General features: G+C 40.1%; 1 long non-coding RNA gene across 1 annotated transcript; it reads left to right on the top strand.

Annotated features, from left to right (window-relative positions):
* Positions 1 to 44,933: 44,933 nt before the first annotated feature.
* Positions 44,934 to 113,627, top strand: LOC121820161 (uncharacterized). The gene is made up of 3 exons (XR_006060594.2): positions 44,934 to 45,131; positions 47,235 to 47,306; positions 107,989 to 113,627. It is a non-coding gene; the product is annotated as an uncharacterized LOC121820161 (long non-coding RNA).
* The last annotated feature ends 30,552 nt before the right edge of the window (positions 113,628 to 144,179 follow it).

Raw genomic sequence — 144,179 nt, 5'->3', positions numbered from 1 at the left:
AGAGAAGTCAGTATCTTCCATGAGGCTGGTCCTGATGCCCCTCTTTCTCATCATGTGTGTGTGTGTTTACACTGCCTCTGTATCAGTCCCTCATCTGCCTTAGCCACTTCTGCCTGTGACTGTATCAGCATTGCAATGAGTCCTGTATGCATAGCAGAAGAGAGGAGTTGGAAGCCTGCTATAGGTTAGGCTTTCAGGTAGGCCTCCACCATCAGGGGCTCAGAGTCTGTGGGTTCTCTGTTGCCTCAATTGTCAAGGTTCAGTCAGTGCCACATCCTAAAGCCCTGTAGTTCTGATGAGTTTTTTCTTCCCTTCATCTTCCCAGTCCTCCATTCATACCTCTCCTATACTGATCACTGTGATGATCAAGAGGGTCTCCAATATGCAATGGACATTTCTGTTATTAATAAAACTAAAACCATTGTCGTGGGCAGCTGAACTTTAAAATTCAACTGGTTCTTTCTAACAGTGTTCTAAGAGATTATAAAGGAAATTTTGTTACAGTCATAGGGAACAATCATGGTCTATCATACTTTAAAATGTTTACATCTCTGTAGCTCTATTCTATGAAACAGAGCTGTGGGTTTCTGGATTTGCATTTATTTGTGTTTGAGATTTATAACTAGGAGTTTATTCTGTTTTGTTAGGCAATACTGCCTTAGCCCAGGTGACACTAATGGTAAAGAAGCTGCCTGCCAATGCAGAAGGAGACAGTAAGAGACACAGGTTCGATCCCTGGGCTGGGAAGACCCCTGAGGAGGGCGTGGCAACCCACTCCAAAATTCTTGCCTGGAGAATGCCATGGGCAGAGGAGCCTGGCAGGCTATAGTTCATAGGGTTGCAAAGAGTTGGACACGACCGAAGCCACTTAGCATAGGCACGCACTGCCTTAGCCTAGCAATCGTGGATAAGTCCACCTATAAACAGAGGAAAATTTCCACATTTAAAAATTTTCTATGAAAGCATATCAACCCTATCCTCCAGATTTAAATTGACCATGGGGATTCCTTGGTGGCCCAGAGGGTAAAGAATCTGCCTGCAATGCGAGAGACCCAGGTTTGATCCCTGAGTTGGGAAGATCCCCTGGAGAAGGGAATGGTTACCCACTTCATCATTCTCACCTGGAGAAGTCTATGGGCAGAGGTGCCTGGCGGGCTACAGTCCACGGGATGGCAAAGAGTCGGACACATCTGAGTGACTAACACACTGTTAATAAAACCTGAGGCAACATCTGCATTCTATGTTCTTTTCAGGTGCAACACTAGAAATTCTGCTACTTAATCCTTGTGAAGAATTTATTTACAAATTATAGTAGTAACACTTATGGGAGATTTCCTGAAGGACATGCAATCCCACCATTATACATATGTTTTTTTTTCCTTGGATCAAGACAGACCTTGAGCACTACATGTTTGCACCTCACTGTTTACTCCTTTGTAAGATTTCTAATACTGAGTTGCACTTCAAATTGTGCCATCAGCTACTTACTTGGCTTCTCCTGTCAGTGACAAAAGTCAGCGATTCTCTCGGGATAGCTACAGTAATGGCACAAACCTACCCCTTGACCCCTTGCAGGAAGAGCAGAACACAGTAGAGTCAGGGAAACCCGCTGTCATTCAGAAAACACCACAGTTCCCGGGATGGGCTCTCCAGCCCCAGTTCAGCAGCAGGAGCTTATTGATGACACCATTTCTGTCCACACGAAATCACCACCCCATCCCTTGCTCTGTGTGTCCCTTTCACTTTTTGCCTATTTATTGTCTCAGCTGCCTCTTGGCCTTTGCAACCTAACTTTTCTCTCTGTGCCCTTTGGTTCCTGCTCACACTTCCAAATAATTGCCTCCCTCTGTGTGTCTCTTAACATCAAACACTCCAAAAGAAAACATCCAATTGTTTCCTCTCAACTTCAGTCACCCTTTCTGAGCAAACCTTTTTTGTCAGATGGCCTTGTAAGGCCACTGGCCAGTCTGTAAACATTAGTTCCTCTTGAGTCAAGTGCCCCTCCCTTCCCCAGGCCAATTAGCTGTGGCGATGATGTTTGTAATTGGGAAGTTTGTGAGAGTGTGTGTGTGTGTGTTAGAAGGGAGGCTACATAGTACAGAGAACAGTTATTTGTGGTCAAGCCAACTATGGCTACTTTCCTTTTTTTAGAGAAGCTCTGCGGTCATTGGAAGCACTCTGAATCTCAATCTGTCCTGTTTGGAGCTGAGGAATAGTACCCAAAATACCTATAAGAGCCACGACATTGCATTTATTTTAGCATGGTATTGAGAACACACCGCAACATGACACTGTACACACTTTTTCACAGATCTGGTAGGGAAATTTCTCTCACATCTCAATACAAGTAAGTTTGTCTTATCATTCATTTTTGCTGTCTCTGCCCTTATGAACACCATGAATTTTGTAAACAATATTCTTTGGACTGGCTGCTAAAAAATTCAAGGTTAAATTTGTGGATCACTTCTGGCAACAACACAGGATTTTGGGGTCTGTTTCTAGAGGACACTCTATTCTTTGATCTCATTTTCTTTTCCTGTCATATTATTTCACCTATACATTCTCTTTTATCTTTTCTCATATATAACTAAGCCATCTCAAATCTTAATTTCAGAGGAGATGAGATATAAAAATGCTGTGATTATCTATTAACATAATTATCCATTTCGCTAAACTATGAATTTTTCAAGAAAAGCAAAAATATTGTTATCTATGTACAAATAGAATTACGTCCAGTTCTGGTCTGCAATAGACATTAAAAGTTTGTTGAATGATTAAAGATGATACTAATAAACCTATTTGCAGAGCAGCAATGGAGACACAAAGAACAGACTTTGGACACGGCTGGGGTGGGCAGGGGGTAGAAGGAGAGGGTGGGATGTATGGAGAGAATAACATGGAAACATCATCATATGTAAAACACATAGCCAATGGGAATTTGCTGTATGACTCAGGGAACTCAAACTAGGGCTTAGCCTAGAGGGGTGGGATGGGGGTTTGGTAACAACCCAGAGAGGTGGGATGGGGAGGGTGGTGGGAGGGATGTCCAATTGGGAGGGAACATAGATAAACCTACAACGAATTCATGTTGATGCTTGGTAGAAACCAACACAATACTGTAAAGCATTTATCCTTCAATCAAAAATAAGTTTTTTTAAAGTTTGTCAAATGAATGAATGATTTAATGATTTTTGCCAAACTACTGCTACTGCTGCTGCTGCTAAGTCATTTCAGTCGTGTCCGACTCTGTGCGACCCCATAGGGAGCCCACCAGGCTTCCCCATCCCTGGGATTCTCCAGGCAAGGACATTGGAGTGGGTTGCCATTTCCTTCTCCAATGCATGAAAGTGAAAAGTGAAAGGGAAGTCGCTTAGTCGTGTCCGACTGTTCTCGACCCCATGGACTGCAGCCCACCAGGCTCCTCCGTCCATGGGATTTTCCAGGCAAGAGTACTGGAGTGGGGTCCCATCGCCTTCTCCATGCCAAACTACTGGATAGTGATAAATTTCACACTGCAGATATTTATTGAGTAAAATGTGCATCTGAAAATAAGTTTTTAAGAAAACTGGCGTATTTCTGATACAATCTTGGTAACAATATCATCAGATCTCAAATTCTGATTCATCAGAGCTACAATATCTCTTTTCTTTTCATCAAACAACACTACTATAGACACTAATTGCATGAAAGCAAGATTGATATAAGTTCATAAGTTTATAAGAAAAAAAACATGAATTACGGGGGAGACCAAAGCCAATAGTTTAAAAGCAAATTGCAAATTCTTCTAGTAATCATTTTGGCATTACTATTCATCATTGTGACCTGACTCCAAATGAAGTCCTATTTTCATATTAGTGTCCTTTGAAATATGTAATTCCATAAGCATTCCATTGTGATGAAAGTTCTTGTGTCCATCGGAACAGAGCAAACACTGTATCACAAGTTACTCATGGCAAGTTTTTGGCAACTACTTAAAGGCGACAAATAAAAGGAACAATATAATTCAATCAAGAACTGGGTAACACACAGGAGAGAAAAACAGGGCTGGACAGAAAATTAGTAAAGTCAGCATTATTCCTGAATGCAGCAGTTTACAATGCTTTAGAACTAACCAGAAGGAATGCATTGTGCTAACTTGATAAAACAGCTAATTGATATGTGTGGTTACTTAAGTCAAAGCAAAAATTTAGCTGTAAGAGGCATTAGGAAATCTGTCATGAGGGTGTCACGTCATGGTCATGTTTCTGGAAGGAAAAACAGCCAGTTGGGAATTCTTATCATTGGTCCCAGAAGCCCAGGAATGCCAGTGTAGGGCGGCTCCTCTGTGAGGCCTCAGCACTTTCACCACGTCATTGGGATAACTCGGCCCCATGTTCGAAGGCTGTCTGGAGAGCTAAGCAAGACATTCCCATCGCACTCCCCTAGCGGCCCAACTCTACATCCTTTCTTAGACTCAGAGATAAAAAGCCCTTGACCTTTTTACCTAAAACTGAAGTGCATGATCACAGGAACTGATAGTCTGCGTACAGCTCAGGTCCCTCCTGGAAGCAAATCCTCTTGGTTTCAGATTCTTTTTCACAACCTTTTAAAAGGGAAGCATCATTGAGGGTGCAATTTGGACTCATAAAACTCTGAATTAATTATATACTGACTCTGCGCTACTAAAACAAAGCCCTTTGACGAGCGGCCATCAGATACCTTTCAGCGGAGGGAGTCTCGGCTGTTATTCTTACAGCGCCCATGAAAGAGCGCTGATCCTCTCTCGCAGTGGCTTTTGTTTCGAGCCCTTCTTTTTCAATGGTTGTCATGGAACCAACTTATTAACATATGAAAAGCCATACACAACTCTTTTCCCTTTACCCCCGCCTCCCCCACCACCAAAGCCTGTTGCTAAAGCCTTAGTTCTTAATATTCGTGTAAAGGAGGGTGGGGTGTGAGAACAGAAATAAAATTGTGGGTGAAAAAACAAAGATGTTTTCAACTTGCCTTCTCTGGGGCAAAAAATGGTTGATTTTCTTAGTTTGAATATTCTCAATTTCTGTCTTTTTACGGAGTCTTTCCCAGATTATGGTTACTACCATCTCCTACCCCGTTAACAGTCAATTTATTCACCAGAATTGCTTTTAATTACCGCATGAGTCAGAGGATAGACACGCAAGCTTCACAAGTACTATGTCAACAGCTTTTGTTTACTTTAGGGTTAATTTTGATGAGCAATTCTCATTTGTCTTTAAAATAATTTTTTAATTTCTTTAAAATTTTCACCTTAGTCCAAAAGTGACATAAGATTTTTTTTTTTTAAGTGATCTTATTATCTGGACCGCAGCTCATGAAAAAAAGGATAAGTTCCTGTTTGGTTTGGGGAGTTGTTCTAGCGCATATCACTAAGCTACTTCTTGTCTCCCCCTGTGTATGTAGTCAAAGTGATACGTTGTTTTTCCATGTAAAAATAAACCTTGCCAACTCCCCCCAAATGCACTTATGTAACTGACTTGGCAAAGCTCTGAGAAAGACAGAAGACTTTTTAAACAAAAACAACAAAAATTTCTGAAGCACATTATACTCTGTATACTACAGAGTAGTACAGACTATACAGACTAAGTACTACCCAAGTACTACCTGCAAAATATTCTTGCATAACATAGATTTACCACTTATCTGGCTTCCAAGCAATATCTCAACCTAGTCCCTATCTCAATAACTTTCATCGAACATAATGATGATGATGATGAGACTTAAACAACTAGAACCATCTGCCAAGTGGTAAAAGCTTTATATGATTGACTTATTTAATGCTCATAAAAATCATCTGAGCAAAAGTTGATCGCTTCTACAATCCGGGGGCCTAGATAGATGCTCAACTGAAAAAGTTCTTTTAGGGAAAGACATTTGGTAAAATATGCTTTGTCTAAAACTGACCAAGTTGGTTTGGGCAACTTCCTTAGATATTCCACAGGTAATGTTTGATTGTCAGTGGCAAACAACCAATTCAGATGAATAAGTAAGAAAGTAAAAAGGGAGGATATTTATTGACTCCTGTAACTAGGAAATCCAAGCAAGGCACTGACTTTGAGCATGATTAAATCTTGGGGTCAATAAATGTCCACTATTTGTCTGACCTTTTCTCTCCATCCTCCCTCTTTCCCTTCATCTCTCGGCCCCACTTCCCTTGAAAGAGCTGCCTTATGCTCTGTTACAGCCAAGACTCCCTCTAAGCAGCTCAAGAAAATAGCTGAAGGAACTTCACATCCACTCTCTGTTCAGAAACCCCAATGGAAAGTGGTGACTCCTTTCTCCTTTGGTTCCCATGTGGCAAAACCAGGGAAACAGTCTGTCTGGTTCATGTTCCAAATTTTAACTACAACGTTCTAGCTAGGGGAATATTTGGCCAGTATTGTTACTGACTACTCCTAAGGCTAGAGGTAAAATATCTGTTATGCAATAAGAGAGATAAGAAAGCTTCTTGAGAATAGATAAAATCAATAGTTACCTATATTCTACACAGGCCTTTACCCCTCTGTGTTTGAAATGAAATATAACTCAAGTAAGGTTTTCTAATAATAAGCTTCCTTGTGTGTGTTAGTTGTTCCAATTCTTTGTGACCCCTATGGACTATATAGCCCACCAGGCTCCTCTGTCCATGGGATTCTCCAGGCAAGAATACTGGATTGGGTTGCCATTTTCTCCTCTAAAGGATCTTCCCAACCCAGGGATTGAACCCGGGGCTCCTTACCATGGCAGATGGATTCCTTACCAGCTGAGCCACCAGGGAAGTGTCATATGAATTAATGAACATAGTAGAGGTCTGTTTATTACCAGAAGAGTGAATAACATCAACATTTCCTTCAATGGAAATTTATGTTAGCAGTGTGAAGTCCTGAACAAGTTGGAATGGACCAGTGGTAAGCAGACATGGTGAAGGCCCAATTTTATTGAGATGAAGCACTTAAAAAATCATTCAAGAGATACTTACTTAGTTCCTACCATGTAACCCACACTATGTTTCACGCACAGGGGAAGGAAAAATGAGAAACATCCAGGCTATCAGAAGATAGAAGTAACATATAATTACCTAACATACAGCCTGGAGGGTAAACTGAAGGTAAACTGAAACCAGGACAATCTATAGGAAAGTGATAAGGCAATGAGCTAGCCTGTGTCTAAATAAAGGAAGGCTTGAGTTCAGAATGCTGCGCTCCTGCTGCCCTTTGACATCTCTGGATCCTGGGATCCCTGATCAACCCCCAGTAGCAGAGGTGAGAAGCAGGACTTGGCTTAAGTGGGATTAGGATAAGGAATCTGTAAAATACCCTGCTTATCTCCTGCCTGCTTGTTACCATTCCACGGGACTTAGGATAGATGCCAGGACTTCTTTGTAGCTTCATGTTCTCATAGTTTTCACCTATTAAGTATCTGAGAGAAGATGGTGGGTAAGAGAGTTCATTTCCCACTTTATGGCATCTCATCACCCTCTCAGTCCCCTCACAAGCAGGCGTAAATGGAAATCACAGATGTGAAAACATAAAGCATATCTTCATTGTGAGCCTGTAAACCATTCTGTCACTCATTAAAAGGCCTGTGCAGACATGAAGAGTCGCCATTCTTTGGATAAATTTGGAGAGTCGTCAAGGCCCTAAGGAAATTTTGAAGACCCTAAGAAAATTTTGAAATTTTGATTCACTTCAATCACTTGTCCATTGTTTGTGGGGCTTTTTTTTGGCGGGGGGGGATGATTTTTTTTGTTGTTGTTGTTTTATATGATTTTCTGTATTATTTAATTTTGTCTATGAGTAGAATTTTTTTTTTTCTTTCTGGCCATAATCACTGTCCCACCAGGGAATTTTCTATTGTTACTTTGTTTGCTTTTCCTTCCCTCTATATATGGAAATAAATGGGCAACTTGTCTGTTGATAATTAGACATCACTACAATTACTTTAAAAACCACAACATTGATTTTGAAAATTTTACTGAAAATACCTCATTCAATGAATCTAAATGTGTTTCTATACCCAGTGGATTATGTTTCAGTGAAGATAATTATTAGAAATTCATATTTCTTTTAATAAATTAAAAAGCTTCATTAAACACCTTTAACTTCCCATTTCCCCATACAAACACCCTCCTTTCCAATCAAGTATTCCTTCTTCAAAAATCAGTTTTGAGTACACCTCTATACTCAATATGGAAGTTTCCCATATTAAATCCATTCTATCTTGATCAATCCATCACTTTAACTTCTATAGAAATTTACAAAAATTAGTAGATAGCCAATCAATCCACAAATAATTACTGGGCATCTATAACATGCTTAGTAATGTGGAGAAATAGAAAAAAGCTATAAGACATGATCCTTTCCTCCAAGAAGCTTATAGTCTTATTGAAGAGAGATTTATACATGGAAATATTTGTAAACAATACAATATTTGATTTATTTTCTCATCTTAAATAAATGTTCATTTTATTTATCATAAAGGGAACTCTCCAAATGGTACAAAATTCCATTTCCCAGAACCTGAATCTGCCTTGCTGAGGATAGAGACTTGAAATGAATTACTTTGTCACAAAGATAGGCCTTGACCTAAGCTTTGAATAGAAGCCTCCCCTGCTGAGTAGAGAGAGAAATTGTATTTCAAGTGGGGAAGTTTTGTCTCTGGGATGCTTTAAATGCAAACTTTCCCAGAAACAGAAGTAGACTAGATGGCCATGAAAGATCCTGCTCTGTTTGGAGAATTTAAGTAAATAAGATGTAAGTATCAGATACTTAAACTTACACAAGTCACGTTGGAGCTACAACCTTAAAACTGTGGATTCTGTACTTGTAAGACTTGAGTGTGACCTGTTGTTAAGGGTAAGCACAGCTCTGAGCATATGCTGGAATTCATACATAAATTCAGAATTAAAAAGCAGACTACTCGGGTCAGAAATAAATGTCATTTAAATAGAGGCTCTAAGCTCTTGTTTCCCTCCTTGTGTTTGTCTAGATTTAAACTAGGTAATCCATTTTGTAGGTAGTGTTTTATATGAAGCCAGTAATATATCTTCCTTCAAGTGTCCTGGCTTAGGCCAGCATTATAGACTAAAGAAATGTTTGCGGAACTACGAAAGATGTCTGCTCCAATTGATAGAACTCAAGACTTGGAGTCAGAAGACCTGAATCTGGGTCACAGATCTCCACCTTTCTGATAAATGTGCACAGTAACATCCATTCTAAGGGGTTTCTGGAAGGAGTAATTAGAGGAATCTGTCAGACCAACCAGTATTCTACAGTTGGAGTCTGTCTAGATGGATTGCTGCAGTGTCTATTAAGTGTTAAATATTTTGAATTTCATCTGGCATGGTGAAAACAGTGAAGAGCTTTGCCTACCTCTAGCAGAATCTATGTAGACCAGTCTTACTCATTGCTCCAAGCAGAGAACTGACTGTAGGCTACAGCACAGGGGCCCTGTTATTCTGGAAATGAACATCTCCTGAGCCATGATGGTTTTGAGTTTTTAGGAGTAAGGTAAACACAAAGGTGAATGTTCTTGGGGTTTGGAAGCAATATCATTAGGCTGGACTGCATGGTTCTCAATTTTGGCTGCTCATAAAGTCACCTAGGAGCTTTTTAAAAATACTTGCGCCTATAGCAAAGGAAACCATTGACAAAACAAAAAGACAACCAACCTATTAAATAGGAGAAAATATTTGTAAATGATATGACTGACGGGTTAATATCCAACACATAAAAACAGGTAAAACAACATTTAAAAAAAAAAAAAAAACAATTAAAAAGTGGGCAGAAGAACAAAACAGATATTTTTCCAAAGAAGACATGCAGATGGCCAACAGGCACATGAAAAGATGCTCAACATCACTGTTCATTAGGGAAATGTAAATCACAACTACAATGAGATATCACACCTGTCAGAGTGACTGCCATCTAAAAGAACACAAATAACAAATGTTAGGTAGGATGCAGAGAAAAAGGAACACTTGAACACTGTAGATGGGAACATAAATTGGTACAGCCACTAGGCAAAACAGTGTGGAGATTTCTTAAAAAGCTAAAAATAGAATTACCATATGACCCAGCAATTCCACTCTTGGGTACATAGCTGAAAAAAACAAAAACGCTAATTTGAAAAGAGACATGCACCCCAACATTCATAGTAGTATATTACTCACAAGAGCCAAGACATGGAAGCAATCTAAGTATCCATCAGTAGATGTATTGATATCTATCAATACATATATATATAAATCTATTCAATTGTGTGTATATATATATGTACAATTATATGTGTGTATATATATATATACACACAATTGAATAGTAGTTAGCCATAAAAAAGAATGACATCTTTTCATTCGCAGCAATACGGATGGACTTGGGGAGCACTATGCTAAGCAAAATAAGTCAGAGGAAAACAAATACTGTATGATATCACATTTGTAGAATCTAAAAAACATAAAAAACTAGTGAATATGAAACAGCAGCAGAGCCAGATATAGAGACTCAACTAGTAGTTATCAGCGGGGAGAGGGGAGAAAGGAGGAACAATATAAAAGTAGGGGATTAAGGGATTAAGAAGTACAATCACAACAAACTGTGGAAAATTCTTAAAGAGATGGGAATACCAGACCACCTGACCTGCCTCCTGAGACTTCTGTATGCAGTGTCAAGAAGCAATAGTTAGAACTGGACATGGAACAACAGACTGGTTCCAAACAGGAAAAGGAGAATGTCAAGCCTGTATATTGTCACCCTTCTTATCTAACTTATAGGCAGAGTACCTCATACGAAATGCCAGGCTGGATGAAGCGCAAGCTGGAATCAAGATTGCCAGGAGAATTATCAATAACCCCAGATATGCAGATGACACCACCCTTATGGCAGAAAGCAAAGAATGAAAGAGTCTCTTGATGAAAGTCATAGAGGAGAGTGAAAAAGTTGGCCTAAAGCTCAACATTCAGAAAACTAAGATCATGGCATCCGGTCCCATCACTTCATGGCAAATAGATGGGGAAACAGTGGAAACAGTGACAGACTTTATTTTGGGGGGCTCCAAAATCACTGCAGCCATAAAATTAAAAGATGCTTACTCCTTGGAAGAAAAACTATGAGCAATCTAGATAGCATATTAAAAAAACAGAGACATTACTTTGCCGACTAAGGTCCATGTAGTCAAAGCTATGGTTTTTCCAGTAGTCATGTATGGGTGTGAGAGTTGGACTATAAAGAAAGCTGAGTGCTGAAGAATTGATGCTTTTGAACTGTGGTGTTGGAGAAGACTCTTGAGAGTCCCTTGGACTGCGAGGAGATCCAACCAGTGATTCCTAAAGGAAATCAGTCCTGAATATTCATTGGAAGGACTGATGCTAAAGCTGAATCTCCAATACTTTGGCAACCTGAAAGGAAGAACTGACTCAGTGGGAAAGACACTGATGCTGGGAAACATTGAAGGCAAGAGGAGAAGGGGATGACAGAGGATGGGATGGCTGCTATGGTATCACCAACTCTATGGTTGGTATCACCATAGAGTGATATCACCAACTCTATGGACATGAGTCTGAGTAAGCTCCAGGAGTTGGTGATGAACAGGGAAGCCTGGGATGCTGCAGTCTATGGGGTTGCAAAGAGTCGGACATGACTGAGTGACTGAACTGAACTGACTGAGGAAGTACAAACTACTCTGTACGAAATGTTACAAGAAATACAGCCAATATTTTTATAACTATAAATGGAGTATAACTATACTTCAATCTTTAGAAAAAGACTAAAAAATAAATACATGTGCCTGGACTCCACCCTAAACCAAATTAAATCAGAATCTTTACGTGTGGGGTCATAGAAATCTTCCCTGAGTGATATCACTATGCCTCCATCATGGAGAACCATCACAGCTATACATTCATTCCAGACCAGTTTATGAAGCTAGGAGCACATTATTTTGATGAATCTCCATCTGCTATCCTGTAGTGGTCATGGTAGCAAGAATTTACTTTCTAAGGGAAACATCCTCCTATAAAGGACCTATGTTATACGCACGATCCATAAATCCAAGCGAGAGGGCCAACTTGTCTGTACCCTGTATCTTACAATTGTGTCCAACCTCATCTTTTAACAGCAGCTCTCTTAATGGGATGAAGAGTCCATGGGGCCAAAAAGATATTCCCCCCAACCCTGATACACTCCCACAACCATACTTTAGTTTCCCAGTACCCTGGAATTCCCTTTCCAACCAGCCAGAGTCAATTTCCAGGAACTGTATGAGGCCTCTTTCCTGGGTCTGTGCACCTGAATGCAACTGGGCACATCTCTAGGCCACGGAATGGCCCTGGGGAGACTGAAGGTGGGAGTGTAGGTGGGACTTGGACACTTGAGGTAGAGGGTCCAGCAGGCGTTTGAGAGGCCACACACATTGCAATCTGGAGCCAGAATGTGAAGAGAAGGGCTTAGACCTGGGACCAAGGACAGTGTGTTGAGCACTAAGAGGCCAGCTCTCCCTGACCACTGTGATCCAGAATGAAACTCCAAGGAGTCAGAGAAATTCAAATTTGAACCCAGCCACTAGATTATCAATAAAAACATGTTTATCACAGAAGGAGAATAGAGCATATTTTACATTTTATCAAAAGAGTTTTCAAGCTTGAACCCTAACTTTTAAGTATTTCAGCATATGGCTTGTGCACCTCCAACTGGATGATTACACTGGGTCCACATGTGTTAGAGGCGAGCCCAGAGGATATTTCTTTGCCCTGCTTCCCTATGGCATGTTTTCTTATTTGAAATCAGCAGCCATGGAAGCTTTCCAAGACTGTTCAAATGCAATGAGAATGTGGTCCATCAAAAATGCTGTCTGGTTTTATTGCACACAAGAGGTTGTTAGCTCTGGCACCCTAACCAGATTCGTCTCTGTTCTCGTTGTCCCTTCAGGCTCTGCAGCCAAATCCTAATGGGGTAATGAGTCTGCGCCTCTGAGATTTGAGAGAGAGGCCGAGGGAAGTATAATCAAGCAAATCACCAAGTGTTGAGCTAAAAGACAGAAGGCCTCTGCTTCTCGGACTTCGTTTCCAATTCACTTCATTTGGGTTTGTTTTTTTGTTTTGGTTTGGTTGTTGGCAGTAGAAAAAAAAAAAGAAAGAAAGAAATGGTCTCTGCTTTTCCTTTTAGAAAACCTGGAGCATAACTACCCTGGTTCACAGGTACTCTGTAAGGAAGATCACAAAGAACAGGGACTGTTTATAGCTTACATATGAAAATGCATAAGAAATCATCCTTCCCCCTCCCCCCATTTGTTAATCTGGCAGGATTTCCTAGGGCTTTAGAAAGGAAATGTGGCTGTGTTTTAAGAGAAGCTACAATAGGAAAGTTGGGGGAATTGGGCAGAGAAGGCCAAGGGCAGAATTCAATTCACACTTTATAAATCTGGCACCAGTGTGTGTGAACTGCTTCATGAACTGGCCTGGGTTGGGCAAGGAAGAAAACTGAAGAAAACCAAGAGTTATTCTCAAGCAGTCAGTGCTGCCAGTGAATTAACCATGATCCAGCAGGGGTAGGAAACTCTGGAATCCAGGAAAATTCTACAGAGACCACTGACAGAGTCTCTACAGTTGCCAAAGTAGCTCATGGATATTGCACACCAAAGCGGTGGTTTGGCCCTCGGAGGAAATAGAAGTCCCTAAGCCGGGGCCTCTGTGGAACATGGCCCAGGCCTCAGGATAGCGGGGCTCCTCTGGGGCTAAGGTGGCCCTGTGATGCTGCTGGTATTTTGGTGAGAGCAGGCAGGCAGGCAGGCAGGCACGGAGGAAGGAGGCAGTGTGGGAAGTAGCCCTCACAGATGCCAGCATAAAAGAGCTTGTTTACTTGGTGATTAGCAGAGTGAAATACAAGGCTCAGGTTTCATCTGCTGAGGGAAGAATGGTTATTTTCCCCTCTGTGTGGCCTTGGTCAGGCACTGGGAACGTGCTGTGCTAATCAGCTTCCTCTCAAGAAGGTGGGATTCCAGATTCAGGTGGGGTTATCTCCCTGGTGCCATGATGTGTGAGGACTGGGGGCTTGTCTGGGCTTCTGAGTTTATGTAATGAGTAAGGGGCTGAGTCACAGAGGAGTTACCTGTCAACCAGGCTCCCCTCAGGGTCTGTGTTTACTGTATCTGTGTCACTGCAGGAAGGTCACCAACACTGCCTCGCAATGCCACTGGGGTGGAATGGACTACCGTAGAGCTTCTTGGGATGCAGGGAAGGAATTATCAGTCCTCTCTTTTTGCCACACGTGGGCCTACCCACATCCATAGCACCCCAATTGCACGTACAGTGGAAAGGTTACTCTCTATGCCTCGAAGTCTGGAATCACTGGACTACTGAATTATTCTACCATTTCTCCCAGAGAAATCTGAACCAGGAAGCAGTTCATATAGTGGAAAGGATACAAACTGTGAACATAAAGAGCCCTTGGTTTGACTGCTTGTTCTTCTACTGTCTAACTGTGTGACCTTGGATAAATTATTTACGCCTCCCACATCTCAATTTCCTAACATGTAAAATAGAGATAATAATAGCTACATCATAGAACAATTAGGCTGATTAAATTAAATAACTCCTTATAGGCACTCAGTATGAGGAAGCTGTTATTAACAGGAAATGTGCTTTTCAGAGGAGCTGGTCCCCACCACCCTCCCTCCCCTTCATAAGGCTTGGACCTCAGCAGGAGCACCATGGCAATTCCGCTCAGAGCTACAGTGCTGATTTCTGCTCTCCAAACGGTAACTCTAGATGCTCCCACTGCAAATATTACTGTTTGGACAGAACTTTCAGAGAAAATGATTTCAGAAAACAGTCTAAGGGGCTCCTTCCCTTCTCCTCCATGCTATCCCACCCCACCTTCACATGTGACAAACATGTTAGAAAGCTGAGTTGGGGAAATAAAGTCTGGGGAAAGGATAAGGGATGTGATTCCTCTGGGAAGTAGTGATAGGTAAAGGCAGTTGAGGGCCATGACCTTGAAAAGACATTAGAGGCTGTCTAGGGAGATCCTACATGGCATGGCTCATAGTTTCTTTGAGTTAGACAAGGCTATGGGTCCATGTGATCAGTTTGGTTAGTTTTCTGTGATTGTGGTTTTCATTTTGTCTGCTCTCTGATGGATAAGGACAAGAGGCTTATGGAAGCTTCCTGACGGGAGAGACTGACTCGGGGGGAAACTGGGTCTTGTTCTGATGGGCGGGGCCATGCTCAGTAAATCTTTAAAACAATTTTCTGTTGATGGGCGGGGCTATGTGCTCTCCCTGTTGTTTGACCGGAGACCAAACTATGTTGGAGGTAATGAAGATAATGGTGACCTCCTTCAATAGGTCCCCTGCACGCACCGCTGCACTCAGTGCCCCCGACCCTGCAGCAGGCCACCCCAGATCCACGCCTCCACCGGAGACTCCTCAACACTCACAGGCAAGTCTGGGTCAGTCTCTTGTGGGGTCACTGCTCCTTTCTCCTGGGTCCTAGTGCATACATGGTTCTGTTTGTACCTTCCAAGAGTCTGTTTCCTCAGTCCTATGTACGTTCTGGTGGCTCTATGGTGGGGTTAATGGCAACCGCCTCCAAGAGGGCTTATGCTATAACGAGAGGGCTTATGCTACTGCACCCTGAGCCCCCACCCCTGCGGCAGGCCACTGCTGACATGTCCCTCTGCAGGAAACACTCAAACACAGTTCTGGCTTAGTCTCTGCGGGGTCTCTGGGTCCTGGTGCACACAAGGTTCCTCTGAGCATCTCCGGTGGGTATGGGGTTTGATTCTAAACATGATTTCACCCCTCCTACCATCTTGCTGGGGACTCTCCTTTGCCTTCAGATGTGGACTGTCTTTTTTTGGTGGGATCTAGCATTCTCCTGTCAACAGTTGTGCAGCAGTGAGTTGTAATTTTGGAGTTCTTGCGGGAGAGAAAAGAAGCACGTGTCCTTATACTCCACCATCTTGAATGGTGAATATGAACCATATTCATATGGTTCCAAATCAGGAAAGGAGTATGTCGAGGCTATATATTGTCACCCTGCTTATTTAACTTATAGGCAGAGTACATCATACGAAATGCCAGGCTGGATGAAGCACAAGCTGGAATCAAGATTGCTGGGAGAAATATCAATAACCTCAGATATGCAGATGACACTACCCTTAAGGCAGAAAGCAAAGAACAAAAGAGCCTCTTGATGAAAGTGAAAGAGGAGAGTGAAAAAGTTAGCTTAAAGCTCAACATTCAGAAAACTAAGATCATGGCATCCAGTCCCATCACTTCACGGCAAATAGACAGGGAAACAGTGGAAAAAGTGATAGACTTTATTTTCTGGGCTCCAAATCACTGCAGATGGGGACTGCAGCCATAAAATTGAAAGACACTTACTCCTTGGAAGGTAAGTTATGACCAAACTAGACAGCATATTAAAAAGCAGAGACATTACTTTGTCAACAAAGGTCCATCTAGTCAAGGCTATGGTTTTCCAGTAGTCATGTATACGGATGTGAGAGTTGGACTATAAAGAAAGCTGAGTGCAGAAGAATTGATGCTTTTGAACTGTGCTATTGGAGAAGACTCTTGAGAGTCCCTTGGACTGTGAGGAGATCCAACCAGTGATTCCTAAAGGAAATCAGTCCTGAATATTCATTGGAAGGACTGATGCTGAAGCTGAAACTCCAATACTTTGGCCACCTGATGCAAAGAACTGACTGACTGGAAGAGACCCTGATGCTGGGAGAGACTGAAGGCAGGAGGAGAAGGGGACGACAGAGGATGAGGTGGCTGGATGGCATCACCAACTCAATGGACATGAGTTGTAAGCTCCAGGTGATGGACAGGGAAGCCTGGCATGCTGCAGTCCATGGCGCTGCAAAGAGTTGGACACGACTGAGTGACTGAACTGAACTGAACTGAGGGAGATCCTTCATTTTATTACCAAATTGGTTGATCTGGATCCATGCTGGAGACCTAGCCTGGGCTGAGGTGTGCACTGATCCCATTCTCATTGCCTTTGAGAGGAAAAATATAAAGGAAATATTCCTTACTAGGGTAAAACTCTTGTAGTTGAGTATCTTGGAGAAATTGCATGGTGGTTTTCAACTGAAGATCACAGAGAGCTGAATTCTGACATTAAAAATTGTTCAGCACGGTGCTCTTTATGGGAATGCTTTATTATCTAAATATTAAATACTTCACCACGCCATCAACAAATTGAAGCTTTGAAAAAGTGCAGAAGAAAGACTTTACTGGTGGTCCAGAGGCTGACTCCAGTCACATCTCCTCCCACTCTCTGCCTCCATCTGCTTCTTATAGGCACACTGACTGCAGAGCGTTGAAAACATGAGACTCCTGTCCCATGGCCCTTGCATCTGCTGTTTATTCTGTCTAGAGCCACTGTTCCCAGATATCTACCTAGCATGTTCCCTCACATCATTCAGGTTTCAGCTAAATGTCCCTTGGCTAAAGAGGCTTTCCCTGATAGCTCTATGTAAAACAGCCACTCAACAATTCCATAAATATCTCCATATACCCTGGACTTTGCAACATTCTCCTAAAAAAAAATAATAATAATATATATATAGACATATATATGTAAATATATATGTATATATTGTATGTCTTCACTATTGAAGATAAAGTTTATGAGATCAGGGTCCTTGTTTTTATTCACTAGTATATCCCCTCCACCTTTTATGGAGTATTGAACGTCTCTATGTGACAGACCCTTGAGACATGTACCAAAATGAAAGTATACTTAAAAGATGTGGGACCAGTCTTTCCCAGAATGAGGAGGGTAGGATGTCAAGAGATTATGAACTTTGTGAGCCTTTCTATCCCTTTTGTTTTCCGATAAAGCAAAGATAACAGCATAAACAAGTTTCTTCCAAAGTCCTTTCCAGTTTTTTTGAATATGCAATCGTCTTGTTGTGACTGCTTTCACAATTCTTAACGGTCTTATCTTTACAGACTAGTTTCTCTCATTCATAAAACTTTTTTAACAGATTGAATTTTCTCTTAAACAAAAGGTTAATTTTATGGTTGTAAAAAGGCATGACATGTTTTGGGAATTAATTGTTTTTGACTCTTGCATATAACTTGAAGTCATGGGTTTCAGCAAGACTAATTACAGACAAACTCAAACAATTTTAAGGGCTCAAATGTGGCTAGGCTCAGGAAAAATTCTAGGAGATATTTATCTGACGGGGCTTCCCTGGTGGCTCAGGTGGTAAAGAATCCTCCTGCCAATGCAGGAGATGTAAGAGACATGGGTTTGATCTTTGGGTCAGGAAGATACCCTGGAGTAGGAAATGGCAACATGCTCCAGTATTCTTGCCTAAGAAATCCCTTGGATAGAGGAGCCTGGAGAGCTACAGTCCGTGGGGTCACAAAAGAGTCTAACATGACTGAGTAACTGAACAATAACAATTTATTTGATACCTGTCTGTGTGTTTGGGTCGAATGCCCACTATGAATGAAAGCTCCATGCGGAGGGCAGCACACTAATCTTATTCATTCATGCAGTAGCCGCCCAGTACCTCTACCTCGCAGAGGGCTAGGGAGTAGTGAACTATTGGTGAACAGTTGATTCTGTGTCAGCCTCAGTGTATTCAGTGCTCTGCCTTCCTCCCAACGTTCTTGGATGTTTTGTTTTAGGCATGTTTTTGTCTTGGCCTCATATTCCTATAGAAAGATACTGTCTTTCTTGACAAAAGTTGAAATGCTACCTTCCCAAGGAGCCCTTTGATTGTGAGCACCCCTGGATCATCATACTTCTCAGTATTTCTACTTCTTTTCCCACCAAAGGAAACACCTGCAGACTTTGAAACAGACAATGAAGCTAACTACTTTGTTTATCCATACAAAGCATTTGGGCTTAGTTGGAGACTTTGGCCATTATTTAGGACAGTTCCTATGTTGTCAAACATGTTTAGCCATCCCCAAAGGGAGCCTTATTACACTGCTTCCTATACAGCAAAGAGAGAGAGAGGAGGGGTGCTAAGTTATGTATGGGAAATAGGAGAAAGGCCTTTCTCTTACCTCTGGGGATTGTCGATGGTTGATATGGAAGATTACACTGGAACAAAGATTGCATTGCTGGTTTGTGTAGTTTCTGCTCTACTTGTACTACATTATTATAGACTAGTTCTATTGTCTTGGTGGACAATAGAGGGTTTTATTTCAACATTATGTACAGAATGCCTGTATGCCCTCTTTCTTCCCTCCCCCAGATGCAGGAAGATATTTAGTATCAGATTTCTGAAGGAGCCATGTCAAAATGAGGAGGTATAAACATTTCCTTTTTTTCTTCTTCCCCCATGTCAGCTTTCAAAGTCCAGTAATTCTGTCATTTGGGATAAAAGTCATAGCACAGTAGAATACAACCTTAATGGGCAACTCTGTACAAATAAAAATGAACAATAAAATAAAACCTTAAAAGGACGAGTTCTATTTCAAACAGTGAAGGATAGATCTTTAAGTAGTTTAAGGAAAAGATAGTTTAAGCATAAATACTCAGAAAATTCCACTTTTGGGTAAAATCTCTCCTTTTCCTTCTCTCTCCCTGTTCCTACTTCATCATATACATATGCAAAATGAGAAGTTTTATATACCCAGATAGATACACAAACACACAATGTATAACCAGTGTATTTCCATAGTAATTGGTTCATTTAAATCATTGCTTCCTAGTGTAATTTATTGGGATGTATATTCAGCAATGCTTTCAAAATTTGCATTCAACTACAGCTTATGTTCTATCTGATTTCATGATTGTTTCCTCCCATTGATGAGTCAAGGATAATCCCTACATAGCCTAGTCCCATGTAGGCAGCTAGTCGACTGGAACCTATTCAATGCAATGTCAAGTATTATCAAACCTTTTTTTGTTTTTCTTTTTTGTAAATTTGACTAAGAAGATAAAAACTATTCCAGAGGATTGAAGACAACAATCCAATGTCATTGTCCTAAACATCCTAAATTATGCATGCCAGCTTTAGCAATTAAGGACGGTTCCTCGTTAGAAGACAAATCCCAGTCCTCTATATATACTTAACCTTAATTATCCCCCATTAGACATTTCATCAAAAATTTGACCTGCTCAAATTATTTCACTGTTAACTAACTGCCACTTAAAGCCATCCTAATCTGTCTCTTGCTAAAGAAAATTGGTTTAGTGGGAATATTGCCTTCGTGCCTCCCTGTATACTTAAAATTTCTGTGCTGTAGTTTCTCTATCTTCAAACAGAAATGCTTCATCAGTCGCAGACGGATGGGGGAAAGTTGAACAGGGAATGTGCATAATGTGCCCATGCTCTTGCAGATTGTGGGGAGTGGAAGGTTGCGAAAGGAAGCATATTGGACTTAAGATGATAATCATTACCTATCATCTGATTAATGTTTTTAAATCACTGACTGAATTTGTTTCATAAGTAAATCATGGGCAAAATAAGTTGGATATTTTTTGAAGTCTTAGCAGAAACATAACTGATTTTATTGCTTCACTAATCAACACAAACTCAATTCCCCAGGGAAATAAAATAACAGTCCTACATTCTGTATCTTCTTCTTTTATTCATATTGCTACTACCTCCTTTCCAACTCTTATCACATCATACCTTGAATGTTGCAATAATTTCCCAACTGACCTTCTTCCCTCCTGTGGTTCATCCTGCCCTTAATCATTCTCTTAAAGCACACAGAAGTCACCAAGCTCCTACTGAAAATCTCACTCTCTTTACTGCCTAGAATTTAGACCAAACCACTTAGCCTTAATATCTGGCTCCCAACTATTCTTCCAGTTTCCAGCTCTATTACTCAAGGTTGAGCTCTAAATGCAACTTTTTGAAGACTCTTTTCTGATCACAGAATGCCCTTCTAGTGCCCATATTGTTACTTATGCTGTGGCTTAGTAAAACACTTAGCCCAGACTACCAAAACCAAGTCTACACACTTTAGCTTCAAATGTTATTTCTGCCACAGCCAGAATACCTTCTATATCACATTTCTGGAGTATACAGTCTTCGTCATGTATTCATATGGTCTGTCATCACTGCCAAGAATACTACCTGTGTAAGTATTAACCCTCCCACCAGACTGCAACCCAGAGGAGGGCAGGTCATATCTCGCATGGCACAATATCTGGAAAAATGTCATGTTGAAAGAGAATGATGTTACTGATTGGATGCTCGCTGAGTGACTGAATTAATAATATCAATAAAAATAGAGCTTTAAGGAAAACAACAAGAAGGACCATGATTTTTTTTTAAAGAATGGAAAATCATTCTGTCAATAAGATAACTAACACAGACTGTGAACAAATCATGCTATAAGGCATTTCTTATAAAAATTCCAAGGGGAAGATGATACCAGGACCAAATCCTCTTATGTATCCTACTTGCATTAGGAATAAAATAATCTCAACCTAATACCATAATTCTTGCCAGTCAGGGCAAGTGAATCTTTACCATTAATGGATGCTCCAGGATTTCAGAAACGGACTGGTCATTTGCATCATTAAATGATGCTCGTAGTTAAAGCATAAATGAACCCATGGTCAATTCACGAGGATGATTCAGTCTACAAGACAGTGCATGTCTAGATGATGCATTCCATTAACACTGTGCAGAAATTCTGAGCTGGATGTCTGAAAGCATTTGCAAAGATAATGTTTTCACTAGTTCTTAAATACCTTGGGGCAAGGGAAACCATAAAAGCTAATAAATAAGTGACTGGAAGGTGGAAGGGAAATAATATCACAGACATTAGAAGGATTTTGAATGATCTAATGAAATACTCTACCCTATATTTTTCTAAAATTGTTCTATGGGAAACGATTCACCAGAATGTATTTATATCATGAGACTTTTCCCCTCATACAATAAAAACTAATTACCATACAATCAGATTGCTAGCTGTATGCCAATTTAATTAAGGAAGTAACTATGGCATGCATACATTGTTCTTTTATATCAAAAACCCTGGCATTACATTACACTGATCTCAAATATTACCTGTTTTCCAAGTATGAAATGATAAACACATTCTGGATCTATATATTTGCTTTCTCATAAATGCCGTTTTCAGAAACATATAACATGGAACAACAGACTGGTTCCAAATAGGAAAAGGAGTATGTCAAGGCTGTATATTGTCACCCTGCTTATTTAACTTCTATGCAGAGTACATCATGAGAAATGGTGGGCTGGAGGAAGCACAAGCTGGAATCAAGATTGCTGGGAGAAATATCAATAACCTCAGATATGCATATGACACCACCCTTATGGCAGAAAGCAAAGAAGAACGAAAGAGCCTCTTGATGAAAGTGGAAGAGGAGAGTGAAAAGTTGGCTTAAAGCTCAACATTCAGAAAACTAAGATCATGGCATCCGGTCCCATCACTTCATGGCAAATAAATGGGGAAACAGTGGAAACAGTGTCAGACTTTATTTTGGGGGGGGCTCCAAAATCACTGCAGATGGTGATTGCAGCCATGAAATTAAAAGACACTTACTCCTTGGAAGAAAAGTTATGACCAACCTAGACAGCATATTAAACAGCACACATTACTTTGTCAACAAAGGTCCATCTAGTCAAGGCTATGGTTTTTCCAGCGGTCATGTATGGATGTGAGAGTTGGACTGTGAAGAAAGCTGAGTGCTGAAGAATTGATGCTTTTGAACTGTGGTGTTGGAGAAGACTCTTGAGGGCCCCTTGGACTGCAAGGAGATCCAACCAGTCCATCCTAAAGGAGATCAGTCCTGGGTGTTCATTGGAAGGACTGATGTTGAAGCTGAAACTCCAGTCCTTTGGCCACCTCATGTGAAGAGCTGACTCATCTGAAAAGACCCTGATGCTGGGAAATATTGAGGGCAGGAGGAGAAGGGGACAAAGGCGGATGAGATGGTTGGATGGCATCACGAACACAATGGACATGGGTTTGAGTGGACTCCGGGAGTAGGTGATGAACAAGGAGGCCTGGAGTGCTGCAGTTCATGGGGCCACAAAGAGTCGGACACAACTGAGAGACTGAACTGAACTGATAACATGGCTTCATAGCCCAAGAAATGAAAATATTTTATAGGAGAAGGCTGTTTTCTACCTAAATGTTTCAGATCATTTACACTGGGGAATCCTGCTGATCATCTATCTATTGGCTTCACTGACTTTGATGACTGAGATGTAAAAGTAAATGAGAAGCTGTCTGAGCAGTTTGATTTTAAGGATTAATGCCAAAATTCCACCAAGGAAGCTTTCTCTCTGTCTTTCAAGTCCTTCCTCCTTTTACAATTTTAACTAACCCTCCCTTCCAAAAAGCAAACTTTTAAAGCTCTTATCAATTATTTGCAGATGGGTGCTAGTGGAGAATCTGAGAACGTAAGGCCTTGGAAAAGGAACAGGAGAGATGAGCAAGAACCCTGAAGGTGGGGAAGGTTAATGGATGCATGTAATTGAGGAGAGAAGGGTACAGAGAGGATTATCTTATAGAGAGCAAGACACTAATCTGAACCTCTGACTTCTCACTCCTGGATACAAGATCATGACCAAATGTATCATGTGAAAGTGGGTGGAACTTTTACTAAGAGGTGGTGACCTTAGGCTGTAAAGATAACACTCTTCCCGATAAAATCATAGTTGCAGACAAGAAGTCTTCCCTGTGGCTTAATGGTAAAGAATCCATCTGCAATGCAGGAAATGCAGGTTTGATCCCAGGGTCAGAAAAATCTTCTGGAGAAGGAAATGGCAACCCACTCCAGTATTCTTTGTCTGGCAAATCCCCAAGACAGAGGAGCCTGGTGGGCTACAGTTCATGGGGTCACAAAGAGTCAGACATGACTTAGCAACTAAACAACAACAAAAGACAGCAAACTAAACTGTAGAAATACACTGAAGGAAGCACTGAAAATTATTGGGAAGACCATGTAATTTATCATTCAAATGAGGATACAAAAAGGCTACCATTTCTAATTATATCAGGATGACAGGCAAGCTATAACATATGATTATCCTACTTACAACTCCATTTTTGCCCATGAGTGACTATTAATATCTTTCTGGTATTTTGGATAAGTAATTTTCATCTTTAATTGTCCTTGAAAGTTGAATGATTGATTCCACAGCCACTATTGTCCTCAAACAGCATTTGCTTTCTAACTTCTGATCTAGTTTGCAACAATGTATTAGATGCTCAGTTAACTTAACAAACCCTTGGATGACAGGGGACCTTGGGATAAAGTGTGGCATGATTGTAAACGGTTAGATGCTTTTCCAACAAGAAGTCAATTCTTTCACACAGGATGGAGACTGCTCCTGGATGACTCTGAGATAGTAGGGATCTGGAAAGTAGACTGAAATCTTACAAGGGAAAAGGAAACCTTTTTAAGCATTGAAGGAAAATTCTGAGTAAGAGAGAATAAGGAAAAGTTCTTAACATCTTTGTTATGAAGGGAGTGAATGGCTCATTTATTTTACAAAGATACTCTATAGTTTTATTCCATGTCTCAACAAATGGTATTGGATTGATTCTCCAAGGCCAAGCTATGGCTACCCTTCCCCTTCCCCTTCTTGAAAGTCAAGACTGTGTATGACTATCATCCTCAAGTTAAAACCCACATGGCTCATGGATAGGATCAGTCACTGGGAATAGACTCTGCATCATATGAAACAATTCTTTGGCCTGTTTTGATTTTGTTTTCTCCACATAGGGAACAATCAAGATCACTGAGAAAGTTCTGAGGTTTAATCTCCCAAGCTAATTTTAACAACCAAAAAAGCAGTGCTGAGAATGGTGCATGGATTTCAATATAAAGACCTGAAAATGCTTTCCATTTTGTGCTATGGTTTTTGTCAAAAAAAAAAAAAAAAGCAGAGGTTGCATTTCAGTGCAATCACATGCACAAACCAGGCCATGATTTTCCTAAATTGCACTTACTAAATGGAATTTACCAAAGCACAGACCCATTTTTTCCCCGCTGTGGGGCATACTATTTTAGTTCTCCAACGAAACTCAATTCTGTGCAGTTCAAGATTGAGCTAAAGCTATAATAAATCCACATTTAAATACTTTCATGTATTTATCAGGAGATTTTAAATTATTAGTTTCTATATACTCTATTTTAATAGACCAGGATATATATGGCCATGGAAGTTAATCCCTTAGCTTTTTCACCTACTTATTCTCTGTTTATCAATTCACTTTGGTTGGAGACTTACCTATTACAATGCTATTGACTGAGTAAAACATAAAATGGATAGATTTGTCCACAGTTTAGAACATGGAAAAGACTAACAACAACTTTCTCACATTTCTCCATCTCTCCCATCACCATCAAAGAATGTCATCTTTGGTTGGGTTTTTTAAATGTGTTTTTCAGAAACTCTGAGTAAACTTAATTTTGAAATCTTTAAAATGCCAGCAGCAAGTGTTACCCTGTGCACTGGCCTTTAGCAGAGCAGCCTGAGTTGTCATGGTGAAATGGGTCAGCGCTGTTTGCCAGGCAACCCCATGAAACTGCGCGCAGGTTGCTGGCCTAGTGGCGGCCACGCAGGCCAAAGCAGTCCCTGATCTATAGCTGAATCTAGGTCACCAGGATTCTTTGATGTTGCAGCTGTGGATGTGGGACCTCCATCTCCAGCAGGGTTCACAGAGCTCTCCTGCATGCCGGGCCTACCCTGCGGCTGTAATCATTGTCATTCTGCTGGGTCCCCTCCTTCTGCTGGCCATGTGTTATACTCCACACTTAATTGAAAGTTCTTAGCCATGGGAGCCAGAAAACATTCTCTGCATGTGTGCGTGTGCGTGTGTGTGTGTGAGAGAGAGAGACACAGAGACAGAGATCTTCCTCTGGAGCCTGCATGCTGAAATTGCCCCCATTTAAATGCATACTTCTGCAGACTGAGCTAAATATTAATATCACATTTCTCTCATAATGTAAACACCAGCAGCAAGATTTGGCACCTCATAAAAAGAGGAAGAACTTGGGCTTTTCTCCATACACAGCATGTGCTTTTTTTTTCCCTGAGTACCATTTAAGTTAACACCATGTCCATATCTGAAATAGCAGGAATTCAGTGAGATTGGAGGGGAGCTGAGAGAGCAGAGGCCTCAGCATCTCTGCTCCCTTGACAGTTCATCAGAGCGCCTGTTGCTAGGAAAACTCTAAATTGTTCTACCATGTTGGAGCTGTAAATTATACATTTGTGCCCATTTATTTGACATTCCCTTTGAAATATTCATTACCCTTTTCTGTTCTATTTAAAAGCAATGATCTGCCTTTTGAATACAGACAAGCAATCTTCCCCAGCATTTATATTTTAATGATTGCTTTTTTCTTTAGATGAGTTTCCCATTTTTGATACTTTTTTAAATTGAAGAGCAAGCATTTTTTAAATTGTTTGTCCAAATATGAATTAGGATTTCCAAATTTTCATGCTAACTGCTAAATGCACCCACCTACACATACATACATGCATATCCACACACACCTAGTATGTCACTTGCTACTACCTAACCTGCCTGGTATAAAAATCTTAAAACAAAGAACATTTTCTCAATTTAACTAAGGAGGAAGTAAATAGTATATATGCAAGCCAGAAAGATTTATAGTTATCCATCTCTTTTTAAAAAAATAAGTAAATAAATGAATAGCAAAAGGAGATATGATATGAAGCCCCAAATATCAAGCCACTGGGAAAGAAGGAGGCAATACCTGATGGGATGGAGGCCATGTAGAAGGATTAACCTTGACAAGAAAACATAACACTATGAAAGCAGAGAAGTAGGAACGGTAACAGTGAGGCCCTGAATTTTGTCCCCACCCCCTCCAAATTTGTATGCTGAAGCCTTAACCCCTAGGACCTCAGAATGCGGCTGCCTTTGGAGAAAGGGCCTTTAATAAGGCAATTAAGGTTAAATGAGGTCATACGAGTGGACCCTAATTCAACTGGACAAGTGACCTTATAAGAAGAGGGAGAGCCACTAGGTTTGTGCAGAGAGAAAAGACCCTGCGAGGACACAGTGAGCAGGGAGGGCCTTGGGAGAAATGAAACCTGCCAGTATCTTGATCCTGAGCTTCTAGGTTCTAAAACTGCAAGAAAATCCATTTCTGTCGTTTAAGTGACCCAGTCTACGTTACCCTGTTATGGCAGCCCTAGCTTTCTCACGGTTACAAATGCAAATAAGTTTGGAAGGTGACAGACAGAAGCCAAGCAAAATTCTGCTTTACTTTGGCATCCAAGTAATGAAAGCAGCTATCATTGCATCAGTGTTTGCTTTGTATCAGGCAGCGTGCTAAGCGCTTTCGTGCCCTGTTTCCCTGAATCCATTATCATTGCCGTTACTTCACAGATGAGAAAGTATGTGTGTGTGTGTCCACCCATGCCCATAGAAGACAGATATTCAGAACCTCAAAGACAGTCACTGGTGGCCATTAAGATGTAGGTAGTCTCCCTCCAACCCTGCGCTTAACCACCACACATTAGACACGTCTCCAAACACATGTGCCTCCTCAGGTTCTTCAAGCAGAGAACATATACTCCCAGTGTCCTCACATTTCATATCAGGAAATACATCTTCCCTGTTTTCTTCCAATTCAAAGCCCAAGTGAGATTCCAGCTACCCGTAGAATCCCCCTCATGCTCTCAACTCCGTCCGTATCCTGGAGCATAATATTCTATGTATCCTAAAGCACTACCTATATATTGCTGGGAATTATCTGCCTAGGATATGTCTTGTGCCCATATCTAGAGAAAAGGCTTTTGGAGGTTAGTGGCTATATCATGGACTTCCTACCCAGCATTTACTACCAGTCTAGTACATTGAGAGACTTAAGAAACATTATTTGACTGCAACTTCCAAAGATAAATTTCAGTACAGACACTGTAAATAAACTGAAATCTATGCAAACACCTCAGTAATAATCTGGGATGTGTGATTCCAGCTGTGTTAAAGAGTTTGGACTGCCTTGACCCTTTGAGACTCTAAATGGATGTGGTGCCCAGGGATGGTGATACAAAGAAAAGTAGGGAGCAAACCAAGTGGCCCTCAGCTAAGTTCTAAACTCTCTTGCATCCCCTATTCAAGTACCCCCATGCTACCCTTGCACACTCATTTCCAACACTCAGTTTCTCAATTAGACAATTTGCTCTGTAGACAAGGCAAAGTTTTAACCATGGAAGAACCTTGAGCAAGTTGATCTCTTTGAACCTCAGTTTCTTATTTGCAAAGGGATGATAATAATGCTTATTTATTCAATGCATGTTAAGGCCCTGTTCTGTCATGTCTTCCTGTACCAAATTTAAAAACAACAACAGCAACAATCAGTTGTCACTAGTAATTAAATTTCTCTGCCTAGACATTTAAAAAGGGCTCCATTTTAAAAGATTTGATATTTGACATTCTGCTAAACCCTTGCTGTTTACAAAGGGTTTTTGTGAGCCTTAACATTTGATCCTTGAAAAAAGTTCTACAAAACATCAAAGCAAGAAAATGTACCATCTTAATTTTAGAGAAGAAAATAAAAATCACTATAAGTCCCCTGCTGCTGCTGCTGCTGCTGCTAAGTTGCTTCAGTCGTGTCCGACTCTGTGCGACCCCATAGACGGCAGCCCACCAGGCTCCACCATTCCTGGGATTCTCCAGGCAAGAACACTGGGATGGGTTGCCATTTCCTTCTCCAATGCATGAAAGTGAAAAGTGAAAGTGAAGTCACTGAGTCATGTCCAACTCTCAGCAACCCCATGGACTGCAGCCCACCAGGCTCCTCCATCCATGGGATTTTCCAGGCAAGAGAACTGGAGTAGGGTGCCATTGCCTTCTCCATAAGTCCCCTATAGAGTTAGTTTTGTTGTTGTTTAGTTGCTAAACCATGTCTGACTCTTCAGGACCCCAAGGACTGTAGCCTGCTAGGCTCCTCTGTCCATGGGATTTTTCCAGGCAAGAATACTGGAGTAAGTTGCCATTTCCGTCTCCAGGGGATCTTCCCAACCCAGGGACTGAAACTGCATCTTCTGCAAATTCAATACCCCTGAGGCACCTGGGAAGCCCATATAGAAATCATTGGTCAACTCAAAAAAATAAATATATAAATAAACATACTCAACTAGAAAGTCATCTGCTCAGACTTAAGCCCAGAGAATCAGGGTCTTTCTGGGGAAGAACAATGACTCCCCAGGTGGGCTCTGTGTAAGGTGACTGTTGTAAAAAACGCAATGGAGGACACTTAGTACGCGTTCTCTGGACGATCACGACAATGCTCGCTCCTTTTCCCTCCATCGATCCTCAAGTTTTGTTCCCTTCTAGGGATATTATCAGTATAAAGGAGAAAGCTATCTCCTTCCCATTTCCAGTATATAGGAACACAGTGATATATCTCCAACTCTCTTCCATCTAAGAGAGACCCGGTAAAAGACTGAGAAGGACTGTATGCACTGAACAGCTTGTTTAAATTATTTTACGTTGTGGTATCTCAGTTTTTTGCTATAAAATTAAGTAAGTTTAATCATGTTTTGTGAGAAATAATTCGTGAAAAATTTAGTGACATGGTTTGTTAAGCTTGCAGATATATTCATCTCAAAATAATAAAGCTATTGTAAAGCAATTATCCTCCAATTAGAAATAAATTTTAAAAAATGAACTTGAGAAACAAAAATAGGGGGAAAATAAGATTTTAAAAGAATACCATGTACAGTGGGATCAAATGACATAAAACAGAAATAAAAATTTAACAAAAGCTGTTCATGATCTTTACGCAGACAGCAATAAGTATTGCCAGGGACATTTTTAAAGAATTAAATAATGGAAATATATACCATGATCATGGATTGAAAAACTCAGCATTGTCTTACCAAATTTAAATCCCCAGAAAGTTGTTTTTCTTTTTTTAAGAAAATGACAAGCTGGTTCTAAACATGTGTTTGGAAATGCAAAGGATCTAAGGAAAAAAAAATATTTTGTAAAAGACAAACAGAATTGAAGAATTTACACTACTTCATTTTAAGACTCAGTATGAAGCTACAGCAATTAAGATGATGAAATAACACTGAGAGTTCAGAAATAAACCCAAACATATTTGATGGCCTTGTGGGTAGGCAAATATATTTTAGTTAGGCCAGAAATAGTACTAAAAATAAAATAAAATAAATTAAATTGGATTTAATTAGAATTAGATCCTCCTGTTCTCCTTAAAAGAAAACATCAAGAAAGCAAAGAGGCAGACTAAGAAAAAAATATTTGCTATACATATAACTGCTAATGGGGTTTATCCAGAACATGGAAAGCACTTTTCACCTTAATGAAAGAAAAATAATGCTACTTATCATAAAGGTCAATAGGCTTTAGTATATATGAATATCCAATATTCACAAAAATATATATTCACAAAAATATATATGAATATCCAATAAACACATGAAAAGATGTTCAACCTTAGTCATTTGGGCAATATAAATTAAAACCACTATGTGACATTATTTCATATCCACTAGAGTGGCTAAAATCAAAGACTGGCGAGATGAAATCCTACCAAAGATGGGGAGCAAAAGGAATTCTCATACATTGCTGGTAAGAGTGTTAAAATGATGCAACTACCTCAAAGAACAGTTTGGAAGTTTCTTACAAGGTTAAAATTACACTTACTATTTGACCCGGTAATTCCTCTCTTAAATATCTACTGAAGAGAAATGAAAACATATATGCACACAAAAGACTTGTACACAAGTGTTGTTCACAGTGGTCCAAACCAGGAGTCAACCTGATTTCTGCAGCAAGCGGATAAGTTGTGGCCCAGCAATACAATGGAGTATCCTACTCAATAAGGACGAATGACTGTTATGCATCACTGCAGGAATCAATCACACAGGCAGTATGCTGCTGAAAGGAGATGGCACAAAGTCATGGTGTATGGTTACAGTCTATGAAATTATAGAACAGCCAACATAAATAGATAATAATAAAAATCAAATCAGTGGTTTTCTAAAGTGAGGAAGGGGAGACTTGAGCATGAAGGTAAAGGGGAACTTTCTGGAGAGGTGGAGGTGTTCTATACTTGGATACAGTTCCACAGTGTCATCAACCTGTATATTTAAAATGTGAGCTTTATTTCATGTAAATTATACTTCCCCAAAGTTGAATTTTAACAGCAGAATTTGGTCAAACTTTCTTAAATATTATTTTTCTCTCACTTCATAAAAATATATGAAAACCTTTCTCCTCTGGAACAGAGATTGGTCTATACTAAGGGCTACAGAAATGACTGAACTCCCCCTGTCAAATGTTTCTAACATGACTCTCTTCAGACCTTTGGTTCCAATATTCTTAAAAACAGTGGATGATGAAAGAGGGTCCTATTTCTGAAACTAACAAAATGAGATAATAGCTCAACCTGGAAACAAAAGAAGTTCAAAAAAATCTTATTGTCAAACAGTACAAACATACCCAAGAAGAGAGCATAGGATAATAAATCTTTACGTACCAGTTACATCATGTCAATGGTCATCCCTATATGGCCAACGCTCTCTATCTACACACTCCCCTTCCCCAGCCTTCCCTTGAACTATTTTAAAGCAAATCTTGGGCATCATATCATTCTATCTGAAAATACAAGAAGCTCTAAATGTGTGATTCACTTGCTTATGCTGTATTCTCTGCCTGAAATGCTTGCCCCTTCCTCCTGAATATGGCTGACCCTTCTCATCTGTCAGATGAGACCTTTTCAGAAAGGCCTTCCCTGACCTCCCTATCAAAATAGCTCACCTTCTATTTTGGCCCCATTTCTTTTTGTGATGGTAATTTTTCAAAACCTGTGATTATTAGTTACTGGTTTTTGTCTGTCTTCTCAACTATATGCTCAATGCAACAGCACCAGTACAATGCTTGGAAGATGATTAATGAACAGTATATTCACATTAATTGCTTGTCTGAGCAGATAGTCAGCTAAAGTCTTCAGAGGTCAATAATATTTCTTCTGTATGCAGTGATGCCCTGGACAACCCACCAAATGTGAGTTGGCACTGCTCGATTCGAATTTCCCAAACCATTCTCCAAAGGAATAAAATATGTGTCAAGTAGAACTAGTGAATATGCTTTTATAAAAATCATGGAATGTTAGAAGTGAAAACTGCTTGAGAAATAATCTATATTCATAGATTTGTTGGCTTTTAGAATGAAAAGATAACATTTCATTGAACATGGTTAAACTTCTTTCAGTTAACAGACAAAAAAAATTACCTAATATTTCAGAATTTGTGATTTACAAAGGCCATAATTTTGAGACTTTTGTCTAGAAATACAGTCCATTCCAGGGAGAAGTTAATTCCATGAAATATTAGAAAAAATACTCAATTATATACTATCAAGACTGTATATTGTCACCCTGCTTATTTAACTTATAAGCAGAGCACATCATGAGAAACGCTGGACTGGAAGAAACACAAGCTGGAATCAAGATTGCCGGGAGAAATATCAATAACCTCAGATATGGAGATAACACCACCCTTATGGCAGAAAGTGAAAAGGAACTAAAAGCCTCTTGATGAAAGTGAAAGAGGAGAGTGAAAAAGTTGGCTTAAAGCTCAACATTCAGAAAACTAAGATCATGGCATCCAGTCCCATCACTTCATGGGAAATAGATAGGGAAACAGTAGAAACAGTGTCAGACTTTATTTTGGGGGGCTCCAAAATCACTGCAGATGGTGACTACAGGCATGAAATTAAAAGACGCTTACTCCTTGGAAGAAAAGTTATGACCAACCTAGAAGTATATTCAAAAGCAGAGACATTACTTTGCCAACAAATGTCCGTCTAGTCAAGGCTATGGTTTTTCCTGTGGTCATGTATGGATGTGAGAGTTGGACTGTGAAGAAGGCTGAGCGCCAAAGAATTGATGCTTTTGAACTGTGGTGTTGGAGAAGACTCTTGAGAGTCCCTTGGACTGCAAGGAGATCCAACCAGTCCATTCTGAAGGAGATCCACCCTGGGATTTCTTTGGAAGGACTGATGCTGAAGCTGAAACTCCAGTACTTTGGCCACCTCATGCGAAGAGTTGACTCATTGGAAAAGACTCTGATGCTGGGAGGGACTGGGGGCAGGAGGAGAAGGGGACAATTGAGGATGAGATGGCTGGATGGCATCACGGACTCGATGGATGTGAGTCTGAGTGAACTCTGGGAGATGGTGATGAGCAGGGGGGCCTGGCGTGGTGTGATTCATGGGGTCGCAAAGAGTCGGACACGACTGAGTAACTGACCTGAACTGAACTGATACATCATATACTCAGAATCCATTTATTCAACAAATATTTATTGCCAATCTATTATGTACCAGAAACTCTTCTGGGTAGTTGGGGCTATATCAGTGAAAATAATAACAAAGCTTATATTTTAGCCTATGTGTCAATACTGTAAAAGTACATCCTCATGAATTTACTATAGTCTTGTTTTAAAGTAATACAGAACAAAATACTTTCTATGATGTTCTCAGTAAAGGCAGAATTGACCATTTCCTTGTGAAATATTTAACATCAAAATCTCAATATCATTACTTAGCTTCTCCATTTTCTAAACTCAAAAGAATTACCCTGCCAGAGAACCAGGTTGTGATTAGCTGTAACTGCAGCTTAAAAAGAGGATATTTTCCCCAGGAGTTCCCCTCTTATTGACTCACTGATGTGCAATCTGATTGCAGGATCTCTTCTTCAACAATACCAAAACTTTCATTACAACACTGGATGGGAGAAGAGATGTAGTAAGATGTACCCCTGAATCCAGAAGTGCTCAACATATTTAATACACCTAGAGTTTCAGGTGACCCAAAGTTGGGCATTCAACCAAGTCTAATCCATATAGAAATGCATCCTCCATTTCACTTGCTCCAAGAAATTATGTCAAATATTTTGTCCATTTTCCTCATCATTCATTTACTCTCGTTAGAGTACTAGTTTCAAGGTGTGATTTTGGAAGTATAGGTGCCACACTGATACTTTCTCCTGTGTTGGTCATGGAGTCAAGGACAACCTTAAAGGCTAAGGGCAGCTGTAAGAGAGGTGGGACCGGGCAGCAAGAAGGAAGGTGTAACTCCCAGTAGGGGACCAGATGCAAGAGTCTCCCCTATAATCTCAGGATGATAGCTCTGATCTCTGTCTCTTCAGTGTCTTCTCCCACCAACACAACATGTAAGACAGCATTCCTACTTCTCTAATAAAATGATCCTCATTCTCTGAATATTGACTTGGTTTTCCCATGGCATTTCTAGGAATTCTAGCCAGACTTGAGCTTTGCCTGGAAACCACCAGCCTATGAGGTATCTAACTTGGATGACAAGGATATAATCACAGGAAAGTCAATCCAACAAAAGTGGATTTTTGAAACAATAGGATATTGACTCTACATTACTTTTCCCCTTCTAGAAAGGAAAATAACATGGATTGCATTTTTGAAATTGTAAAATAATGCAAATTTCTTATTTTAACAGCTCAGATCTCAGTTGCCAAGTAACAAAACCCACAAGTTCTCTGTATTTTCCATGAGCTTTCAAAGTGTATGTTTCTGGCATACTTCAGGGCAAGGAGGAACTTATTGCTAAATATATTGCATGTTCTTCCTACAAGATATTTGGGAATTTCTCAGAACAACCTAGGGGGTTGAAGGGGTGACTGAAAAGTCACTGCTGGCTTTTCCTCCCTGAGCTGTTGGTTCTATTACTAATGAGAGACAAAGACTAATTGTTCTCCCCTGATGAATGTTGCTTTCAGAAGCCAGAGGCACTTCTGAAAAAATGGAGTATTAACCCTGGTGAGTTCAGAAAGGGACATGGAGGAGAATAAATCTAGGAGCCTATCTTCCTTGTAGGTAGTTTTCTAACAATTCAAAACCTGTAAAAAATTTTCAGTTCGAACATTAGATGCCTGGCTCTGTGTCTTGTCTTTTTGTTCCACACACATGGTGAAAATTAATATCTCCCTCTTCCAAATTCTTACAGACCTTATTTTCTATATAAGCCCCTATACTCATCACATGCTCCCTCCACTACTCATGTCATGATACAGGTGTTGCATCCCTGATAAGATCACAAGATTCAGGGACCAGCTATAACTTGTACTCCTTGTGTATCATCCATTGCCATAGGAAAACTGCTCTATATGTAGGCTCTAAATATATGTTAAGGGAATAAACATTCCATATATGACTGAGTTAAGGGAATGCAAGTAATATCTGCTGACAATATTTCCCACATTCCCTGTTTCCTTCCCTGAATCCCAAACAACCACACACACGCTTTCTCTCTCTCTGCCCCCTTTCCCTCCTATAGATATTAAAGCAAAAGTATTTTTTTTATTTTCATTAGCCCCAGTTCCTAACATTTCTTGACCTTTCCTGATTTCTTATATTAAAATGTATTAAGAACTGGGCCTGTGTTTAGTTTCATCTTGGTTTTCCTTAGAGTTATGATTCTGTAGAATCAGCACTCCTTGGCTTTCTTTTCTATCTGTCTCCTCTGTGGGTTCCTGCCTGGGGTTTATCTCTCAGTTGCGGGTACTCCTTGGCATTGTGCCTATTTGCTGCCCTTAGAGATCACTCCAGGTAACATTTTCTATTACCAGCTAAAAGCTGGTGACTGCCAGTTTATCTGCAGACCAGCTCTATCCTCTGAGCACTGAGCTATGTAATCAAGTGCACTACTGGACATCTTCACAGGGTACCTCAAACCCTGTATGACCAAACCACACTCCTTAGCTTCCCTCTTCAAACCTGCTCTTACTCCTGTTTCTGATCTCTGAAAATGGCATCAGCATCAAGCCAGTTACCTAAACCAGACCTTGTGCCCTAGCTAACCACCAGTCTTCAATGGCTGTCACGCTTCCTTCTTCTATATACCTCTACCTTCGGGTCCTTGGGCTTCCCTCATAGCTCAGTTGGTAAAGAAGCTGCAATGCAGAAGACCTGGGTTTGATTCCTGGGTTGGGAAGATCCCCTGGGAAGGAAATGGCAAGCCACTCCAGTATTCTTGCCTAGAGAATCCCATGGACAGAGGAGCCCGGCAGGCTACTGTCCATGGTGTCACAAGAGTTGGACACGACTTAGCGTCTAAACAACCATCTGGTCCTTAGGCTCAATCAGGCAACAGCATCACTCACATCACATTGTGTTCAGTTGTTTCCAACTCTTTGTGACTCTTTGGACTGTGGAACACCAGGCTCCTCTGTCCATGGGATTTTTCAGGCAAGAATACTGGAATGGGTTGCCATTTTCCTCCTCCAGGGGATCTTCCCAACCCAGGGATCAAACACACATCTCCTGTGTTTCCTGCACTCCAGGTGGATTCTTTATCTGCTGAGCCATCAGGGAGGCCCATCAGTCACACTAATGAAGTCCTATTCTAACTGGTCTCTCCACAGATGTGTGGTTTTAAGTCTTCCAGGTCATTTAAAGCTGAAACCAGAGTGATCTTTCTAAAATATAAATTTGATCATGTCACCCTATGCCTAAAAATCTTTCAATAAATCTCATTGTAGATGCAGCAAAGTTCCTCAGTATGCCTAGGCTATCTCATGCCTGCCATGCTAGCCCCAACTCTAACCTTTCTACTCCACCTAAAGATCTTGGCTACCTCAAATGCTCCCTCTCATTTTGAGCCTTGACTTGTGCTCATTCCTCAGCCTGTCACACTGTCTTCTAAGCCTGGCCCCCAGTTTTTCCCCAACTCCTGTTTATCCTTTGTTTTATCTCCTCCTTGTCCAAGAAGCCTTCCTCAGTCCCTCAGTACAGGTTATGTGCCCTCCTCAGGATTCCCAGAGTCCATGTGCTCTCCCTTTATCTCACTTATCATATGGTGTTGTTCTTGGCTATTTTTTTTTTCCTTTATTTTAATTTACAATACTGTATTGGTTTTTTTTTTTTTCTTTAATTTACAATTCTTGGCTATTTTTGTTCTGAATTTCACACTAGTCACTCCCAGGAGGGCAGAGATTCCATTTGTTTTAAAGCTTAATCCTCAGTACCTGGCCCAAAGCCTAGCACATAGTTAGTGCTCAGATAGTATTTGCTGATGAGTGTCTTTCATAATAACTCACATGAAATCACTTCCTCAATGCAAGGGAGATACACTGATGAGAAAATTATTTCTCATCTTGTATTTCAAGCCAGAAATGGGTTTTCCCTTTTCCCACCCTTACTGGTGGTTTCCGTTATCAAGAAGAGGCAACTTCCTTATGAAGTAGGGGTAGGAACTATACAGAGGAGCTGGGTATGAATGGTTGTAGGGTCCAGTGAGAGCAGATACCCATTTGTCATGTGGTCTACCCAGAGCATGAGTCTAGAAAGCTCTAATTTAATACCCTGAAGCTGCTGTTCCGTTTGACTTTTTGACTGATCTGAGATAGAGCCAACAGTAAGAACATTCCAGACTTCTAGAACACTCTCGAAGGCTATAGATCAGTTTTTCTATGCACATTAAATACATAATAATAATGGTCACTCATATCTCATACTTGTCTGATTCTACATCAAAAGGAACCTGTTTCTTATTTGACTTTCAGACTACCTGGCACTCCTGTTAATTTTAAAGGGACTATGGGTTTGACTCTTCTCCAAGTAGACACTGAGCAACATAAGAAAAGTTGAAATATAGTCAATGATTTAGTGATTAGTAACCACATATTGAAGTTAAAGACCAAGGTGTAAACAAATCCACATCTTGCCCTGAGGGGGTTAGGGAGAATGTTTTTAAGAAGGTGATTAAAACAAGGTCAATAAACAAGCAAACTACTAAAGGTCTTGGCTGGCAGGGCCTGTAGAACATGTTGATTCCTTTCCAAGGGGGGAAAAAGGTCTAAATTAGATAATAACTCCACCAAGAGGCATTTAAAGGCCACTTTAAGCAGAATGCCCCTTGTCAGGAACATGGGGCCTAATTACTGTTTGCTGGGGACACTAGTTGGTCATAACTTTCCTTCCAAAGAGCAAGCTTGACCAACCTAGGCAGCATATTAAAAGCAGAGACATTACTTTGCCAACAAAGGTCCATCTAGTCACAGCTACAGTTTTTCCAGTGGTCATGTATGGGTGTGAGAGCTGGACTATAAAGAAAGCTGAGCGCTGAAGAATTGATACTTTTGAACTGTGGTGTTGAAGAAGACTCTTGAGAGTCTTGAGAATCCCTTGGACTGCAAGGAGATCTAACCATCCTTTAGTTCATCCTAAAGGAAATCGGCCCTGAATATTCATTGGAAGGACTGATGCTGAAGCTGAAACTGAAACTCCAATACTCTGGCCACCTGATGCAAAGAACTGACTCATAGGAAAAGACCCTGATGCTTGGAAAGATTGAAGGCAGGAGGAGAAGGGGACGACAGAGGATGAGATGGTTGGATGGCATCACCAACTCAATGGCCATGAGTTTAAGTAAGCTCCAGGAGTTGGTGATGGACAGGGAAGCCTGGCATTCTGCAGTCCATGGGGTCGCAGAGTCAGACACAACTGAACGACTGAACTGAACTGAACTTGGAACACTAGTTAATTTGTAAAAAGGAAAAACAAAATAAATGAATAAACAATTCTTTTGTCTATTTCTGGATGCAATATATCCTAAATTGCAGCAAGGGGATTCGCTAGCCTCCTTGGCAAAGGATTAAAATCCACTTTTCATCTTTCTGAGGTGCTATTAGCAGTAACCAGGAAATCTCCTTCATATGCCCAATTTCACTGCAAAATGTCAAGCCTGTGAATTTAAAAACTTCCTATCAACATTTTGCTGCAAGTAGATGTTAATTGATATTAAATCACCATGAAATGCCTATAGAAATGCACTGTCTGCCAAAGGCTTTCCAACCGAGGAAAGGTAAGCACAATCATATAATTAGGTATGATTTTCCATTTCTTTACAAATGTTACTAAATACTTAATTCAGCACCACCTGGGTTCTCTTTTCATTATTAGATTACTTATATTCATTTTGTTTAGCTTTGTGCTTTTTAAAGCCTTTTAAAAGAATATAATATTAACAATCAACTTCATTTGTTAATGCTTATTAATTATAGTATTCAATTTCTTAGCATTAACTATTAAACTGAAATCTGGGTCTGTGACAATACTGAGGAAATTCAGAACTTAAAACACTTCTAAGAAAGAAGATGATAACTCAGATTTGAGCATGTATCTATCACTATATATCTGAAGGACATATGCAAATTCCAAAATTATTTAAAATACTCTACAAAGTTGTGGTCATAGACTAGACATGTAAGTTGCTTCCCTGTATCCCTAGGTTTCCTCCCTTGGCACAAAGGAGTATTACTACACTTTCCCACTTGATTGAAATTACATAGATGTAGCCACATGGCTTCCTTTGGCCAATGAGTGTCACTTTCAGGCAGAAGTATTTAATTGCTGGCATGAAACCCTCTAGCATTCTCGGGCCCTGCCTTGGCTAGCGTGTAAGCAGAGGTTAATATGACAGTGTGACACACTGAACCACCACATGGAAGGGAACTCCCTGTCAGGTCACCTGTTCATGCAGCAGACTTGGCACCAACAAGAAAGAAGCTTCTGTCACTCCAAGATTTGGGGTTGTTCACGACAGCCTGGCCTAGCCTTTCTAACCAACACAGAGACATCAAGCCCTGTCATAGCAAGCTCCCTTGATTCACTAAGCATGTGTCCTTACATACTGTCCATTCTTTCCTTAAATTCACTACTCAATTTAGAATCATACATATTTTTTAGTAGAACTGATAAGAAAAATATTGGTAACTGGCACCTGAAAAAGCAGTTACCATATGTATATAGCAGGCAAAAAAAACACATATATTAATATACTGGATTAAATGTCTACTGGAATTTTCTTTCCTTTCCTAAGAGAAATGTGTGTTAGTTTCCTATTGTTCCTGTAACAATCACAGTGATCTAACACAAATTTATTCTTTAACAGTTCTGGAAAACACAACTCTACATCAAAGTCTTATCAGGGTCATGTTCCTTTGAAAGTTGAAGATATCTATTTCCTTATCTTCCTTAGATTCTAGTGGCTGCCAGTATTCCTTGGCTTGAGGCCCCATCTTCAAAGAGTATCACTCCAACCTTCTTTTCCTACTATTCACTCTGACCTCCTGCCATTTCTTATAAGAACCCTTGTGGGATGTCCGTGGCAGTCCAATGGTTAACACTCTGCACTTTCATTGCAGGAGTGAAAGGTTGTTGATGAACCACAAAAGACACCAGGATTCTTGGCCTCCAGAGGAAAAGAATCCAATCCAAGGCCAGAGACAAGGCTTGATCGCTCAGAGCTTTTGTGTTACAGAGTTTTATTTAAGTATAAAAGGGATAGAGAAAGCTTCTGACATAGACATCAGAAGGGGGCAGAAGGAATACCTCCTTTACTAGTGTTAGCAATGGAGTTATATACCTTTTAATTGGTTATTACAATGAATCAAAGACTATCTGGAAATTGAAAAGATCTTACTAGACCCACTCCATAATTTACATTTTAAGATAACAGAATTAGCCAAGTTTTCAGGAAGGAGAAACTGTCCTAAAGCAGGATACATTCGGTTCCATTCAGTCACTCAGTCGTGTCCGACTCTTTGCAACCCCATGAATCGCAGCACACCAGGCCTCCCTATCCATCACCAACTCCCAGAGTTCACTCAGACTCACGTCCATCGAGTCAGTGATACCATCCAGCCATCTCATCCTCTGTCATCCCCTTTTCCTCCTGTCCCCAATCCCTCCCAACGTCAAAGTCTTTTCCAATGAGTCAACTCTTCGCATGAGGTGGCCAAAGTACTAGAGTTTCAGCTTTAGCATCATTCCTTCCAAAGAAATCCCAGGGCTGATCTCCTTCAGAACGGACTGGTTGGATCTCCTTGCAGTCCAAGGGACTCTCAAGAGTCTTCTCCAACACCACAGTTCAAAAGCATCAATTCTTCGGCGCTCAGCCTTCTTCACAGTCCAACTCTCACATCCATACATGACTACTGGAAAAACAATAGCTTTGACTAGACGGACCTTAGTCGGCAAAGTAATGTCTCTGCTTTTGAATATGCCATCTAGGTTGGTCATAACTTTCCTTCCAAGGAGTAAGCGTCTTTTAATTTCATGGCTGCAATCACCATCTGCAGTGATTCTGGAGCCCCCAAAAATAAAGTCTGACACTGTTTCTACTGTTTCCCATCTATTTCCCATGAAGTGATGGGACCGGATGCCATGATCTTCGTTTTCTGAATGTTGAGCTTTAAGCCAACTTTTTCACTCTCCTCTTTCACTTTCATCAAGAGGCTTTTAGTTCCTCTTCACTTTCTGCCATAAGGGTGGTGTCATCTGCATATCTGAGGTTATTGATATTTCTCCTGGCAATCTTGATTCCAGCTTGTGTTTCTTCCAGTCCAGCGTTTCTCATGATGTACTCTGCATAGAAGTTAAATAAGCAAGGTGACAATATACAGCCTTGACGTACTCCTTTTCCTATTTGGAACCAGTCTGTTGTTCCATGTCCAGTTCTAACTGTTGCTTCCTGACCTGCATACAGATTTCTCAAGAGGCAGGTTAGGTGGTCTGGTATTCTCATCTCTCTCAGAATCTTCCACAGTTTATTGTGATCCACACAGTCAAAGGCTTTGGCATAGTCAATAAAGCAGAAATAGATGTTTTTCTGGAACTCTCTTGCTTTTTCCATGATCCAGTAGATGTTGGCAATTTGATCTCTGGTTCCTCTGCCTTTTCTAAAACCAGCTTGAACATCTGGAAGTTCACGGTTCACGTATTGCTGAAGCCTGGCTTGCAGAATTTTGAGCATTACTTTACTAGCTTGTGAGATGAGTGCAATTGTGCGGTAGTTTGAGCATTCTTTGGCATTGCCTTTCTTTGGGATTGGAATGAAAACTGACCTTTTCCAGTCCTTAGTACAGAGTTTAAACTGAGTTTGTTGTGTAATCATCAGTTCCAGGCGACTAAGACTAAGACTAAGGAATGCAGAGGAAAAAAAAGTTTGTCCTTTCCTCCTCCTTGAGAATTCCAGACCCCTCTCTCCTTGGGGACCCCCAGACTTCTTATCAACCTGCCTAGGAATTGACCCTCTCAGGAGGAACAAGTTCAATCCCTGGTCAGAGAATTAAATCCCACATGCTGCATGTGCAGCTGAAGGGAGAAAAACAAAACAATAAGCACCCTTATGATTGCGTTGGATCTAAGAGCATAACCCATGCTAAATGCCCCATCTCAAGATGTTTAACTTACACATATCTGCAAAGACTCTTTTGACATATCAAGTAACGTTCACAGCAAGTGTTTAATCATCTGGTAACATCTTGCTTCCTCACACCACCGCATACCCCAACTCACTCCTTCTTAAACAGAAGCCCTTGCTAAATAAACAAATGTACCCTGTATCACATCTCCTTTTTCAAGAGCCCAAACAATATGGTTAGTAAAGCTACACACAAAAATACACACACAGAGAAAAAGATCCTTCACAAGAGCAAGAATAGGAGAAAAGAAAGTAGCTTGATTAAGGCTCATCACAATTAATGGGGAAAGAAGTAAAATATCTTCTTATACTGGCACTCAGTACTAGGTCCTTAATGGGAAAAAATAAAGCTTCATATCTATTTATGTAAACACTTGTATTGTCCGTACTGATATCAACAGTTGATATATATGCATGGATTCAAATCACTAGGAACTAATCAGAACATAACCACTGTCTCCTTGCAATTTGCATATTAGGTTTCCCTCATTCCTCCCATGTGAGATGATTTGCTGAAAAGTATAGTTGGCTACTTTATTCTTCTCAGTTCAGGATCTGAGCAGAATAACACCTGTTTCATAGACAGTCTTATTCATATTGAGCCCTCAATACACTGAATGAATGAATGAATCAATCAATCAAATAGCATTTTTGGGTGACCTGACGTATTGGTAGTATGCTAAGTATTTTGTATATGTTATTTCATTGCAGTCTTCTGACATTATTCTCCAAATATCATATCCAAAAAGTCCTAGTGCTTGCCCTCAATTATTTCATGCTATTGAGTTTTCTGAAGCTAGGATTTATGGAACCCTAGGGTACACAGAGATATGCAAATTCAGGAGCTCTGTGAACTCTAGTAATTATAAGCAGAATTATTGCATGTGGAGAAGTGCTTATGAGCAATTTTCTAGAAATAGAAGGCTTATCCTTTCATCAGATACTCAGATACTTAAATGATCTGTGTAGTGGTAATTCTTGGTGTTTGCCTGTGCAGCATCACTTTGGCTAATAACGAAATTCATTCCTTCCCTTTGGAGAAGACCACTTTGCCATATGATTTAGATGGGGCTAATCACCCCACCTGGCTCCATGGTGGGCCTATAACCCAAGCCAGGCCAATCAAAATTTAAGAAGCATGTATTTTCCATCAGGGCTACAAAGCTTGTTGAGCAGAAGCTATAAGTTGGTGACGATCATCTTTGCCAGCAAGTTGGGAAACCTGCCTAACATGGAAACCCAACAAGAAAGGTGAAAATCTGGAGAAAGACAGAATGACAACAACTTTTGTTGGAAGACACAATTTCATCCAAAGTTGAAGCCAAATCCAGCTTAGGATTTTGTTTTAGTTACATGTGGAATAAACTTCAGTTTTTATGTAAACCTGTTCGAATAGTTTTTCCTTTTCAGTGAGAATCAATTTAATTAATTTAGCTTAAATACTTCCCACAAACAAGTAAATAAACAAATACACTAGTTTATTGCTTCCAGATGCTAAGCTCTCCAATCCATGGTTATTCATTCAGCTTCATTCTATTATTCTTGGAGCCCATTACTTTATCCTTCCCCAAATCCAAACTCAGTGCCACCACCAGCCCATGGCTTATAACGCTCTCTCATTTTATCTCATCAGCTCCACATCCACTTCTTTCCATATTGTGGGTGGGACATGATAGCAGAAATTATCTTTCCATTCAGAGTGGACCTGAGCCACTTGCAAAATCACAAAAGCCAACCAGTAAGTCTCCTCCATACTTTTCACTCTCGTCTTGAGCAGGTCAAAGTGAGTTTACACCTTTTGTCCTAATCAAGATAGTAGTACTCATTACTTAAGAGTATTCAATAGATATTTGTGAAATAAATGAAATTTTAAAATCCTGGAACTTTTCTCTATTCACTCTTAAAAGGAAAAGAAAACTACCAAAAATGGAGTTTGAATCAGTGACCTCACTGGGGATCAATCCCCCCAGGGCAAAAGAATGTTGGCTCCATCTTTACATGGTATACTATTGGTCAAAAAAGACAGGGTACAAGAAATCAGGAAAGTGACCAGGCCCACTGCAGTAAATTTTAGGAAATAGCTAGCTTTATTTTTATGATACAAATTTTTAAAGCCTGTCCTAAGGAAACACAATACATGAATAGTACATGAATAAAAAATAAAAGTTAATGAAAGTGAAATCAGTTATTATGCAGAAAGGATGGGATTAGAGTCCTATTTTCTCTTCTTGAAAAATTCCTTTATGATGTGAACAGTTAATGTAAAGTATTTTCAAAGAATTAACACAGATCTGTACTTTTTTTTAAAGATATTGCAGATGGTTCACCTGTGTTGCAACATATCCTCAAGTTAAAAAATCTCCTGGTGACAACATATCTAGAAAATAGGGCACTGGCACACACACACACAAACACACACACACAAACACACACACACATATTTGGGATAAAAGGATGAATCCATTTGATAAAATTGATTATTTTTTATCATAATAAGTGCATACTATTTGCACTAAAAAAAAAAAAAAAATGACCCGAGAATATTTTTTCATTATAAGACCCAAATATATTTTTGAAACAGTGTTGAAAAAAAAAGTTACCCACCTACGTGCCAGCTCCCCCATCCCAGCAGGGAGGAGCCAGACTAGACTACTAGGACAGAACAGTCTTCTTAGGAAATCCCTGAGAGCTATAAAGGAAGTGAGGAAACAGAAAATGCAAAGCCCCAGTAACCCCTCAGAACCACAGAAGCCTCTAAATTTCCATCGGGGGTTTCAAGAGTGAGACCTGGTGAAAGCGGACAGCTGGAAGCACTAGGAGGCTCAGTGTCAGAAACGGTGACAATGAAGTCACCAGGGGCCACCGTGACCAGACCCTTCTCTCCCACCGTCCTCAAGCTGCACAGGACACTAGGGGTAGGTCCTTCTCTGTGTCCAGTCAGCCACCAGGCTGGGGGATCGCCTGCACAATGTGAAAGAGAAGTGTAAAACTCAAGAGGAGGGGAAATGCCTGTTTTGGAAGGGACTTTCCCTTGCGAGTAAGGTTTCAGATCATGTTCTGCAACAATCTCCTGACTTGTGACAGGGTTTCAGGGAAATGAGACAACGCTGATGCAAATTATGAAGAAAAAAAAAAACACTGATGTCTTGAGAAAATGAGCTGAACCATGCTGAACCTGACAAGGCAGAACTCTAAGAGTGTGGAGAATAGCAAACGCTGCTTTGAAAGGAAGCAGCAGAGAGGAAGGGCAATGCCTGTTAGTCGTAACAATAATCAGAGCTTCCATTTATTGAGCACCTACTGTGTGCTAGGAGCTTTGTGTGCATTATCTCTTATCCTTAGAGCAGGTACTATGAACTATCCCTTTCTCATCCGTAAAGATGAGAAAACACACTCAGAAAAGTTAAGCAAGACACTAACCAAAACACCCAGTTCCAAGGCCAGGATTCACATTGAGACCCATCTGATACCAGTTTCTGTGCTTTGTGCTTCTGCCTCAACTCCTGTCCCTAATTCACATGACTCACTATGCAAGTCACAGACTTCTTTAAACCTAGATTCTCTTATGACAGGTACAAGTAAGTCTAATATCAGATAAGACAGTAGCCTCAAATTAGCTGATTTCAGCCCTGATCTATCTCTGCCACTGACCAGTTCTATGGCAATAGAAAAATCATATAATTTCTCTGGGGCACAGTTTTCTCATCTATAAAATGGAGTTGTGGTGGGGGCCTCTCTACTTTCAACTTTTATGAAGCATACCTAGTGCTCATGTACCAAAATAAGGAAGGAACTTACAAAATGATTTTTCTTTTCTTAAAAAATAAAGAATGTAATGGGATTATCATATTCTGTTCTCAATGGATAACAAACATTTAAGAGTCCCAAGCTACATAAACAAAAGTGCTTTTAAATATTTTTTAGAAGGACTTACAAATGGAGACAAAGTAACCCTGTCAACCTCATGTTAATAGAAAGTTTAAATTAAAAAAAAAAATTTTAAAGCAAATCAACATTCCTTACGCCTCTCCCAGAATATATGATCACTGTGAGAAAATGATTACTTGCCAAGAGGGCCTATGAATCATTATACTGTTGTCCTCGGCCTCTGATCAAGCAAGAAGTACAGGAGGAAAAGCTGAGAAGCTGGGGTGTGAACATTGAATTGCTGAGAGTTTCACTCACAGCAGCATCAGTCAATGAAAATGATGGGCAAGCAAGCTGCAGGACTGTCGAGTCACAATACTGCAACGCTGCAAGGCCGAGTCTAGAGCAGAATGACATGGGCCCCTGGTTTTCTGAGTCACTCTTTGGGTCAGAGTCTTTACAGCTCTCAAGAGTCGCTGATCAACAAATGCAAATAATGCCACCCCTGGGCTTGTCTTGACAGGCTTGTTCACTGACGCTTGTATAAGAGACATTGTCTTCATCTGGAATCATCAGCAAACATTACAAAGAAAGGGTTAAGTTGCTCAACATCAGTGGTTATATTCTAGAGTAGAAATACATGTGAGATAGACACTACAAATATACTTTCTTTCCTCTGTGGTTTCAGCATATATCATGCACTAATTTCTCCTTTTTTGCTAGTAAACTAGGGCATATCTATAGCAAAAACTTTTGTATTATATTTTTCTATGTGGTTTCTCATGTCTTTAGAAATTGTTTGGTTTGAACTAGGACCTATTTCGTGATTAAAGGCATAGTTAAAATTATGCACTGCATATATAAAATCCTAGGAGCTTATGGAAGACAATAGGAAAACTGATCTCTCAACTAACTCCACGGACTGTTCTCTACCTTTATGCCTTAAAGATAGTGAAAATGTAGCTGTGATCATGTAGAAGGGAAGATGTTTAAAATTCTCCCAGGCTTGGAAGGGAATGACAGATATGGTCTTACATAGGTGGTTTTTTAATTAAGGAATTAGACTGAGGTTGGACTAATGAATAAAACCAGGGTTAACTCTGGTTAACTTAACATCAGTTGTAGACTTAACATCTGTCTTCCTTCAATAGATATTACAGAAACATCAGCTCTTTGGACCTGAGACACCAAGAGAATAGAAGTCGCTTTCTGAAGTTTTTACGGTAAGAATTTGATATTTCTTCAAGTAAATGCCACCAAACTTCAGGCCCATGAACGATTGTTGCATAAAAGTTTTATGTACCAAAGTAGACAGTTTGGGAAACCCTGAAGTGTGATGTCCCCTGCACTGCACTCACCTTGTTGGAGAAACCAGGACACGCCTGTCAGACCCAGCACATCTCAAATTTACTGAAGACCTCATGTCCCCACCTCCTTTGTTTTTCATATGACAGCTATTAATCCCGCACAACTAGTGCCTTATGACCAATTCTTAGTGAAATGCTGGTGAGGAAGACATGGAACTAGAAACGGGGAAGTTACTAGAAAGGGCTTCACAGAAGGCGCCTGAATAGTGATGTCCAAAAGGTAACATCTTAGTGTGAACAAAGATAAATAATGGATGCTGCACAGGTGGACAAACCAAACTGACCAGGGAAGAAAGAAAAGACTTAAATTATAAGGCATACATATGCTCAACACTGGGAGGTAGGAATTACTATCCCATTTACTAGTAGGTACAATAAGCCACGCATCCAAGACCACACACCAAGTAACTAACAGCACTTAGAGGCTGGCAGGTACCAGTAGTCAGACAGCCCAGAAAACAGCTCTGGAGGCTGTGGGTCACCTAGACTCTGATAGCTGCAGAGCACATGAGCTGTGCAGTGATGCAGCCCTGCCATGGTTTAAAGGCAGATATGCCGGTCTTTGGGGCCTACCAGGTGGTTCAGTGGGTAAAGAACCTGCCTGCAATGCAGGAGAGGCAGGAGACAAGGATTCAATCCTTGGGTGGGGAAGCACCCCCGGAGAAGAGCATGGCAACCCACTCCAGTATCTTGCCTGGAGAATCCCATGGACCAAAGAGCCTGGCGGGCTACAGTCCATAGGGTTGCACAGAGTCAGACACAACTGAAGCAACTGAGCACGCATGCCCGTGCAGGCCTTCAAAACCAGAGTGTGCTCTTTCCTCTGCCGCTGAAAACAGGCTGAGGCAGCAAGAGAAGAGAAACTTCTGTTTCTTCCCTTCCCTGCACCTTGTGTCCCTTGATGGTCAAACTTCTGAAGAAATAGGCAGGAATTATGTCTAGAACCTACATCGTCTGTGACAAATCAAAGCACGAAATCCCTTCTCTCACAGGGGGTCCTCTTTTATGCTGTCTAAAGAAAGACCAGCTCTAATTCTCCTTCCCCAGAGAGAACAGATCACAAGTAATCTTCACGAACACCCATGCTCCTCACTGATTCCATCCATCTGGCTCCCTCAAATCCTTCCCTTGTGAGTCCTTGCAAGTGTATCTGGTGGGGATGTCTGACTGTCAAGATACTAAAGGATTATGCAAAACATAAGTGCCCTGACCTGAAAAATAAATGTTTTCCTTCAAGAGCTGCCTTCAACTTTATCTAAACTAATACTGACTCTCAATACAGCTGTACCCAGCTTCCACTTCTAGAGGTGGCTGGAATTCAGGAAAAATTTTTGGATTTTGAGTGAAGCAGGACTACCTCTTCATTTTCCTGGGTAGATGCTTACATGGAAAGTTCATTATAGTACATGGACTGGAGAGGGTTGGGTATTATGTGCAAGGTGCTCTTGTTTTATTTAATCCCTCCTTCTTAGTAGTTTTTTTTTTTAAAAAAGAACATACCCCAAACATATCTATGTTATTTATGAGTTACATAACTGTACTACCAACTAATAGATTATGAACAATACAAAACATTCACAAAAAATAGAATCCTTTAAAATACTATATTTAAAGATTGATCTATTTATGTATCTACTTATATTATTTCCTCTCTGTACCTCAATAAATCAAGGGGAATGTGTACCTTGTTTTGGGGCCACTTACAGTTTGCCCATTTTGAGAGAATTCATCTATTACATGAGCTCAGAAAGGTTTTGAGTCTCCAAATAATCTTGTTAAAATCCTAAACAGCCCATTAATATCAAGATGGATCTTAAGGCAATTGAACTAAACACTCAGAAGAAATCACCAAGTAAAAGAGTTTAAGCCACTGGTTGGCTGGCTTGCAATGAGTTACTTCTATTTCCGCAAATGTTTTTGGATCACTGCCCATTGGATTTTGAGGGAACAATTAACTATCCTCTCCTCGGTAATGTCACTCTCCCTCAAGTGTATTTAATCTTGCAGAGCTGTTTCTCTACAAGAGAACAAGGTTATGTGAAGGGGAGAGATCATCTCTCCCTCCAGGGTAGTTATGCAATGCAGGGTCAAGGGCTGTGTCTTCGAAATTCAAATTGATGTCTAGGGAGTCCTGGGGGAAGAGAGGGGGTTGAACAGACTCGAGCCTTCTAAATTGGGCATGGGGATTATTTGAGTTTTCAGATTCAGAGTGCCATTGGAAGCACAAATAAAATATCTGGCACAACCAGTTTGTTTGTTTGTTTGTTTGTTTTTTTCAAAAAAGCAAACATGGGGATTGTGTCTGGGGTATTGGATGAGTATAGGAAAGCACTAACCCCTCACACTCATTCTCCTTCGAGAGGCACAAAATTCCTCTGCTTAGAAGGAGAGCACTGGGAGTCAGCTTCACTTCTCATTGAAAAGTTTATGTGTTTGTTTTTTTAAAGACTCCTGGGCAGGGAAACCCACTAAACCACTATTAACATCTTAATGTGACCTTCAGGAAGAGGCCCGGTGGACTAATAAAAGTGCTAAGAGGATCTGAAATGTTACTGATGGGAGATGTGGTGGAGGGGAGAGGATGAAAGGGGGAAACTTGTTTGGAAGGCCTACTGATCTGAACTGCGGATGTTGGGGGCAAGTGGTGAATAAGATCTCTGAAGCGGGGAACGACCTCATTTAGAGTTTTGTTTGGAAATCATTCTAATGACAGCCACCCTAAATTCTGGCTCTTTGTTCCACAGTCCCTTAGATGAGGAAGTAAGTCCAACATTTTTGTAAGCCTCAGAGTGAACAAGAAGTTATGGAAATTCCTGGTGGGCTTATGCTAGATTCTAATACTCAGGCAAGGAAAAACAGGGAGATTCCATTGATGAGTCACATAGAGGGGATAGGGGAAACTACAAAAGGTTTTTTTCAGACAAAATGAGTCTTCAAGAAATTTGGGAGAATCCATTGAAGTTAACAGATTTGAGGGATGTGGGTGTATGTCCCATGCAACCTAAGAATACTAAATGATAAGCCCCCAGAAATAAAAGTTTATGTGAGAACACTCGGTTTGAAAAGCAGAAAGCAACAGTGGTAGCACTGGGGCTGGCGGGAGCATGGTGGAGGATCTAGGGACAAGGTCTCCTGGGAGGAAGAGAGAGCCAACCACAGCTGGAGGTGTTTGGCGAGAGGCCAATCAAGTCCAAAGTCTGAGAGGAAGTGACAAGTGAGCCTAAGGACAAGGCGAGAACCTGTAGTGCCTAACTACTAATGCAGTCAGCCAGCATGGCCACGACCTTGCTAAAAAGCGCTTTGACTCCAGAGGCTGGAGGAGACAGAGATAAATTGGATCAGGAAGAAGCACATTGATGTGAGATGACCAATTATATGGATGAGAATTTCTTGTACAGCTTTTTCTTATTGAACACATCTGCTGTAAAAGCTCTGGCATCAGATTTTGTATGATACAAAAACCTTAAAAACTCTGAAGCAACTATTAAAAGTGTGATGTCAGATCTAGTGCGGCCAATGCTGAATACCATAGACAATAATTTAGAAAGTTCTGATCACATCTTGACAACAAAACATTAGAATCTATGTGAAGCCAAAGCATCTGAATGAACAAGAGAGAAATACAAGCAATAAATTTTTCCTGGAAAAACCAAACATCTGGATATTTTGGAAGGCTAAACATATGTTTCATAAACCCACATGTATAAAGTTAAGACATTCTATGATCTTCTGCTTGGATCTAAGTATTTTCCATAGTTTTATGTAAGCATGGCAAAATAGTATTAGTTCAATAACTAATAACTGCATATAATCATGATAATTAATATGTAACAGTGGTTGAGCTTCAGAATTACCGTATGATGTATTTTAAAATTAAAGTGCCTGTATTTTAAACATAATGAGTCTTTCCCGAATAATTTGCTCAGTCACAGAAGGGCGGAGTCCTTTGGGATCTTCCACTACACTTAGCTGTTTCCAGAATCCCAATTCATCCTGCATCTGGCCATTTAAATCCTTCAAATTGGATTTAAACACACAGAAAAAGTTTTTTTTTTAATTAGCGCTCATGTCTATTACACCTTTTTCTCTTACAGCATCCTGTTTTATTACAGTGGAAACTTCTGCTTACTTGTCATCTCCCCAAATATGCTGGAATTCTTTCATTGCTTATGTGAGTTAGCCAGTTTCTGACCATCTCTGCAACACAGCAAATGCTCAGTTAATATTTACTAAACTAAACCAGAGCTAAAACTGAAATTAAATTAAGATTCTGCTGGAGTTCAGAGAGCATGTGAGATAGTTTGCTTCTTAACTAATAGTTCATTAGTCTCTAAATTTGAACAAAGGAGTTACCCTTGCACCTTTGATTCCATCAGGTTTTTCAATATTCACATCAACATATACTCAGTTTTACTACTTAAAATGTGAGTGGTTCAGCTTGTTAATTACAGATTTCCTTTCTGCACTTTCACACAGCATTTCCTTCTCCTTACACCCAACCAGTATCTAGATAGCTTCAAATAACTATTAAAAAACACCATTTCCCTTTTGCTGATTCCTTGCCAGCTTTTCTACACTTCCTTCTCTCCCCCTACTTTGTCATTGCCTCTGCACAAACCTATCTACTCATTTGTTAGGTTTAAGATAAAAGAGGCATAGGAAGAAAAAACAAACCTGAACCTTGGGCATAGACTTGATTCTCACATAATTTCCCAAATTATTGTAACAGCTTAGAGATATTTTTTACTTTTCCCTTTTAGTGCACTGAACTCCTTGGACAGGCAGCTACTAACTCTTAAGAGTTTGGGTTTGTCTCTTAAATATTCAAAACAGGTCATTAAGTCTATAATTTAATATTCACTTGTTGTTGGGACTCTGTGCCTTTTCAGAACCAGTGAGAAAGTGAAAGACAAATGTTGGCACTCATTTTCATAACATAATCAAAGCCCATTTCCTGGGGAGGAAAATGTGTTCTTGGTTTGACCCTACTGTGCACAGAGAGGGAACACTGACCCTCATCTCCCTGTAGAAATAGGCTGGGGAAGGCACTTCAGGCTAGTGCTTGAACCCAGGTACAAGTGCCATCTTTAAATGCCTCCAATTCCTAAATGGAGAGCAGGCTCAGGGACAAAGCCCATAGCTACCATTCAGTGTCAAACTTTACACTTCCTTTCATGTAGTTTAAATTATTTTTTTTGAGCTTGTAAGTTTTGAATAAATTTTTTTACTAATTTCACCAGCACCGGAATAGAGATGGAGAAAAAAGTCTTCCACCTCCTCCCCCACCCCAAACCATTAATCCAGTGTTAATTCTGATATGTTCTCCTATAAAAGTGCACATCTCAATCTATGATTTTTCAGGACACACCAGATCAAAGTGTCATACACACCAAATTCAAATGATATACAAATGATGTGTCTGTTTATTTCTCTAGCACTGTCTAAACTAGCTCCTGAGTACAGTGTACACCAATGATGAAACTTTCACACAGTATTTCCTTCTCCTTACACCCAACTGGTATCTAGATAGCTTCAAATAACTATTAAAAAACACCATTTCAACTACAAGTAGGGATATAGTTATCAAAATCTTGTTTCCAATATCAGTATATTATAGAGACTTTAAAGTTTATAGATTTAAGAATTTAAAACCTTCCTTACAAGCACTAATCTCATATTATCTCTCATGAAAATATTTTATTTTTGAGAAATCAAAGGCCAGCCGTGAGAATAAGTCTTAGAAAAAAATAACATACAATAAAAAACAAAAGCAGGTGGCACTAGGAAAACCCAGTATGTTTGTTTTATTGAGTAAACAATAGGTAACTGTTGCTATTAACAGCTTAGGCTAACTGGGAGATCTCCTAGATCTTAGGGCAGCCAAACTTGACTGCTCGGAAAGGGTTAGTTTGTTTAATTCATTCATTCAACTCCCTGCTGTGCTGTGCTAAGTCGTTTCAGTCCTGTTTGTGACCCTATGAGCTGTACCCCACCAGGCTCCTTAGTCCATGGGATTCTCCAGGCAAAAATACTGCAGTGGGTTGCCATACTCTCCTCCAGGGGATCTTTCTGACCCAGGGATCAAACCTTCATCTTCTGTAGCTCCCACACTGTAGGCAGTTTCTTTACCACTGTGCCACCAAGGGAAGCCCATTCAACTCCCTACTACATGTCAGATATCATGTTGCAGGGATCTGACATTATACAGGTCATCACTGCAATATGCTAAGTGCCCCATAAATGGGCAAATTTCCCGGGAAGCACATAACCAAAGACGAAGTGTCATATTGTGGAAATAGCTAGGAAAGACTTCACCAAGAGGAATATTCACTCTGAATGTTTGACAAGCAGTATCCCAGTTCTCCTTCCTTGAGCAACCTTCGCCTGTGCCTTGCCTAATGTGAGCCATACCACCTCTGCAACTTCCCTGGAAATGCAGCTCTGCTAGAGCAAAAGGGCTGTGGTAGCAGCCACCAGGGTGCTACCATGTTTAATGGGCTCATGGCTTTTTTGTTGTTGTTTGTTTGTTTGTTTGTTTTAAAGAGAGGACCTTAGTACTCCTGCCATCCACATCATCAGACTCTGTATTCTCAACACTTCAAAAAATAACTGGGCTAGTAAGAACCACTGTTTGGGGAGGTGGGAAATGTATTCATACAGTCTTAAGAAATTCTCAGTGAGCAGTTTAGTTACACTTCTAATGTTCTCAGATTTTTAGGAAATTTAACTTTGAGATTTTTCTAAAAGAGGAACAAGAGCTGAATGACATATAGAGGCGATGAAAAGAAGATCCCAAAACCTAAAAACACAGCAGTATTAAAATGTTATCATATATATATATATACATATGTGTATATATATATATATCATGCAAAAATCTCCTAAATGAGACCAGATCTCCAAATTGGAATCAGTAACTCAAATGGCATTGTTTTTCCACACTGCTGCTTATTAACTTCTGTATTTCAACAAGTCTTTTAAATATCTAACTCAGCTATGCATGTCTGTACTTTCAGACTGCAGGGATGATTCCTTTTATTAAACTTTCTTCCCAAATCCCTCAGCTTTTTAACTCACTGGGGAATCTACATTTGCTGATGTCACTCAACACCCAAGCCTACACTAGACTTGATCGTGTCTATGATCAAGTCTTTGACCTCACCTATGCTACAGGGACTTCCCTGGTGGCTCAGACTGTAAAGAATCTGCCTGCAAAGTGGGAAACCCAGGTTCAATCCCTGGGTCAGAAGTTCCCCTGGAGAAGGAAATGGCAACCCACTCCAGTATTCTTGCCTGGAGAATCCCATGGATGGAGGAGGCTGGCAGGCTACGGTCCATGGGTTTGCAAAGAGTCAGACACGACTGAGTGACTAACACTTTCACACTACTGGTATCACATTGCTGAAACGGAATTTTGTTGCTTTAAATGTATTTCATTCAGTTTGCTTTTTAAAACTTTGTTCTTCATTTTCCTTCACATTGATTTTCTCCTTTTTATCTTCTTTCTCCACTCCACTTCCCTCTTAACCGTTTCTAGATTTAAGCGTATCAGTGTGGATAGAAAGTTAAGGATGTGTCTACACAGGCAAAGCAGGGAGGTAAGGCAAATATGTTGAGAAGATTCAGAGAGAAATAACATCCTCCTGATCCCTGATCCAGGGACTTCTTACAAATTGAGTTTCTACAAACTGATAATTTCTAGACCTTCCAATCCACCCTCAAAAAGCATAGATATATATACACATACACACACACACACATAGTATTTAACTAGCATGGTTCAATGTTTGTTATATACTAAGTGTGAGAGGAGGGTGCCAGAGCAAGTGTATTTCACAGAAATACAAGAGAAAGAATGAAACAAATTGAGAAACTAGATCTGGGCCGCAGGCTTGACATTCTCATTTTATATTTAAAATAGAGAGAAAAATAGATATTATCTCTGAGAGATAAAGTACTAAAGACTCAGAGAAGTTAATTACCTTCCCAATGTTTTCACAGTTAATAAATGAAAGAACCGGAATTTGAAAGTAGCTAGGCTAATTCCACAGTTCCTGCTATTTTTACTTGCTGAACCATGCCTTCACCCTGATGATGCTTGCAATTTACAGGGAGAAGCAAGATTTATACTCACAAAAAGGGAGTGTAGTGGTATTGAGTTAAAAAAAATTACAAAATGAGATTCAATAGAAAGCAACAAGGAAAGTGGTGAAGAACCATCATGAATGATCATGGACAAAAAGTAGAGAGGAAAGACTGGTGTGGAAGTTCGCTCTGACAGACAGCTTGTTGAGCTCATTATTGCCTTTCCCAAGCTGGGGTGAAATCAGGATTCATTGGAAGACTGCTCCATGCTTTAAGTTTATGTCTGAATGTTAATGCTGAGTCCTGAGATTCATCTGTACTATTACTATTTTTCATCCCCTAATGGGCTTCCTTGGTGGTTCAAATGGTAAAGAATCTGCCTACAATGTAGGAGACTGGGGTTTGATTCCTGGGTCGGGAAGATCCCCTGAAAAAAGGAATAGCAACCGACTCCAATATCCTGGCTTGGAGAGTCCCATGGACAGAGGAGCCTGGCAGGCTATAGTCCATGGGGTCGCAAAAGTTGGACACAACTGAGCGACTAACGCTTTTCACAAGTTTCTACTCACCTACCTTTATCAAATTCCTTCTCCAAAAGGGCAGCCAGGCTAGTGGTCCTTGAGAAATAACAAGTAGAATTTACAATTATTTTGATAATATCTGAGCAAATAGCCACGAATTCTATACTTCACATTATACTAAGGGCTGCAGTGTTCACAGTAAGAAAGGGTCAAACCAAATATTTGCATCTGGGGCCTCACCTGCTAGAATAGCAATGAAGAGTCCAAAGTACGGGGACCAAGGCATCCACCTTGAGCCATCAGTGAACTTTACAAGTGTTTCCCTGAAAGTTCCTGGGAGGTGCCTCTCTCTGGCAGACTGCCGGCTGCTTTGAAATAGGGCTATCAGCTTTCCTTACTCGCTTATCAAAAATAGGTCCATTACTGGGCCCGATAAAATTGTTTGAGTACTCATTTGGAATCCTTAGCAGTTATTCCTGCTTTGGACCACAAAGAAATTCATTTAAAGTTACAGCCTGATAAAAAAGAAGAAAAAGAATTGGGGAACCTTATCCACATCCTCAACACCCTTTTTTGTCGCCTTCCTGGGGTTTGAGCTGGAATCCCTGGTGTGCAGCGTTGACAGGGAAATACCCATCCATTCTACTGGGAACCCCACTATATCTTCCTTTTTATTCTTCAGGTAACTGCAAGTCAAAGTTTTAAAGGAAGTTGATTTCATTTTGGTTTTGGTATTAAATAGATCAAAATGAATTCAGGCCATTAGATAATTGAACAGAAATAAAAATATGGTCTCCTCTACCATCACAAGCCTGGAATCTTTACTGTTTCAAAGAGTCAGTTTTAATTCAAATTTAGCATAAACGATTTGTATACTTCTTACAGTAAAGCCTGTGAGTTCCACATATAGCTGACAAATGAGGTCTACAAGATCAGAACTTCCCGGAGATCTTTCGTGTAATATTAAAGGGAAGAAGTTTTCTATAGATAGATAGCAAATGGTTTGGACTTTCAGAGTTTTCTGGACACCCCTGCCTGTTGTAAATATTTGACCCCACTGCTAGAACAGAAATATGTCTGTATATCTCTCTGCATCCAGTGTGCATATTTTCCTTCACAGGATAACTCTATCCTGATTATACATTATCTAACAAAGCATGGGAGTTGAGCACACTTTAAATATTTCTGTTTACACTGTCCATTACATCTTATCAATTATAGACTAAATATAATTGGAGCCCAGTTTTGAGAACAGAAGAGCAAAATATTATTTACTTCTTGATTAACAAATATGTCAACATTTGGGGCTGGAAACCTCATTTGTCAATTATTTTGCTCTTCCATAAGGATGCTCCAGAATAATAATTAAAGGCTGAAATATATCCCATTCCTTGGATGCTTGTTTCACAGTGTTTTAAAAGAAACAAGATATCTTTTGTAGTCCTCAAAAGTATCCACACAACCCACTTCCACTGGTCTAACAGCTTTAATTTGAAAGCCTCTGGGTGGAGGCTCAACAGTTGAACCAAAAAGGCCAGAAAATGTCTACTGACTACAAGGCACGGAAGAAGGAGTACAGTCTCCATATGCCATTACCCCAACTCCTAAATTGTCTTTTTCTGGCTCCTCAAGCACAACAAAGGCAACTCCAGAGCCTTTTACAGGAAGCTGCCCAGTCCCGCCTCCATCTAAGCTCTAGGGAACACTACAAACCCCGGAGAATACACACATATGTGGAAACTTTTCCCATAGAATTGCGGTGGGTATATGTGGTGGTGCAAGTCCCTTTATGACTCAGTGTAATGGCTGGATTTGTTTACCATTTTCTTTCTTTTAAGGGCCTCAGTGGCTGTGAAACATTGTGGTAAGGATAGCTGGTTTTGGTTTTGGTTTTTAACCCATGCACTGTTAGAAATGCTGCTACCAAAAGGAAGGAGAAACTATGGTGCTGAGGGGAAAGCCCCAGGAGAGACTGTGAGAAGTCGTACCTGTGACCCTGCCTCTCTGCCCTGAGAGGGAATCTTCCCAATAATAAACGTGTGGCAGAGACTAAGTTCTTTACTTAATCTTAATTCCTTCCAAGATCAGCAAAGGCAGGTGGGGGAAGTTTAGGGGCTGCAGCTGCTTCAGCGCATGTCCACAGCCACCCTGGGCTCTGCACCATGCAAGCAGGAAGGCCTGGGGGAACAATAAAAATCGAGGTGTGTCGGGCCAGCCAGCTGACTGTGAGCTGTGCTTTGTAACACTCACAGCTCCTTGTTTTCATTCTCAAAATATGTGCCTCCTGGAAACTCTTCTCTCTTGGTCAGATGTGTGTGATGTGATTTACATTTTGGAATTTGGGAGAGGCATGTGCTTACAAGCATTCTGATCCAGGAAGCAGGTTTCTATTATGCACATGATCCATACTGCCTTTATACTTTTTTCATTTTTATTTTGAAATTATTTTAAAGCAACTTATTTTTCTATCAAGCCCCAAGCCCAAAATGTCTGCATGGAGGATAACGGTGTGATGGTTACCAAAATGTCCTAGAACCTAATTCACAAGCTCCCTTTGCCTGTGGTCTGAGAGCCCTTGGCCTTGGCACCCAGGAAAAGCTATTGTGTGAATAACAGAGAGGCAGGGAAGCATTCCCTCAGAGTCTGCTCCTTTGGCGGTCACCTCCTCCTACAGTGGAGACATGTGGGATACTAAGCTTCTCTAAGAACTAGGACAAGTTTCAGGGAGACATGTTTCTGGGTGTCAGCAGAACCTAGTTAGTCTAGTTTTAAACTTCTATCACTAACTAGTTGAATTGGTAACTTAGTTAACCTTTTTGGTCCTTGGTTTGGGAAACCTTCACTGGATTAAGAAAAGTCTTAACGGTTTTGGATTTGGTTTTGCTTTTTTTTCTGTAGGATTTTGAGAGTCTTTGTTATGCTAATGAATATCATAAACCCCAAGAGTGTATAGTGTATCCCAAGCTGGTAGAACTATTGAATACTTCTTCCTCAAAAAAAACTATCCTCACATCCTAAAGTCTATTACAAGTGTTCTATAGAATATATTTTTAAAAGCTCTAGAGCTGAAAGTATATCCTTCCTGCTCTAAAGGTCTACGAATCTATAGAGGCATTACAGAATGACACACATTTAATGGATATATAAAAAGAGGCCATCATTGATCCTGTTGTATCAATAAAAGTGTTACGTTGCAGATAAAAGTATTCACTATGGCTAGTTTAAGAGAAAGAGATTTATTACAATGGTTCTTATACCACCCATGAGAGGACAAAAGAAACAGTGTTGAATGTTACCAAGGAAAACAGGAAAAGTTGCCCAGAAAAAATACTCAACTACATTTTTGCTAGTTGTTCTAGCGAAAAAAAAAAAAAAAAACCCAAACCCTTCCCTGCTGCTGCTGCCTACCGCTTGGCACACATAGCACTAGAAAACAGAAACAAACTCTCCCTGGCAGCAGCATCCATGCCCCTGTGCTTCCTGCACAGTACAGTCTTCCTGCCTCACCTTGGCTACGTCTGTCTATAAATGGCACACTGAGGTAGGCAGAATTCTGAGACAGTCCCCAAGATTCTTGCTCCTAATGTACACACCCTGTACAAGGCCCTGTTGAGTGTGAGCAGGATTTGTGAATAAAATGGGCTATCATTTCCTTGATTGTGTTCTGTTACGAAAAAAAAAAGGAGGGATTTTGTAAATGTAATTAAGGTCTCCAGTCAGTTGACTGTGTTAATCAAAAGGTGGTATTATCCTGGGTGAAAGTGAAAGAGTTAGTTGCTCAGTCATGTCCAACCTTTTGCAAGCCCATGGACTGTAGTCTGCTAGGCTCCTCTATCTGTGGGATTCTCCAGGCAAGCATATTGGAGTAGGTTGCCATTCTCTTCTCCAGGGGGATCTTCCTAACCCAGGGACAGATCCCAGGCAGACAGATTCTTTACCATCTGAGCCACCAGGGAAGCCCTATCCTGGGTGGGCCTGACCTAATTAAGTGAACCTTTAAATGAAATCAGAAATTCAAAGTCAGAGACACTGTCCTATTTGCCTTGAAGAGCAAACTGCCATGCTATGGAGAGAGCCACATGGAAAGAATGCAAGAAGCCTCTAGGAACCCTGAATGACCCCTGATTGATGGCCTGGTAGAAAACAAGGATCTCTTACAGCTATAAGCAGTTGAATTCTGCATTCCGCTAACAACCAGTGGGCTTGGACAAGACCTCTGAAAGTGAAGCCCTGGCTGATGTCTTGATTTCAACCTTATGAAACTCTGAGCAGAGGCTTCAGCTATCCCATGCCCATACTTCTGAACTGAAGAAACTATAAGCCAACATATGATGCTATTTTAAGCCACTCAATCTGTAGGATTTGTTAAACAGCAATAGAAAATTAACACTTGCGTTTGCATGACTAAGCCCAGGCCGCTCCCCAAAGTTTAACTCCAAGGGTTTTTGAGGGATATTATTTTTAGCTTTCTACCCTCTAAACGTTAGTAAAAGAAAGTCAAAAGTAGCTGATGTTGACATCAAATGAATCAATCTCTAACTCAGCCACCCAGTTCTTCGGGCAATTCTTTTCCAATACGTCTCTCATGGGTCATACAAGTTAAAGTCTCAGTTTTTTTTTTGTTTTGCTTTAAGTTGGCAATGACCAACCTATAGTATGACTACTCAAGAAAGAATAATCAACATTTTTGCCTGCAAGTTTGCTATAAGAATTAACTGATTATCTCAATTCACATACAAATATTCTTGTGGATTCCTCTATCAAAAAAAAAATTTTTTTTATAGAACAGACAACTCTTTTAGGAGATCAGTGGTATTACAGGATTGTTTAAATAGAGATTTTTAAAATAGGATTTTTTAAATAGAAATTTTTCCAAACCTTTATACATGTACTGGTGTTGGGTTGAGCTAAACGATCCTGTAAGATCTGACAGGAAATCTGAATGAACTTTTTGGCCAAACCAATAATATATTTATAGGGATATATATTGATAATATATGTCAAAGGCCTGGCCATTGAATCTCACCAACAGCAAATATTCTGATGACAGTGGAGTTTTTTGTTTGGTAAGAATCTAACAAGCTGTCAACAAAAGAGAGCTAATAAGAGAAAGAATTTTTATTTTTCCAGGAGAGAAGTGTTAGGATAAGTTTTATTTATTTGTTACTGTACCACTATTTCTATCTGGGAGTATAAGAGGATGGGGACCCCTTGAGACTCCTGAAAAGTCAGAGTTTTCTGGTACACCTAAATTTGTTTTCCATCCCTACACATTACACATTCAAATAACCAAGGTCTAGCTTACGATCTTCCCCACATTGAAATGGTTCAGTTTCTAATTGTTACATCAAGTAAATTTTAACCATCTTTTTTTGCCTTATTAATACTCCCCACCCCAACTTCCTCTCACTTCAGAACCACCCAAGGTGAGGAAGGGTAAACAATGAGAATGACAAGAAATAGTAATCTCCAAAAAACAAAACAGAAAGCCCCATTTGCTTTACCTCATGTCGTAATTTCCCAGACATGTTCCTCTTGGCCAACGTTAAGCCAAGCATATTCTCCCTTGGAGGCTGAGCAACTTCTTACAAAACCACACTCTGCGGGTTTTCCCAGGTGCCTGTTATTTCCTGAGCAGCACGTAATAACAGCCCCTTAATTTTTACAGTGCTGAAAGTCTGCAAAGTGCCTTCAGAAAGTCCTGTCTCAACTCATTTGATCTTCACAACAGCTCAATAGGGGTCAAGGCAAGTATCACAATTTCCAGTTTATAAGTAACAAACTTCCATTTCTAGAACTACAGCACTTGCCTAACTACAGTAAACCATGACACACAGATTAGAACCCATATCTTTTGAATGTAAGGCAGGCAATCTTTCCCCAGGACACCTATCCTTAAAAGGATAGAAATACATAGTTGGCAGGCAGTGGCTTCCTACTGTTCTCTTGCACCCAAATCCTCTGCCACACTTGTAAAATGCACAGGTGACCGTGGCTAACACAATCAAGTACCAGTTCCCAAGCATAAATCTGGATCCTGCCTACCTCATAAACCTTCCCCTTTATCCTCCAGGAACACCCCGTTTCTTACAGTCTGTTCCTCGTACTTTCTTGCCTCTGCCTAGACTTGCCTCTGACCACCTTTTCTGTCTGAGTAAGTGGTATTTGTTCTTGGAGACTCTGCTCAGACTTTGCCCAGGCTGGTCAAGATAGTTCTCTTCTATGTTCAGTCTAGTCCTCTATTTATCACATTATTAAAATGTATGCTAATTTTTGCATAACCGTCTCCAGGGTATGAGTCTTTGAGGTGTCTTATTTATCCTGGGTCCTCTGTATTTAACACAGTGCTGGGAATTTCATCATGGAAATGTTCATGGAATCAGGATATATATTTTTTTATGGCTGGTTTTACTGGCCAGGCAATAAAAACCAACAAAAGTGAGCCTCCAGAGGTGTAGCTCCCCTATCTGTACTTGAGAGAGGGTCTAGGAATGGAAGGAATCACCATGAGTCAGGCAGGAGATGGGAGTGGGGAGTGGAGGAATAATGCCAATAACCTTTAGAAAGTTCTGCTGAGGATCCTGGGATCTCACGTCCCACTTTTGGGTACTTTAGTGGCTATAGAGGTACCTCTTTCAACTCTCCCTCCCAGAGGATCTGCTGTAGGGAACACAACTGATGGACACCTTTAAGCTGTCACATTCTTAGATCCAGTGCAACACTCAACACTCAAGTTAGGTCACACTTCCCACTGACTGCCCCCAGACAATGACAGAGCATGGTAGCAACAGTAGGCCCAGGCCACTTCTGCCTGACACAGGACTCCTCTAACGGGACCCTGAGCTCAGGGATCCCCACAGGCCTGGCTGAGACCTCCTCAGAACTACATTGTGGTCTGAGGCTCCTTCCAACCCAACACTCCCCTCCTCTCCTTTCACAGATCTGTATCAGGGTCTCAGGGCTCTTCTTGGCCTACCCGTGGTCCTTCTCTTTCTTCCTTCACAATGTTTTACCCCCAGATCTCTTGCTTGACACCTGCTTTTCAGAAGACCCAAACTGACAGAGGTACTTAAAGATTTAGGTCAAAACGGCAAATTTTAAGAATGCTTCTCTAAATCTATAGGCCATGCCCCAAACTGAGCAATGCCCTAACTTAATCAAAGCTATGCAGTAGTTTAGAATCAGATCTTGAAATATCCCGAGATGGGACAAATGGATTCTCACTGGCAAAATGGAGGGTGAAAGTAGCCCAGGTTGGCCTGTAACTGAAGATATCAGGATGCTCTTGACTCCTGGAACCACAGGAATGTGGGCAAATCATTGAGGGATAAGAGGAGCTAGAGGGCATGGACTAGGCTCCAAAAGTCTCAAAGGATGAGTAGCACAGCTGTCTCCATCACCAGGGCTTCCCGGGTGGCTCAGTGGTAAAGAATCCACCTGCCAGAGCAGGAGATGTAGGTTCAATCCCTGGGTCAGGAAGATCCCCTGGAGTAGGAAATGGCAACCAACTCCAGTATTCTTGGCTGGGAAGTTCCAAGGACAGAGGAGCCTGGTGGGCTACAGTCTATGGGGTCGTAAAGAGGCAGACATGGCTTAATGGCTAAACAACAACAAAACAACAACTCCATCACTAGCCATCTGAGGAGAGCCACAGAGAAGAGGAGCTTGCAAGAACTGACTTTTGTATCAACTCCTATAATGGGGTGACATTTCAATCTCTTTTTAGTTTGGACAAGGAATTTTAAATCACTTTATACTTTTGTTGTGATGTGGATACTCATGACCAGAAAGACATATGAAAATTATGTCGATTTTGACCAGAAAGTAATTTGCTATAGGAGGAAGTTATTCAGATGCTAAGTAGCAAGTACTTAACCCTTAAAAAACTCCTTCAAATAAAGACCGGAAGCACTCTGAGAACATAACCTCTCATCTCTTAAAAATACAGCACCCCGTCACTCAAACATGCTATGCTGGGTTTCAGTCTTCTGAGCTACAATTAACTAAAGGATCAGCCTGTCCTTGATCACACAGGCAAGTCCAAGAAGTAAGCAGCTCTACACATCAATGTTTCAGTAACTCAGTCTGAGTGGTTTTCTTATCCTCTTTATCTTTCTGAGCCTAGTATTAATATGATCTACAGTTTTTGCCTCTCTTCAAAATAAGTTTTAAAAAAAAGGTGACTGAACTTTTCCAACACATGCAAAGAAAACTAAGATTTATGTCAGCCACAATGAAATCTTAGGCGATTGGAGCTTCTTGGCATTAGTACAGTGTATTTTAACTTTATTGAACTCATTGAAAACCATAAAGAATATAAATTATGATCCTTCCCACACCTACCTTAAAGGTTCTTATACAACCTCCTAAGAAAAGTTGGCCCACAACTTCTGAAAAACCTGGAGGCCAACATTTTCTAGGACAATTTTCTTCTATTGTTTAACATTACAGAAATAGGACCTTTCTTTTCATTTTACAATTTTAAAATTATACAGTGATATTGAGTGTGTTTTTTCAAACCACAAATATCCTAATATTCTGATGTGTTCTACCCTATCTCTGAATATTGAGATAGGATTCCCCAACATCAATTGAGAATTATTGGTCTGGGCCAACACCTTTACTTTGTAGATAAGAAAAATTACGGACATGAATGATTTGCCTAGGTTTGCAAAATTAATAAAAATTAAAATTTGATAATATGCTGCTGCTGCTGCTGCTAAGTCACTTCAGTCATGTCTGACTCCGTGTGGCCCCATAGATGGTGGCCCACCAGGCTCTGCCATCCCTGGAATTCTCCAGGCAAGAATACTGGAGTGGGTTGCCATTTCCTTCTCCAATGCATGAAAGTGAAAAGGGAAAGGGAAGTCGCTCAGTCCTGTCCAACTCTTCACGACCCCATGGACTGCAGCCTACCAGGCTCCTCCGTCCATGGGATTTTCCAGGCAAGAGTACTGGAGTGGGGTGCCATTGCCTTCTCCATGATAATATGCTAACTTACCTTAATTTGAAAAGTATAGCCCAATATGTTTGAGAATAGTGAACATAATAATCAAAGAATAATTCCTCCCCCCAAATGGTAAATGACAAAGCTATATTTGCTCTGCTATTATTTTGTTTTATTAAGTTTCTATGATCCCTCTCCTATACAATCTCTCATGGTGAGCACAATAAACAGCAGAGCACAATTCCTGCCCTCAAGGACCTCATAGTCTGATGGGTATAACAGATAAGTAAATGGATTTGAAGTCAATTTATAAAGCAGGTTGAGTGACAAGAGAAGATTAACAGGTAAGAAAGCTTCCTGGGGCAACCTTCCTAGTGGCAATCCTGCCACTACAAGATGGCTCTTGAGAACAGAGCCTCTTAACTACTTCATCTTACTAACCCTACAACACCTACTAACATATATGGTTTGTGAAAGCCAAGTGTTAATCACTCAGTCGTGTCTAACTCTTTATGACCCCATAGACTGTAGCCCAGGCCCCTCTGTCCATGGAATTCTCCAGGGAAGAATATTGGAGTAGGTAGCCATTCCTTTCTCCAGAGGATCTTCCCAAGCCAGGGATCAAACCCAGGCGTCCTGCATTGCCAGCAGATTTTCTTTTTACTGCCTGAGCCACCGGGGAAGACTTGGTGGCTGGTTTACTAGCCCCTAACAAATGTAGCTTCTGCACAACAGTATTCTAGAATAATTCTATAGCCAAATATTTCTTAGAACTTTGCAAACAACTACATGATTAAACACATTGTTATTTTTTTCAATTTTCTTTAAACTTACTCAACCATATTGTACAAACAATAAGAGTTTAAAAATCCCATTTTAATGTCTTTCTATCCGAAAGAAAATTTTTTCCCTTCACCACCTCCTTTGTTTCACTTATGAGAACTTGGATCCTTGACTTGTTTGTATAAATGAAAACAAAAACAGAACCCTGTTTGTGTCAATTTTACAATTAAAAAATTATAAAAAATAAACTCACTAATTTAAAATATTGTGGTCAGATAGATGGCCTGGATTCTTTCACTCATAACACAGGGCAAAACTCAAAAGGTCTTAGGGACATGCTATTACAAGGTCTATAATTTGGTCACCCTCCACTGCCTCTGTGCCTCCAACTTTCTTTTCTCCTCCCTTTCCCATTGGCTTCAGAGCTGGCCTGGACAGGCAGGGTGACAACATCGCCTTTTTCTCAGAATCACAAGAACTGTGCCACCCACAGTCCAATGGCTGGAGGCCAGGGCACTGCCAGCAACACAGACATGAGTCAGGCTGCAGCGTGCAAGAATTCCTGCTCAAGGTTCTTTCCTGACAATTCAGTTGGAATTGCCATCACCGACAGCATAACAGTGAGAAGTATGTGATACAAAAGAAATACATGGCATGGCAAGTCAGAAAACTTGACTCCCCATCTTGTTTCTTACTAAATGTGTGATCATTTCTCATCATCTGTTCTGCCTACCTCACAATTGTAAGAGTCAGAATGAGACAATGCAAATTAATAGTCGAATTTCTATTAGAGGCAAAAGATATTTTCAAATATATTTGGTCAGAGTATAAGACTGTCGAGAGCAATTTGGCAGTAATTATCAGACTTAAAAGTGCCCAGAACTATGGCTGATGATTCCTTTTCTCGAAATCTAGCCTCCTGGAAATAATTAAGAAAGCGTAGAAAGATGTATGTAAAAGGATATTTACTCATGTGTTGATGATAACAACAAAATGTTAGAATCAATTGTCCAATAGAAACTGATTTTAAAAATTAGAATATACCTACCTAATAGAGTACTATACAGCTGTCTAAAGTAATGCTGTAAAATAAAAACATAACTATTGGTACATGCTGGTATGTAAAATATAATTAGTAAGTGTATAAGCAAATAGAAATTTTCTGTATATGAGCCACACATGGGGAGGAGGATGGTACGAAACTAAACTCAAAGTGTCTAGAGCTTAACTTGGAGTAATACATCAATATTTTCTTTTTCTTCTATTTGTGTGTCCATGTTTTTTAATTTTTCTATAATGCACATATTTCTATTATAATAAGGAAAAACACTTTTATGTTTAGAAAGAAAAAACAGCATATGAAAACATGCTATGATATTTGTTTTACTAACATAAGGTATTATGTTTTGGCAGCTTCTATAGACTCCACTCTCGTGGTGTATCCAGGGACAAGAACACTATAGTTACATATGAATTACAAAATGGCCTAAGTTTTGTCATCTCAATAATATATATGTCACTGTAAATTTACAATTTAAAAAGTTTCTCCCTTTTGCATGGCAAGAAACTGCTAAGCATTTAAAATACTGAAATATTTTATAAATTTTCACTAAAAGTGAATATTCCTTCTAGTAAATTGGAGGTTAATGAAGAAAATGATGATCTCCAGGTAGAAGATGATGATAATACTATAAAAAGTGAAGAAAAACTGATCCATTCAACTGTGTATAACAAGTTTGACAGCCTTTGCCCACTAAATATATAGCATATGATGCTCTAAAATAGTTACCTCATTTGCAGATAGGAAACTCCAGTGCTATTGCTGGTTCCAGCAAAAGCTTTCTGAAGAAACTCAGACATGTATAACTTGTCTATGCTTGAATGAATTTGTTTATGAAATGAACATCATGTTGGCAAAGCCTTTAAATGAAGCTTAACTTTTGGATATAAAAATACTATAAACCTAAAAATGAAGTAGGAGGAGAATTTGGAAAAGGAAGAGAAGAAATTTTGATGGTTCATTAAAGAATATTTCATAGCTATTTCTCAATGAGATGCTACAAAATTTCTTTAAAGAATTAATTCCAGTGCTTTAACGCCATAAAACTACTCTGCTGCCACCAAAATGTGAACTATTCGCTTTCATCTCTGACATATAAACACCACTATGTTTTTGTTAAGCACTCCTATTTTTCATATGGGCCAAATCTTTCAAAATCTTCACTCACTGTAATACTACTTTTCTAAATAATAAAGTTTGTAAATTATAATTGACATACTATATTGTATTCATTTCTTATCTATAACAGATACGTTACATACGTAACAGAGATTAAATATTTTCATACATTGTGAAATGATCACCACAATAAGTCTAAAGTTATTATAATATTATTGACTATATTCCTTCCGATATACATTACAGCGCTGTCACTTATCTTATGACGAAAATTTGTACCTCTTAACCCCTTTCACCTGTTTTGCCTGTCCTTCCACCACCTGCCTTCTGGCAACCACTACTTTGTTCCCTGTATCTATGAGTCTGTTTCTGTTTTGCTTTTTAGATTCCACATACAAGTGAAATCCTATGGTATTTGTCTTTTGCTGTCTGAAGGCATATTATTTCAGAGTGTATTATCCTCTAGGTCCATTAATGGTGATGCAAATAGCAAGATTTCATTCTTTTTATGGCTGAGTAATACTTCATTATAGATAGGTAGGTAGATGAGTGGATAAAGATGATGTGATATCGATCTATCTTTGGACACTTAGTTTGTTTCCATATATTGGCTATTGTAAATAGTGTTGCAGTGAATAGGGGGGTGGATATACCTTTAAAATTAGTGTTTTTCTTTTCATTTTCTTCAGACAAATAACCAGAAGTAGAAATGCTGGATCGCATAGTATAGTTTTTACTTTGGGGGAAAACCTCTGTACTGTTTTCCGTAGTGGCTGCACCAATTTACATTTCTACCAACAGTACATGTGGGTTCCCTTTTCTCCACATCCTCACCAACTTTGCTATTTTTTTGTCTTTGATAAGAGCCATTCTATCAGATCTGATGTAGTATCTCACTGTAGCTTTGATTTATTATTTCCCTAATCGTTAGTGATGTTGAACAAATTTTCATGGAACGATTGGCCATCTGTACAGCTTCTTTGGAAAGTATCTATTTAGGTCCTCTGCCATTTTTGGGAGAAGGCAATGGTAACCCACTCCAGTACTCTTGCCTGGAAAATCCCATGGATGGAGGAGCCTGGTTGGCTGCAATCCATGGCGTCACTAGGAGTCAGACACGACTGAGAGACTTCACTTTCACTTTTCCCTTTCATGCATTGGAGAAGAAAATGGCAACCCACTCCAGTGTTCTTGCTTGGAGAATCCTAGGGACAGGGGAGCCTGGTGGGCTGCCGTCTCTGGGGTCGCACAGAGTCGGACACGACTGAAGCAACTTAGCAGCAGCAGCAGCAGCAGCCCATTTTTTAATCAGATTGTTTTTGCTTTGCTATTGAGTTGTGTGAGTTCTTCATATATTTTGGATTTCAGATATTTTAATGTGTAACTATCCAAATTATAAAGTGTTCATTTTTTCAAAATAGGCCAAAGACTGAATTTTATTTGCTTGAATTGTTAGCTCATATAAATATATGGAAACACAATGGATTAAAAGAAATTTATGCCTCTACCCATTATATCATATTTGGCTACTTTTCAAATGAAATAATCATGTAGAACTGGCTACAAGACATTCTATTATAAATGTATCAGATATGAGTCTACTGAAATAGTAAATTATCCACTTATAGAAAGTAGATTTATATTTTGAACACTAGGGCAGTATTTCTCAAATTTTTCCCAATTCCCATCACATATCATGAATTTATAAGGGATAATATTTGGCACTCCCACTCCAGTACTCTTGCCTGGAAAATCCCAATGGGGTCGCTAAGAGTCGAACACGAGTGAATTCACTTTCACTTTTCACTTTCATGCATTGGAGAAGGAAATGGCAACCCACTCCAGTATTCTTGCCTAGAGAATCCCAGGGATGGGGAAGCCTGGTCGGCTGCCGTCTCTGGGGTCGCACAGAGTCGGACACAACTGAAGCAACTTAGCAGCAGCAGCAGCAGCATATTTCTTTTCCTTTTTCTATACTCTTTAGTGTATTATCTGCATTTTCATATTCCTAATCAAGTAAGAATTTATGCCTGCAATGCACCTTTCAGAATGAATGGTACTACAGAAAATACAATATAATTAAGTCATCAAAAAATACTATCAGTATAAGGTTGAGACATAGACACAAAAATCCCTCAAAACAAGTAAACAGAAAAATGCTGTATAATGTTAAAAACAATAGATAACTCACATTCAAAAGGAAGTTGAAATAGCCAAGACAAGGAAGCAACCTAAATGTCCATCAACAGAGGAATGGATAAAGATGTGGTATATATATACAATGGAATACTATTCAACCATTAAGAAGAATGAAATAATGCCATCTGCAGCAACATGGATGGACCTAGAGACTGTCACACTGAATGAAGTCAGTCAGACAGAGGAGGAAAAATATCATATGACATCCCTTATATGAGGATCTAAAAAGAAAAAATATAAATGAACTTATCCACAAAACAGAAACAGACTCACAGATTTAGAGAATAAACATATGTTTGCCAGGGTAGGGGAGGGGGGAAGAATGAGGGGAAGGGATAATGTACATACCGCTATATTTAAAACAGATAACCAACAAGGTCCTACGGTATAACACAGGAAACTCTGCTCAATGTTATGTGGCAGCCTAGATGGGGGGGAGTTTAGGCGAGAATGGATACATGTATACATATGGCTGAGTCCCTTTGCTGTCCACCTGAAACTATCACAACATTGTTAATTGGTTATTCACCAATATAAAATAAAGTTAAGGAAACTGAGTACTCCCTTGTCCAAATTAAATTAGAATTGCATGTGAAATGTACATTTCCTAGAAGATATTCGGTGCTCAGCATTTTTCCCCCTTGCTTTCCCTCAGTTGAAAGTTCTGTGAATCAAGGGAAAGCCAAGCCTTAAAAGATGGGTAAGATTTGAATAGGAGTGGAATAGGTATTAATACAGGATATTTCTATGACAAAAGGTACAGAGGCAGGGTGACATATTCTGGTTGAATAAACTGATCCCTTCAATTGAAGTAGAGGTGTTAATGGAGGAATGGGATATATGCGTGGGAGTCATGTGATCTTTGATGTTTGGACTTGGAAGTAGCCATCTGTGCATCCTTACTCTCAATTGAGTATCTATCAAATACATATTGAATCTAGAAGGAGTGCTGCAAGCCATCAGAACCTTTAGTCCTCAGCTACTCTTTTATTGCCCAACAGCCCTCTCCAGTCTTCACCTCTATAATTATTCTGCATAGATTTCATGTTTTGAACATTCTGACTACTTCTCTTACCAATACTCTAGAATTCCCATGCCCCTTTGTCTTTCTATAGCATCTACTTGGCAAAACTCCATCCCTAGGCTAACTCAACTATTTACTCTTTGCATGCAACATAACAAGTTTGGTCTAGCATTGCATGGTGCAGGTGAGAAGTAACAGTTGGGCAATTTGTGATCATATATCTGTGATCACTACTCTTGCTGGGCTCTCCAAAGTGGCTGTCAGGGAACCTACCAGGACTCCTTAGCCATGAACATTCCCCACTCTGCTTTAAGCTTGCTCCTTTCTCCCAAATCTCTGCTAGCTACACTTTATCTTGCACTTTCATCCTATAACCTTTATTCCTAAGGGAACTTCTGAACTTCTATCTAATCTACCAAATCTACTTTTGTTTTCAACTCTCCATTTCTCTTCTACTCCTTCAGCATTTGACATCACAGTTCACTTTTTAAAATACTCTTCTTTTTATAAGCCCTCCAAGAATTCTGATGAATGCTATAGTTTGACAATCCCTGTGTACAGCTTGTTTAGGATTAGGGATTTCTTTCTGAGAGCCAAGTGTTTTAAGTAAAAAGATAACATAATCAGAAGAGAATTAAAAATATATACATATATAAATAAATAGATGACACAATATATAAAAAAATAGTCTTGTGACTTCTATGGCTTCTCATACCAGTGGTTTACTACAGATCTTTCTGATTCTTCCTTTGCAGTCTCCTTTACAAGTTTCTATTCTTGTTCTTTTCCTTAGAGAGTAAATATCAATCTTTTTCACTATGTACATTTTCTCTGGGCTATCGTATTTACTCCCAAGATTCTAAATTCCCTCTAAATCTTTCATCTCAACCTCTTCTATGAACTGCAGACCTATCATCTCCAACTACTTCCTGGATGTCTCCAAGTGGATTATTCACACACAACCCGAATGCAACATAGGCTCCAAACTGAAATCATCTCCTTCACTCCCTAAGTACATTCCCTCTGCAGGTTTGCTGTCTCAGTAAGGCCGTAATCACCCCACCAAATGCTCAAGTCTGAATTCAAGTTCAAGTTTTTCTTTCCCTCCACCCTCACACACAAACACAATCTACCAAAAGTTGCAGAGTCTGATGCTGATTACTACAACCATCCTATCACCCAGTTCATTTGATCTTTTCAACCATTTCAGTGACCACAACTGTTCAAAGTCATGTAATCTTCATGAGTAATTAGTGTAGCTAAAATGATCACCTGTAGGGTGGTTTAAAGTTCTGGTTTTCTTTTTATAGAAGATTAGAGAGAAAAAAAAGTCTAGCAAAGGTTTTGCAGTTTCTTCCTAACTTTTTAATGATAGTGTTGGTACTATGATATCCCCCATTTTCTCATAAGTTTTTGCTGATGTACATCATTAATGTTTGACTATGCTGACAAAACTGGGAGAAACATGTTTTCTTTCTACAAATAAAATATTTCTACAGCCTAGAAAAATACAGGTGATTGCTATTTGGTTGGATGGGTCCATCAACTAGATATCTATAATAGTCTGAACTAAAACAACTGAATCAATGTCACAAATATCTGTTATGAGAATGTCACAAGGAAATCTGGTTATTTCACTGTTATCTACAAATAAACAACAGATCACCTGTGTAAGGCAAAGTTTACAAATAGTGTTAAACTGGTCTTTCAGGGACTTCCTTGTTGGTCCAGTGGTTGAGACTTCCAATGCTTCCAATGCAGGGGGCCCAGGTTCAATCCTTGGTCAGGGAACTAGATTTTGCCTGCTGCAACCCAAAAGTCCACTTGCCACAACCCAAGATCAAAGCTCCCATGTGCCACAGCTAAGACACGGTGCAACCAAATCAATAAACAAAAAACCTGGCATTTCATGGTCACACTTACCTCTTCCTCAGTCTCTGCAGAAAGACGTCCTCATGTGGACTTAAAGTTAAAAGCCGTCTTTCCTCTTGGTTTATTTGACTTTGCTGTTGTTGTTGTTCAGCTGCTCAGTCATATCCAACTCTTTGCAACCCCATGGACTGCAGCACACCAGGCTTCCCTGACCTTCACCATCTCCTGGAGTTTGCTCAAATTCAAGTCCATCGAGTTGGTGATGCCATCCAACCATCTCATCCTCTGCCATCCCCTTCTCTCCTGCCTTCAATCTTTCCTAGCATCAGGGTCTTTACTAATGAGTCAGCTGTTCACATCAGGTGTCCACAAAGTATTGGAGCTTCAGTATCAGTCCTTCCAATGAATATTCAGGGTTAATTTCCTTTAGGATTGACTAGTTTGATCTTCTTGCAGTCCAAGGGACTCTCAAAGGTCTTCTCCAATACCACATATGCCTTTGTGGATGATGTCAGTTATTTCCTATTAATACATTCAAGAAAGACAAAAAAGACAAAAATTAGTCAGACACCAAGGTGTAGATGCACAACCACATTTCTAGCACAAAACAAATGGAAAACATCTATTACATAGATAGAAAGTTCTATTTGAGATATAAGCCTAGTTCATATATTTTAACAGTTTTCAGTACACTTTGTGCCTTGAGAATCCCGTGGACAGAGGAGCCTTGGGGACTATGGACATGACTGAAGCGACTTAGCATGCATGCATGCAGAACAGTTTACATTAGGAAATGGCACAAGTTTGGGAAAAAACCTGAGCATAATCCTATTTCTCTCTTTTCTTCGCCTTCCACCTCAGCAAGCCTTGACACATCACCTCCATGCTAAGCTCTAAATCTACCCAATTCCTCCCTTCCCTCAACTGCACTCCTAAGTCAAACCACCATCCTCTCTCTCTGGGTCCACTGCAGCAGCCCGTTTGTGTCCACTTTGGCTTCCACTAGAATCTCTTTTCCATGCAATCATCAAGTTGATCTGTCTAAAGTAGAATTCAGCATCATGTCATTCCTATGCTAAAACCTTTCAGAGAATTTTCTCTGCCCATAGGGAAAAATACAAAGGCCTTCTGTGAGCTAGCCCCTGCCTAACCCTCGCTCCCTCTCTGATCTCGCCTCCTTCTACTGCCCCCATCACTCTGTGTTCCAGCCATGCTTCCCTGTTCCTGAGACTTCCTAGTTCCTGTTCCCTCTGACTGAGACCCTCTGTTTCCAGATGCTTCACGGCTGACTCCTTGCCATTCACCTCTCAGCTTCACTGTCACAGGGGACTCCTCTGACCAACCCATCTAAAGTAACCACCTTCACTATATGAAATGAAAGTCGCTCAGTCATGTCTGACTCTTTGCAACCCCATGCACTATACAGTCCATGGAATTCTCCAGGCCAGAATACTAGAGTAGGTAGCCTTTCCCTTCTCCAGGGAATCTTTCCAACCCAGGGATCAAATCCAGGTCTCCCTCATTGCAGGCGAATTCTTTACCAGCTGAGCCACAAGGGAAGACCAAACCTTCACTATCTATCACATCAAATGTCTCATTGTCTTTATAATATATTCAACAGTCTGAAATGATCTTATTCATTTATGCTTTTTGTTTTCCCATTAGAATGCAAAATTTTCATAAGTGCAGAAAATTTTCTTATTTTTCTTATGTTAAATTCCCAGTGTCTAGAACAGGGATCAGCTAACCTTTTCTGTAAAGGGCCAGGCAGTATATGTCTTAAACTTTGTAGGACAGAGTCTTTGTCACAAGTGCTCCAGCTCTGATTTGTTAGCATAAAAGCAGCTTTAGAAAATTACCAATGGGAGTGTGTTTATGGTTTCATTAAAACTTTATTTCTGACCACTGAAATTTGAATTTCATATCATTTTAATGAACCACAAAGTATTATTCTTCCTTTGATTTTTCTAATTATTAAAAAGGGTGAAAACCATTCTTAGCTCATGGGCTGCACAAAAATAGGCAGTTGGCCAGATTTAGCCTGCAGGTCATAGATTGATAGTCCATAATTTGGAATGGCTATTGCTACACATAGGTGGCTTGCAAGAAAGATGGTTTAACTGTTGAATGAATGAATGAAGAAATGCATTTTCCTTGTAAACATTAATAGACTTGTCATCGGCCAAGAGTTAATATGATAACCCATTTTACTGCTTCAGTCCACAAGATGTATTTGCTCTGTCTCCTTGGTTGGTTTGATATTTGTTTATGGGAATCAGATTCAGCATATGATATGAGGTTCTTATAAGATGAGAAAAACAGTTAGGACCTTTCGATTACATGGGGTGTAAGGACCAACTAAATTGGGGTTGGATTCTACATTCATGATCAAAACTTACACATTTTACTTCAAAAAGCTTAACCTCTGTGATGAAAAAAAAATAATGTATTGCTCTTCAAATATATACCAAGAGTGAAATAAGGGTCATGAGCAAAATGAGAAAAGCCTCAAAGATAATTTTAGAAAAATTATCTAACTCCCTACATCATATATTGGGGAAGGTCTCCTTAAAAAAAAAAAAAAGTAGTATTTGAGGAATTTTAAATTACAGCTTTGAAATGGGTCATGTTTACTTTTGTTAGGACTGTTTTCTTGTCTATGACCATATTTCTTAAAATGCTTCCCCTCTACACCCACCCACCTCAAAGTTCAAATAAATAAGAGATTATACTTCTAAGATTAGAACAAACATTAAGTTGAAACAATAAAAGGGAAATAACAATAAAGGTAAAATCCTTTACTCTAAGAAGCAAGTTAAAACCACAAATAAAGGATTAATGCTAAGATACTAAATCATTCTAAAAAAATTATTTCCCCCATAAATCAGATTAAATCATTCATCAGAAGGAAAACATAGATTGTCTTAAGAAAAGACTTAGTAAAACCTTCAACAGCTCCTGGCAGCAGAAACTTGGCAGAAACATTTGGAATGACAGCATCAGTTTGCACAAGTGTTCAACTGATAGCTGCAAAAAGTATTGAGGCCCTGTTGGAACTAACTGTTGAACTGGGGGAACATAACTTATTTTAGAGTAGCCCAGAACTGTCTGTTTCTAAATTGTCACTTATTAAAGTGAATCACAAAATGGAAAAATGTTTAGTGATTTCTTGGGCTGTCTCTAAGATGTATTTTATAACTCACAGTCTCACTGATTAACAAAGAAAGTATACAGTGCAGGGTTGGGGTGCTTATTCTTCTGGAAACTCCAACAGCCTATACTAACATTTATAGCCTTTATAAGCAAAGAAGAAGGAAGGACAGAAGGAAGGAAAGATGGGAAGATAATAAGTGCATGAAATGTGCTTTTCTTTGCAACCACTTTCAATTTGGAGAGTGATATGAAACTTTCTCAACAGTCCTTGTCTGGGTTATGCTTCAACTACTGAGAGCATTTTCAAGGTTTGCTCACCTTTCGTTGAGACTGAACTTGAGGTAGCTGCATGAAAGCTAAGTTCTGAGTAAACTCAAGACTATTTACAGTTCAGGTGGAATCAGGTGTTATTCAAGACTAAACATGGCAATTTTACCTAGACTATACATTTAATGGTACATAAATTATTAGGTGTATCAGGAGTGAGAGGAGCTCCATTGCTAGAAGCTGAGTTGCTAGAAACAAGCATACAGTTTAGCTTTCCATATTTCCCACCTAGGACCCAGCCTGATGTCTAACACATAATGGATACTCATGAGATGTCTTGTACCATGTGGAAATACACCTAACTATAAGGTGGAATGTGTGTGTGTGTGTGTGTGTGTGTGTGTGTGTGTGTGTTTTCAGGAAAAGCTGACAATCTCACCTGAATAGCCAAGGCAATCTTGAGAAAGAAACACAAATCTAGAAGCATCACATGCCCTGATTTCAAACTATATTACAAAGCTATGGTAATCAAAACAGTATGGTATTCTTATAAAACAAATAAATCAATGGAACAGAATAGAGAGCCCAGAAATAAACCCACACATGTAGGGTCAATTAATTTATAACAAAGGCAACAAGAATATACAATGAGGGAAAAGACAGCCTCTTCAATAAATAGTGCTGGGAATATTGAACAGCCACATGCAAAAGAATGAAATTAGACCACTGTCTTACATTATACACAAAAGATAACTCAGATGCAGTAAAGATTTGTATGTAAGACATGAAATTAAACTTATAAAAGAAAACATAGATAATGAGCTTCTTAACATCTATCTTAGCAATAGTTTTTTGGATTTGACACCAAAAGTAGAGGCAACAAAATAAAAAATAAACAAGTGGGACTGTAGAAATCTAAAAAGAAACCATCAACAAAATTAAAAGGCAACCTACTGAATGGGAGAAAATATTTTCAAAATATATAAAGAATTGATGCAAATCAATAGCAAAAAAACAATAAATTTAAAAATGAGAGAACAAAAATGAGCAGAGGATCTAGAATAGTCTTTTTATTTTTTTCCAAGGAAGACATAAAGATATGCAATAGTTGCATGAAAAGATCATTGCTTTCTCCTATTACTAATCACCAGGGAAATGTAAATCAAAACCTATGAAATATTACCTTGCTATTTGGTTATTACCAAAAAGACAAGAAATAATCAAGAGTTGATGAGGATGTGGGGAGAAGGGAACCCACATACAGTTTTTTAAGAGAATTTCATTTATTCATTTATTGCCCATGCTGGGTCTTTGTTGCTGCATGGGCTTTTCTCTACTTAGGGTGAGCAGGGTCCACTCTCTAGTTGTGGGGTGCAGGCTTCTCACTGCAGCAGTTTCTCTTCCTGCTGTGGAGCACAGGTTCAGTAGTTGTGGTGCATGGGCTTAGTTGCTTCATGGCATGTGGGATCTTCCCAGACCAGGGATCTAATCTGTCTCCTGCATTTGCAAGTGGATTCTTCACTACTGAGCCACCAAGGAAGCTCCAAGTGCATTGTTGGTGGGACTAGAAATTAGTGCAACCACTATGGAAAGTAGCATAGAGGCTCCTCAAAAAATTAAAAATGCAAATACCATATGGTCCAGCAATTCTACTTCTGGGTACTTATCTGATGAAAATAAAAATATTAGTTCTAAAAAATATATGCCTTCCCCGTGCTCCCTCCCCACTCCCATGTTTTTTGCAACAGTGTTTACAATAGCCAAGATATGGAAATAACCTTAAGTATCCCTTGATGTAGGAATGAATAAAGATGATGTGGCATGTATATAAAATTAAGTCTCTTTCTCACAACAGAGATGTGTGCCTCTCAGTTTAAGAGCTTATAAGAAATTGAAGATAACTGTGCTTACTCTGCTTGATATTCTAAAAAACAGCGAGACCTGATAAACCTGAGACTTATTCTACATCAGCTACTGGTAGCCATTAGCCCACTGGTGGAAACATAGAAGGTAATGAAGATAATGGAAAGGTCTGAAATAAGAAAGGCAGTTCAAGTGGAGGTTAAGAACTTCTTTGAGTCTTTATAGAGAAAGGTTATCAGGGATTTGCAAAGAGAACACTTCCTTGATAAGAAAGTGCTTAAGGGCAATCCTAGTTAATTAGAATCTGTTTTCTTAAGATTAGAAGTTGACATTTTGATTGTAATATAATTAAAATTATCTTAACACTTTGCAAACTGAATACAGAAAAATACTAAACACAAAACTGAGTAACTGGGAAAGAGAAGAAAACGGGAAAAATAGACTAGAGAAATAGACTCTTTAACCTCTTATTTTACAAATAAGGAAATTGAGTCTAAGACAGTTTAAATGATATAGAAGTTTACTTAGCAAATTAGTCTCTGGGGATCAGACTGGCTGCTAATGGAAGGAATTTCCAACCAAGGTGATGTGTGGTCTAGGAGAGGCATTTTGAGCAGGCAGAATGTCTGATGTCCTTCAAAACAAACCCTGTTTATATACAGAGTGAAGTTGTTTTGTGAAACACACACTATGCAAATATATCTTAAAATTCTAAAGCCAACTTTAAAGGCCATTATGAACATAACACAAGAGATAGCCCCACTCATGGTATTCTTTAGGTTTGTTCAGGTTATTTGTGTTGTATAGACAAACCGCGTTTGCAAAAATTAGGCAAGAAAAATAAATAAATATTATCTGTACAATTCAAAAGAAAGTTGACCAAATTACCAAATATAGAATTACCTCCATTTCACAGCCATATATTATTTTAAAATCTCTGGAATGTAATGTGCTGTTACTTTGATGACTTCACACACACACACACACACACACAGCCAAATCTCTCTCTCTACAAGCAAGGAAAAGAAATGCCTGTTTCCATGGTTAACCCCAGAAGGACATCTCCATTTCCATTAGGACTTTCTTGCTTGCTGTTTCCAGAATGACTGGCTTCCAAAGTACTATTCACTGATTAAAGTCAAGATGTCCCTCCCAATAAAACTAAGACAAATCTAAGAATCTGAAGAGGGCACAAGGGGAGGGAGGTGGAGAGGGAGAGGTGTGATGCTGTTGAAGTTACTGTAATTAAAGTGGTGAGCTGAAGCACCTTCTGCGTGCGATTATCAGCTCAAGAGTGGCTCGTTTTGAGAAGATATATTTACTTAGGCTCCTTAGTGAAGTTTGTGTGACTGTCTTGGTCCTTTGAGTAAACAGACGTTTCTCTGTGTCTTCTCCAAATGGAAAAACATTGCAGGTATACAGTTTACTTTGTCCCCCCAGCAAAGTTTCTGAACCTAACCCCTTGTCTAAAATGTAGTAGACTAGCTACAAGGAAAGAAAAAAACTACGTTAAGTGAACTCAGTTTGGACTATGTTGGCCTGCACTGCCAGGCCTGTATTTGCCCAGGTTCAGAGCCAAATTTAGAGCCTGGAATCAGTGACGGAGACATCAGTGGCTTCATAGGAGTAGCTAACATGTCTAAATCAAGGTCCTAGAGTGACACCCCACCGTGTGCAGCTGGCAGTGGGTAGGACACAGCAGAATAGGGCAGGACATGGCAGCAGTCTTCGATCCTGGAAGGAGAGTGGAGATTACCACTTATAAGGGGAACTGACGTCAGCTTGGCTCATGGGTTACTAGGGAAACTAGCAGGGGGCTCCCCTCACCACCCCTTTGAAAAGCTATCAGGTGGAGATGTTCTGAAGGATTAAAATAATCATCAGCTGGGGCAGGAGCAAGTGTGGAGGAAGGTCAGTCACGTGAGCAAGTGTAGGCGAAGCAGGCGCTGGGTGAGCAAGGGGTGTACAGACAAAAAGAGAACACCTATCTTGGGTGGCCTGAATGATCAGCCTATATGAACAAGCTGTTGCATTTTTTATTAATCTAACTTAAGATCTCTTAAGCAGGGTGAATGCTATAACTCTTTGATATTTAAACTGATTTATCTGAATAATTTCTGAGTCATTTTTTCCAACTCAGCCATGTTTATACACACCCATGTGTCAGCTTACTAAGATCACAAATGTCTCTCTAGGAAAGCGATACACTCTCCATTCCCATGTGGGGGATGGGAAGTATCAGCATCTCAAAGAGGAAATCTGTAATTATTCTTAGCAGTGACCACTGTGTTGAGTATCTCCTCTGTGTAGATTACCAGGGTAACTATGTAAGAACTTAAAAAGATATACAACTGTAAAATGTGTCCTGTTCTTCAGACTAATTGGAAAAGCAAATAGTGTATACAAAAATGATAAGAGCAAAAATAACACAGTGCAAGGGGACCAAACTCAGAGAAAGCACTACAGGCTGTAAAAGTTACAGGTGTTTGCTAAGCAAAAAATCAGAAGTTCCCAAGGGCAAAGAGGTGACTGTTACCTTAATTACCTCGATTCAGGGAAGCCCTAAGTAAGGTTTCCCAAACGTCTTTTTAAACACATGGTTCCAGCTTCTACAGCATTTAATTCCCATTGTTTAAGTGACTCAGCTGATTCAGGGAAGGGGGGTGAGGAGTGGTGAAGAGTGAATTCCAAAGCAGTGTAAAGATAGGAAGCTGCTGCTGCTGCTGCTGCTGCTGCTGCTGCGTCACTTCAATCATGTCTGACTCTGTGCGACTCCATAGACAGCAGCCCACCAGGTTCCCCCGTCCCTGGGATTCTCCAGGCAAGAACACTGGAGTGGGTTGCCAACTCCTTCTCCAATGCATGAAAGTGAAAAGTGAAAGTGAAGTCACTCAGTTGGGTCTGACCCTCAGAGACCCCATGGACTGCAGCCTTCCAGGCTCCTCCATCCATAGGACTTTCCAGGCAAGAGTACTGGAGTGGGGTGCCATTGCCTTCTTTGAAAGGTAGGAAGCAGTTTGCCTTTATTTATGAAGGACATCTCAAAATTATAGGATTATTTTCTGAAGGGTTTCTCGTCAGCCTGCCTTGGGCAAGAAGGCAGCTGACTTGACGTCGCTTCTCTTCTCCCACTGCCATTTTCAGCACATACTGTAGATGGATCTTCTCCAAGAATGAAAGTCTCACCAGCTGGGTCCACACTAGAAACTAGCAGGTGGATCTGTCATCCAGCAGGTCCCAAGCATGGCCAGATTCTGGACAGTGAAGGAAAGTTCCCTTAAAAGAAAACATATGAAAACACCCCAAACCAACGGCCACTTGCTGGGGCACTCAGCAACATTTCCCAAACTTACCTCACTCAAGTTGTATCTGTGTGAAGTGAAGTGAATTCGCTCAGTCGTGTCCGATTCTTTGTGACCCCATGGACTGTAGCCCACCAGGCCCCTCCCTCCATGGGATTCTCCAGGCAAGAGTACTGGAGTGGGTTGCCATTTTCCTTCTCCAGGGGATCTTCCTGACCCAGGGATCAAACCTGGGTCTCCCGCATTATAGGCAGATGCTTTAACCTCTAAGCCACCAGGGAAGCCTGGTGTGAAACCATGGTCTATATGAAAAATTAAAAGAAATATGTCTCAATCATCTAGAATTTACATATGTCTGGGTGACTAAACGTTCCAGTTTTCACCCAAACATGAGATTGGCATTTATAATACTTACCAAAAATGGCAACCCACTCCAGTGTTCTTGCCTGGAGAATCCCAGGGACGGGGAAGCCTGGTGGGCTGCCATCTATGGGGTCGCACAGAGTCGGACACAACTGAAGTGACTTAGCAGCAGCAACTAGTTACTAAATTTGACACTTTCAAAGTCTGGTGTCAGTTTACAGTAACAATAAATCATTTGAAATAGTACACAGGTGCCACATAATTTTATTGTAAATTAAGACACTATTTTCCAAAAAATGGAATATAATTTATAGAGAACTCAGACAATGAGGTTGTATGAGTAAGTGGGAAGACAAATTGGGAAGATTCATCATTGAGATTAAAGAGTGAAGTAGAGATTAAAATATTCTGCCTCCTGGCAAGAACTGGTTGGTAGATGAATCTAAATGGTTTCAAACTATACATTCTAAACAAACTGAAGTTTTAAACATAACATTATTGAGTGTCTACCCCATCCCCAACTAGCTGGGTCTTTCAACCTCCTTTGCTTTTTTTCTCACTTGCCGAATGTAAAAAATAGTATCATACTTGCTCTGACTACCTTACAAAATTACCTGGGGATTGTTATTAAACAGCATAAAAGTGCTTCAAAACCTTAAAAGCACTTTGTAAAAGAAAAGTTAAAAAAAATACAGCATAATTAGCCATCTTGCTTTAAAATAGAAAAGGAGTGTAGTATTATTTTAAAAGTATGGCGTGATTATAACAGTTTCTTTATTTGTACCAACGAATTAAATAGAAAGAACACTGAACTTTCCACTTTGTAATATACTCACAAAATCTTCTTCATTGAAGAAAATAAATGGGCTATCACATTCATTACCACTTTTTAAAAAATATAGTCACACTCATATACTATTTCCTTTCAATTTTTTCATTTCCTTAGACTCATGAAAATAAAATGACTTTGGTATGTGAAACTATCTTTTAAGAAAGTAAAATTAATGTTGGTATTTTCCCTTAAAGTACTAACCAAAATCCTGAGTAAATTCCATGGATGATGTTTGTAGTCATCTCAATTTTACCTCCTAAAAGAGTAAATCTACATATTTTTCTTCCCTAAATTTAAAATTACATATCCATGTTAGTTCTTATTCTTGAAATATCAGTGAAACTATAGAGGATACTACTAACAATCATTGTTTTTTTGTGCACCCCAGGCAGTGAACTGAGCCCTTTACTTGTTTATCATTTTATTTTATATTAACTTTTTATATACATCCTTACTGTACAGGGAGGAAAAATGAAGCCAGAGAGTTAACCTTGCTCAGTGTCATACAGCTAGAACTAGAACAGGGTAGATCCCAAGTGTACAGTGAATCCTCAGCACAATACTACTTCTCTATTTCTCAATCTTTCCATCTCAAGGCAGGTAAATTTTACTTCATTCAGTGAAAGTCATCAGTCTTGGTTACAGGTAGTTGTTCAGTTCAGTTCAGTTCAGTCGGTCAGTCAAGTCCGACTCTTTGCAACCCCATGAATTGCAGCACGCCAGGCCTCCCTGTCCATCACCAACTCCCGGAGTTCACTCAGACTCACATCCATCGAGTCAGTGATGCCATCCAGCCATCTCATCCTCTGTCGTCCCCTTCTCCTCCTGCCCCCAATCCCTCCCAGCATCAGAGTCTTTTCCAATGAGTCAACTCTTCGCATGAGGTGGCCAAAGTACTGGAGTTTCAGCTTCAGCATCATTCCTTCCAAAGAGATCCCAGGGCTGATCTCCTTCAGAATGGATTGGTTGGATCTCCTTGCAGTGCTTCTTGTTTAATAAGCTTTGTTCAATGAGTCACAGAATTTAATTACTTTCTAAATAAGCTCCAAAGTCACTGTTCCCAACACAGCTGTTCCTATCAAAACAGTGGGTCTAGATACAGAAGCGAAGTTCCACTGACGTGTACCCCGTGTTACCTCCTTGCTCCTGACACCCTTGTTCCTGAGCTCTAAGAGTACTCTGCTACCATGGTGATTTGGTGATCTGCCGCTCAGGGTTCCACTGGAGAGTTACAGTCTTTTGAAATCAGACATTGAAACAGCACACAGAAAACATCATCTCGGCATTCTTCCTTTTTTCCCCTATGCTTCATTTATAAATCCAAGTATCAGTCCTATATTAAATCTGAAGGATCATTATATTAATGATTAATTTGTAAAGATCTAAAACTAAAAAGAGGCTTTATCTGAAGTCTACCTGCATGATCTTTATGGCCACTTCCTCGTTCACCAACATTTAAAGGATACAGGCAGCATTCAGTCCTTGAGTTACTTATAGTTTTTTCTGTGCTGATCTTGAACTGTAGAACCAGATAAGCCTAAGGTCAGTATCTAATCTAAAGACGATAATAAAGTAAGACTTACTAGTTCTTCAAAGTGCCCAGTATTCCCCACAGTAAATACTGATAGAGAGATACTTTCTTAAACTGTCCCCAGATGGTTACATTTTAAGGAACTTTGAGAGCAGAGGACAAAACAAATATGTTTACTGTTAGTAAATCTTGGTCCAAGTTTTAACCTGAAAAGTTTAAATTAACAAAATAAAATTCTGCAAACCATACCAAGATGGAAAACTGAACCTATATTTGGATAAATGGCTTTATATCTGGTTTTTGTTTTGCTTCGTTCATTTCCCTTAAAAGCCAGGTCCTTATGCCTAACATGTAAATCAGTCAAGAATGAAAACATATAGAAGTTGTTGAATGAATGAAAATTATTCAACCACGAGATAAGACCAAGAATGGGGATTCAGGGAAACCCCAACCACAATGAAGAGAGGGGCCCACTGAAAGCAGAGGGGCTAATTATGAAGGACAAATGAGTAAAGAGAGAAGAAGCCTCTACGTGGTGAGATGAGTATCAGCTGTGGAGGAGAGTCCCCACTAGGTTCTGCAAGGAACAGTTCCTATTTGCCCTTGTTACTGTTTGTCTTAAGCTTGATGGAGCCATATACCTTGGTGTTACTCAAGCATTAATAAGCTTCATTTTACCAAGATTTTCAACAGCATTTAAGTGTAGTTCTTTCACCCTTTAATCCACTTGGGACTAATTTGTGCTCCACAACACTTAGCAGCAGGAAGCCTGTAAAAATTTCATCCCAAATCCTTGACAGCTTCAGAAGTTGGTATGTTTGCTTCAGGATGTCCAAAACAATTCTGGAACTTCATCACTGAAGAAGTTAACTTAAAACCTGACCTATTTTGAAAAGTGAAAACGTCAAGTTTTTCCTCTTGCCTGCTTCCTCCAGATCAGGCCAGAAAGTCCATGTGGAACTATTAAACTGAGCCTTCACAGGATTTACACAAGGCAGTGAGAGACCCACATGTCCACAAACCTGAGAGCCTCGGACAGGAGGTTGCAAGCCTGCAGGCCTCACATCCACAGCCGTGGCTGGCAAGTAAACACTCATGGGGTAGGGTTGCAATTCCCAGGAGGCAAGACCACGGGTTAGAGTTTCCAGAGGCAGCCGGCGGCTCCCCACAGCTTCCCTGCTCCGCCATCCTTCAGCCCCAGGGGAAAACTGAAAAGGGCTCTGCTTACTAGTCAAGCCACACAGACAGATACCAACTGCTCACAGGGCAGTCCAGCCCCAACTGCAAGAGAACAGCTGCTCCCTTAGAGACCTGTATGCCAAGAAACTCTAATAATACAGACCAGCCCCAGCTAGAAAGTTGTCTGAATTCCCTGTGGAGAGGGACCATGTCTGTTACATTGCTATACAATAATATGGGGAATGGCCAGCTAATAATGATTAAGCACTTTCTTTAAGTCAGGGACCCTTCAGAGCAGTTTTACACATTATAATTCATTTAATCTTTATAACAATCCTTTGAGGTGAAGGACTCTTTTTTTTTTGTTCCCATGACCCAGCATGTCCAGAAGGTACTTGGTACATGATAGTCTTGAGATAAACATTAGCTAATTGAATCTAAAATGTAAGAAATCACCACTCCATGCAAATAATATTATAGATAGGAGGGTAGCTTCTAAGGCCAGCTCATAAAATCTATTCAACCCATTTGTATCTTTTTTAATGAATTTGACACTATTTCACTTAAACTTGATCATGATGCATGCATGCTCAGTCACTTCAGTCGTGTCCAGCTCTTTGCAACCTCATGGACTGTAGCCTATAAGGCTCCTCAGTCCATGGGATTCTCCAGGAAAGAATACGGGAGTGGGTTCTCATTCCTTTCTCCAGGGGATCCTCCTGACTAAGGGATTGGACCTACGTCTCTTACGTCTCCTGCATTGCAGGTGGATTCTTTACTGATTGAGCCACCAGGAAAGCCCAATAATATTTTAACACTGTTTTTTTAGAGAAATTTATTCCAAATTCCAGCTTGTGGCACCTTTCAACAGTTTTCTTATTGAGCAGCTACTTTCTGAAGAAATGTTAGTACCAAGGAAAAGTATAAAGCTAAGCCACTATTCTTGCCTGGAGAATCCCAGGGACAGAGTAGCCTAATGGGCTGCCGTCTATGGGGTCGCACAGAGTCAGACACGACTGAAGCGACTTAGCAGCAGCAGCAGCAGCAGGAGCATCCCTACCATTTAGGAATTTATATCCCTGCCCCACACCCAGGAGCAGAGTGAGTACTTTCTGGAAGGACCTCCTGGCTGAGGCTGGAAAGGCAATAAATCCTTTTGGACACAATGTCCATTCCTTCAGCACCTCACAAGCTCCCATACCCTCAACAGAACACTGGGTTTCTCTGAGCTGCTACAGAAATGAAAGTGAAAGTGTTAGTCACTCAGTCATGTCTGACACTTTGCAACCCCTTGGACTGTAGCCCACCAGGCTCCTCTGTCCATGGAATTCTCCAGGCAAGAATACTGCAGTGGCTTGCCATTCCCTTCTCCAGGGTATCTTCCCAATACAGGGATCAAACATGGTTGTCCTGCATTGCAGGCAGATTCTTTGCCATCTGAGCCACCAAGAAAATCCTACAGAGATTGGAGTTTAAGAGGCTGGATAAAGGACAGAGGTACTGGTGGGGTGAGGGCAAGAATGGAGTCACAGAGAGACAAGTGTGAGTGTGTTAGTCACTCAGTTGTGTCTGATTCTTTGTGACCCCATTGACTGTAGCCTACCAGGCTCCTCTGTCCATGGAATTCTCTAGGCAAGAATACTGGAGTGGATTGCCATTCCTTTCTCCAGGGTATCTTCCCAACCCAGGGATTGAACCTGGGTGTCCTGTATTGCAGGCAGATTCTTTACCATCTGAGCCACCAGGGAAGCCTGCTACAGAAATGAGGGGTCATCATTTCCCAAATCACAGTTTTAAACTAAATTGATAGAATTTTCTCAAGTCTCCATGTCCTTCAACTTTTGACATCTGTCACTATTTAGCAACAGTCATGTCCGACTCTGTGCAACCCCATAGACTGTAGCCCGCCAAGCTACTCTGTCCATGGGATTTCCAGGCAAGAATATTGGAGAGGGTTAGCATTTCCTCCTCCAGGAGACCTTCTGGACCCAGGGATCTCTTACGTCTCCTGCATTGGCAGGCAGGTTCTTTACTACTAGTGCCACCTGGGAAACCCTATTTAGTGACAAGTGCTAGCAAATGGCATAATGAATTGAGGAGGAGCATGTTAACATTGGGCTTCTCTAGTGGCTCAGTGGTAAAGAATCCACCTGCCAATGCAGGAGATGTGGGTTCAGTCCTTGGGTCGAGATCCCTTGGAGAAGGAAATGGCAACCAACTCTAGTATTCTTGCCTGGGAAGTCCCACAGACAGAGAAGTCTGGTGGGCTACCATCCATGGGGTCACAAAAGAGCTGGACTCAACTTAGTGACTAAACAACAACAAATGCTGACATTAACAACAGCAAAAAAAAATGGGGAACAGTCCATCCTGCCTATTAGCTCAACAGCTTGGGGGTTATTTCTATGGGCCTGGGAGTTCACAGATGTGATTTTACAGTAAGAACATAGCTTTAAGTAGGCATGTTTTCTGCTTGTAAGATCAATTCTAGTTTTCATGGTAAAATAAAATGGATCAGTATCCCACTGTGTTCCTCAATGGCATCTACCACCTTAACAGATTTAAAGATTCTCAAATTATATGACTCCTGGTTGGATCACTCCATCACCCCACCCCAACTTCATACTCCAAAGTTTTCCCACCCTAGACTGTGAGCTCTCTGGGGCTGGGTCCATCTCTTATTTATCTTTGTATCTCCAGAGGCACCAAGAGTTACAGCTTAATAATCATCAGTTCAGTTCAGTTCAGTTCAGTCGCTCAGTCCTGTCCGATTCTTTGCGACCCCATGAATCGCAGCACACCAGGCCTCCCTGTCCCATAGCAAAAGTATAATAAGCTTTGTGTACATACTCAGTCACTGCAGCCATGTCTGACTCTCTGAGACACTATGAACGGTAGCCTGCCAGGCTCCTCTGTCCATTGGATTCTCCAGGCAAGAATACTGGAGTTGGTTGCATGCCCTCCTCCAGGGATATAATAAGCTTTACTGAATTTAAATTAATCCTAGAGTAGGTTAGCAATCAAGGTGCTAAACCTGGCTTCTCTTCCCATTTTGTTTGTCTACAGAAGGCTGTCCAAGCCACGAACTTGAATATGGCCTGCTTGAGGGCCACTTCTTAATACCAACAAAATATGAAAACAAAGACAACCACTGGGCTTAAACAACTACCTTTTTTTTCCCACTGAGAATATAATCGCATGTTTAATCCAAAGATATTTTAACTCACTTCAATTCTTATTTACTAGTTTTTCTAAAGATATACATACATTTCCTATTTATTAGTTTTTCTAAACATGTATATATACTCAGTAGGTAAATCTGTTGAACTTCAACCAGGACCCAACCAACAAAAGTTTCTATGTAAACCAATATCCTTCTCTGCTGAATACTTAAGTAAAATATCAACTAAAAAGAAGTAAAACTAGGAGTTTTATTCCAATATTCTAGTAACTTGTTTTCAGTATACCATTTTACAGTCAACACAAATTCAACCTAATTTCCTATCACTATCCAATTGATAAAAATGTTGCTGCAAAGTCTTTAATCCCCAAGAAAGGCTTGATTATATCCATTACCACTAATTCTGAAGAATCAATCGTAAGATTTTTAGAAAGATTGTCAACAAAAGCTGGAAACAGGATATTTTTCTTTCAGTTAAGCCTCTGTCAATCCAAAAAAAAAAAAAATAGGAATAAGAAGAATCCTCCAATTCCTTGAAAATTCTTCTTCACTGAGGTTTTATTGTATATGGAAATTTCTGTAGTAAGAAATAAATAATAAAATAATTATATTCTTAGCAAAACATCTGCCAGGAAATTCCTTTTAAATGGCAATTTCTCCGCTGAATTTAAAATAAATTTGTTTTACAAAAATATAATTTTCAAATTCGGTCAAAATCCATCTGTTGCACGAAGTACTTCCAATTGATTTACTTCCTGTGCAGGGAGACCCGGCTGTACCCCTTCCAAAGGTACCTCTGCAGCCAAAGAATAATTGAGATCCTGGGAAAAATCTGCTTTAATTACATTTTTTTTTTGAGAAAAGGATGAGTTTTTTTTTTTTTTTTTCTTCTTCCCTCTCTCTCTCTGCATTGGGACTGGTTACTATGTCATTTTAAAGAACTTGTTCTCAAAGGAACTATGACACAGGAAGGGGGAGGGGGGTGGGGGAGTGGCACCCGCAAACCGACACAAACTGGAGTCCTGAGGCTTCCTGCCTTGCCTCTCTGAACAGAACACACTCGGCTTGGTTTCTGTGGCCACGCTGGGCTGACCAACTACAGCTGGCTGCCTGGAGCTTTGGGAGCCCCAGACTGTGTTTGCTGATAAGTAAATGCATTATTGCTTACCAAATCTGCATTCTCTTTCAACGTGCAGAATATTTCCAAATGTCGTACAAAATTCTGTGTTGGAAATATCCTCGAACAGATTTCAGTAGGAATTCCCAGGGAGCTGATTCTCTCTTCATTACACCCAATTATCCATTCACAGTCTCTTTGACGTTCCTCATAACTGACTCCCTGATGATGATTGTATTATTTCTTGCCCCAACAGATGCAGAGATCCATTGATCTGGTTTAAAACTAAATCCCTCGTTCAAACCTGGAACTCAGAATTAGGTTTTTTTTTCCTCTCAAACTTGAGCATGCATGAAAATCACCAGGAAGGCTTCTTAAAACCAGACTGCTAGGCCTAACCCAGAGTTTCTGATTCAGTCTGGTTTAAGGTCCAGAAATCTGCATTTCTAACAAGTTCCCAGGGGATGCTGCTTCTATTCTAGAGACTATCCTTTGAGGACCACTGTTCTCAGCAAACTGGCTGTTTTGCTAAGAATATAAATTCACTAGGTGTTCATGGATAAAGCTGGCTTTAATCAGCCTAAGTACTGATAGACTGAGGAGAAAGGATGAACTGTTCCTTTTCCAGGAGAGAGCAGAGAGTAACAGTTTCCACTACTCCAAGTGAGAGCAGCTGTCAGCCTTGTCTGAGCATTTCTGCCAGGGCTTCTAGTGGAAGGAGTACCACACAAACTGGAGCGTATGCCAGGGCACTGCCACCCCCCTGGATAAGAGAGGCCTGCAGAACTTCTTTTAACAGTTCCTATGACGAGGAAGGGGCTGGTGTCCCAAGTATAAGTAATGGAACAAGTTTTCTAAGCTATATTGCTACAAGTCTATGTCTTGTACTTTAAATATTTGCACACAAATCCAAATTTTTGGATCATAACTAAATTATACTACCTTGTTTGTACCTTAAGGCCTGTAAGTTCTGATTTAGGAGACAGTATGTTAATCAAAGGGACAAAGTCTAGTTATCAAATGGTATTTGCATAATAGATCTAAGCCTCAGAAAAGGATAGCCCAGAGAGTCCATTCTAAATCTAAAAGAGAAGATTATCAGTTCCAAACACTACTATATATTTAGTATGTGTATATAGACATGCACATGTAGACCTGGGTTCGATCCCTGGGTTGGGAAGATCCCCTGGAGAAGGAAAAGGCTGCTCACTCCAGTATTCTGGCCAGGAGAATGCCATGGGCTGTATAGTCCATGGTATCTCAAAGAGTCAGACACGACTGAGTGACTTTCACTTTATACAGATATGCATTATTACTCATATGCAATTCTATTTGAGACTAAATACTCAGCTATCTCCTAGTTCTGAAGAAGTATTCATTTATCATCATTCAGGGCCATCTAATCATTTATTAAGCCAATCCTGAGCTAAGCAGCATGAATAGAGGCTGCCAGGCCAATACAGGCCCTCATCATTTCATTAGGTCTGAATTAATGCAAAGTCTTCTTCATTGATCTTAATGGGTTGAGACAACCCCTACTTTTAAATTTCCATGACTTCTTAGCTTCATAATATGGCTTCCTTCTGTATATCCAATGTCATCTCTCACTTCCCACCCACCCAATGCCCAAGGATACTACATTTCAACAACTTAGCAACCCTCCCTTTTCACTGCCCCAGATTACGATTCCTAAAACAATTAGGAATTAGGGATAAGTTCAGTTCAGTTCAGTCGATCAGTCGTGTCTGACTGTTTGTGATCCCATGGACTGCAGCATGCATCAAGTCAGTAACAACCTTATTCAAAAACCTAGTGATGCCTCACTGCCTACAGGGCTAAGCTCAAGAATGGTTTTTACATTTTTAAAATCATGTACAAAAAAAGAAAGAGATGCAACAAAGACCATATGTGGCCCACGCAGCCTGAAATACACACCCTGCAGCTTGCTCTTACAGAAAGTGTCTGCGGACCTGGTTCTCTCCATACCATTCTACATGCTTCAAGTTAATGCAAACTCTCCTACTGTTGTTCTGTTTTCTGTTTGTCTTGCCTTCCTAAATAGGCAATGCACTTTTTTGTGTGAAGGGAAATATGAAGTCGACTTCACACAGAGCAGAGCATATATGACACAGAGGTCTTAATAAATGGTGATATAATTGAACTGGCTCAGTTGTCTTCAGTGTTCTCAGAAGTAAATTTCTCAGAAGTTGCATCTCTCCCATATACCTCCCTTTGGTTCATGTTTTCTTCTCAGTACAAGTTAGCTTTGCTTTAAATTACTAACAGCATTCTTTGATCTCATCGACTATTCACTTGTGTGAACCACTATTAAACGTATGTTTGGATTTGGTGACCAAGAATACTCATAGATAGAAGATTTCTGTGACGGGCCTGGGAGGGGCCCTTTAAGATGGCCTCCATCCTGCTAGTCAGCCCTTATGCAGTTGTACCCCTGAATGCATGGGACCTAGTGACTTGCTTCTAACAAACAGAATATAGCAGGAGTAATAGGATGTCACTTCCAAGATCAGATTACAAAATGACTGTCACAACTCACAGACTTAGAAAATGAACTTATGGTTACTGGAGGGAAGGGTGGCAGGGAGAGGTAAGTTCAGTTCAGTTCAGTCGCTCAGTCATGTCCAACTCTTTGTGACCCCATGGACTGTAGCACGCCAAGCTTCCCTGTCTATCACCAACTCCCGGGACTTACTCAACTTCATATCCATCGAGTTGGTGATGCCATCCAACCATCTCATCCTCTGTCATCCCCTTCTCCTCCTGCCTTCAGTCTTTCCCAGTATCAGGGTCTTTTCCAATGAGTCAGTTCTGCACATCAGGTGGCCAAAGTATTGGAGTTTCAGCTTCAGCATCAGTCCTTCCAATGAATATTCAGGACTGATTTCCTGTATGATTGACTGGTTTGATCTCCTTGCCGTCCAAGGGACTCTCAGGAGTCTTCTCCAACACCACAGTTCAAAAGCATCAGTTCTTTGGCACTCAGCCTTTTCAGCTCTCTTTATAGTCTGACTCTCACATCCATATGTGACTATTGGTTCTCACATCCATATGTGACTATTGGAAAAACCATAGCTTTGACTAGATGGGTCTTTGTTGGTCAAGTAATGTCTCTGCTTTTTAATATGCTGTGTAGATTGGTCATAGCTTTTCTTCCAAGGAGCAAGCATCTTTTAAGGAGTGTGGAATTGACACTGCTATATTCAAAATGGAAAACCAACAAGGATCTACTGTATAGCACAGGGATCTCTGCTCAATATTATGTAACAACATAAATGGGAAAATAATTTGAAAAAGTATAGGTATATATATATATATATATATATAACTGTATCACTTTGCTGTGCACATGAAATTAATTGATTAACTTTGTTAATCAACTATTGTTTGGTCACTCAAACTAGAGTTTGATCAGATTAATGTCCATTGAGTCAGTGATACTATCTAACCATATCATCCTCCACCATACACTTCTCCCACCCTCAATCTTTCCCAGCATCAGGGGCTTTTTCAATAAGTCACTCTTCACATCAGTTGGCCAAAGTATTGGAGCTTCAGCATCAGTCCTTCCAATGAATATTCAGGGTTGAATTCCTTTAGGAATGACTGGTTTGATCTCCATGTAGTCCTAGGACTCACAAGAATCTTCCCCAACACCACATTTTGAAAGCATCAGTTCTTTGGCGCTCAGCCTTCTCTATGTTCCAACTCTCATATCCATCCCTGACTACTAGAAAAACCATAGCTTTGACTAGACACTTTGTCAGCAAAGTAACGTCTTTGCTTTTTAATCAACTACACTCTAATATAAAAATAAAAGTTTTAAAAAATGTCTGTCACTTCTGTCTTGGGGGCTGTCTCTTCTGTGTTGGATCACTTGCTCTTGGGAAGCCAGCAGTCCTACTGAGAGATCGGGGAGGAGCTCCTTCCAAGCTCTCTCTTGTGGCTGCTGAGGGCCCTCAAATGATCTGTTTCCAGACTCACTGTAGTGAGCCTCTGATTAAAAAGAACACAGACAGCCAAACACACACACAAACACCCTACATGGGCATTTTCTCTCACATACAGTCATACTATCACAAATAAATTCACAACCATTAAGCCAGGAACAAACAAACTGCACTCTCAGCTTCTAGGGATTGAGCATGTCCAGGAAGCCTGGTTCCTGTGAGTCCTCCTCTTCCCTCCCATCCCCCACATCAGGCTCTGGTTAGGAGCTACTTTCCCAGCCAACAGACCAAATTCTTTGCTATAATCATTGAGAAAAGACTGAATCCAGCTAGCAGCTCACCACAACTTTATACCCAAAAACATCACCACCAAATAATACCAATGTTTCATCAGGAAACATCTTAAAAAAAAAAAAAAAAAAACGAAAAGCCACTGGACCACCAGGGAAGTCCTAGATCCTAGTTTGTTTATTTATTTTTTGAATTTTTATTTATTTTACTTTCAGCTGCCCTGGTCTTCATTGCTGTGTGTGGGCTTTCTCTAGTGCGGTGCATGGGCGTCCCATTGAGGTGACCTCTCTTGTTGCACAGCCTGGGCTTCAGGACTTGCAGCACACAGACTCAGTAGTTGCTCATGGGCTTAGTTGCCCAGCAGTGTGTGGGATCTTTCCAGACCGGGGACTGAACTGGTGTCCCCCGCATTTCAAGGTGGACTCCCAACCACTGGACCACCAGGGAACCCCAGAAAACATCCTTTCTGTGGGCTGCTCTTCCCAGAGAAGGCTGGCTCGGCAATGCCACTCTTTGGACGTCATGGCTCTGAATCTTCAGATCCTCATTTTGAGGTCTGCTAAGTTGGTTCTCCCCAGAAATGAGTCCAGACAACACAGGGCTGGGGCTGGAAGTAAACTGGAAGGATATGAGCTATAAGCTTTGGTGCCAGACAGAGCAGTGGTGGGGATTAAATGATATAATGTGTTAAGTGCCAATACTCAGGGTACCAGACCCCAAACATGTGCTATGCCACTAACGGGATGTCACCATTCCCTGCAGTAAGTGGCTACTTCCCCACCCACCTCCTCCCCCTTTCCCTCTCCTGCTCCCCTTCTTTCCTTTCCTCCTCCTCTTCCTCTCCCACTTCTTTTTCCTCTTGCTCCTCTTCCTCTGGTCACCACCACTCTAATTTCAGTCCACTTGCTGTTTACTTTCTGTGCTCTAGAAAAACCTGCTCTCATCTTTTGGCTGAACTGAAAAGATTGAATAACAGCTTTAAGTATGCTTTTCCCAATGATATTTATGCATTAACAGGTATTAACTGTCTGTTTGGAACCAGTCTGTTGTTCCATGTCCAGTTCTAACTATTGCTTCCTGACCTGCATATAGGTTTCTCAAGAGGCAGGTCAGGTGCTCTGGTATTCCCATCTCTTTCAGAATTTTCCACAGTTTATTGGGATCCACACAGTCAAAGGCTTTGGCATAATCAATAAAGCAGAAATAGATGTTCTTCTGGAACTTTCTTGCTTTTTCGATGATCCAGTGGATGTTGGCAATTTGATCTCTGGTTCCTCTGCCTTTTCTAAAACCAGCTTGAACATCTGGAAGTTCATGGTTCACGTATTCCTGAAGCCTGGCTTGGAGAATTTTGAGCATTACTTTACTAGCGTGTGAGATGAGTACAATTGTGTGGTAGTTTGAACATTCTTTGACATTGCCTTTCTTTGGGGTTGGAATGAAAACTGACCTTTTCCAGTCCTGTGGCCACTGCTGAGTTTTCCAAATTTGTTGGCATATTGAGTGCAGCACTTTCACAGCATCACCTTTCAGGATTTGAAATAGTTCTACTGGAATTCCATCACCTCCACTAGCTTTGTTCGTAATGACACTTTCTAGGCCCACTTGACTTCACATTCCAAGATGTCTGGCTCTAGGTGAGTGATCACACCATCATGATTATCTTGGTCATGAAGCTATTTTTTGTACAGTTCTTCTGTGTATTCTTGCCACCTCTTCTTAATATCTTCTGCTTCTGTTAGGTCCATACCATTTCTATCCTTTATCAAGCCCATCTTTGCATGAAATGTTCCCCTGGTATCTCTAATTTTCTTGAAGAGATCTCTAGTCTTTCCCATTCTGTTGTTTTCCTCTATTTCTTTGCAATGATCGCTGAGGAAGGCTTTCTTATCTCTTCTTGCTATTCTTTGGAACTCTGCATTCAGATACTTATGTCTTTCCTTTTCTCCTTTGCTTTTAGGTTCTCTTCTTTTCACAGCTATTTGTAAGGCCTCCCTAGACAGCCATTTTTCTTTTTTGCATTTCTTTTCCATGAAGATGGTCTTGATCCCTGTCTCCTGTACAATGTCACGAACCTCAGTCCATAGTTCATCAGGCACTTTATCTATTAGATCTGGCCCTTAAATCTATTTCTCACTTCCACTGTATAATCATAAGGGTTTTGATTCAGGTCTATATGCAGGTCAGGAACCAACAGTTAGAACTGGACATGGAACAACAGACTGGTTCCAAATAGGAAAAGGAGTACATCAGGGCTGTATATTGTCACCCTGCTTATTTAACTTATATGCAGAGTACATCATGAGAAACGCTGGCCTGGAAGAAGCACAAGCTGGAATCAAGATTGCTGGGAGAAATATCAATAACCTCAGATATGCAAATGATACCACCCTTATGGCAGAAAGTGAAAAGGAACTAAAAAGCCTCTTGATGAAAGTGAAAGAGGAGAGTGAAAAAGTTGGCTTAAAGCTCAACATTTAGAAAACGAAGATCATGGCATCCAGTCCCACCACTTCATGGGAAATAGATAGGGAAACAGTGGAAACACTGTCAGACTTTATTTTTTGGGGCTCCAAAATCACTGCAGATGGTGACTGCAGCCATGAAATTAAAAGACGCTTACTCCTTGGAAGAAAAGTTATGACCAACCTAGATAGTATATTCAAAAGCAGAGACATTACTTTGCTGACTAAGGTCCGTCTAGTCAAGGCTATGGTTTTTCCAGTGGTCATGTATGGATGTGAGAGTTGGACTGTGAAGGAAGCTGAGCACCGAAGAATTGATGCTTTTGAAGTGTGGTGTTGGAGAAGACTCTTGAGAATCCCTTGGACTGCGAGGAGATCCAACCAGTCCATTCTGAAGGAGATCAGCCCTGGGATTTCTTTGGAAGGAATGATGCTAAAGCTGAAACTCCAGTACTTTGGCCACCTCATGCGAAGAGTTGACTCATTGGAAAAGACTCTGATGCTGGGAGGGGTTGGGGGCAGGAGGAGAAGGGGACAACAGAGGATGAGATGGCTGGACGGCATCACTGACTTGATGGACGTGAGTCTGAGTGAACTCCGGGAGTTGGTGATAGACAAGGAGGCCTGGTGTGCTGCGATTCATGGGGTTGCAAAGAGTTGGACATGACTGAGAGACTGAACTGAACTGAACTGAACCGTAGAGTTGCTCCCAGATTCTGGGAGGCATTTGTTTGTCCCAATGTCATCTGCAGACACTGAAGTCAGACTGCCTCTAGTCAAATTCCACCTCCTCCACTCATTACTGTGTGACCTGGGGCAAAGGAATTAACACCTCTACATTTATAGCCTCCTCCTCTGTAAAATAAAATCATTATCCCAGCACTGTGATAAAAGCAAATGAGCAAATTCAAGTGACATTCTTAGAAAAGCTCTGGACACTGAAATGGAAGCTTCATGAAGGCAGAGACTGTCCACTAGGCTCATGGCTGTGCCTATGACTTAGAACAGAGCTCAGTACAAAGTAGAGGCTCAAACATTGTTTCAATGAATGAGCACGTACTATGATACTTATTATGCTTTTTTAATGCAAAGATTAACAAATAAACAGGTTATCCACTTGCCTTTTTAAAAATAAAACAACTTGAGTATAAAGTCAGAAAATTAAACCCTTTATGTTTCAATTTTAAGCACAGTTTAAAAGTCCAACTGTGAAGAAATGATAAAATAAAAAGTAAGAGTCAACTGTTCTATTTTCTCCAGACCTTTTCCCCAAAGGAAGCCACTATAATAAGTTTCTCATAAATGTTTTATGCATATATTATAGACAACCACCAAGACAAACACTAAAGCACTGATGGAAAATTTCAGGAGTCAGAGAGTGCCAAGTAGAAGCTGAACATGATTTGGGAGCAAACTCTAGGGTCTTCCATGACCCCTGAGATCAGATGGTATCTACCACTCGGTGCAAGCAAGTGGCACCTTCGTGATTCTTGGAAGCACCCACAGGTGCCCACATTGTATCTCTTTTTTCTGATCACAGAATATAAGAATATAACTAAACCATTTTTATGCTGTTCTACCTTCTTGGACTACAATTATGCTGCCCCATATAGCACTCAGAGTTTACCGTATTGATTCATTAGCAGTATCTGTTGTGGGCACAAAAAAATACAATATTGCAGACACCATAGCAGAGTCTATTTCTTGTACTGAATAAGGTAGTCATTTGATTCCTGATTCACTTGGGGATCCTTGACTGCTTCTCTGGTGGCTCAGATTAAAAAAAATCTGTCTGCAATGCAGGAGACCTGGGTTCGATCCCTGGATCAGGAAGATCCCCTGGAGAAGGGAATGTTTACCCACTCCCTCATTCTTGCCTGAAGAATCTAGACAGAGGAGCCTGGTGGTCTATAGTCCATGGGGTCACAAAGAGTTGGACATGACTGAGCAACTAACACACATGGGCTCCTTGGAATACAACAAGAATGTGATTCATTACCCTTATCATAATCAAATTAGGACTTGGCTCAGTTCCAAGCGAGGGAAATGGAACACCAAGAGATAAAAGGAAGAAAGAATTTTTGGTTCACATAATTCAGGGAAAAGTTGCAGCTGGATCCACATTCTCTAACAGTTTCACTAGAAATGTGTCTCCATCCTCAGCCCCAACTGACTCAGGGCTTTAATTTACAGCAGGCTCACCTTTGTGGTGGGGACTCCCAGGTGGCACAGTGGTAAAAAAAAAAAAAAAAAAAAATCTGCCTGCCTGCCAATGCAGAGATGCAGCTTTGATTCCTGGGTTGGGAAGATTCCCCTGGAGCAGGAAATGGCAAGCCACTCCAGTATTCACGCCTGGACAATTCCATGGACAGAAAAGTCTGGTGGGCTACAGTCCATGAGGTTGCAAAGAGTCACTGAGTGACTGAGGATACATGTGCACCTTTGTGGTATTCAGATTCTATGCTAGCTTAGCAACCAGCAGAATGGATGTCTCATTCCCAATAGTATCAGTAAATGACCTACAGACCCCGTAGACATACTGAGTATCTTGGATTTCATGCCCATCCTTGGAGAAATCACCATAGCCAAGCAGATAAACCACACAGGATGGTCAGATCTGAGACACAGACCCAACTCACCTTGATACCAAGGAGTAAAATCACCTCTATCTGAATAACATGTTCTGGGGCAATAGTGACCTCTCCCTAAAATAATCTGGATGTGGCTAACAGAAGAAGGAAGAATGGATACAAAGCAACATAAACAACAGATCTACACACTAAGATTCTTCCAATTTAATAACTATGAAGGGAGCAGTAGCAGAGACATGTTGGCCAGCCTGCATAGACGCTTCACTGGATTTGCTTACCCAACCTAGGCATCAAAAAGTCAGGGCAATGGGAGATCAGTAGCACTGGCATCATGGGGCATTTGAAAAAGAGTCAGCTCTTTTGTTTTAAAATAGGAAGTTGCTGCCATTCAAATGCCTAGAAATAGAATACCTTTATCTCCGGGTATACACTACTGTATTTACTGAAGCTTATCATAGATTGAAAGAAAGCAAAGACACACAAATGTCAACCTTACATAGGAAAGAAGATATTGAGAAATTGATATTCAAATAAATAATAATTATCCTCAAATTAAAATGTATAATGGCAAGAGGCATTTCTATATGGTAAATAAATTTACTCAGAGTTACCTGGGGAAAAAGGCACCCTTGGACTAAACTAGGTATTTATTTCTATGTTCCTTTATTTCCTCTTTGCTCCAGCTATAAAATGTTGAATTCCAAAGAGCCCAAGACTCTACATCTTAAAGAATCCACAGGTTAATCTCAAGGAGAAACTTTCGCCACTTTTGACAGAAGTTTTAACAAACTTCTGCAAACCTCTGACAACTTCTAAAGTTGTCAAAACCAAGAGGAGATGATCATCATTATTACTGCTACCCCATTCCCACTTGGAACACCATGGCCAGTCTCTTGCTTGGCATCATGGTTCATGTATCAATTTTGTAAATTATAAAAAGTGAGCAACTTCCCTGGTAGCTCATATGGTAAACAATCTGCCTGCAATGCAGGAGACGTGGGTTTGATCCCTGGGTCAGGAAGATTCCCTGGAGAAGGAAATGGCAACCCATTCCAGTATTCTTGCCTGGGAAATCCCATGGACTGAGGAGCCTGGCATGCTACAGTCCATGAGATCACAAACAGCTGGACACAACTGAGTGGCTAACACACACAGCATATGAAGGACCTAGACTATGGGCTTTGTTTGCTGAACTATTGTAACTAGAAATTTAAAAAAATAAAAGATGGTTGATTGTTTTTAATACCTCTTTATTGTTAAAGCTTCATGCTGACAGGAAGATGCCTTTGTATTTAAAGGAAATCACCTCAGTTCTCAAGGTCAGGGCCAAGGAAGATGGCAGTACCTACCGCAAGTGGTTATGGAATCATACAACAAAAATTAAATCTTGAGGATTCAGTAAAGCCCTCTCTCAAATTCAGAACTGGCCTTATTTTAATTATCACTGATGGATATAGAACATACACCATTTTAAAAGAACTCTTAAACAAATAAGTAGTTCATTATTTCCTTTAGTATTCCATTCTAGTATTTATTCTTAGAGAAGAAAAGCTGTTGACAGTTGCTGCTCCTGCTGCGAAGTCACTTCAGTAGTGTCTGACTCTGTGCAACCCCATAGATGGCAGCCCACCAGGCTCCCGCGTCCCTGGGATTCTCCAGGCGAGAACACTGGAGTGGGTTGCCATTTCCTTCTCCAATGCATGAAAGTGAAAAGTGAAAGTGAAGTCGCTCAGTCGTATCCGACTGCTAGCGACCCCATGGACTGCAGCCTACCAGGCTCCTCTGTCCATGGGATTTTCCAGGCAGGAGTACTAGAGTGGGGTGCCATTGCCTTCTTTAAAACAGTTATGAATTTGTTAATCCTTTACCTCAAAGCTTATTATTCAGCTTTCAAACATAATTTTCAGGAATTCTCATAGTAGAAAGGAAGAGAATTTATTTCATAAATATTTGTACAAAACAAGATGTTTGCTACCACATAAAATTTTTTCAGTCAACTAATTTTCTTCATTATACTGCTCTAGCACTATTTTCTGCCCTGAATTTTAATGTGCAGCACAACAACCTCTCAAGGTGTCCAAGCTGCAGGCATGTTTTTAGCTACAATCTTCAACTTTTTAGAAGGTATCTTCAGTGTAATGGTAATAAAAGCACAGGGAGTTCCTGGAATCCTTTCTAAAGTGTCCTTTGTCTAGTCAATATTTACAAATCACTTTTTTCCTCTGTATGTAGAACAACAGAAAGACAGTTAAATAAGGAGAGTGGCGAAATCATGTGGGGTATGAAATTTAGCTGCCACTTGTGACACAAACTGGATACGAAATTGTAATTTTAAGCTCAAGTGTATTATAATAGAATGGAATGTACCTCTTCTTGTAACAATGTTGAATCAAAGGCCTTTTTCTTGCTGCTGCTGCTGCTGCTGCTAAGTCGCTTCAGCCATGTCCGACTCTGTGCAAGCCCAGAGATGGCAGCCCACCAGGCTCCCCCATCCCTGGGATTCTCCAGGCAAGAACACTGGAGTGGGTTGCCATTTCCTTCTCCAATGCATGAAAGTGAAAAGTGAAAGTGAACTCGCTCAGTCTTGTCCGACTCTAGCAAATAGCAAAAAAGAGATAAAGGTTCTCTTAATGCTTTTCAATTTGCATCTCTTGCTTTTTAAACTCATGGTTAACAGAGTACTATAGGTTATTCACATAGATTGTGTGAATTTTTATACTATCATTCATAGCCTGGGTTCTATTAAGAAGTGTACACTGTGCTAGATATTGAAGAGCACAGATGAATTAGCAGCCCAGAGTCTGGAAAGAAGCATGATGGAAGAAGATTTGCTTATATTTGATGTGCTGAGAAAAACAACTGTTCTCTGCTCTGCCTACTAACAGCAGTATGCCATGGAGGAAGGACACATACATCAATGAGCAAGGATGTTTTGGCTCCAACTCAAAAACTTGTGTGATCACACTGTTTGGGATTTAGGAACTTGTTTAGAGGATTGCAACCACCATTCTGTTCTAATCTACTGCCGCTCTAATCTACGGATCCTGAATTGAGCTCCAGTTAACCCTGCTCCCTTCAGATTGTCCCCCATAATCTGAACTAGCCCTTACCAGTCCTGTTATTGTTTGAGTTGAATTCAGTGGTTTTTGTATACTGCCAGACCCCTCAGTTTGTCTCAAGTCTGAAATCAAGAGGAGATTCTGTCAGCAACCAAGGACCTCTGTTCAGTCGTGAATAAGGTCTTTTTCTCAAGTTGCAGGGCTCATTCCTACACTTGTGCTACAAAGTGTATAAAAACCCCCTAGATTTTCTATAATTGCCAAATATATTGTGTAATGTTAAATACAGTGCACCCTTTAAGCTGTCTGTCCATTTATCTTTATTTTAAAAATCTGAACATATGGCCAGCATATACTTGAGCTCATTGCTTAATGGCAAAATTTAAATATTAATAAATAGTATACCCCCAAAAAGAGTTGTGTGACCATAAACAAGTGACTTAACCTATCTGTATCCATTTTCTATTGCTGCCATAACAGATTAGCACAAATTTAGTATCATCTTATATCATCTTCTAGTTCTGGAGGCAGAAGTTTGACATGAACTAAAAAAACTCAGTGAGCTGAAACAAGCATGTGGGAAGGGCTGTGTTCCTTCTGGAAGCCCTAAGGAAAATTGGTTTTTCACCTTTCCCAGCTTCTAGAAATTACCTGTATTTTTTTCTCATGGCCCATTCCCTTCATCTTCAAAGCCAGCAGACTTCCCTCTCCACCACAATTCTGTCTAATCCAGCCAGGAAATGTTCTCTGTATTTAAGAACTCATGTAATTAGATTGGATTCACCCAGATAATCCTAGATAATCGCTCCATCTCAATTTCTGAACCTTAATCACATCTGTAAAGTCCTTTTTACCACAAAAGATAACATATTCACAGTTCCAGAGACATGTGGCCATCTTCGGGGTCACTATTCAGCCTACCGCACAGTCTCAACTCTGTTTCCTTGTCTGTAAAATCTTGTAGGCTGTTGTAAGTATAGAACATGCCACATAGGGAGGGCCTAAAATCCTGTCTAGTATGCAGGTCTTGATAAGAAGTGATTCAGATGAGGAGGAGTAAAAGGATGAAGAAGACAATATGGATAGATTTTTTGTATAGGTCGAGGAGTGCTGAGTAAGAAAAACCCAAAATTAGTGAAATAAAGGTGAAAATGTATGGAAGTAACAGAAACCCACAGCTACTTAGAAAAAAGAGAATGTATTCTGAAAACTCAAATTAGAATTTAGAAGGTTTTTGCTTGATGAGAGACAATGAGAGATTTTAGCCCCCTTAAATTTATTTTCTCTGAAACTAGAGTAAAATAATTTAAGATAAATATAAAGAATCATGCTATGGTAAATGGTTCTGATTAAAAGCCAAAACCAGAAACATTCTTCAGAATCTAGTTCAAAGAAAGTTTAAACTATCTTTCCAGGCATTTGAGGCAGGGAGGCAAAAGAGAGAGAAGAAAATAAATTATTTTGGTACTGTAAGAATGTCCATGTTTCAATCCTTAGTTAGATACTCATACAAAGTAGTTTGTTTTAAGAAATATATGAAAAAAAAAAAAGAAAAAAAGATGACTTATCCAATGTGACTTGAAAAAGGCCAGAAAATGCAAAGGTGAGTAAGAGAAATAGGAAATAAACAATTTTCAAATAATCTTCAAAAAATAAAATATTAACTTTCTTCTGTTATTTTACCTTGTATTAAAGTACAGATGTTCAGTGAATCTTCATTATTTTAAACCTTATTTCTGTTTTCCTTCTACCCAATATGTATTATTCAAGTCTAAATTCAATACCAAAACATTTCAAGGAATTTTTAAAAGCCAAGCTGCTCACATCATATAAATTACTTATCACAATGTATGTATTTAAGCGTTATAGGAACAGCTTTCAGCATGAAAGCTCAGGTTCCCAAAGAGGTATGTAAATGGATCTTTATCACTCCCCAGCATCAGCATCAAAGTAAAAATGAAGTCACACAGGGTGAAGATTCAGAAGGAAACAAGTTTGATATTTACCTGACTAACAATTGTGTCCATTCCAAAACACAGTTTTACAAGTTATCAAATATTAAAACAAATTGAGATGGCATCTAAATGCAGCTTAAAGTAGATAAATATAAATAATGGTAAGTGATGAGAAAGCATCATATTATAACAGACTGAGCCACTTTAGTTTACCTTTCTAAACTTATTACAATGAAGTTCTATAGAAGTATGTCCTCAAAACTAGTTGACCCATGAACATTTCAGTCAAACTGATTATTGAGACCGTCACAGAAGACAAATTAATGAACTAGACCGGCTTCAAACCATAGTATTTGTTTTACTTTGCTTCTACTAAATTCAGTGGAATTTGAGTTTAGGTGGGTGTATGGAAAACGCTAAAATGCCATTTTTATGTTTAAACATCAAGTGCATGTGTACAGAACAGAGCAGACTTCCTCAATTCATAATACAAGAGAGGGGGAAGGTTTTCAGCAAGGAGGTTATGGCCCCAGGGCAGTCACCTGGTGACCCAAACATCCATCTGCCACAGCACTGGGATGGGGAGACCAGGACAAGCATCCCTGAAAACTGCTACAAAGAGCAGACTCAGTTCCAGAGAACTGATTTATTTGTGAAATCTGGAAATACACCAATCAAACTTGGAGAAAAACTTGGAGCATCAGAACGTGGAGAATAACAACAAACTCTGGTCAAGAGCACACTTAAAAATATACTAAGTTAAACAGAACCTCCTTTCCTTACCTAAACTAAAATTACATAGCCAAAATGGAGTCATTTTACGACTATACAAATAGTCTTATATGGAGAGATTGAAAGATTACTTGGCATTTTAGAAAAAAAATACAAATAATCTAAAATTATTTGAGTTTCCATAAAAGAGGAAATAAGATTATTAAAAATGTGAAGAAATAATTAAACTCTACAATTTTAGGAAATCTATGAGAAATGGAGTATTCCTGCCATATCAGTAAATAAGGATGTCACATTTATCAGTGATTCTGGCCCTCAAATGTGAATCACTGAGCCCTGAGGGCAACCAGGAAGGGCAATACCTTATACCTGCAATCCAGCAGCCATCAGGCTGCAGCCACTCCCTACAGTAAGCAGTGAGGAAAAATGGAGGGTATTGGCCCCAGATAGCTGAGATGCATATGAAAGGGATGATTTCAGGGAGCCCAGACTCTTGCATCATCCCATACATAGAAAAGCACTAAATTCCTTAATTTGAGATATCTAGTTTTCTTTAATTCAAGAAAATACTTTTAATGTTCAGACTACTTGCCCTTTGTTGCTGCTGCTGCTGCTAAGTCGCTTCAGTCATGTCCGATTCTGTGCGACCCCATAGACGGCCTCCTACCAGGCTCCTCTGTCCCTGGGATTCTCCAGGCAAGAACACTGGAATGGGTTGCCATTTCCTTCTCCAATGCATGAAAGTGAAAAGTGAAAGTGAAGTCACTCAGTCGTGTCCAACTCTTAGCGACCTCATGGACTGCAGCCTACCAGGCTCCTCCATCCATGGGATTTTCCAGGCAAGAGTACTGGAGTGGGGTGCCATTGCCTTCTCTGTGCCCTTTGTTACAAACTTCTATATAATCTGACTCCTCCCCTTGCTTCCTCAGTGCAGTTCTCTTAGGGTTGCTTGAGATGCTGTCTTCTAGCCCTGAAGTCCTAAAAATTACCGCTAAATAAAACATAACTCAACTTTTAGGTTGTGACCATTTGTTTTAAGTCAACAGTTATCACGTCTGTTAACAGATCCAACACATCCATTAAAATATCAATTCATACTTTAAATAATATGGATTTCAGAAAGAAAGTAGTGGGAGATGCACACAACTGCTTTTTCTAAAAGTCAAACAATAATACAGTTGAAATGGCAAAGCAAACTATGTGGTACTGCAGCTATTTCAGTTACTTAAACATCTGCATCATTCTGGCCACACAGCAGTCTGAACAATGTCCTGGCAACTGACATCCAGCTGGCTTTAAAACCTCTGCCTAAATGGAGATGCCCCTACTGATCTTGATTCAAATGATGGATCTATATATCCTTTGACAAAGAAAAGCCAATAATACAAAGCAACTGTGAGTGTAATTGATGGTAAATGTGTTAGTTACAAAAACACTTTTTGGTGACAAAGGCTGGATGCTACTGAGCTTCAAGATGCTGAGTCAGTTCAATGCCATTGTTAGTCAAAGACATACACAGCTGAAAATAAAACTATCAATTAACACATATTTTTCAAGCATCTATTATGTTCTCAAAGACCTTGCCCTTATGGAGCCTAAATCTTGGCTCATAAAAATCCTATAAAACAATTCGAGAACAACAAGGTAAGACAATGCTCAATAAATTAATGCATACAAGGTTCAGCTCAGTTCAGTTCAGTTCAATCACTCAGTCATGTCCGACTCTTTGTAACCCCTTGAATTGCAGCAGGCCAGGCCTCCCTGTCCATCACCAACTCCCAGAGTTCACTCAGACTCACGTCCATCGAGTCATTAATGATGCCATCAAGCCATCTCATCCTCTGTTGTCCCCTTCTCCTCCTGCCCCCAATCCCCCCCAGCATCAGAGTCTTTTCCAATGAGTCAACTCTTCTCATGAGGTGGCCAAAGTACTGGAGTTTCAGCTTCAGCATCATTCCTTCCAAAGAACACCCAGGGCAGATCTCCTTCAGAATGGACTGGTTGGATCTCCTTGCATATAAGGTATACAACAACAATTCAGAGAAGGCTGACAGGTGTTAGCTGATGTCTTCCAGGAAGTCCACTGACAAGGTAAAACCTGAGGGTATGGTAATTCCCACAGGTGGAAAAAGCAAGATCTTAGAATCAGGAATGAAAGAGGGAGATATAAGTGAATATGATAAGTAAAGATATGCTAAGGAAAGGCAAAACTAGTCTGAATAAAGTATAGCATTAGAGACATATGCATAAATATGTTAGGAATTGGATCTCTGTTCTGCTAGTTCCTACTGTTAACAACTGACTGAGTTCTGACTTCTAAGAACCAAGCCCTCTCTCCCAGAGAACTTCTGTCTCTGAATTGAAACTAACACTGAGGCTGACAAGAATTCTTAATGACTTGTCTTTACTGGAGGGATGGGAATGAACAAAATAGTGGAAGACCTCTTTATATTAAATTTCCTAGGTGTGATATAGTGCGGTCATGTAGGAAAATGTTCCTATGCTTAAGAGATACATGCTGAAGTATTTAAGGGCAAAAAGGATTATAATGTCTTCACCATCACTTGCAGACGGTTCAACAAAAAATGGCATGCATACAACAGGTATTAGTAGTAATTATTTAACAATTGAGTAATATTAAAATTGATAAACCCAGGGGAAATTATACCACGTTTATTTTACCAATATTTCAACTTTTATGTAGATTTGAAAATTTTCAAGTTAAAAAGTTGAAGTAGAGTCTTCCTTCCTTATTAAAGATGAGAAAATACTACAGGTAACCCTTAGAAATTAAGTTATATATATATCTATAAAATGGAGATAGATGGATTGACAGGTAAAAAGGTAGATAAAATAAATAGGATTATCTTGCTTACCTTATACACAGTAAGAATATGTCAAGTCTTCCTTGAGCTATAGAAGGTTTAAGAAGAAAATACAGAATGTATTTTGCAGAGTAGCTGCCATTGTTGAATACTTAGTATATACTGAACTTTTTAATGCATTAACCGAACTATTCTTCTAGGTTGTCCTGCAAGATAGGCATTATTGCTTTTTTTTTTTTTTTTTTTTTTTTCAGATAAAGAGAAAGAGGATCAAATAAACACAGCTTATTCTGGCAAAACGAGCATTCAAACCAAGATTTCAGTGACTCTCAAGTCCTTGCTATTTTCCATTTTGGGCCTTTACCACCCTGGGTCTAAAAGTGAGATGAAGGCGCTACTGGGCTTCGTAGGTTGCCAAGTGAACTAAATGTCTGTGTCTACTCCAAATTCATATATTGAAATTCTAATCCCTAATATCTGATCTTAGTAGGAGGCAAGGCTTTTTGAAAGGTGATTTGGCCATAAGAACTAAGCCCTCATGAATGGGATTAGTACCCTTTAAAAAGGTACTTTAAAAAGGGGCTAGGAAGCAGGAAGCAGGAACCAGACACTGAATCTGCAGGCACCTTGATCTTGGACTTCCCAACTTCCAGAACTGTGAAAAATAAATTTCTGTTGTTTACAAGGCGCCTAGTCTATGGTACCTCTGTTACAATTTCAAACAGACTAAGACACGAAGTTTAACCAATGACTGACCATCAGCAATGTCTGAAGTAGAAACAGCCTGGAAGGAATAAATTCTTAAAAAGGATACATGTCAACAAAAGATATGACTGAGGTTATTGCAAGAAAACACATAGAAGAGAAGCATTTAAGAGTTAACATGAAGAAAGATGAAAATAATTCTATTATACCTAAATCTAACAATAGACGGGATATACAGTATATAATTTGCTCTCAGCAATCGAAGCAGTAAGTATACTTGATCTAAAAATAATTATACAGCATGACACTTGAATGCAGCAAAATGATGCCTGGTATAGAAAAAAAGACAAAAGAAAATCAAGCATTCAGAGATGATCTGAGTAACCTGTATTCAAAATTAGAAGTCAACACAGTAGGAAAAAGAAATCATTGCAGGATAATCTAAATAAGTATTAAATAAAGACTGGTCTGTAGAAGTAATTGAAGAGACAACATAGCTGAATCAGCTGACTGGATAGGCAGAACCAAGTTACAAATCCCTGAGGTTTGACTGCTCGGCTTTAGCTGCTGGCACACATTTTCTAGACCTCTCTACCCTCAGGCAGCAGGACACAGGGGAACTGGCCTGTGTTAAGGAGCAGTTGGCCTTACTTCCTGCCTCCCTTGTGACTCCTAAGCTGACTGCTTGTGCTTACAAATAGAAGCCTTTCATTCAACTGATTTTAACAAACACCTAGCACATCTTAACCACAGTGGTAATTTCCAGACCAGCTATATAAGTTGTGGAAAGTGAAGTCCCTCAGCTGTGTTTGACTCTTTGCAACCCCATAGACTGTAGCCTGCCAGGCTCCTCTGTTCATGGAATTCTCCAGGCAAGAATACTGGAGGCGGTTGCAAAAACCCCCTCCTCCATATAAGTTGTGGGGCCCAGTTCAAGAACTATGAAGAATTTCAACATATAAAAAATAGGGCATTCAGTTCAGTTGCTCAGTTGTGTCCGACTCTTTGCAACCCCATGAATCGCAGCACACCAGGCCTCCCTGTCCATCACCAACTCCCGGAGTTCACTCAGACTCACGTCCATCAAGTCAGTGATGCCATCCAGCCATCTCATCCTGGGTCGTCCCCTTCTCCTCCTGCACCCAATCCCTCCCAGCATCAGAGTCTTTTCCAATGAGTCAACTCTTCGCATCAGGTGGCCAAAGTACTGGAGTTTCAGCTTTAGCATCATTCCTTCCAAAGAAATACCAGGGTTGATCTCCTTCAGAATGGACTGGTTGGATCTCCTTACAGTCCAAGGGACTCTCAAGAGTCTTCTCCAACACCACACTTCAAAAGCATCAATTCTTCAGCACTCAGCCTTCTTCACAGTCCAACTCTCACATCCATACATGACCACTGGAAAACCATAGCCTTGACTAGACGGACCTTTGTTGGCAAAGTAATGTCTCTGCTTTTGAATATACTATCTAGGTTGGTCATAACTTTTCTTCTAAGGAGTAAGCGTCTTTTAATTTCATGGCTGCAGTCACCATCTGCAGTGATTTTGGAGCCCAAAAAAATAAAGTCTGACACTGTTTCCACTGTTTCCCCATCTATTTCCCATGAAGTGATAGGACCAGATGCCATGATCTTCATTTTCTGAACCAACATTGCTCTCCTCTTTCACTTTCATCCAGAGGCTTTTCAGTTCCTCTTCACTTTCTGCCATAGGGTGGTGTCATCTGCATATCTGAGGTTATTGATATTTCTCCTGGCAATCTTGATTCCAGCTTGTGTTTCTTCCAGTCCAGCGTTTCTCATGACATATTCTGCATATAAGTTAAATGAGCAGGGTGACAATATACAGCCTTGACATACTCCTTTTCCTATTTGGAACCAGTCTGTTGTTCCATGTCCAGTTCTAACTGTTGCTTCCTGACCTGCATACAAATTTCTCAAGAGGCAGGTTAGGTGGTCTGGTATTCCCATCTCTTTCAGAATTTTCCACAGTTTATTGTGATCCACACAGTCAAAGGTTTTGGCATAGTCAATAAAGTAGAAATAGATGTTTTTCTGGAACTCTCTTGCCTTTTCCATGATCCAGCAGATGTTGGCAATTTGGTCTCTGGTTCCTCTGCCTTTTCTAAAACCAGCTTGAACATCTGGAAGTTCACAGTTCACATATTGCTGAAGCCTGGCTTGGAGAATTTTGAGCATTACTTTACTAGCATGTGAGATGAGTGCAATTGTGCAGTAGTTTGAGCATTCTTTGGCATTGCCTTTCTTTGGAATTGGAATGAAAACTGACCTTTTCCAGTCCTGTGGCCACTGCTGAGTTTTCCAAATTTGTTGGCATATTGAGTGCAGCACTTTCATAGCATCATCTTTCAGGATTTGAAACAGCTCAACTGGAATTCCATCACCTCCACTAGCTTTGTTCATAGTGATGCTTTCTAAGGCCCACTTAACTTCACATTCCAAGATGTCTGGCTCTAGATGAGTGATCCCATCATCATGCTTATCTGGGTAGTGAAGATCTTTTTGTACAGTTCTTCTATCTATTCTTGCCACCTCTTCTTAATATCTTCTGCTTCTGTTAGGTCCATACCATTTCTGTCCTATATCAAGCCCATCTTTGCATGAAATGTTCCCTTGGTATCTCTAATTTTCTTGAAGAGATCTCTAGTCTTTCCCATTCTGTTGTTTTCCTCTATTTCTTTGCACTGATCGCTGAAGAAGGCTCTTATGTCTTCTTGCTATTCTTTGGAACTCTGCATTCAGATCCTTATATCTTTCCTTTTCTCCTTTGCTTTTAGGTTCTCTTCTTTTCACAGCTATTTGTAAGGCCTCCCCAGAAAGCCATTTTGCTTTTTTTGCATTTCTTTTCCATGGGGATGGTCTTGATCCCTGTCTCCTGTACAATGTCATGAACCTCATTCCATAGTTCATCAGGCACTCTATCTATCAGATCTAGGCCCTTAAATCTATATCTCACTTCTACTGTATAATCATAAGGGATTTGATTTAGGTCATACCTGAATGGTCTAGCGGTTTTCCCTACTTTCTTTAATTCGAGTCTGAATTTGGTAATAAGGATTTCATGATCTGAGCCACAGTCAGCTCCTGGTCTTGTTCTTGCTCACTGTATAGAGCTTCTCCATCTTTGGCTGCAAAGAATATAATCAATCTGATTTCGGTGTTGACCATCTGGGGATCTCTACCCTTGTATTGTTGGAAGAGGGTGTTTGCTATGACCAGTGCATTTTCTTTGCAAAACTCTATTAGTCTTTGCCCTGCTTCATTCCGCATTCCAAGGCCAAATTTGCCTGTTACTCCAGGTGTTTCTTGACTTCCTACTTTTGCATTCCTGTCCCCTAGAATGAAAACGACATCTCTTTTGGGTGTTATTTCTAAAAGGTCTTGTAGGTCTTCATAGAACCGTTCAACTTCAGCTTCTTCGGCATTACTGGTTGGGGCATAGACTTGGATAACTGTGATATTGAATGGTTTGCCTTGGAGACGAACAGAGATCATTCTGTCGTTTTTGAGATTGCATCCAAGTGCTGCATTTCAGACTCTTTTGTTGACCATGATGGCTACTCCATTTCTTCTGAGGGATTCCTGCCCGCAGTAGTAGATATAATGGTCATCTGAGTTAAATTCACCCATTCCAGTCCATTTTAGTTCACTGACTCCTAGAATGTTGACATTCACCCTTGCCATCTCTTGTTTGACCACTTCCAATTTGCCTTGATTCATGGACCTGACATTCCAGGTTCCTATGCAATATTGCTCTTTACAGCATCGGATCTTGCTTCTATCACCAGTGACATCCACAACTGGGTATTGTTTTTCCTTTGGCTCCATCCCTTCATTCTTTCTGGAGTTATTTCTTCACTCATCTCCAGTAGCATATTGGGCACCTAATGACCTGGGGAGTTCCTCTTTCGGTATCCTATCATTTTGCCTTTTCATACTGTTCATGGGGTTCTCAAGGCAAGAATACTGAAGTGGTTTGCCATTCCCTTCTCCAGTGGACCACATTCTGTCAGACCTCTCCACCATGACCCGCCCGTCTTGGGTTGCCCCACAGGCATGGCTTGGTTTCATTGAGTTAGACAAGGCTGTGGTCCTGGTGTGATTAGATTGACTAGTCTTCTGCGAGTATGGTTTCAGTGTGTCTGCCCTCTGATGCCCTCTTGCAACACCTACCATTTTGCTTGGGTTTCTCTTACCTTGGGTGTGGGGTATCTCTTCATGGCTGCTCCAGCAAAGCACAGCCGCTGCTCCTTACCTTGGACGAGGGGTATCTCTTTACCGCCTCAGTTCCTGACCTTCAACGTGGGATAGCTCCTCTAGGCCCTCCTGTGCCTGCGCAGCCACCTCGGGATGCTCCTCTCAGCTGCCGGCCCTGGCCTCGGGCTTGGGGTGGCTCCTCAGGGTCACCGCCCCTGGCCTCGGGCACGAGGTGGCTTCTCCTGGCCCCCCCTGACCTCGGATGCAGGGTGTCTCCTCCCTGCCGCCACTCTCCTTGGATGCGGGGTAGCTCCTTCTGGCCACTGCCCTGACCTCGGATGCGGGGTGTCTCCTCCTGGCCACCACTGACCTCGGACGCGGGGTAGCTCCTCTTGGCCATTCCTGCGCCGTCGCAGCCTGGCACTCTAGGCCACTGCCCCTGACCTCGGATGTGGGGTAGCTCCTCTTGGTGTTAAACTGTTAAAAGCACCTTGCCTAAGTCAGGGGTCTATGTGACTGTACAGGGTGTACACTCACGAAGCTGGCCTGGCAGAGGATTTGTCCTCAGAGATCATACAGCTTGGTCTTTGTGAGATTTTATCGCCTAATAAACCCCAATCCTGTGGTCCCTCTCACATTATACTCAGATCTACAGCCATGTCCCTGGCAAAGATTTGCGGTCACCCTCAAATTCAACCCCTTGAGCTCTTTCAGACTCGTCTGCTTCTCTCCATCAACACAGCTAGTAATCCAGTTCAAATCTTAATCCTCTCTTCCTGGATGCCTTCTGTTTAGTCTCAGCCTCCAATCCATTATCTGCACTGCCTGCTGAAAGAATCTTTAAAGAACTAATTTGATCTGATCACTTTCCTAGTTTAATTCCTACAAGAATTTGACTTTAGTCTTATGATAAAATCCAAATTCTTACATTGCTTTCAAGGTCCTGTATGACCTATCCTAGGTGACTTCTATAAAATATTTCTTGCCCAACTCACCTCCTCCAACTCCATGGACCAACCCTACTGTGTGTTCACCTTTCATGCCACCTGGCAAATTTTTTCCTCCATTTTCTGCTTAGACAGCATCTCTCTAGAAAGTTTATTTTGACCCTCTCTCCTACCCTAATCTCTAAGGTGATCCTGTTATGCATTCCCTTAGTCCTTATCAAAAAAGTCATACTTGCTTGTTTATTTGTCTGCATCATTGGTTTACAATAAGACCCACAAGGGCAGGTCTTTCTTTGTCTCCTTGAATATGTATCTCAACTCCTGATAAATAAAATGCATTTGAATATGCATTGAATAAATGAAGACTTACATCAAAAATCCATTTAATGTAGAAACACATTTCTTAAGTCTTTTTAAAAATGTAACTCTACAAATAAAGAAAAAGCAGTAGCTTCTGTGAGCTGAAACAACTCCACCTATGAGCCATCACGCCATCTGATGTCACTGGATTTCAGCTCCAGGGCTTCTTGACCTATCCACATGGAGCCTGAGCTCAGACAATATCCCTCAAATTAGCTGCATGTATATGGTTCTTAACCTAATAATTTGAGTATTTATCTGATGGTTGATCACATCTACACAAAACATTTTTCTTTCTAACTGTTAATTTTTCAAAGAAACCAGTAGTGTACTTCAGATGCAGAAAATAGGCTTGTGGACATGGCAGGGAAAGGAGAGGATGGGATGAACTGAGGGAGTAGCATTGACATACACACACTACCATGTGTTAAACAGATGGCTAGTGGGAACTGCTGCATAACACAAGGAATTCACCTTGGTGTTCTGTGACAACCTAGAGAGGTGAAATGGGAGGGGGTTGGGGAGGGCGGGAGGGAGGTTCAAGAGGGAGGGGATATATGTATACATATATACAGCAGAAACTAAATAGCATTGTAAAGCAATTATACTCCAATTGAAAAACAAATTTAAAAATTGCTTTGGAGAAATCTCTCAATAATACAGTAGAATCATTCATTTATTTCATAAATATTGATTAGGTAAAGACTTATGCCCAGCCCTATGCTACAAAATGGTGATAAAGTAATGTACAAGACAGTCACATTCTTTGCCAGGAGATTGAAAACTTTACATAAGGGTTACTAAAATAACTAGACAAACATTATTATTTCGGTTTTCAACAGCCAAAGCTCCAACTTTCACAAGTGTTAGCTATCAGCTGAGGGGGTGATTTTCACAATAGATTTATAAAAATTATAACCCTGGGGGACTTCTCTGGTGATCAGTGGCTAAGACTCTGCACTCCCAATACAGGTGTCCTGGGTTTGGTCCTTGATCTGGGAACTAGATCCCACATGCCTCAACTAAGAGTTCCTATACTGCAGCTAAAGATTCCACATGCCACAATTAAAGATCCCAGATGCTGCACTACAACGAAGACCCAGCACAGCCAGACAAATATTTTAAAAAGTTATAACAACTTAAACAACATGGTCTTTAGGAGAGAAAACACAGAAACTGAAATTGAAGTCTTTGGCAATTGGAATAACTTCACTGAAGATTATGAAAGAAACCATATAGACTTGTATCAATAATGGGCGATTGCTATAGCCAGAATCATCACAAAATGCCTGCATAAAGAGGTTTTTATGTTTATTTCCCAGCAATCTGTTATATTCCTTCATTTAATCCTCATAGCCACCCTGAGAGACAGGTAAGGCAAATATAATACTCATTTTAGAGTTTAGGAAATTAAGGCACACAGGCATTAATTGATTCACTTTTCTTCACTTTATAAAGTAATGACAGGATAAGAAGTAGAAGCTCTATCTCTAGTCCATTATACAGGCTCTAGTTTTAGGAATACAGCACAGTGTTCTCTTATGTCATGACCCTGACTCATGAGTCTTTTACAAAGCTGTAGAAAATGCAGGTGGGCAAATGTAGTGTGTTTATTCACAGTAAATGATCTCTTTTAATTCTTTGTTTGGTTCTATTATAGATTCTAATTACTGCCATTGGAGGATATGCTTTTATTTGGAAACAGCTTTATGAAGTTTATTAAAGTACTTATGATAGAACATCTGTGATCTCTTTGGGATTATTTATCATTCCCAGTGTTATGCATGATTCTTTCATTATGCTTGTCTAGATTTCCATGTCATTAGAGAAGTTTAAAGACTTCTCTGCTCAATGATATAGTTACAAAGAATGGCCAAATATATATGACATGGTAGATTTTACTTCCCTCAGAAGCAGAGTGTGCAGCCAGCACGGCCCCTGCTCTTTCATTCTGAAATCCTCAGGAGACAACTGCCGGTATGCCAGGAACAGTGTCAGGATTTGTGAGAAACATCCTGGTAACTTCAACTTTGGTCCCAGAGGATTTCACAGATGTTTAAAGAAGCCTTGACATGAAGCAGGCACCTGTGAAAATATCAGTAACTCCTTCCACAGACGTTTCTGTGGGCCTCCTGTATGCCTGCTCAATTGCTAGATGCTGAGGATAAAAAAGATGGAGACACTGTCCCTGTACTTCAGTAGAGATCTAAAAATCTAAAAGGTTCTCAGTTGGAATTTACAAGCAGTTCTGCTTTTGTGACATTATTTCATCTAGTTTTTATAATCACTATAAAGTATCATCATCCCATTTCATGGATAAGAAGCCAGAGGTTCAGAAAAAAATGTCTCTTTCCCAAGATCACAAGACTGGTCACAAAAGAGTGGCCGGGTCGAGACTCAAACACATATCTTAACACTCAGAGTCTCCATAGTTCTCCCCATAGTTGTATTAAGGAGGCTTATTCTAATAATTATGCCTCAATGATATTTTCTTTACGGAAGGAAATTGTTTCTGATGAAAACAAATTATTGATTTAGGACAGTTATCTGATACTAGAAAGACAACAAAAAGCAGAGAGAGATTCAGCACTCAAGTATGTAAAATTGTGGGAAAATGGGAAATGAATCAGGATTAAAAAGTAGCCAAACAACCCGCTTAGGGAAAAGGTGTGGAGAACACATTTTTAAAATGTTTTTCCCTTAACTCACTATGATGTCTACTGCAGGACTCAGTGGAAAACAGTAAGTTTAAAGAACTGTGCTGAATTTTGATCATAAAATGTTCTCATTTTATTGCTTCTCTCCTGTGAGATCCTTCCTATATATAAAGATTGCAAAAATTATAGCTTGGCTGGTCACTTTGGAAATGCAAGCAAGAAATAAGAAAACATGTTTCTCAAAAATCAAGAGCATTTCTTATTTATCAATATCCATTTCCTCTTTCTATTTTTAGCCACTGATATTTATAACAGTTTAAAAAATGAAGGACTAATGTAAAAGCAGTTTTCAGAAAATTAAAAAAAAAATCTAATGCTGTGTGAAACATACACAAATCCAGGGAACTTATTGTTGACTATCAGTTTTCTTTGGCTTTTTTCCATATGCCCCTAGCTGAGCACTAAGGCAGTCACAGCAAGCACCTCAATCAAGTGTCCTCAATTAGGTTGAAGCAAACTAAATTTATTCCCAAGAAAGGAGTTAAACACCATTAAATAAAATCAGTAACATCTGAATTTCACATTATCATCTATATAATGCCATGCTATGTAATTACTGCCATTTATCCAAAGTACTCAACTACATTTTCAAACAAATGTATGCTCAGTATACTTTGATCAAATACTTGTGACTTATCATGGTCATTCCTGTACATTAAGGAAATTAGAGTAAATACCAAACTGCATGGTTTCTCCAAAAGAGTTTAGGCAAACTAGGGTGTCTCATTCCATCAGAAAAGTAGGCACTAGATCTCTAAGGAGAAAGCAGCTTTATCCTGGGGAAATGTTTTCTAGGACTCCTCATTCACCATTTTTCCAAGTTAGAGGCAGGAATTGAGTTAGAGACGGATGTCAGCAGCACCCAATCAGAACCAATCTTCCAGGTTAGCTGTCCATAACAAATACAGATTCTAAGCTCATTGGCATCATCTTCTTAAACATCAACAATGCTTCATCTGATTTTCCATTCTCTGTCTTTACAAACTTGGATCAGAAGGGATGACTGGAGACTACAGAAGTGGAAAGTCTGCTTTTCCCCTTAGATCTTTGTTGGTATTAGTAGCTTGGTGGTTCCCGCCCCATCAAAGCCAAGCCTGAGGGCTGAGTACCTGAAAAAGCCTGGATAGTTTAGGTACACCTTTTTCCTGAATCTTCCCAGGAAAACAATAGGACAATCACTAGTATCTCCGTGTTACAGATGTAACAAATGAGGCTTGAACAGGCTAGAGGAATGCCTTAGGCTCCCACAGCCTGTCCGGGCTCAAGGCCTCTGACCTTTCCATTATTCCATGCTACCTGTTGGGGGTTTTGCTCCATGAGTCAGGGCAATATCTCCATATGTTCTTTCCTGTCCTCCTTTAACCCTGTTTCTCAGTTCTGCTTTCCCAAGTTTCTATCATGTTACCTCCCAGCAGAATTCTGCTGGTAGACGCAATACTTTTGAATTGATACCCTAGTTCAGTTGTCTACTTGGTCGTCTCTATCAATTTCTGCTCCACACACTTCTACTTTAGAAGCTCCTAGGGTTTCAATCCTGCACCCAGTTCAGGCCCCTAGGACACAAGACTTATGTCTAGAACAGAGTTTGGATGAGTAAATGGTCATCTATATATGCTCCCATCTTTTTCTTCAAGCATTATGAGGAAAGTCTTGCAATAGGAAAGAGAAAGGAGAGAAGTGAGTGGAAAGGGAAGGAGGAGAGTGAAAAAGCTTGTCCTTAAAATGCCAATTCTCACTCAAACTGGGTCCCCTCTCATTCTGTGAGACTTAAGGTCATCTGTAAAATTGGGCTCAAAGTTGGCAGGAGGCTAAGGTCAGATCCTTGCACCTGCAAACAAGTTACATATCAGGGGACATTTGAAAACAAACATAACTGTTGGACCAAAATCCCAAAACTCTACAGCAAAGGTGTGCCTAGGAGCACATGGTCCACTAATAACAGAGACCATGTATCCACTGCTTACTATGTGCTGAGAACCATGGGGAGAGTTTTACTGACATGTTCTAATTAGCACTGTGAGGTGGGCATTATTGTACTTATTTTACAAACAATGGAACTGATGCAAGTAAGAGGTTTAATGTCACAGGTCTAGTAAGCACCAAAACTTGTTTTTCAACCCAGGTATATTGGTTTCAAAGGGCACATTCTTAGCCATTATGCCATTCTACCTCCAACTCCCTCTACAGAGCTAACATATTTCATCAAAATGTTTACCTGGTCTTTAAAATAACTGCATTCAATATACTTTGGGAACTACAAAGAACACCTGAGTCATTTTTCTTAATATTGCCTAATTGATTGGCTTAAGATTTTATCATCTGAGTCAATGGCTGTAAATATTACATCATCTCAGACTAAGGACCAGACTTCACATTTATTCAGCAAACATCTGAGTGACTACTATGTGTCTGGCTTACCCAGAGCTTGGCTCTCAGGATCTGGTTGTGAAATAATCACAATCTATTGCTCCCAAGGTGCTCACAACCTAGTAGATAAGACAAATGTGCAAGGAGATGGTTATTATTCAACATGGCAGTTACCTCTGAGGTAGACCCAAAACGTGCTTAGAAGAGGCAGACCTAAAAGAGTTTGCTAGAGAGCTAAGGTTTTAAAGATGAACTCCTCCTCACTCAAGAGGCAGAGAACAGGGTAGTCCATGGAGCAATCTCAGCAGGACCAAAGGTGTGGACGTGAGAAAGAGGGTGGTGTGTTTAGGGTTCCCTATCTTTCAGTCTGTGTTTTAGTATGTATTAGCTAGAACAACAATAAACACGGCTATGGCTACATGAGGCAAGAATTTCCAACTGCACTGTGTTCTTTGGCTCAAAATATTCTTCCTCATCTGTTTTATTTGTCTAGTGTACACAAAAGACATAAAAGATAAGGTGGGAACTTGTCCAGGTGAGGTCATTAACTACCCAACCAAGGCCTTGTCCAGAAACCTCCCTTCTATGTGGAAGAAACAGGGATCTGAAACAAAGGTTTAATAAAAGAAAGAAAAAAGGGGGTGGGAAATAAGAAGGAAAAAAGTTATTTCTCAGCTAAGCCCTAACAACAGCTCAGGTGAAACAATTTTATCTCAGTATATTTGAGTTTTTCTTCTGTTGTCAATCACAATGCTTGACTATAACTATCTCAGAAATCACCATATATACTACATTTATTATTGTAGATAACGATACAAAATAGCCCATAAACCAACAAAATGTAAGTAAAATTTTGTAATCCATTTCTTTTCTTTCTCCTCACTGACCATACACAAGAAGGAAGTGGCTCAACTGGTTTGTGTTTATTAAAAGAAATAATAACATTAGTCCAAAACATCCACAGAGAACTTTAAATATTAGCTAAGGACCAGAAATTAGACTACAATTGATTTAGATGCAGCAGCTTTTACATGAGTAAAAACTGAAATAAATAAAATGTGACTCTTCTTTGTTTTTTGACTCTTAAAAGGAGTAAAATAGAATAGCATGGCATTTGGAAATTAAATCTGAGTTCTTCCACTGCAGAAGTCTATAAGCTCGAGTAAGTCACTGATGGACAGGGAGGCCTGGCGTGCTGCGATTCATGGGGTCGCAAAGAGTCAGACATGACTGAGCGACTCAACGGAACAATAATATCCACAATGCATAGTATATAAATCAGACAAGGCCATGGCCCTAGAGTTCACTGATGAGTCTAGACTCTGGATTCTATTGAGTAATGACCCTGACATTAATTTAGTTCAATCTTCTGTTAAGAACATGCTGGCAAGTATTAATACAGAGACATGTATGGGGTGTTAAAGGTATTCAGAGTTTGGGCACTTAACTCAGCAGAGGAAGGCAAAAACTAGGCAGATAGAAAAGGGAAAAAGGTGTTGAAAACTACTTGTGAAAAAAACTGAAAGCCTGCCAGTCTGGCCCATTCTGAAGATTCAAGTCATTCATTAATCAATTCACCTAATTATTGATTCATTCAAGTTTTACTCTATTATAATAAATTACTCAACATTCCATTCATTCAACACACATATATTGAGACATAGTATGTATAAGGTGTAAATTATATCCAGGAGATTTAACACGTTCCCAAGGGGTTTCCAGGCTAGTGGTGAAATGGAAATTGAGTCATGAGGAAAAAAATACTGTAATTCATGCTATGGCCATACTACGCACATGATGATGGCAACCACAGAGGAAGAAAGGGCACTTAAACCAGCCTGGCTCATCAGGATGCCTTCCCAGAGGAGATAAAGCCTGAGCTAACTTTAAGGCAAGTCTGGGGGATAACCAGATGAATCAAAGGAGAATGGGAAGAAGAGTCTAAGGTATAACTACACACGGGAAGGTAAAGACAGTTGGAGACTTCAGAAAATCGAGGTGTAATTTGTTGCGGGAAGTAGCAGGACTTAACTCTCAAGGGACAGTGGAAAGTTGTCCCTCCACCACACTGTGGAGGTAGACGTGACTGTGAACTCTACAGAGAGCCACAGAAGAATTTAATTTGGGCCCAGCCAAGACAAGATTTGCATTTTAAAACTTTATTTTGGCTGTAAGTGGATCAGGGAAACTGTGGCAATGATACAGTCAGTAAATAATTAAACCATGAGAATATGGAGGTAATGAATTCTAGAAGATTTTAGAAGGTTGAATCAATAGTACTTTGTGAACAGTTGTAAGATGGAGTTTAATTGTAGGATAAAATGGTCCAGGGTGACTTCTGGCTAAAGCAATTAGGCAAAAATTAAGAACAGCCTAACACTTAATAAAAGTTTTCTATGTTCTAGGCATCATGCCAGTTGTACATATCATTAATATGTACAATAATAATCCTATGAGATTATTACTTAATCTTCATAGTAATTCTATGACATAATTGTTACCACTTCAACCTCAAAGTTTAGAGTCAGAGACACAATTTTCACAAGAGAATCCACAAAGGCAAAGACAGGTTTTGGATTCAGATGCATCTAACTGTTTTATCTGTCAGATAACAGTACCCTACTATCCGTATCATCTCAGGTGGATGAGGCCTCTCACTAAACAAGACAGCAGATTTTGAATGAAGAGCAGGTTTCCGAGGAACCAGGCATGGAAAAGTTGAAGAAAAAGGACTATCCATGTGATTAAGAGGTAAACAAACATTGAATGTTAATGGTGGAGCCCAGGGAATAGAGTGAGTGATCACAATATTGATGACTTGTAAACAGATAAGATACTGATTGATAAGTGTTTATTAGATTTGGTGACAAGCATTTCAACAGTAGGTAACCTTGAAATGAACATTTTGGGGAAAGCAGTAGGGGAAAAAATGGCTGAAAAATGGTAATCAGAAAAAAAATTAAATCCAACTTGAAACGCTACGTGCTGATGTGATGTAAAAGAATCAGCTATTTTTAAGGGGTAAGCCTTATCAGGGAAGGCTTCCTGCTGGACAAGGCTAGCAAATACATATTTATGGCATCTAGACCATAGGTATTGATACTAATCTTAAAGGAAATGTGGGAAGGTTGCTTGTTCTGTATAACTGACATAATGGATTTACCCCAAGGATACATCACCAAATGTAGCCCCCAAATCTTCCTCAACTCTTACATGCTTTATACTACACAGAATCCCATGGAAGGAAGGAAGCATGGGGCAGGCAGTGGGGGTGGAGTGTGATCAGGTTCACAACACACATTGAGAGAATTTTTTAAAAATGCAAATTATATAAAGAAAAAAATGTATGTAATTGCATGTATATGTACATCCGTATTTATCTACATAAACATCTACTTGTACCTTTAGGATATGTCACCTGCAAAGATGACAATCTTGCAAATAAGCATCATTTCAATACTTAAACCTCCTGTGTTATTTGAATTCCTAAACTTCGATATTCTAAACTCTGCCCAATCTAACACCAGGTGTACACAAAGAAAATAAGATAGTTGTGGGATAAATAGTACTACTTTGAGTTCTTTTAGAAACATCTATGGAACTGCTTTAAGTAACAAAATGCACAAGAAAGCTTATCTTTCAACCACATAAATTTCAAATAGGTTTATAATTTAATAGGTAACAATCCTATGTACTAAGTTCTCCTTAAACTATAAAAGAGGTCACAATCATCAAAAATTTCAAATTATCTTGATTAGACACGGAGCTAGCAGAAATTGTAACAGCTTTGTATTTAAACTGTTCTTAGTAATATATTTTAATATAACTAATTTTAATCATTTTTATTTGGTCACCTGGAGGTCAGTGACTTTAATCTCAATTTTAACAGTTATAACAGAATTTTAAACTATACTTCCTCAGATTTCACATCAAAGACATAAAGTAATACCAACTCAGCTCTGTGGCTTATTTCATAAGAAATTATGTAACAGGCAACCTTGAAGCTGGCAAGAAAAAATTTTCAAATCAGCAATTTTAATATGAGACAGCAAAGCCTGATTATAGTGAGAGAAAACTGTTCCATTGTTTGACACTCTTGTGCTATAGTTTATATATATACTACGTATGAACTAAATCAGAAACAATTACAAAACTACTAATCCCATGAAATGTTCTCAGAGTATAAATTTCTGACTGATTAATTAGGAAACTTTTTAGGTGATAGGAAAGATTCCAACAAAGACAATAAACAAGAAAGATTTTAAATCAGGGTTTCCCTGGTTTTATTCTTTATACCAATTCTGATACTAATTCAAGCTCATTTTTTCTCCAAAGATATTTAGCTTTTCATCTTTTTGTGAACTACCCAAAAGGATACATTCTCCTACAAGGTTCTGGGCATTCTCTATGTCTTAGTTCAGATTGCATGGCTTAAACAACAAACATTATGTCTCACAGTTCTAGAGACCAGGAAGTCAAAGATCAAGGTGCCAGCAGACCTGTTAAGAGCCCTCTTTCTGGCTTGCAGGTGGCTTTCTTCTCATACCTATCATCATATGGCAGAGCAGAGAGAGAAGAAAGCCTTCTTCTCATAAAGGCACTAACACCATTCATAAGAGCTTCACCCTCATGACCTAACTACCTCCCAAGGGCCCCTACCTCCTAATACCATCACCCTGGGGTTAGGATTTCAACATATTAACTTGGGGGTGCATGTAAACATTCTGTCCAGAACATCCTACATTGTTTTTAAGGTACCTTAAAAGTGGCCTAGCACCATAGAAATTTGCCAGATCTGTTTAGTGAATCTCATTCAACCCTGTCACCTCAGAGAGCTTGCCAGCAAAGCTGGAAAGTTTATATCCTTCATCTGGCCACCTTTATGTCTTCTTATTCCTCCAGAGAGATCTTTCCCAGACCTCCACAGAGGCTGCCAACATTCCTCTCCAGGTGGTCAGCTGGTACTATGAGAGCTTCTACTGTCTGAGTCAGCCCTGGTGATAGCCCAGACTCTGTGCTGTGTCACCCCTTTAATTCTTCATGAGCTTGAGAGCCTTGGGAGAGACTGAGATTCAGGAGCACTTACACAGCCAAATAACATGATGCAAAGTCTTGCCTTGGCATCCTAGCCCCAGTGTCTGAACAGCTCTTTTATACTTGAGCCCTCCCAGCTATGGGCATTTGATGGAGATCCACACTCCCTACCACGCTCCCAGGGGATGGCTGCAGCAGTACCCCTGAGGCAATAACCAGGAAGTGGCATTCCAGAAGCCACAGTCCCCATGGGTGATCTCTATGAGGAGGGCTTTCATTTTCTCATAAACACTGGTAGTTGGTGGTTTAGTCACTAAAATGTGTCCTACTCTTGCGACCCCATGGACTGTAGCCTGACAGGCTCTTCTGTCCACGGGATTCTCCAAGCAAGAATACTGGAATGGGTTGCAACTTCCTTCTCCAGGGGATCTTCCCAACCCAAGAACTGAACCCAGGTCTCCTGCATTGCAAACCAATTCTTTACCAACTGAGCTATAAGGGAAGCCTCATAAACATTAGTTTCTTTAATTTAACTCTGTAATTTTTCCAAATTTTCTATGGCTTTATCTTGCTTTGTTTTTCAAAAGAGAAGATGACATCTTTTGATAGTTATAAATACTGGTCCCCAGATACCTAATGGGGATTTTGAGGATAGCTGTTCAGTTGATTTAATAAAGGCCCTGAGGAAGTGACCAGAAGTGACCTCACCCTAAAGGAATATCTCCAAATTTCTGATTTGTCCCTTTCCAAGCTCCTAGGAGATGTGGTGATCATAGCCATAGCAATATAGAGACAGGAAAGAAAGTTCACTTGGGTCACAGACTAGTCAGATCAGTTTTCAAGCAGGGCAGTATATTACCACCGTATTTTTTTAAGTCATTTTTTCTGCACCTGAGGAATAGTTTTTTTTTTTATGGTTTCCAACATGCCCAAATGAGCAGCCATGGGCTTTCTTAGGTTCTCATTTAGCCCATTCCATGTGTCTCTTAAAGTACAAGTCCTCTCCAGGGCTTGAGAGTTTACCCACAACTTCTCTTTGGCACTAACTGCCACATTGCAAGAGGTTTGGATTTCCTTGCATGCGTGCATGCTCAGTGGCTTCAGTCATGCCAACACCTTGTGAGTCTGTGGACTGTAGCCCATCAGGCTCTTTTGTCCATGGGATTCTGCAGGCAATATTACTGCAGTGGGTTGCCATGCCTGCTTCCGGGGCATCTTCCTGACCCAGGGACCAAACTCCCGTCTCTTATGTCAAGCGAATTCTTTGCCACTGAGCCACCAGAGAAGCCCTTGAGTTCCTTTACACTTTCAAGAAATTTATGTCCAATTTTCCTTTGGCTTAATCCTTTCCCCACTTCTAACTATCTGTACTATTTAACCACACCCTAACCAAGCTGTTATCTAAAATGTTATCAGCAGGATATATTGTCATTCACAGATTCATAACTGAATTATAGTGGTTTGCATATCATAATTACTCAAAGTCAGGTAAGAAGTTTCTGGAAAACCTTACAAAATACCAAGTGACAGGAGCCCTACCCTGAAGAGCTTACAATTGAGGTATCTAGGTCAGACAAAAACTGGAGCGGGTAACAAGTAGAGTTGCAGAAAAGGAGATGAACATTAGAAAGATGTAAAAAAGAATGACTGGATATGTAAATGACAGCTACCTTTTCGGTGAGTAATATAAAACCAAAGCATGAAAATAAACATATATACTTAAAAAAACAATAGTCCCAGAAGCTGACATAAAAGTAAAAGCTATGAAATGAAGTAGAAGATCAAGCTGGATTCCAGACTATGCAGAGCCCCAACGAGAACAAAATCACTGAACTCACTTTAGAAAAAAACTAAGTGAAAGAAGCTCGTCACAAAGCAGAGAGACATCTTATTTATGGGAGGGGAAAATAGCATGCCTGACAGAGATTTTTTTTTTTTTTTTTGGTTTCAAAATCTTATTTTATTTGGAAATAGCTATTCAATATACTCCCAACACTTAGTTCAGCACAACCCTTAGAAGTTCAAGTTATCCCAATTTGGAGAGACTATTTTAGACAGATATTCCTAAAGCATAATTATTCTTAATAGAGTTTATCTAAAGGCTTATAATCTCACTTACATTTTTTAGAAGTTTCTTCACTCAAGGTAATTTCCTTGCTGACAAGCTTGTAACAGATATAATATTTAACTTATATTAAACCTAGGTACAATGAAAATGTTCTGCTTAATGTTAATTACTGTTAGACATGTCTACATTAGTTAGATCAACAAACATTAATATCAGGTATTTAATACTGAATATTTCCCAGTTCACATGAACCTGAAATTCATTTAGGTTAATTTCTCTTGTATTTAGAATTATTTGAGTTGTAAACGCTAACTTTTTTTTTAGGTCAGTTTGATTAGAGCTCATTTATAAACTAATCTCAGCAATATTATTCAAAAAAACAAAGACACACACTGAGACTTCAGTTCAGCTCAGTCACTCAGTCGTGTCCAACTCTTTGTGACCCCCATGAATCACAGCACGCCAGGCCTCCCTGTCCATTACCAACTCCCAGAGTTCACTCAAACTCACGTCCATCAATTTGGTGACGCCATCCAGCCATCTCATCCTCTGTCGTCCTCTTCTCCTCCTGCCCCCAATCCCTCCCAGCATCAGAGTCTTTTCCAATAAGTCAACTCTTCGCATGAGGTGGCCAAAGTACTGGAGTTTCAGCGTCAGCATCAGTCCCTCCAATGAACACCCAGGGCTGATCTCCTTCAGAATGGACTGGTTGGATCTCCTTGCAGTCCAAGGGACTCTCAAGAGTCTTCTCCAACACCACAGTTCAAAAGCATCAATTCTTCAGCACTCAGCCTTCTTCACAGTCCAACTCTCACATCCATACATGAATACCAAATTCGTCTGCACTCCCTGAGGAGGCAGATTGGTGCAAGGGGCTGCTGCTGGTACCAAAGCTCGGGTTCCTCATGGAGTCCAGTCAAAGGAAGGAAGTCCCCTCTGGGTCGCTTCATCAGTAGCCATAACTGTTGACTAAAAAAGATGTACAATTTGAGAGTTGCGAGGTAAGTTTTATTTGGGGCAAAATGAGGACTACAGCCTGGGAGGCAGCCTCTCAGATAGCTCTGAGAGACTGCTCCCCTGACAGAGATTTAGATAAAATTTTAATGTAAAAATTCACAGTTCCAAATAGGTTTTAAATTGCTTTTACCTCATTGTAATATAAGTTTAGATAACTTTTGTTGTTCATATTTCATAGATTGTGGTAACTAAAGTAGCAAGGAAACATTAATGAAATCAAAATCATTGTGAGATTTTGTGTATTTTTTGTCTCTCAAATGTTCAAAATTCCTTGGTATTTTGAAGACACTCTCATTTGGATTTTGTTTTTAAATTATTTTAAAATACTTGTTGTACATCAGATTGTACATATTTTAGCTTAGTCAGCTGGGCTTTTATTCTGTTTTATAGACGACAATTTCAGACTTTGGCACTTCATTTCTTTCTTTTTTAATTTCAATTATACCACACTGAAGTTGGCAGGAAAACCAAGTAGATGGTTTATAAACACAGATAAAGTGCCATAGAGTAAATAACACACTATGAGAACACCCAGATTTACTGTTGAAATCCAGGGTAAGCTTGTGAAAGCTGGTTGGCTCCACAACGGCGCTCCTCTCCTGAACTGAAGGCTTGCTTGGCTCCATGTGTCTAAGGTGGGGCTGCAAGGGCGTGGGTCAGGTGGGACCAGGACCCTTCCCTGGGCTGGGAAAATTGCTCATTAGTGATTACCCTGTGCCTCTCCCCAGCACAGAGAGTCTGCGCCAAGCTGAAACAGACTTCCTAAGGGGAAGACTTTCTCAATTTGCCTCTGGAGATGAGGACTGCTGCCCTCCTGACTGCCCTGTCTGGGATTTCCCAAAGGATAGTCGCTTTTTTCTGTGGGGTGAGGAATGGCTTTCCTGACAAGTCTCCTCTGGACACTGCAGAGACCTGCCAAAGACAGGTCATTTCTGCTCAGCGCCTTAGGAACCAGTGCTCTGGCTCCTGTAGGAAAGTCTCAAAATCACTCATGACATCTAGGGGAGAGTTGAACAATTATCTAACACCTAAAATCATCCACTGTAAAGGAGACCCAAAAGATCACTGTCATAGGTTGAATTGTATCCCCTCCAAATTCATATGTTGAAGTCCTAACTTCAAGTATACCTTAGAATGGGATGTTATATAGACAGAGGGTTTAAAAAAAAAAAAAAAAAACCTTTTATCTTGATTACGAGATAAAGTGAGGTCACTAGAGCAAGCTCTACTCCAGTAGGACTAGTATCTTCATAAAAGGGAGAAGTCTGCACACAGAGACACACATAGAAGGGGAAGGATGTGAAGAGACAGGGAGAAGAGGCCACCACAAGCCTGGAAGAGACCCTTTCCTTCACAGCCCTTAGAAGGAACCAACCCAGCCAACACCTTGATCCAGACTGCCAGCCTCCAGGACTACGAGAACTGTGAGAGAATGTATTTTCATTGTGTAAGCTGCCTAGTCTGTGGTTTACTGTTACAGCAGCCCTAGAAGAACAATTCAACAATTCAATCACTAAATTTCATAAAAAGATCATCTAATACAACTGTCTTGATTCTAGCTGAGGAACCCAAGGCAGAGGGACAGAAAAAGAGCTGCTGTTGCACCACAGTCTGTCTGACCCACAGTGCCAGGCCTGACACTCAATTCAGTGTGCGTCACCTCCCCAGATGAGCGACCCCCTGCCACCATCAGAAGGCCATTGAAGGGTCACATTTAAGGGATCAGTAGAGGTCACACTGAAGAACCCACGCTCACTCAGCACCTCTGCACCACGATGGGGGCTAAGTGTGGACAGACCCAAGTCTCCACAAAAGGTGGATCCTCTGAGCTTTCAGCACTTCATTCGCCTTCCTGAGGTGAAGTACCCACAGCAAAGGCCCCTTGAGGGCCTTCCTGAAATAATGGAGCTGCAGGGGAAGGTTTAAGATAAATGTGCTTAATGGTTTATTTTCATACACCTATTTCAGATCCCCGGCTCTAGGGCCCAGGACTAACCTTCCACCAGCATAACATAAGCAATCTTTTTCCACCCTCTCCAACTCAGTATAGGAAGCCGTGGAGGAAGCTTGTTCCAGGGATCTAGAGAATGAATGACCCAGAAGAAGCTGCCCCAAGGGATGATGAAATCTCACAAGCAACACCTGTCTGCAACTTCACACAGTCTCTAAGGTGGCCAGGTCAGAGGTCTATAAGGGCAAACAAGTGTTACATCTTGGTGTGTTCGCTGCCCTGCCCTTTCATGTGCTGTGCTTTGTATAGTCTTTTTGTCTAGTTAATTGGCAAGACATTTCTTAGAAGTGACATATTTGAACTGGGAAATAATGGAAGTTTTTACATGACTACTATCTACCTTTTTCTATAATACAAGGGGAATTTTAAACTGGGGCTTGAATTCAAGTAGAATATAAGCTCAAGTTTAGAATTCAGGGAGTTCATGAACTCCCTGATGAGGGGGAAAAAAATCACATCTTTTTTTTCACAAACTTCTAACTAACCTTTAGCATTTCCTTCTTTTTAAATGTAGGCAATAAAGCAGTGGTATTAGCTGTATCTGTAACTGAAATAGAAGTCATTAATACAATCATAGTCACATCAATTGTTAAGAATATCAAATTTTCATTTTTGTTCATCACAGCTTTGAAATATTGGTAGTTAATATATCTATCATTTAGTATTACTGAATATTATTTTATACATTCATTTTAAAAGGCAACTAATTATATTTTCTTTGATAATTGCATTTCAGTATAATTCATTTTTAGAAATCCAATGTTTTATTTATGAATTTATAAACATTATCCTAAGAAGGGAGTTGTATACTTACCACACTCCCAGATCATGGCACAAATAAAGGTTAGGAACCCCCACTGTGGCAGCAAGCAGTCACTGGGAAAAGCTGATCAGAACTGTGAACATTCCAGCCTATCACTTTTTTTTTTTTTTTTTCAGCCTATCACTTTTAATCAGAAAAAAGTTAGAAAGATCCTCAATTAGCTCCCGAATCATAGGAAGCTGATTAAGAATGCAGATAACTGCACTCTATCCCCAGAGAGTTGAGTCCAGGTGGCCCTGGGTGAATTTGTTTGTTTTCTAAAACAGATTTTGAAGCAGGTGGTATAAGGCCCCACTTTGAAAAACCCAGATGTTGATATTCTGCTAATCTAACCATTTTACATTAACATTTAATACCTATCCTGGATTATTTCTTTTCCATCCCTGGCTTCTAAATCCATGATTAAGTAGCATAAGCAAAAAAAGAAAAAAATTTTGTTTTACTTTACTTTTGGCAGCAAAAAATAATTTTAAAAGTATTTTCACAAGTAACCCAGTTTAGAATAGCATTTATGCTTCAGCACTTTTTAAAGATAGAGGCAAGCAATGTCAAAAAGAGAAAAGTTAAGAGAGGTGTGCAGAGGTCAGGGGCCTAAAAAGGATTAATATTTTTTCTGAGCATGATGTACTTTGTTGATGTTAAAGATGAAGGAATCAAAGGCTGTAATGCTTGCAGGCTTGTCCAGCTCTTTGAAAGTCTGCTTTTGCAAATACCTCTGCCTCTCTTGAGTTCTGTGATTCATCTTGTGTTCACATTGACAGCTGACTGCCATTTTGCCAAGAAGTTGACACAATTTGCAAAGCAGTAATTGACATCTCCTGGAGAGGTACATAGCCCTTAAGGTAAGGAGGCTTTAGTTAGCGGCCCTGTAAACTCAGCTCAAGTGTTTCAAGTAAACAGACTAATTACGACAGCACTGGAAGGACCAGCATGTTTGCTCTGGGAGTGCAGTAAGCATTGTTTTCTCAAAGCTACTGCAGGACCTTGGAGGCCTCTTAGCTCAGCAGCTACTACAGTATGAAGTATCAGAAATTACAAAATAAGTTTTAAAGAAATGATTTGTATAGTATGTATCCTTTTCTAATCATTAAGTTATGTCTAACTCTTTGCGACCCCATGGACTATAGCCTGCAGGGCTCCTCTGTCCATGGGATTCTCCAGTCAGTACTAGAGTGGGTTGCCATGCCCTTCTCCAGGAGATCTTCCCAACCCAGGGGTCGAACCCGGGTCTCCTGTGTCTTCTGCATTGGTAGGTGGGTTCTTTACCAATGTGCCACCTGAGAAGCCCTTATCTTTTCACCCTGGCCCGTTTTAATTGCATATCATTGTATCTGGAACAAAAAGGCATCCAACTATTAAGAAATTTAAATTGTTAAGAGTTTTCCCAACTTTATTGGTAGCTTTGTGCTGTGCTGTGTTCTGCTGTGATTAGTCACTCATCTTATGCAACTCTTTGCGACCCCATGGACTGTAGCCCACAAGGCTCCTCTGTCCATGGGGAGTCTCCAGGCACGAATACTGGAGTAGGTTATTGGTAGCTTTACTATAGGCCTTATTAGAGCCCTTGTACTCTCTCATCCTGGACTGAAAGCCCCTGGAAGACAGGAATATCGTCTCAGAGCTGTCCTGGTTCGGTGCTTTCCTGATTTAACATTAGAGACCCTTCCACAGCAGGAGCTTAGATGCAGGGACTCAAGGAGCTTACTTGGGGTCTGTCCTCCTGGCCCAGGGCTGGGGCCTGGGTTGGAGTCTTGTCTCTGCCACTTACCAGCTGTTAAGACCTCACTGTAGGCCAGTGAGTTACTAGATATTTCCAAACCTCAATTTCTTTGTCTGTGTAAAGGAGATAATAAGAGCCTCTTTCTCTCAGATTGTTGCGAGAATCACAAGAGATGATGTATGTGAAGCAATGAAGACAGAACCTGAGAAGTGCTCAGGAACTGTTGGCTACTGTTATTTTCAACCAAAAGCTTGGACAAAACATAAAAATGATGCTACTGTGAAATCCTGAACTAGGAAAACCTCAGATACTGGCAATCAACAATCTAAGTATTAGAACTCCATCACAGCAGCTTTTAGCCAGTGACCATGCACCTAGAGAGCTTTTTCAACATTCTAATAAGCCAGAGTTCCCAGGAAGTTGTGAGAAACCCTCCTTTTGAACACTTATCATTTTGTGGTAATGACCCTGAAGCAGTATTTCTGGGCAGATGGTGCTGAGGGAGTCTGGGATCTATAAGGCCTCTGGGAGTCACAGGGCACCTGGCTGCTGATGGAGTCTCTTAAGAACAGTTAATAACTTGCTGCTCATTTACAGAAGAGTCAATGTCAGCATGTCTTTTCAATTGGTCTTTTATATTTCAGTATATTTATTTTCTTTTCAGATTCACAATGACAAGCAAGAGGTAAGTCACAGAATTCCCCTGTAAAAAATGATTTAAAAACTCTGCATTCAATCGTCACTTAAAATTGGTTACAATGGAAACTTTTATGTCATATATGTATATATTTTGCTACAATTTTTAAAAATTAATAATATTATATACCAAAACCCAATATACTTTAAATGGGTACATTATATGATATGTGAATTATATCTCAATAAAGCTTTTTTTTTAATGTCTATTCAAAATATGGAATTTTGTTCAATCTACCTTGCATGAAAGAGGCCCCAACAAATGTCTTTGTCCTCAGTAGCTAGAACTCATAACTAAATTCCTCTATGCCTGTTCTCGGTTAAAGCAAAGCTTTCGGTCACTTGGGACTCACGGATTTTCCTTGGAAAATGCTAATTTACATCTTCTAAGAAGAAGAAAAAGGAGGAAAAGAAGGAGGAAAAAAAAACACTGAAAATAAATATGTAATTATAAGGTGTTTTTTTCCGGTCTAGCTCAGTAATCCTACGTTTATCGTTAGGACATACAGTAATAGTTCAATTCTGATATTATTGTTCTCCAATCTCCCTTTTCCCCTTAATCTTGCTTTCTGTTCCCTGAAAAAAAATAAGATTCTTTCTTGGGATGCTCTTGGGAAAGACAGACTCACTGCATCAACTCCCCACTGCAGTTTACCCTTTCCTCAGACACACAGAAGATTGCTCTTCTTCATCCAATAAAGTCACATGAAGGTGTGAAGGGTTATGAAAAACTACTGTGAGAATTTTAAACACACACACACACACACACACACACACACACACACACACACAACTACAGTGAATTAACCTTCCCAGAGATGCTTCTCTTTGAAAAGTTTAGCTCATTTACTAAAAGGGATGACTGTCTGGGGGCTGTATATATCCAAGGTAATTTTGATCAGATGGTCTTTTCCATCCATCTCAGATATAACCACAGTACACTAGGTCTACGCTGGAGGCTGTCACCATCTGTCTTTCCCTTGGAATTAGAATCTTCGATTTCGGGTGGATGCCACTGAGATGAATGATACAGTTGGCCTTACCTTCAGACTCAGTCTGCTTGACCTGGTTATTCAGAAAATTCCTTTCACTGGAGAAGCAGCAAAGGCATTTGTAGTGCATGTGTCCACATCCTTCTCTGTTTATAAGTAGTGATGGAAGATTAAAAAGGCTCTTTTTAATTTATTTATTTGGCTGCCCAGGGTCTCAGTTGTATCACACAGGATCCAGTTCCCTGACCAGGAATCAAACGCAGGCCCCTGCATTGGGAACACAGAGTCCTAGCCACTGGACCAGGGAATTCCCAGATTAAAAGTTTTCTAAATGGATTGCACTGAGAAAGCACCACTTTAGTGTTTTAAAGGTTAAGAGATTTAGCTATGGTCGACGGGGTCAACTAATGGCCAATAGAGCTGGAAATTTAAACACCCAGTTATTCAAATCCTCATATCACTGCCTGGGCTTTAGTCTCCTCATCTGTTTGCTATTGTTGAGATGCCAAGAAAAGGATTATATAGCTTTCAAGGTCCTTCCTAGATCTATGACACTATTTTACAGCAGGGAAAGTCTCATCAAGATAGTGACAAATTAGCCAGCTTTGCCCCACCTAAGGATGAAAGGATGATTCAGGGTCATTCTGTCTTTTTATCTAGGGTAGTGGGGATAACTATCCCTCTTCTGAATACAATATTAGATATACAAATGCACTGATTAGAATCTGTGATCATCATAGAAAAATATCCAAGGAGTGACCCAAATATATGTAGTCTTATATAATGATGTCATTGTACAGTGGTAGATTGAGATGTCTATGCAGCAGGGTTGTCAACAACCTGTGATGTCAGCTGAGAAGACGCATTATAGTCAGATTTCCTTTCCTTCAGCAACTCTCTTAGTGGTCGCATTTGTATCAGGAGAACAGGAGCCACGTTCTCCATTTGCTGCTTGAGAAACAGCATGGGCTTTGGGATCAGCCCACCCTCCCTTGATTCCTTTAAAGTCAGAACCCTTACTTGAAATAGCCCAGATCTCCCCTGTGATCATGTTTCACTCATATTTATCTTCTGCATGTCCCCAGTAGTGTCTCCACCTCATCCTGTCTTTATTTGCAGCCCCTCTACCCCCTCCACAGATCCCACTGTACCTTGTACCTCCCTGTTTCTCCCTTGGGAAGTAGTTACTGTTGTCTGTGTGTGCACTCAGTTGCTCAGTTGTGTTGGACTCTTTGCGACCCCATGGACTGTAGCCTGTCAGTTTTATCTGTCCATGAGATTACCCTGGCAAGAATACTGTAGGGGTTCCTGTTTCCTCCTTCAAGGGATCTTCCCCACCCAGGGATCTAACCCACATCTCCTGTGGCTCCTGCATTGGCAGGTGGATTCTTTGCACTGAGTCACCTGGGAAGCCAGTTACCATTATTATCCTCATTTTACAGAGGAGAAAACTGAGGCACATTGGATGTTGACTTCCAACAGTAGTGGAGATTTTGAAGGGGAAGAATGTGTGATGAAGCTGTAGAGAGCAAGAACTACTTAAGGAGGCTGACCCAGAGGGTAGGAAAGAGGAAGACACTCTCCTCTCCTTGTCTTTCCTCCTCCACATTGCCCAGGGACCTGGATGGAAGTCAGGATCCTTGGAATGACTCAGTCAGTCAGTTAAATCATTGCCATACCATCTTTTATGATGCGACCCAGCTTAAATGAGGACTAGGGAATTTGCTACTGATTCCACACTTCTTTGCATCATTAAAGGATTGCAGATGCTGCTTTGGGCACACTTATTACAAAGACAGACCTATGTGGTGCTCAGTTCTGTGTGTGCGCTAAGTCACTCAGTTGTGTCCGACTCTTCATGACTCCATGGACTGCAGCCCACTAGGCACTTCTGTCCATGGGATTTTTCAGGCAAGAAATACTGGAGTGGGTTGCTATTTCTTTTTCCAGGGGATCTTCCCAACCCAGGGATCGAAACCCAAGTCTCCTATGTCTTCTGCATTGCAAGCAGATTCTTTACCCGCTGAGCCATCTGGGTTCTCTGCTTTCTTTCAATATTCCCAGAGATATGAGAAGCATAGCAGCTCCTGGGTGACATTTTCTCAAAGAAACTCCTATAAAATATAGATTTGTAAATTAAAGAAAACACATGTGACTTGTATCTGAAGCCAAAATTATACCTGATCTGTGGTCCTTTGACATTCAATTCACATGTATAATTTTCATTTATGAAATTCTGGTGATGATCAGACTAACATGAATTTAGCTTCTTTATTTGTATCGCCTTTGTTTCAATACTGATCCAAACACTTTCAAAATGTGTAGACAGTACTAGTTACTTAAACTTCCTGGGCCTCAGTTTTCTTCTGTACAATGAGGAAAAAAACAGTTTCTGCTTCTCAGTTGGAAAAATTAATGAGTTTATACATATATGTATGTATATATATATATGTGTGTGTGTATATATATATATAAACTGCCTAGTCCATAGTAACATTCAAATATTATTATTATTATATCATGTATTAAACATACATTTATTGAGTAGCTTAGTACTGTCCAGTGCTATGTCAAGCCTTAGGGATCCACAGATGAGTATTTTCCTTCTTAAACCTTCCAAGCTTAAAATTTTTTTCAGATGATTTTCTAAGATATAAACAATGCTGCCAGATAACAGGAATTAGAAGTAGATAAGACAGATAAGGTCAAGGGAAGAAGAAGAAGGGGCAAACAGGGGGCAGGAAAACTTCCCTGAAGGGTCACATACTTACTAAGGGTGGGCCACCTTTCTGGCTCTGACTTCCCTGCAGCCAACAGGAAGCTGCAAAGTTGAACAAGAGGAGATTTCCGACCTCAGGGAGCTCTGAGTCTAGTTGAGGAAACAGATGTGTAAACAAACAATTACAGTGCAATGTGATGAATGCAAAAGTGGAAGTTCTCTGGCAGGCTTTGCAGAGGAAATGATATTTGAGATTGGCTTTCAAGGATGGAGAGGGTTACAGAGAATAGCCAGGAAAGGGAACAGCATAGACAAAGGCCTGGAGCCTTGAAGGGCACTGCTATCAGCTTGGAAAACAGCATAAAATTTTTCAGAGTCTCATCAGAGAAGTTCTAGAAGGCATTCAGGTGCTCAATACTTTTTTTTTCCCATGAAATGATGACAGGGCTCAAGATAAGTGTTCCACAGCAGCAAGAACAATAAACACAGCTTCAAAGAAATCAGAGTGAAGTTAAAAAAATCAGGCAAAATGCCAAAGAATGAAAGAAACCCTAAAACTCTACCCCTCTCACTATTTGTCCACTAAGATTTGGCTTTCCTCAGTAATCTGTAGGGAAAGAGAGGGTTTTATGCTTAGATATAAATATTGAGTAATTCACAGTCATCTAAAAACAGCATCAGAAAAAGAAAACTAATAGGATGGAATTTTGGAACTGTGTCAGATTATTAGAAATTATAAAATCCCACTCTTATTTTAATTAAAAAGAAAAGAAGCATAAGCAATTAAAAAAGAGTAGCTAGATAGTGGCGAAGCTGAATTGACACTAAAGTTTTTCTTACTTGCACTTTGAGTCTCTTTCTAGTTGACCACGTGGTTTCTGCCAATCCAGTGGCAGGGTTTTGAAATCTGATATAATTCTTCAAAAATTAAGGAGCAACACAGGGCCAGAAACAGGAGAGAGTAGCTGAGGAACTAATTCAAATCCCAAGGTAAAGAATATCTTTTGCAATATGTGAGAGGTTATTAAATACATGAACAATTCTATAGAGGAGTTATGTATTTGAAAGAGGAGGGAATTACAAGTAAGCACATTACAGTAGTTTCAAAAATCTTCTAGCTTGACATAAATGTTTCCTTATATCTACAGCTGCCCAATTCGAGAATAATTTATTTTCAAAGAACAATGACTGAAACTTGACAGAAGTTTTCTTTCTGCACGTTGCCATGCCATTGACTGCACTGGCTTAAACCGTGTCTTCACAGAAATCCTTTATCTTCCCGGCTAATGGTCTTTTAGCACTGAATCCTAACTCTGCATAGTGAGCTGGTTCCATCTGGCTCTCAATCAGGTCATCTATGAACATATGTTTAAGAGCACTGAGACAGTCCCACATTTAAAGAAACTCTTTGTTGAAATCTTTTAAGTGAAGCAAAGATAAATAATTACTCCCCTAGTATATTATTTTGGAAGTTCTGTTTACGTATTCTGCATTCTATTGTTCTGCTTTAAAAGGGATCACCTGTTTCTTTTTCAAAACCGACTGGATTTTCCTGGTGTGAATGGTTTGCACATATTCACTTTTGTAGCGTGGCCAGCGATTTCGATTTTATAGACTTGCTTTGCCAGATCCAGAGCCTGCTTGCCAGATGAGCTTATCAGGGGCACAAAACCCCTTCCCAGCCAGGACAGAGATCAGTATGCTCATCATGGTATGGGGCTTCCCTGGAGGCTCAGTTGGCAAAGAATCTGCCTACAATGTGGGAGACCTGGATTCAGTCCCTGGGTTGGGAAGATCCCTGGCGTGGTATGGCCAGTGCCAAACTAGTATCTAACTGGAGAAGCACTCAGAGGAATTCTGGTTAATGAACTGAAAGATTAATGATCAGGACCAGAGTATCACAGGTCAGGATGGGATGTGTATCTCTGGTAACTCCGAACCTCCTTCTCAGTTGTGGGACCTGTTCTTTCTCTTCCCCCAATGAGATATCAATTACACATTGCCCAACCACTGTCCAAAGCCTCTACTTTTACTTTTCACCCTTATGAACGTCAAACACTCTACATTATTATTAGCAGTATACTGCATAGTATAAAAGGTCATTCCTATTATCTCCCCAAATCCACAAAACAAGCAAGGATTATCACCTGGACCCATACACAAGAAAGCCAGGAGGAGGAAGCCTGAAGGACCTGGCCATTAACACACAGTGAAGTAGCAGTGGGGTTCCCATCTTCACAGCCCTTCACCCTGCTTCACAGAGTTCTTGTTCTACAAAAGTAGCCCTTATTCTCTACCCTACTTTCATTCCACATTAAAATATCCATAGCCTAGCTATGTCATTCAGGAGACTCCTAAGATAAGGAGGTAAAGCTTAGTTTCAAATCCAGTCTCTGCCACATACCCAATTGCCTAACCTCTCTGAATCTCAGTGGTCTAATATATACACTGGGTTCATATACAATCTCTTGTTACAATGAGTATATACTCTTTCACCATCTCTGCAACTTAAACATTTCAAAACAAATATAAATAAATAAGTGACATTTCACTGAAATGACATGTGTAAAGTACATGGCAGAGAATAGGTCCCAAAATGTTTGTTCTGCCCTGAGCAGTTCAATTAACTTATTATTGAGGCTAATGAGTTTTGCTGTGACATATTTCTTGTATGAAGGTGTCCACAACTGAGTGAGTTTCTAGTTGGTGGAGTGTGTGAAAAATAAGCTCACTGGCATTTCCTCTCTGTCCTCTCTGCTGGGCAAAGGGTTGGCCTAGGGGACTGCAGGCTTCCCTGCCTGCTGGGAAGAGTGCACTGGGGTTGGATCGATTTCTGGGCAAAATAATGAAGTAGGAGAGTTTCCCTTTCCTGTCCTTTCACTGTCCTCTCTGATTACTTTCTCACATTTGGGTTTTTCCTCTTCACCCACTCCATCTTTCCAAGATCCTGTATTTTAGCATTCCCCTCAAAAACTAATAATTACACATCTGTCTTTTTTAAGGTTAACTATTCCACTGCATTCAATATCCCATGTACCAAAGATATATATATTTGGCTCCTATCCTTTAATGCCCAGTGGACAACTAACTACATACACTGAATCTAGGGTTTAGTACTGCAACTATTGTGTATGTATACACACAAAGCCATAAATAATTTTTATAGCTAATGATTATAGGTACAGAGCTTCAATACATTCTCTCTCAGAAGGAATAGATCCTTCTACTGCAAGAATATTCAACAGTTTTGATTTGTCATGGATATTTATCCCGGTCTCTCCACACTGGAATGGCAGTCAGGAAGTTGTATTTTCTGTGTCCTGGGGCCAGGATTTTTACCAATACTTCCATGGCATTATGACTTTCGTTAACCACAAGGCCACTCATCTTTCAGAGAGCACAGGGATGCATAAACAAACATGCCAGTGAGTATGTGTAGACAAGAACACACATACACTGACCCTGAAATAAGACTTCCTCTTTCCTCTGATTGAAATGTATTTCCCCAAAGTGGAAAAGTCAGAGAAGGGAAAGCACTTTTTTTCTTTTTGGTTGTCTTCAGTGATTGTCAGTTAAACCTTAAATTTGATGAATAATGCAATGCTATATCTAGTTCTACCTAAACATCATATATCTAAACTTTATAGATGTACATTTTGACACACATATGACCTGAGGAGAACCTATCCAGATCTAAAAAGAATTGGATCATTCTTTATGATTGTTAAATATAGAAGAACTGAATCTAAATCTGTGAACTCTCCAAATCTATGCTGTCCAAAACGGTAGCTACTACTCACAGGCAGCTACTGACCATCTGTCTGAGTAAATACAAAATACATACTCTAAGCATTTAAATACACAGTGGGTTTTGGAGATTTAATATGAAAAAAAGCATATGTAATATAACCTTTATGTTAATTACACATGGAAATTATAATCTTTAGAATATGTTGGGTAAAGTGTTATTAAAATTAATTTTCACTTGTTTCCTTTTCTTTCTTAATGCCTGTATAGCTTAAACCTGTAGGTTGCATTATACATCTATTGGACAGCACTAGTCTAGACGTTAATTCAGTTATGAAAAAGGAATGTTTTCTTACTCTAGAGTATATGGGCTAGCTGAGCAATAATCTTCAGTGGCCATGTAACATCTGACATACCTTACATTTACATGCCTATTTGTTCATTATCTCTCTCTCTTCCCCCACTGGAAAATAAAGTTCATACGAAAGCTCAGTTGGTAAAGAATCCATCTGCAATGAAGGAGACCCTGGTTCAATTCCTGGGTTGGGAAGATGCACTGGAGAAGGGATAGGATACCCGCTCCAGTGTTCTTGGGCTTCCCTTGAGGCTCAGCTGGGAAAGAATCCACCTGCAATGCAGGAGACCCTAGTTCAATCCCTGGGTTGAGAAGATCCCATGGAGAAGGGAAAGGCTACCCACTCCAGTATTCTGGCCTGGAAAATTCCAAGGATTATATAGTCCATGAGGTCGCAGACTTCAGACATGACTGAGTGACTTTCACTTTCAAATAAAATTGTATGGACTGTTAACCCTCAGTGTTTAAAATAACTGAAAATTCAAAATGCATCTGCCCTCCTCCTTTATGAGCAAAGCTTTGCAGGAAGGCTTTTCAGCTTTTGTCCTTTGAGATGTGTGGGTATCTTGCATGTGGATGCATGCCTGTTGCAGTTGCCTGAATGGTGGCATGCTGGAGTCTGACAACTGTCAACTTCTGGGAAAAACTGTCCCCTCTCACAGAGTGTCTAAGAAATCCTGGGGCCCACCCCTGGAGACTGTAATTCAGTTTTTTGTTTGTTTGTTTTTGGTTTTGTTTTTTATAGCCACCATGTGGCTGGTGGTGGTTTAGGCGCTAAGTCATGTCTGATTCTTGCAATCCCATGGTCTGGAGCCTGCCAGGCTCCTCTGTCCATCGGATTTGCCAGGTGCAAATACTGGTTTAATTCAGTTTTGGCTTATGGCTTTCCCATTGTCCCCTTCTTTCCTCCTTCCTTCCTGATGCTTAAGCAAAAACCCTCCAAGTTATTCGTGACTCTTCCTCTCTCATTCTCCACTTGTAGTTCATTAGCACATCCCATTGACTCTTCCTTCAAAATCCAAACTCTGCCACTACCACTCTGGCCAAGTCACCTGCTCCTCTCTTTAAGAGCATCCAATGTCTCCACTGCAGTCAAAGCAAAGCCAAAGCTCTTAAAGTGACTGAAAGGCTTATCTTACTTCCAAATTCTCAGATCTCAGTCCCCTAATGTTCTCCCTTTGGCCCACTGTGCTCAAGCCTTACTAGTCTCCAAGTTCCACACAGCCCAGGCACACTCCCCGCCTTGCGCTTCTGTTTCTGTTGCTTGGAATACCCTTCCTCCAAATCCTTGCCTAGCTGTTTCTTCACTTCTCTCAAGTCTCTGTTCACACTGCATGTCTTCTTTGACCACCTATGCAAAATACCATCCTCTCCCTGTTATTTAATTCACTTTCTCCCCCATATCAGAATCTTACATATCATATATTTGCTTGTCTGTCATGTCTCACCATGAGAACTTAAGGTTCAGAAGAGTAAGGATTTTGCACTGTTATATTCTCATTGCCTACACATGGTTTATACCATGGGTGCTCAATGATATTGCATATAAAAAAAATACTTTGTAACTAACTCCCAAATTTCAAATTGTAGGTTTTTAAACATTCATAGCTACAATTGGCAAAGCACACCAGAGGTTTTTCCAGAACCCTAGAAAACAAACCATTTCTTTTAATATTCTCCCCTTGTTGATACTTATAAATCATTTCATATACAAACATAAAATGATGGTTCAGATTACAATTAATATATTTGTGAATACATTCATACATATACAAATTATATATTATTGATATATATACTAAAGTTTATACTTTTACATGTCAGAATTCTGTGGGTTAGACATAGCTAGAAATTTCCAGTCTTAATTTACCCTGCTAACTAGACCTGGAGTACCTTTCCACGCATTAGAATTCTATCCATTTTTCAAACAGTGCATGCATGCTCAGTTGCTCAGCCATGTCTGATTCTGCAACCCTCACCAGGCTTCTCTATCCAAGGGATTTCCCAGGAAAGTGGGTGGCTCTTTCCTCCACCAGAGGATCTTCCCAACCCAGGGATCGAACCTTTATCTCCTGCACTGGCAGACGGATTCTTTACCACTGAGCTATTTGGGAAGCCCTTATTAAATAGCACATTATCTCTATTTTGAAGCTCTAAATACATTTTAAAATACACGTTAATTGTCAGACTTAGTTTCTTTTGCCCTCAATTAGAGATTTCGGGTGAGGTCTCATTCTTTCTTACCTGTTTTTGCACTTAGCCTAAAACACCTCAAGAAGATTCTGTCTTATTCATCTTTATTTCCTGTAGCTGCTAGCACAATTCCTTGTGCACAATAGGTGCTTAATTATATTTGTTGTATAGGATTTATATACATGAATATTTCTATTTTGAAAAAGCTTCATCAGTGTTTCTTAAATCAAATTTGAAGCAAACTTTTTAGACAGAAATAATTTCAAAGTTAAAGTCTGAACTATATAAACTGGCTGTGTCTTGGCATACATGTTTGTCCTGACCATTTAAATTTCCCACTTAGGAGAACTTTATTCATTTCCACTACCAGCATCTCTTTCGGGGGTTTAGTACTTCAGCAATAGCATCCCTTAAAACATATATATATATATATATATATAATATATATATATATTATATATATATATATAAGTTGGAAGCTAATTACTTTACAAGCTTGTAGTGGTTTTTGCCACACATTGACATGAATCAGCCACGGGTAAACATGTGTCCCCCATCTTAAGCCCCTCTCCCACCTCCCTCCCCATCCCATCCCTCAAGGTTGCCCCACTGCACTGGCTTTGAGTGCCCTGTTTCATGCATAGAACTTGGACTGGTGATCTATTTCACATATGGTAATATACATGTTTCAGTGCTACTCTCTCAAATCATTCCACCTTCGCCTTCTCCCACAGAGTCCAAAAGTCTGTTCTTTACATGTGTCTCTTGCTGTCTTGCATATAGGGTCATTATTGCCATCTTTTTATATTCTGTATATATGCATTAATATAACATGAAAGTGAAAGAGGAGAGTGAAAAAGTTGGCTTAAATCTCAACATTCAGAAAACGAAGATCATGGCATCTGGTTCCATCACTTCATGGGCAATAGATGGGGAAACAGTGGAAACAGTGTCAGACTTTATTTTTTGGGCTCCAAAATCACTGCAGATGGTGACTGCAGCCATGAAATTAAAAGACAATTACTCCTTGGAAGGAAAGTTATGACCAACATAGATAGTATATTAAAAAGCAGAGACATTACTTTGCCAACAAAGGTCCATATAGTCAAGGCTATGGTTTTTCCTGTGGTCATGTATGGATGTGAGAGTTGGACTGTAAAGAAAGCTGAGCACCGAAGAATTGATGCTTTTGAACTGTGGTGTTGGAGAAGACTCTTGAGAGTCCCTTGAACTGCAAGGAGATCCAACCAGTCCATCCTAAAGGAGACCAGTCCTGGGTGTTCACTGGAAGGACTGATGCTGAGGCTGAAATTCCAGTACTTTGGCCACCTCGTGCAAAGAGTTGAGTCCTTGGAAAAGACCCTGATGCTGGGAGGGATTGGGGGCAGGGGGAGAAGGGGACGACAGAGAATGAGACAGCTGGATGTCATCACCGACTCAATGCACGAGTTTGGGTGAACTCTGGGAGTTGGTGATGGACAGGGAGGCCTGGCCTGCTGGGATTCATGGGGTCTCAAAGAGTCAGACACGACTGAGTGACTGAACTGAACTGACACTGTATTGATGTTTTTCTTTCTGACTTACTTCACTCTATATAATAGGCTCCAGTTTCATCCACCTCATTAGAACTGATTCAAACATGTTCTTTTTAATGGCTGAGTAATATTCCATTGTGTATATATACCACAGCTTTCTTACCCATTCATCTGCCGATGGATATCTAGATTGTTTCTATGTCCTAGCTATTGTAAACAGT

The sequence above is a fragment of the Ovis aries genome, chromosome 8, assembly GCF_016772045.2.
Source record: "Ovis aries strain OAR_USU_Benz2616 breed Rambouillet chromosome 8, ARS-UI_Ramb_v3.0, whole genome shotgun sequence".
Lineage (NCBI taxonomy): Eukaryota > Metazoa > Chordata > Mammalia > Artiodactyla > Bovidae > Ovis > Ovis aries.
Note: the sequence above shows the minus strand (reverse complement) of the source record. Positions and strands in the feature narration are given on the sequence as shown.